Source organism: Pelodiscus sinensis, chromosome 26 (assembly GCF_049634645.1).
Source record: "Pelodiscus sinensis isolate JC-2024 chromosome 26, ASM4963464v1, whole genome shotgun sequence".
NCBI lineage: Eukaryota > Metazoa > Chordata > Testudines > Trionychidae > Pelodiscus > Pelodiscus sinensis.
Window position 1 is genome coordinate 19,829,010 of NC_134736.1, and position 105,056 is coordinate 19,934,065.

The window sequence follows — 105,056 nt, forward strand, 5'->3', positions numbered from 1 at the left end:
GGGCTTTAAACTAGGTTCGTCGAGGGACGGTGACCAAAACCCTGAGGGGAGTGGGAAAGTCGGATACCGGGAAGAAATGCAGAGAGGAAGGGGCAAGAGAGGAGGACCCATGTTTCGAATGGAGAAGATAGGACGATCAACTGGTTACCTGAAGTGTTTGTACACTAACGCGAGAAGCCTGGGCAACAACCAGGAAGAACTGGAGGCCCTGGCCCAGACCAAGAAATATGATTTAATTGGGATAACAGAGACTTGGTGGGATGACTCGCATGACTGGAGCGCTGTCATGGAAGGGTATAGATTGTTCAGGAACAACAGGCAGGGGAGAAAAGGAGGAGGAGTTGCACTATATGTAAGAGAGCACTACGATTGCTCTGAATTCCAGTATAAAGAGGGAGAAAAACCTGTTGAGAGTCTATGGGTTAAGTTTAAAGGAGCAAACAACAGTATTGATGTTGTGGTTGGTGTTTGCTACAGGCCACCGAATCAGGTGGATGAGGTAGATGAGGCTTTCTTGGGACAACTGAGCGAAGCTTCCAAATCGCAGGCCCTGGTTCTCGTGGGGGAACTTTAATCACCCTGACATCTGCTGGGAAACCAATACGGCAGTACACAGGCAATCCAGGAAGTTTTTGGAGAATGTTGGGGATAACTTCTTGACACAAGTGCTGAAGGATCCGACCAGGGGCCGTGCGCAGCTTGACCTTCTGCTCACAAACAGGGAGGAACTAATAGGGGAAGTGGCAGTGGGTGACAACCTGGGAAGCAGTTATCAGGAGATGGGCAGAATCCCCTGGGATGTTAACATGAAAGGGAAAGGAGTCCAGGACAGCTGGCAGTATTTTAAAGAAGCCTTATTGAAGGCACAGTAAGAAACCATCCCGACGCGTAGCAAGAGAGGCAAACATGGTAGGAGACCGGACTGGCTTACAGGGGAAATCCTTGGTGAACTTAAGCACAAAAAGGAAGCTTACAAAGAGTAGAAACTTGGACAAATGACCAGGGAGGAGTTTAAAGGTATAGCTCGAGAATGCCGGGGGGTTATCAGGAAGGCGAAAGCGCAAATGGAATTGCGACTGGCTAAGGATGTGAAGGATAACAAGAAAGGTTTCTACAGGCATGTTAACAAGAATAAGGTGATCAGAGAGGGTGTGCGGCCCCTAATGTATGAAGGAGGTAACCTAGTGACAGATGATGTGGGGAAAGCTGAAGTACTCAATGCTTTCTTTGCGTCTGTATTCATGGACAAGGTTGGCTCCTGGACTTCTGCGCCAAGTGACACAAGATGGGATGAAGATGGACAGCCCGTGGTGGGTAAAGAACAGGTTAGGAACTATTTAGAAAAGCTAAACGTACATAAATCCATGGGTCCGGACTTAGTGCATCCGAGGGTACTGAGGGAGTTGGCAAATGTCATTGTGGAGCCTTTAGCTATTATCTTTGAAAAGTCGTGGAGATCGGGAGAAATCCCGGATGACTGGAAAAAGGCAAATGTAGTGCCCATCTTCAAAAAAGGGAAGAAGGATGATCCAGGGAACTATAGGCTGGTCAGTTTTACCTCGGTTCCTGAAAAAATCATGGAAAGGATCCTTAAGGAATCCATATTGCGGCACTTGGATGAGAGGAAAGTGATTAGGAATAGTCAGCATGGATTCACAAAGGGCAAGTCGTGCCTGACCAATCTGATTAGCTTCTATGATGAGGTAACTGACTTGGTGGACATGGGAAAGTCAGTGGATGTGATATACCTTGACTTTAGGAAGGCTTTTCATACCGTCTCCCACAATATTCTTGCCAGCAAGTTAAGGGACTGTGGATTGGATAAATGGACGGTAAGATGGATAGAAAGATGGCTAGTAGGCCGGGCCCAGCGGGTAGTGATCAATTGCTCCATGTCAGGATGGCGGTCGGTTTCTAGTGGAGTGCCCCAAGGTTCGGTTCTAGGACTGGTTTTGTTCAATATCTTTATTAATGATCTGGATGAGGGGATGGATTGCACCCTCAGCAAGTTTGCAGATGACACTAAGCTGGGGGGAGAGGTAGATACGCTTGAGGGCAGAGATAGGGTCCAGAATGACTTAGACAAATTGGAGGATTGGGCCACAAGAAATCTGATGAGGTTCAACAAGGACAAGTGTAGAGTCCTGCACTTGGGACGGAAGAATCCCAAGCATAGTTACAAGCTGGGGACCAACCGGTTAAGTAGTAGTTCTGCAGAAAAGGACCTGGGGGTTACAGTGGATGAGAAGTTGGATATGAGTCAACAGTGTGCCCTTGTAGCCAAGAAGGCTAATGGCATATTAGGTTGCATTAAGAGGAGCATTGCCAGCAGATCCAGAGATGTCATTATTCCCCTTTATTCGGCTTTGGTGAGTATTGTGTCCAGTTCTGGGCCCCCCACTACAAAAAGGATGTGGACGCATTGGAGAGGGTCCAGCGGAGGGCAACCAAAATGATTATGGGGCTGGAGCATATGACTTATGAGGAGAGTCTGAGGGACTTGTGTCTGTTTAGTCTGCAGAAGTGAAGAGTGAGGGGGGATTTGATAGCAGCCTTCAACTTCCTGAAGGGAGGTTCCAAAGAGGATGGAGAGAGGCTGGTCTCAGTAGTGACAGATGGCAGAACAAGGAGCAATGGTCTCAAGTTGTGGTGGGAGACGTCCAGGTTGGATATTAGGAAAAACTATTTCACTAGGAGGGTGGTGAAGCACTGGAATGGATTACCTAGAGAAGTAGTGGAGTCTCCATCCTTAGAGGCGTTTAAGTCTCGGCTTGAGAAAGCCCTGGCCGGGTTGATTTAGTTGGAATTGGTCCTGCCTAGAGCAGGGGGCTGGACTTGATGACCTTCTGAGGTCTCTTCCAGTTCTACGATTCTATGATTCTAACTAGGGTTACCAGGTGTCCCGTATTGAACCAGACAGTTCGGTATTTTCAGGGCTTGCCGAACGGAGGAGAGCCCCACTTGCCAGCCGCGCTGTCCGGCGATCTGCGCATGTGCAGATGGTTCTGTGTATGCACAGATCACCCGAACCCGGCTTTTCCGGGTTACTATCCACTCGCCACGGGCGAGTAGACTGTATTATTTGGCGAGCCCTGGGTATTTTTGCCTCCTGTCCAGTAAAAAAAATTCAGAAAATACCAGACATGTAAAATGTCCGGTATTTTCTGATTTTTTTCCCGGCCAGGAGGCGAAAATCCCAGGTGCTCAGCAGGTTCCGCAGGGGAGCTGTCCAGCCCGCGCAGGGAGACAAGACGGCGGGCGGCCACCAGCAGCCATTTAGGGCCAAACAGCCTCAAAAGCGTTTCTTAAAGGGGCCAGGCTTTTATTATTAGTAGTATTATTTTTGCTTAACAACTCTTAGGGTCTTTTTTTTTCCTCCACAGAATGTCCGCCCCCCCCCCCCCACTTTGGGGGGCTGGTGTGCTGTATTTTTTGTTAAACCATCTGGCAACCCTAATTTCAACTCCCCAACTACACCCCCCCCACCAGCGATGCGCCCTCCACAGCGCCGCCCCCCTCCAGCGCGCTCATAATGCATCCTCCCGCCACAACTGACTCCGCCCCTTCTTTCCTGCGCTGCGCTAACCCCGCCCGCCCAGCAGGGGGACCCGGCCAGCGCACCTCGCGGAGCGGCCGCAGACCGCCGAGAGGCCTCAGCCACTCCGTGACGGTGCGCATGTGCGTGAGGCTGCTGCGCTCACAGGCCTGTCGCCGGGAGGGTAAGTGCGCATGCGTGAGAAAGGTCCATCCGGCTGAGCTCGTGCTCGAGTTCTAGGGAGGGGTTGCGCGCGCGTGTCCCCCGGGAACTCGCTGGGCTGCGTCCTGCCTCCCAAAGGATTGGCACCTGAGTGAGCGCGTGCGGCGCGGGGGGGGGGGAGCGGGGGAGCCTGGGGATGGGAGACTGGGGGGGGCCCAGGGGAGCCCGGGAGTGGGAGCGGAGGGAGCCGGGGGGAGCCCGGGAGTGGGAGCGGGAGGGCCCGGGGGGGGGCAGCCTGATGGTGTGTGTGTTCCCAGGCGCCAGATGATGCTTGGAGAGGGCGGGGGCGGGGCCAGTGGCAACAGGTGGTTGTGGGGAGAGGGGTAGGGAGGGGGCATATGGGGCACCACATTTAGCATTTAAAATTTTGGCAGAGGTATGGGGGGGGGTGCACCTCCCAATCCTACCATCAGTCCCCTATGAGTGGGGCTTTTTGTTGAGGGTATTTGGCAGTTCTGTCAAGTCACTGTGAATAACCTTTTTTTTTCCCCCTAACTGGTTCTTATTAGGGATGTTAAATATCAGTTAATTGAATAGTCAGTTAACCTCATGAATTTTTATAGGTTAGTTGACTATTCTATGGTCCCCGGGCAGCCCCTGTCGGCTGCCTGCCTGCCTCGCTCCTCATACACTTTAAATGCAGAGCTGAAGCAGGGGTAGATCCAGGACCCAGGGCAAGCCAGCACGGAGCTGGGCTGCTAGCCAGCCTGCTAAAAAATTTACTGGCAAGAGGTGGGGGGAGGGGAAATGCGTGCAGTCTATAGCATTAACCTCTAAGCTTTTGCTTATCGGTTAATCGACTATACTATTACATCCTTAGTTCTTATCTCTTATTTTTATTGTAGCGTTGCTGCTGACATTGGTTTTATCATCTTTTGTTGTTAGCAGACAAAGCACTGAATTGTTTTGGGGGATGAGCGCTCCCTGAAGGAATACAGTATTTTGCCAACAGAGCTCATCCCTCTTTCTCAGGGCTGGAGGAGTTTATTTTATTGTATGTTAATATATATTGTCATAATCTCTGTAGTTTGTATTTGCTTTTTTTTTTAATCAATAGTTGGTGTTATTGCTGTGATCTTAGAATAGGCCACAAAATCTAAATAAACGTTGAAAACAACTTTTAAAATAAGTTAGGGTGATCTGGAAGAGAAATTTTACTCTGCATAATATAGTAATTAGTGTAGAGTATTACTATTGTAATATTTTTAATAGGAAATGATAGGTTGGGTATTGACTCTGGTGCATAGATAGTCGTTTGTGCTGTAAGAGCAAGGATTGCTGAGATTTATTCCCGACTCTGCACTGGACTGTAGGCAAGTTCCTTAATCTCTGTGTCTCAGTTTCTTTCTGTGTAGCAGAACTAGTAAGACTTCCCATATCTCACAAAGTTTGTAGAGCATATTTTGTAAACCCCAATGAAATGCTAATTTACAATGTTGGACTTATTGTCTTCAATTGCAATTAGTTTCCTGTTTCATCATTTTATGATGAATTTGCATGTCTTTACAAGATTATTTATGTGGCTAAAATCCCTAGATCTTGCATTTTAATTTTTTAAAAAAATAAACATGTAATTCCATTTTTCTACTGTCATTCATTCATCCCAGAGAGGCATAAGGATCTTGCGGAAAAAGAGTTTTTTGCACAAAACCCATACTACCTGTTTTTGTGCAAAAACCCCTAGCACAAAAACGGAATGAAAGAGTATGCAAATGAAGCATGGGAAAATGCTAATCTGTGCTTCATTTGCATAGGCTTTTGTGGCAAAACTCATAGTGTATCCGTAACCTAACAGACTAACTCTGCTACCCCTCTGAAGCTTAATGTTTACTGTTTGGGCAACCCTGGTGCTGCTAAGTAGTTGGCTTTCTGTAGATGGAGTATTGAAATCACAACCACAGAAGAAAGTCATGAGTTCTTTAATGCCTACATCTACTTATTATGGCATGTTTTGCATGGTGGCAGAAAGCGCAATGGAGGATGCACGGAGAGCAATATTTAATTCACTTGTAAGGCTCTGTCAACACTTAGGCTTACTCTATACAATTTTTGTCATTCATGGGTGCTTAACAATTCTCTCCCCCAAAACCAAAATTTTGTCACTGCAAGGGAAAGTGTGAATGCTAATTTGTCAGCATGAACCAACAAAGCAAAACCCCCGGTCTTGTTGGGGGTAGATGTATTCCGTTGGCAAATGTGTGACAAACAGCATTCACACACACTGACTTTTAGCAAAAGGGCTGTCTCCACACAACCTGCCCCTAAAAGTGTAGACATACCCTAAGAAATGTTCCTAACAATTTGTAAGCTGCTGTGAGGTTCAGAGTGCTGTGGAAAATAAAGGGAGTATTTTTACAGGACTCACATCTGGTCAGAGCCATGAAGTATCTTTGCAGAGCTGTAGCCTGAGGTCAGGTCTGTTTAGCAGGCAACACCCTCTAATTTCAGTGACTCTTACTTCATGATTCTTTATGCACGTGCTACATATCGCCATTTCTTGGGGGTTTTCTATCCCTTGTAGTTTGCACTACTCTACTTATGAGTGTGAAAACGTTTTTTAAAAATTTAGATTTAAACGTTGCTCAACAATATTTCAATCCAAATACTGCAGCAGTGATGTAGTGCATGAGACTCAAAGTGAAGCTGAGTAGGTTAGTGTTGCCATTCTTATGTTCTTATTTGTTTCCCAAGTGTTCTTTCAGTGTATGCGTGCAGGCGTGTCACCTGAAAGATTAATAGTCCCTAGTAGTTCTATCAGAGCGGCATTATCTATTTCATTATTTAGAATGTGTAGTTGTGCTGTGTGAATTTACGGTCAATTAAATTGATTCTATTTCATCAATTCATCAGTTGTACCTTCTAAAACACTAAGACTACGTCTAGACTACGATCCTCTTCCACAAGAGGAAATGCAAATGGAGCGCTCATTTGCATAGGTCGAGCTCTCTTTTGCATTTCCTCCTCGGATCCCTTTCGCACAAGAGGCTTTTGTGCAAAAAAGCGCTGTGTAGATGGCTCCTTTTTGCACAAAAACCTCCTTTTGCGCAAGAACTGTTCTTTCTCAGAAAAGAAAAAGGGGAGAGTGTTTGCACAAAAAGGAGCCATCTACACAGTGCTTTTTTGCGCAAAAGCCTCTTTCACAAAAGGGATCAGAGGAGGAAATGCAAATGAGAGCACGACCTATGCAAATAAGCACTCCATTTGCATTTCCTCTTGTTTAAGAGGATCGTAGTCTAGATGTAGCCTAAGTTAAGACACCAGCAGTTGTACTTGGGAAATTTTAAATTTTGTTGGTAAGTTTATGGCAGTAAATGATAGTTTCTTTTGTTTAGGGACTTTAGAGTACAGTAAAGAATGGATTCGCTGGACCACATGCTGACAGACCCATTGGAACTGGGACCATGTGGGGAAGGAAATGGCACACGGATCATGGAGGACTGCATGCTGGGGGCAACAAGAGTTAGCTTGCCAGAGGACCTCCTAGAGGATGTAAGTAGTAATTAAGAACACTTTCCATTTCCAGAGTATTTGATAAACATAACTACTTACTCACCACAAAAGGAGGTTGTGGGTGTCAATCTCATTCTTTCAAGGAGGAAAGCCAAAGTAGTTGAGGTGTGGGGGGAAAGGGGGAAGGGAGGGCAATATCTCCAGATGATCCATGCCCTGCTGAAAAAGGCGGGGTTTGAAATCCACTAGGCTCAGTCTAGTTATCTTAACGCAACTGGAATTGCCCCTTCTCCCACCAACTGTATAGAAGTACTTGTAACAGATAGCGATTAAGTTATCTGATTGTGTTGTGCTCAGGTTCCATCCTAGATAACAACATAACTAGCCAAACATAATTTTAAAGGTTTTGAGTGGTGTTTCAAGTCATGTAGCTAAATCTATTTTAAAACCCCCCCTTTTTATGTTACTAGTCTGTTCTTTCTCTAGGTAACCGTAGTGACTCACTTCTCACATTTAATATTAAAATATCTTTGTTACATTTATACATCCTGCTTTCTCCCTCTCCATCTGTTATGAGTCCTCCTGATTGGAATCCTTAGACTACCATTTTCCACAGTTTGTACTAGACAGTGTCTTGTGACTTGTCTTTAATTCTACAAAGCCTTGGGAGAGAAAGATTTGTTAAAGGTGGTGGAAGGCATTTTGCGTCATTCTTATTTTTGTTTCCTTCAGCCTGAGATATTTTTTGAAGTTCTGAGTCTATCTACATGGAGGGAAGTGTTGACAGACTCCCAGCGGGACCACCTAAAAAAGTTCTTGCCCCGCTTTCCAGAAGACAACACAGAACACCAAAACAAGCTCATCCCAGCTCTGTTCAGTGGAGAGAACTTTCGCTTCGGAAACCCACTGCACATTGCCCAGAAACTCTTCCGGGGTCAGTGTCAGCTCATTCTACTTTTAACTTTTAATTTTTTTTTATTGACCATATAGCTGGTGAAAGATACCAGTGGACAGCAAAGGGGGTTTGAAGCTCTGTTTATCCATGGTCTTGGTATAACATGAACAGCCCCACATGCAATGTTTCAGATAAGCTGAGCGCTTAGGTGGATACCCAGGAGAGATTCAAGTGCCACTCAGCTGATTAGCAGCGAGTAGCATGTGTTTCTAGTTATGGTGCACATCCGCATATGCCTTAGTGTACGTAACAAAATGTATTCCACACATGGATGGAAAAAAGAGGGAATATTGCCCACACGTTGCTCTGACAGTGTGCTTTACTTCTGTCCTGGAAAGACTCTTTCCTCTCCCACCCCCAAAAAATCGGGAAAGATAGCAGTTTTGTCTCCTTGTCCCATTCAGTATCAGACCTGTCTGCTGATGCTCTCAACAAGGTATCAGCTAGTGCCTGCTGTGCTTTTATTTGTAATGTGTACACTTGTCTGCTGAGACATCCAGGATTCTTTCCTAGAGGACACTGTAATGTGGCAAGAACAGTTGATCTTCTGACCTAAACAGCAAAGCTCCAGATCTTGTGTCGTCTCTGAGAATTGTAATCTCTGGTGTTATACTTCATTTTTCAACAGCTTGTGGCTACTGTAGTGTCTAGATTATTTATGTAAAGAAAATAAAGTGCAGACTTTAAAAAAAGCTTTAATCTCAGCTTGTAGGTAAGGGAAGTCAAAACAATTTTTATTTTTTTTCTGCAGATGGACACTTCAATCCTGAAGTTGTAAAATACCGGCAGCTCTGTTTCAAGTCCCAGTACAAACGCTACCTGAACTCCCAGCAGCAGTACTTTTACCGACTGCTCAAGCAGATCCTTGCCTCTCGCAATGTAAGTTCCTCCAGGGTGCAGTGTGGTGGTTGATGCATTACACAATAGAAATGTAAAATCCCATCTAAAAATTTAACTGTTTAAATGTTAAGTTTAACCGGTGACCTGCGATCTCATGGACGGGGAACTGGGCTGTAGCATCCCCCGCCTGCCACATCATGTGGGGGTGGGGAGGAGATGACATTCCAGCCCTGCCAGAGTATCCCCCATCCACAGTGAAACAGCCTGCAGTGTGGCAGGCCTGATCCAGCTGGAACAGCCCCCTGCCCAAGGAGACCCTGTCTTAAGTAATTAGTGATTAACCAGTTAAACTCTGATTAAAATCAGATTTTACATCCCTTCTAAATACTAGCTTGCTGTTGGTTAGCTTTTAAAGAACTGGGTAGGTGATACCAGCAACCCTGTAATGATGGTATATGTTATACTTTTTAAAACTAATTAAATTGGCTTATAGGTGAATGTAAGTCACTCATATATCCCCACAAAGCTGGTCTCTGCACCCTAGATTCTTTCTTGTGCTGTACATGTCTGTCTGTTTACTTCAGCACCTGTTGGATCTGGCTAGGAAAGGTGGCCCTGATATGACCCTTAAGAAAAAATACCCATCTCCTCCATGTGGCCCAGAAGAACGGGATAGACGGACACATCAGCGTTACCTGAAGATTCTGAGGGAGGTGAAGGAGGAATGTGGAGACACCACCTTATCCTCTGATGAAGAAGGTAATATATCCAGTCTGTTACAAGAATAGTATGAGAAATTGGGGTGTGGTGGACTGAAAAGCTCTCTGCAAATTCTGGCACAGTGGAAAGCCTCTTTTGGCTTTGATGCCAGAAGTGGGCACAGTAACTTTCCCAGTTTTCTTGGAATTTTACTTGTTACTGGAGATTAATAAATCCATCCTCATGAGACTGATGGCTAAATGACAATACAGGCTCCAGCATGTGGTTATGGGTTCCCGTCCTCACCAGTGTGACAGTAAGCAATGGATACCATCTTCTGATGTACTTTACTCTTCGGTGGAAATGAGGTGCAGAGTTGAGTCAGGTTCCTAGTGGACAGGAGTGTACATCAAGGAAACAATCATCTTTATTTACACTTAAAGTTCTTATGTTTTTCCCTTTGTGTTTGTGCAGGCCAGGAAATGGGTGAACCCTAGGTCCTCCTGCTTGTGCTGGGGTGGGTAGTTAAACAGTTTGTCACTGGCATCAATGACACCTTATTTTTTTAGAGCTCTATACAAACTTCTATTGATAATTCCTCTCAAAACCTCTGCTTTTCGGAGTTAAGGATTGTTATCTCCGTTTATTTCAATTTCCCCCATCTATATTCATGTAAAAATGAAATGATATGGACAAACCATGCACTATATCTATGTCGTTCTTGGTCTTAGAGTTGAGACCCAACTACCAGACTAACTCTTAAGCCACTGTTCCTCTAATTCAGGTGTGGTTTAATGCCTGTCTAAATTGGCAGTCTAGTTGGTGGAAAGGAAGCTGCCACGGAATTGAGGAGATGGAGAGAGTCTTTTTGATAGGAAAGTAGCTATTGGATTCATGTTTCATTGGCATGGCTCCTATGAGCCATAGGGACATAGGCAGTAGGGTTTGGGGGCAGTATTCCCTGTAGAAATAACATTGAATTTACAACTTTTATTTTCTCAGATCTAAGTTCCTGGCTTCCAAACTCTCCAGCACATTGCCCAAGTCCAGCTCTTCCCCTCAGGGTGGTCCCCACATTGTCAACTCTGGATATGAAAACAGCAGGTGAGAACTGAGGTAGGGCTTACATAAAGTAGTCAGGAGTGCTTGTAACTACTTAGGCAATGCCTGCCCTACTATTTACGTTGGCATAACTTTTATCACTCAGGAATATGAAACATCCCCATCCCATGCATACACCATCCAGTGACACAAGTTAGTATAATGATGGCCTGAGTGGGAATTCTGGTAATAGGTTTTCTTGGATTTATTTCATTCCAGATAAACTTGACTTTGGGGACAGTGATCTGAAGATGATGCTGAAGAAGCATCATGAGAAACGGAAACGTCATCCTGTAAGACATCTAGGAGACATGGGGCTGGGGATTACCTCTTTGTTTTTTAGCTTGTCTGTCATCTGTAAGGTATAATGCAGTTATAGCTGATAAAATTACTGTAATTTCTTCTGGCTCTTTCTTGTTCAGTCCCTCTATCTTCCATCTCTCGCAGAGGCATAGCGAAGGAGGTACAGAAGGGGGGCAATTGCCTGCGGGCGCCACGCTAGGGGGGGTGCCGGGCCGGGGTGAGAGCAAGCGCACGCTGCACAGGTTCACCTGGCATGGGCAGCGAGTTATATGGCCGTCCCCCCAGGCCATCCCTGCTGTGTGCAGCGTTCAGTCAGCTCCCCCTTGCCCATGCATGCTGCGCAGTGTTTCCAGGTGACCAGTGTTACCGGATTTGCCCAATACTCTGGGGTATGCTCATTTATCAGGGTTACCCTTATGGGACTGGGGGAAGGTTAACAGTTCTATCAGTGTGCTGTTGGTGCTTACTTGGGCTCTCATATGGAGCTGAATTCTCCCTGCTGCCAATTCCCCCTCCCACTGGAGCTCTCCTGCAGGAACTAGGTTCCTCAGGATGGGGTTCTTACCACCTTGGCAACACACACAGACACTCACACCCACTAACAAAGCACGTCTGAGAGGACTGGGTACTCAGCACTCACAAGCTGACCCCCTCATATGTCCCTGGACTCAGCTGGCTGGAAGAGTGAGCAAAAGAGAAAGAAAGAGAGAGAAGCAACCTTAACAATGAAAGTGATTTATTTCTGAGTAGTGAATAGATATAAAATGTTACAGTATTAAATCTAAATTGAAACTGATTACTGATTAGGTACCCATATAACAGTTTACGCAGGGGAGGGAGGGAGAGAGACACAGACACAGACCTCACCACTCACCACTCCACGGAGCTTGCACTGATCGGGGTTCCGAGATGATGATTTTAGCCGGGGGTCCAGAGGGCAGGAGACAATCAGAACAGAGCTCCCAGCAGGATCAGACAGGAGATGAAGAAGTCTCAATGGAACTGATGCAGTTTAAGTCCAGGTATCAGAACAGTTTTCTTGGGGCAAGGACAGGAGTTTTTATAGGGATAGTTCAAAGAGAAAGAGGAGAGACAATAGAGACTGATCACCCCTGGTTATGGGTGATGTTCCTTGAAGGAGCTCACAATGCAACTAGGCAGTTTCAGTATTTTAGATGTCAGTAGGATCATTACTAGAATTGGTCTGATAATGACTAATCTGGGTGTGAGCAGGCCTAGGTTCATTAGCATCTGGAGCAGGGATTTCCCATCAGGCAGTGCTTCTCTGCTTTCGGTGTCCCATAGTTCTCTGTGGTTCCTGCCTTGGAAGAGCTGCTCTCCATTCTGTATGCTAATGAGATGTGTCTCTGTTCCATCTTTAATGCAAAAGAGGCTGGGGTGTTTCCTTAATTGTATCACCCTTGTCTGAAGCAGTTTAGGTGTGTCTTCCCCGGCCTTTTCTTTGCTTTGTCTTTGATTCTAGCAGAGGCCTGAGGGAGGGGGATGGTTTTCCATGAATGTCACTCCCTGGCTCCCCAAGAGCACAAGGCTGACAGGTGACCATGTTCTCGTTCCCCAAGAATCACAGAGCTGGTGGGTAACACCGGGGAGACACGCGGGCATGACGTGATGTCACGGCCCGGGACTTTAAAAGTGTTCGGTGCCACGTGGTGCCGGCCTAGCTTCCGGTTCGGAGTCCGGAAAAGTGGAAGGCAGAAGGTACGGCAGGGCAGGGGGAGAACTAGGGGGAAGGAGTGGGAAGGTGGAGGTGGAAGGGAGAGGGAAGATACAAATGCCAGGGGCCAAGTTCAGACAATGAGGAAAAGGGCAGGAAGGGGAGGTGTCAGTGGGAGGGGGGACAGGGTGATGCTGGGAGAGGAGAGGAGAGGGAAAGGGGAGGTGCTGGGAGAAGGCTTGAAAGGAGGGGTAGGCATGAGAAAGGTGGGGATGGAGCAAGTCGTGTGAGGGCACAGAGGGGCAGGAGGGGAATGGGGCAGAGGATGGTGAGGGGGTGGGCATCAAGGAAAAAATTTTCCTTTGCCCCATGGCGCATAACACCCTCGCCATGCCTCTGATCTCTTGTATCTGTTTCCTACTTCCAACCCCCTTTCAGTCCCACAGAGTCCAAACAGTTATAAGAGAGGTAATGGTTTTTTTCTTTCTCATGCACCTTCATCTAAACTGTCTGCAAGGTATTGATTTCTGAATTTTTGAGGATGGAAGAGAGAGAATTCATCTAGATTTCCAGATCCCAGAATGTTGAGAGATCATGGGTTTGCAAGTATGGTACTTGAAAGCGCCAGGACTGTTCTAAACTGCTGTTTGACTTGGGATGCTAGGGAGAAAATAAATCTGGAAACCCTGAGGACTTTGTCACTTATCCAATTGTAACCACAATTTAACCTGTATCATGCTTTACAGTTTACCCTTCTGGGGTTTTTTTTATGCTGATATTGCAGAGGTCTCTTGGAACTCATCTGTGATGTGTTATGGGGAGACTAAATGCTGTATGTGGGCTGTATAGTTAAGAAATTTCCTTGGTTCTCCTTTAAGTTGAGTTTTTGTAGACAGTCCACAGATCAATTCTAGGTATTTCAGTCTTGGACTGCCATGACCTCTTTAATTTAACACCCTGCCCTTTTTCTCCTGTGCCTCTTTCTCCAATCCTCTTTGTCCTGTGTAGGATCACCCTGATCTAGTGGTAGGGGACCTGACTCTTGATGACATCATGACCCGTGTGAATGCTGGCCGGAAGGGTTCTTTGGCAGGTCAGTGAGTTGGATGAAGTGTTATCAGAGGAATATGCCTCATAGACTTTCTGTTGCTGCAGCTCTCAAAATGATGGACACCTACACTCCTTCCCTTTTGAACAGTACAGTTTGTCTGTTACCAGTAAACAGCTCAAAATATTAGCAAAAATAAACGTATCTGTAAATTTGGGCCAGGAAAAATTTCCTTAATTAAACTCTGATTAATTCCATGATTACTTGGTATGCTAGTGAATCCTAAATAATGTAGACAGGAGATTATGTGCACAAGACAAGCTGAGGGTAAACTTGACACATTAGATACCTAGGTAAATACGTCATTCCTCCCAGTCTCAAATGCCACCTATTTTTAAACACCCTTCCCCAACGGAAGAGTTTCTCTAATCAAAAGTGGTACATTGAGGAAGAGGGGAATTTCCCATAGAATCCCCCCTCAGGTAAGGCAGAAAATTAAATAAATTCCCTATTTGTATTGACTGCTTATCTTGCAGCAATTTTGAACAAGCTACTGTTATATGGGTGTGTGCTATACAAACCCTATAAAGATATTAAAATAGTCACTGTCTCCAGAAAAGGTAATCTAGGTATCAGTGGAAAAATTTGGTTATAGAATTAAATGCATGTTAAATATATTTCCAAATACATAATTGACTATCTAGTTCAATTCTGAACACTACTGTTGTATTCTGAAATGTTTCTCTGAGATTTGTTTTCTCCTTTTCTCTAAAGCCTTGTTTGACCTTGCCCTTCTGAAAAAGAAGGTGAAAGAAAAGGATGAAAAGAAAAGAAAAAAGCTGAAGGTGATTAAATCTGAGGTGGAAGATTTGGCTGACTCCCTTAGTAATGCTGATGGGATCCCACCAATATCACAGGACCCGTCCCCCATTCCTCTGTCAGCTGTTAAAGAAGAGTAAGTGGTTTGGAGGAAAGGGAATATGGTTGTGTCTGTGTTAGAGACAGGCGATATCTATACTACATGCTAAGGGCATGGTTTCCAGCTCACACACTCTCACTTGCATGAGCTTGTTGAGAGCTTGCAGGAGTAGAAGTAGTAGTACAGCCGCTGTAGCATGGACTGCACTGTCTTGGCTAATTTCACAGTGGAGATGTAGCCACAGCTCAGGGAAGGTGGTGCAACTGCCAGTTATTTTTGAGGGCATCTGCTGTGCTTAACTTTCATCCAGAATGCGGTTTTGACTGTGATGCGGTTTCAAGCTATTTATATATAACTACAACGTTCAGAGAAAATGGATAAAAGGGGTGGAAAAAATCCCTATCAGAAACTCCAAAATAATCCCCTAAGTATCCCATTACAGGAAGAAAGCAGATGGTACAGCATAGACCAGGATTTGAAAATGCAACTCCTGCTGTATTTGCATTTCATAGCAGTCCCACTGTAGTCAGGTTGGGGATCCCACTTACAACATGATTAAAAGTTGCGTTGGAAATAGGGCGCTGTGAAAATTTAAGTTCATTGGGTCCTTGGGACCTTATATCTGAAATACGATGAGTCCATGTGGTAAGCCAAACCAGGAGCATTCTTAGGTACACCTAGTCACAAAGCTTCTACTGTCAAATGGTGGGTGGGCTTAAGTAGATTTGCTGAGATGCTTTTGCAAAGCTCCATCCAGTTTCTAGAAGTGGGGTAGATACAGGTGCTGTGGCTCAGGACTGAGGATCATCACAGAGTTATGGGATCCTGTTTAGTTGGTTAACTAAATCAGGATTTTACGTCCTTAGTCTCCTTTAATTATGAGCTTTTGCCCCCTTCTAGGTTTGTTGGGAACCACAAAGGAGGTTGCTTGCCTCTGCTCCATGCAGCTTTGTAGTGCATAAGCTTATGTAATTATATAGTGTTGATTCTCATTTTTGTGTGTGTATAAAAATTTTTATTAAATCCAAATTATTTAACATCTTGTGTGTTTCTTAATTCAAAGACCTCTTGACGAGATCAAACCATGCCTTGGAGTAAACGAAATCTCGTCTAGCTTCTTCTCTCTCCTTCTGGAGATCCTCCTTTTAGAGGGGCCTGCTAGTCTCTCTGTGGTAAGGTTCTACTAATTTATTGGTCTTCTAAAAGTCTTTCTAGACTCAGCAAAATTAGGGAATTTGTTGCTTAGTTACACATAACAGTGATTTCCCCACAGTCAAATGTACAAGCCTTTAGATTCCTGTCTTGGTTTTAAACATGGTTCATAAACTCAGGGGAAGTGAATTCTTGTACCATTCATATGACATTTTGAACCTATCTGACTGTAAAACTTTTTCTGTCCTCTTCTTCCTGTTCAGATATTAACTACAAATGAGGTGTAAGAGCTTTCTCCTCTGCAGCTTCTCTTGTCTGACATACATGCCTAGTCAAACCTGTGTGTGTGTCTTCTCAATTCAGCTGCTCGCATCTCTTTTCTTTGACAACCTTTCTGTCTCTGCTGTAGATTATTAAATCTTGATAGTGTGAAGGAAAGATACTATAAATCAGGGGTGTCCAAACTTTTTTCAAAGAGGGCCAGATTTGATGAAGTGAACATGCGTGAGGGCCGACCATTTTGCCTGACATTCTTTGAACCATTAAAATTAAATGCAAATTAACTATTTTATGCAAAGTTTATTGCAAACGGCATACTTTTCATTTCGTCACATGGATGACAAATCTAAACAGGTGTTAAATCACTCTGCCTTTCATATCTGAAGGCCAGATGAAAAAAAAAATCCAGGAAGCTGAAATATATGTCAGGAACATTGTAAAGTACATTACATATTATTGGTAATAAAGGTTGTCTGTCAACTTTTAAGTTCAAAAAATATGAACAGGAACATAACACCAAGTATACATGTTGTGTCCAAATATATTTATAACTGATTTAGACCAACTGACATTAACTGAGATTTTACAATGTATTCATCTCAATACATATGGATTCGTTGGGGGCCATAAAAGATAGATATTGCCAAATTTCCTGGGGGGCCGTATTAAACTGGAACACGGGCTGCAATTGGCCCGCGGGCCGGACTTTGGACATGCCTGCTATAAACGAATCTTGTTATCTTTTTTAGCTTGAAGATAAAGTTCTGGATTGGCAGTCTTCCCCTGCAAGCACTTTGAATAGCTGGTTCTCCTTTGCCCCTAACTGGTCAGAACTGGTTTTACCTGCTCTGCAATATCTGACAGGTGACAGTAGAGGTAAGACTTCCCTTATTCAAACTCCAGTACAAACAAAATTACTGTTTTAAATCCGTGCTGGTCCGTGTATTAACCCCAGTCAGTGGTTAATTCACAGAAGCACTGATTCATTGCCAGTGTTGCTTGTACCTCTGGAAGATGTTCTTTGTTGCAATTGTTTTGTATCCTGATACCACAGTGCTTGGGATCCAACTTGGTTCCTTATCTCTTTTGTATGTTGAGCTGAGTGCTGGTGAAAGGTGCTTGAAAGCCCTGGTAACTGAAGTTCTCTTATTAGCCACAGAAGAGGTACCGCCTGGATAGTGGCAGTACACACTTGTTCCATTATCTGCCCTGCCATAAGATCACAACACCTGGGGCGCAAAAGAGAGTTCAAGCTTAGAGACCCATCAGGCTTCCAGAAAGGGAGCTGTTACCATCACTCAGGATGGTGGTCTTTGCAATGTGGATTCTTCTCTGGGAACTGGGCTTATGTCTCCCAGATTCAGTGCGCATCACCCCATCGGACAGTCACTTCTGGTCTCTCTAATTCTGAACAGGATTTAAACTGACAACCTCTAGGAAAAGGCTCAGTATTCTGTTTTGAGCTGTTGAGATATCCACTGTCACCCTGAACTGCCAACATGCCCTTCTTCAACTCCATATTTAGAGATGTAGTGACTTAATCGGCTAGAGAGCTTTGTTTTTCGTTGTGATACTAACTGCAACTTGGAAGACTAACAGAAGTTTGCTTGCATGCCTTTGTAAGGCCTTTGTAGAACACAAGCATGAAGTGCTTTTTTTTTCTCTTCCATTGCAGATGTTCCTTCTAACTTTTCCCCTTTTGTTGAATTCAAGGAGAAAACTCAGCAGTGGAAATTGCTTGGTAGGTAACTTGTTCTATACCACATTATCAATAGTTAAGATCAAATGTTTTCTCCAGGCATTTCCTTTCCAGTTTGCTGCAGCTTGGAGAAATGAGAAGATCAGCTATTTGGTACTCTGTCTACTGTTAGCTATGCAAAGGGATCTATAACTTGGCCTTATAAAAGGGCAGTTTTGTTGATGATATCAGTAAAGACTCAAAGATATACATGGTACAACTATGCAGAGGAGGTGGCCAGAGAGGATGGGATACCTTTCTTTGTGTTGCTGACCTTCATGACCATCTTCTGAGTGTGGCTAAAACCTCTTTCATGGTTGCACTTCTCTAGTACCTTCCTCCCAAAGATCTCAAGATATTCTGTAGACAATTAATTACTCTCCTCAGTCCTCTGTGAGGCAGGTCAGTGTTGTTACAGGGGAGCTGAGGCATAGCTTGATAGAGGCCCAGGGTAACAGTAAGTAAATGGCAGAACCAAGAATAGGGCCCCAAATCTCTTGACATATAATTCTGTGCTCTAGCCACCAAGCAAAACCTCTAGTCCTTAACCACAGTGATTCTTGCTCATATTTACAGGCTTAAACTGATTGTGAGCTTTGGACTCAGGAAGGTATTCCTCAGAATGTTGGTGTGGGAATTTTCTGCTCAGGGATTGGGAGACTGGGGTTCACTTCCCTGGAATTCACTTGGGGCACTAAGTAAGGATCATCCGTCACTATCAGGTGCACTTATCCCACACAATCTTTCCTGCCATTGCTGAAGTTGGGGGAGTTGGATCTTGGCCATTCTTGTTTTCCATTGCTTATACTGAACCCACATATGGCATATCTAGGGCGTATGTGTTCAACTTTTGCATAATCATGATATGTATGGAGAATGGCTTATGTATACGTGGAACTTAACCTAGAGCTGAATGAATGCAGAGTAGGGGAGAGGGTGGGAACTGATTGGAATGTGCAGGAAGGAGGGTGCTGGCTCCATAAAGAGTAATGAAGTTCTCTGAACTGTTTTCCCTCTTGGATTTTAGTACCAGGCTCTTCCCAAGACCATGAGAAGGAACTGGCAGCGCTCTTCCAGCTCTGGTTGGAGACCAAAGATCAGACGTTTTTCAAGGTGAGGCATTCTCTTTTCGTAGTACAGATGCTAGCAGGGCTGTAGTGCAGATAGCACTCAAGCTGATGTTTCTCTTTGTTTCTTGACAGGAAAATGAGGACAGCTCAGATGCCACCACACCAATTCCCAGGGTGTAAGTATGTAGCAGTGAGGCAGCCTGAAAGGCTGGGCCTGGGATGCATGCTAAACCTGTGGGGATAAGTCACCAAGCCTCTGGGCATGAGCCTCTGCTTCTGGAGCATCCACCTGGTGTCCTCTTTCCACATAGCCAGGGTGTGTGGTAATGTCTTTACTGATGAGACAAATAGCATTTATCCCCAAGTCTTGCAGAGTCAATATAGCCCCAGGAGTATGAGCTGACTTCTAGGCTAGCTTCAGTGCATTTCTGACCATAGAATCAAAACCACAGGTAGGCTTCAGATCCCAGGAATTTTTTGCCACAGTAGGAATTTCGTCAGGACAACAATTTAGAGGCAAGAAACTAACTGTTTCAGTTAGATGGGAGATTCTTCTTTGTTTTCTGTTGTAGATTTGTGTGTAGCCTGACTGTGCTTTTAGACAGATGCTGCATTCCTTTCTAGCAGCAGCATGATAGTTCCTGTATTACATAACGCAGAGTGTCATTAACAGCTTTTCTCTCAGTCTCAGAGCTCTTTGTATTTTAAGAAATTTACCTCACAGGGCAGTTGAGCCAAGTACAAATAGTGACTTTCAAATGGAGGTACAGAGAGATAAAGTGACTTTTCCTATAGAACTGAAGATAAGCTTCCTGGCTTCCTATTCTAGCCGTTAGGTGCTGCTGCTTTTCTGTAGATACAATCTAGAAAATGCTTTGAGATCCTTAAAGATGAAAGGCTCGGTATTAATGTAGGTTCATTCAGAACGTGTTCTTCGAGAGAGACATCCCTAGGGGTGTTCCACAGGAGGTGTCTGTGTATCCCAGGGCCACAAACCAGATTCTTCATAGCAGTGCATCGAGGCTATGCAGGCACCCTCCCCTCAGTTCCTTCTTACTGGCTCAGTTCTTGAACCAGGAACTGGCTCAAGACAGACCTTGGCAGTGTTCTCCATTTCTCATTAGCATAGTAGATAAATATTTGAATTCCTGTTCCAAGTTCTTCTCCCTAGTTTATATCTTCTCCAGGTTCTCCCCCTTAAAAAAACCACCAAACCCTCTGTTCATTTACTCCAAGTTGCTCTTCTGCCAGTTACTGTTTACTGCAAGATGCCGGGGTTAATGGGCTTCAAGTGCTGTTCAGCTTGCAAAATGCCCATCTAGGCATTTTACACATTTAGTATGTCTGTCGGAGGAAAGTCCCATGTCCAGCAGAACCGTCATCACTGTACCAAATTTAAGGTGCAAACACGGAGAAATAGGTACCTCCATTCGAAAATGATTATGCTCAAAAAGGCACAGCGTCCCTCTTCTGACCCTGGTACCCAAGGGACTGCCAAGACTAAAATCAATAAGAGGGGAAAAATCCCCAAAGGGACATGTCTCGTCTTTACCTCACGACGGGCAGTTGTCCAAGCAGCACACAACTGAAAAAATTAATGCACAGGGCTGAGAAACTGTCGTGCCTCAGCACATATGATGCCTGGGCACTTCCGGTGCCAACTGGAGGCACATACGGAGGCTACAGGCCTTTCAGTGCCTGTCTCACCGGTCTTGGCATCTAATAGGTGCTGATCAATGCAGCCCCTGAACTTGCAGCACCAAGAATGGTCAACACAGCACTGCAGCAACTGACAGTGCAGTCTTTAACCCCCTCCTACCATTTCAAGATGTTGCACCTACTTTGACAACACTGGCAGTGGCAGCAACAGCACAGTTTCTGGTACTGAGCACGGTACTGAAAGCTTCGGTACCGTCCACTCCCGTGCCTAGTTACCTACATCAGAGGGACCTCGCAGTATCATCAGCTTTTAACTCTCTTGTTCCTTGATACAGACAAGTTAGCTTACTCAGCATATCTCATCGCCTACTTAATTATCTAGTGATGACGACGATGAACGGGTCATTTTCATCCCAGTTATCACCAGGCACCGAGATATCAGAACTTGTCAGCCAGCCTTATGCAACCCATCGCAGCAGGCATGCCCCCCCTGGGGCTCTATGCCCTTAGATGCCACCACCTATGCCTTATCCAGTGCAGTGACAGTATTGGAGCCCATGGGCTCATGACTACAAAAAGAGACAAAGAAGAAACATACTCAGCATGCACTTTCTCCTACACCCCAATCCCCATAATGCTGCAGAGGGAGCAACAGGAAACCACAGTTCTGCAGCTTGGGTCTGGATACATCCTTAGACACACATTCATCTTCCTAACAGTGGCAGATGACTTCACTTCCTTTCAGGATCTTTTAAAAAGAGTAGCAGCCAATCTTAACATCTCCACGGAGGAGGTGCAGGAGCTTTACCAGTATTCTTCAGGCCTTGCCATCGACCAAGATCGCCTTGCCTAACAATTCAGCTGTCATGAAACCTGCCAAAACTCTGTCACTATTCCCCAACTTGTAAAAAGGCAGATAGAAAATACATTCCCCCAAAGGGATCAGAATTCCTATTCACACCCCCTTCACCAATCTCATTGGTGGTGGACTTTGCCTATCAAAGGAACAAGCAACAATAATCCCATTCCGCCCCAACAAAAGACAGCAAAAGACTCAACATGTTTGTCAGGAAAGTTAACGCATCATCCATGCTACAGCTCAGAGTGGCCAATTTATACTGCACTCCTCAGTAAATATGATTTCAACAACTATACAAAATGTCATAGCTTTATTGATGACATACCCAAGGCAAAACAACAATTCAGAGCGGTTATTGCAGAAGGTCATGTGCTGTGATATGAACAGCTCTGCAAGCTGATCTTGATACTACAGATACAGCCGCCAGAGCAACAGCAACTGCAGTTGTGATGACAGGAGCTTCCTGGTTCAATTTCTCAGCATTCCTTGTAAAATCCAACCAACTGTCGAGGATCTGCCATTTGAGGGTGAGAAATCCTTCTCGTCCAAAACTAATGAGGTCCTCCACTCCATGACAGACTCTTGAGCAACGCTCTGCTCCCTTGGCATTCATACTCCTGTAATGAGGAGGCAATATAGATACCAAGGTACCCGCCCCACACCCAAAGGCAGGATCATCCACCACACCAACAACGCAGTCACGGGAGGCAGCAACATAGACGTAATCATGGCAGCACCACCAACCAGCTGCCCCAGCCTAATAAGCAAATTTGAGCCATCCGACTTATGAGGAGAGGCTGAGGGAGTTTGTTCTGTTTGGTCTGTTGGGTCTGTTTAGTCTGGAGAAGCGAAGAGTGAGGGGGGATATGATAGCAGCCTTCAACTTCCTGAAGGGAGGTTCCAAAGAGGATGGAGAGAGGCTGTTCTCAGTAGTGACAGATGGCAGAACAAGGAGCAATGGTCTCAAGTTGTGGTGGGAGACGTCCAGGTTGGATATTAGGAAAAACTATTTCACTAGGAGGGTAGTGAAGCACTGGAACGGGTTACCTAGGGAAGTAGTGAAGTCTCCATCCCTAGAGGTGTTTAAGTCCCGGCTTGACAAAGCCCTGGCCGGGTTGATTTAGATGGGATTGGTCCTGCCTAGAGCAGGGGGCTGGACTTGATGACCTTCTGATGTCTCTTCCAGTTCTATGATAAGGGGATGGTTTGAGAACATGATCTTGGTAACTAATTGACCATTCATTATCAGTGGGTAATAGGTCAATGGAGGGATGATAGGAGTTACTATAGAGAACTTTCTGGGTGTCTGGCTGGTGAGTCTTGCCCACATGCTCAGGGTTTAGCTGATCGCCATATTTGGGATCGAGAAGGAATTTTCCTCCAGGGTAGATTGGCAGAGACCCTGGAGGTTTTTTGCCTTCCTCTGTAGCATGGGGCACAGATCACAGCTGGAGGATTCTCTGCATCTTGGGGCCTTCAAAGTATTTGAAGGCTTCAATATCTGAGACATAGGTGAGAGGATTATTCTAAGAGGGGTGGGTGAGATTCTGTGGTCTGCACTGTGCAGGGGGTCAGACTAGATGATCATAATGGTCCCTTCTGACCTTAAAGTCTATGAGAAAGGGATCTAGGGGTCATGGTGGACTACAAGCTTAAATATGAGTCGTCAGTGTGATGTTGTGGCAAAAAGAGCAACTGTGATTCTGGGATACATTCTGGGGTGTGTTGTGAGCAAGACACGAGAAGTCATTCTTCCGCTCTCCTCTGTGCTGATTAGGCCTCAGTTGGAATATTGTGTCCAGTTCTGGGCACTACATTTCAAGAAAGATGTGGAGAAGGGCCAGAGAAGAGCAACAAGATTGATTAAAGGTCTAAAGAACATGACCTATGAAGGAAGACTTAAAGAATTGGGCTTTTTTTTTTTTGGAAAGGAGAAGATTGAGGGGTTTTCAGGTATCTAAAAGGGTGTCACGAGGAGAGAGAGAGAAATTGTTTTCCTTGATCTCTGAGGATAGGACAAAAAGAAATTGGCTTAAATTGCAGCAAGGGAGGTTTAGGTTGGACATTAGGAAAAACTTATTAACTATCAGGGTGGTGAAACACTGGAATAAGTTGCCTAGGGAGTTGTGGAATCTCCATCTCTGGAGATATTTAAGAGCAGGTTAGATAGACATCTAGCAGGAATGGTCTCTAGACAGTACTGGATCCTACCATGAGAGCAGAGGACTGGACTCGATTACCTCTCAAGGTCCCTTCCAGTTCTTGTGTTCTATGATTTTATGAGCCAATCCATACAGTTCATTAGAGCACAGCTTGACTCCGCTTTGGCCATAGCTTCCCTACTTCATGACAAATTCTTAAAAATTTGCAAGCTAGTCTGAGCTCTGCGCCTAATGCCATGTGTCACAGCTCACGACTGTCTCCAACTTTTAGGCCACATGGCAACCTGCAATCCTGTGGTCCTGAGCATGTGTATTTTCATGAGATGCCTTCAGGGATGGCTCTGATCAAGCTACACCCTCTAACCAAAACCCGTCCATTCCCCACGCAGTAAAAAGTGAAGTGTTACGGTGGCCAGGACAGAAAACTCATGCAAAGAACTTTTCCAAACTCCAGAACCCACTGTGGTCATCACCATGGATGCCTCCCTTATGGGCTGGGGAGCACACCTGAAAGATTCCATGACCCAATGCCTATGGACCCCAAAAGAGGACCCTACACATCAATGTCCTTGAGCTCAGAGCCTTACGTCTTGCATGTCAACACTTCCTATCTCACATTTTCAGAAGACATGTCAGAATCTATACGAACAACACTGCCTGCATATTTTTATATAAACAGACAAGGTGGGGTACAGTCCCATGCCTTATGCTGTCGCCCTGTGGAACTGATGCCTGACCCATGCTATCTCCTTGATGTCCAAAACACCACTGCTGATGCGCTAAGCAGAGTCCTATCACGGGACCACAAGTGGCAGATAGATTATTCAGTCCCCTCTTGTTCCAGGGTGGGAATGGGAAAAGACTTACTGAGATCTTCAAGTGGAATCATCACCTACTGTTTGCATTCCCTCCAATTCCCCTCCTCAGCAGAACAGTTGTCAAAATATTGAGGGACAAGGCAAAGGGTCATCCTCATAGCCCCTTGCTGGCCTTGGCAACTGTGACTTCCCTTCCTGAAGAGAACGACCCTATGTTGCCCAATCATGCTCCCATGGAACCCTAGGATCCTGTTCCACTTGGGACCCAAGTTCTGCACCTACAGTTTCTAACACTGCACCTGAAAGCTTGGTACTTGGGTGATTCTCAGAGATAAAGCTACAATGCTTAGCCCTGATACAAAATGTGCTCCTCCACAGCAGAGCCCCTTCAACACACAAGACATATAGGAACCAATGGTCCTGTTTCATTCACTAGGTTACTCCCTGCAACATAACTCTGGAGACAGCCCCACTATTTGCAATATTGGACTACTTACTGTACCTTAAACAATCCCATCTCTCCATCAGCTCAAGTAAGGTACACTTAGCAACCATCACAACATTCCATACAAGGATTGATGATACCATGATCTTCACACATCAAACGCTTCCTAAAAGGCCTACAAGCATTATAACCTGACATAGCTACCCCACAGACACCATGGGACATACACTTGGTGCTTAAAACACTCACTAAACCTCCATTTGAACCTATGGCCACATGCTCCCTTCTTCACCTAGCTCTAAAAACAGCATTCCTTGTAGTGATAACATCAGCCCATTGAATAGGAGAGATGGCTGCCTTAATGGCCAATCTGCCATATGCTATCTTCTTTAAGGATAAGGTCTCCCTACAGACCCATCCCAAATTTCTACCCAAGGTACACACCACGTTCCGCGTCGATCAAACTGTCCACTTACCTGTATTCTTCCCCAAACCTCATACCAATACCCAGGGCTTGACAAACGGTGGCGAAAACCGCTCGCCAGCCCCGTATTGCGCATGCGCAAGAGCTGCATTGCACATGCGCATGCCACGGATAAACGGGACGTGCGGCTGAAATCTACTCGCCACAGGCGTGTAGATTGTATTTGTTGAGCCCTTCCAATACTTTTGCAACCCAAATGCATACCCTCGATGTACGTAGGGTACTTTCCTTCTACCTCCATAGAACAAAGCCCTTCAGGGCATCCTCTAAACTCTTCATCTGCATCACAGAACGCAGCAAGGGACACCAGATGTCATTCCAAAGACTGTCCCACTGGATCTCAGACTGCGTCAAAATTTGCTATCACCTAAATCACCCCCACCTACTCAATTTGTGCCTATTCTTCCAAGACTGTAGCCACGTCAGTTGCTTACCTGTGCAAGGTCCTATTAAAAGACATATGTGCTTCTGCTACATGGACACCAGACCAAACATTTGCTAAACATTACACACTATCCGCTGGCCCTCTTCACTCCACAAAGGTAGCGAAAGGTGCTCCTGACAGCAGCTTACCTGCCTGATCCAAAGTCCCTATCTCAATAGGGCATGTTGCTTTGCAGTCACCTCCTTTGGAGCACCTTCTGGGATGTGTCTTGAAGAGGAGGTTACTCGCCTTTGGCAGTAACTGACGTTCTTCAAGATGAGCAACCCTGGGAGTGCTCCACTACCCCTACTGTTCTCTCCTCTGCTTCGGACCCATTTTCTCTATCAGGCTAGGTTCCAGATAGAGAAGGAACTGAGTGGGGAGAGTGGCCCCATGGCACCTGCACACCTCTACAGCCCCCATGCACTGTTATGAAGAATCTGGTCTGTGGTGCTGGGATGCACCGACATCTCCTGTAGAGCACCCCCAGAGATACTTATCTTGAAGAACATCAGTTACTGCCAAAAGTGAGTAATTCCTCTTCTTGTGTGAGGCACATTGGTAGATAGGCAGAACTCGTCACACACAGCCTGATACCCTTTCAACCTGTAATTTGACTCTAGTCACTGAGGACTGACACTAATCTTTGTTTCAGAAGGACTGACTACGTGGTCCGTCCTAGCACTGGGGAGGAGAAACGTGTTTTCCAGGAGCAGGTGAGGGAGAATCCACTCTTGTTTCAACATAGATCTGCCTCCAAGTCAGCTGACAAGTAGGATAATTTAGAACAGGAGTCAAGTATCTGCTGTATACCACTGACAGTGAAAACAGAAGTGATTGTAATATAACTGTACTGCCTTCACACAGGCTTCACAGCTTCTGGTGGAACCATGTTGCATTGAGAACAGACCCCAGCACTTTCAGTTCTAAATACCTCAGTGCTTCTCCCCTCCCCACCCCCCTTAAGATAAAGGAGAGAATCTATTTGAGTCATTAATACTAATGCTTACATACAGGTCAGATGGTGACCTAATCAGTATTCTTGAGCAGGTCTCTTCCATCCAGTTGAAGGCAATGGAGCATGCAGGTGCATGCTGGGAAGTCTCTACATAGCAGACATTTGTAGAAGATGTTGGTTTCAATGTATCTTACAGGCTGGTGGTCCATTAAGGGCCAATACCCTAGGAGAATTTCTCTTCACCTCTTTCCTCCTATTCAGTGTTTGTTCAACAGTGTGATGTGCATGAAAGGGGTGGACTATGTCCTTTACTTTGTCACTTCAGTTGTGAAGGATTGGTGATGTATATATTTGTGTGAGGATCTAGATATAACCAAGATATAACAGTTTCTGTCACCTGTGCTGCCTCCCTTTATTCACAAACAGAAAATAAGCTGATGGAATTCACTTTTCATGTCTGAATCATTTAATACTTGTGATAGTCCCTTAATTTCTGCCACACTTCACATTCCTCCCTCCCTTGAGTCTAACTGGTTATTAGGTCAAATAGTTCAAGTACAGCACACTTTGTTTTTAATCAGAAATAGTGCTTTGTAGAAGAGATGTTATTAAATTATGACCCAAAGGCACCTAGTATCGTATATGTTTCAGGCAGAAGCTTAAAGCCCCCAATGCACTTCATAGTGCATGATATTGAACCCTGAGAGATTCCTTCTTGACTGGATTGTAATAGCCTCCTGCTTGAAAGCATGAAGAATGAAAGTCATTTCACTCACCTTACAGTGTGTATATGCATTTCTGTATACATGGCTAATCATAAAATGTGCTAAGACCTTTTCCTTCATCACATACCTTCTGCTAAACATCCATCTCCCCACATGCAGGAGCGCTACCGTTACAGCCAGCCCCACAAGGCCTTCACCTTCCGCATGCATGGCTTTGAGTCAGTGGTTGGTCCTGTGAAGGGGGTGTTTGACAAGGAGACCTCACTGAATAAAGCCCGGGAGCATTCTCTTCTGCGATCTGACAGGCCTGCATATGTCACCATCTTGTCTCTTGGTAAAGTGGCAGTGTTGTATACAATACAGCTTTTTTTTTTTAATCTTCCATAAAAATTGCCTCACGTGAGGCTTTATACAGCTAAATCGTCGGAGGAGGAGAAGAGAAGTAGGTGACATTGGCAAGGAAAAAACATGTTTGAAATGAGCTGAGAAGGAGCTAGAGAGATTCATGGAGGCTGTTCCAGATAGCAGGAGAGAAGACTGTGCAGCCGAGAGCCGTAGAGGAAATGGGGAGCAGAGAAGGAGAGAGATGAGGTCTTTGAGGCTGGTTGGAGCAAACCATGGATGGTTTGGAAATGGGGAGAGGTAACTTTGGACTGGATCCTGATATAATAAAACCCAGGGGAGTTGTTGGGCAATGTGGAATAACATGCTCATACAGCAGTAGTGTATGAGAAGTTGGGTGTCAACATTTTGCACATGCTGGACTCAGGCAAGATGGAAGGGAGGCTGCAGTAGTCGAGGGGAGATGTGGTGTGGAACAGGGAGAGGAGTAGAATCCAAGTTCATTCTTGTTTTATACTCCCATAGATAACATTTTTGACAGTGTTTCTGTTCAGCACTTTTACATCCAATTAAGAAAGGGATATGGGTCTGTTACCGATCAGCCCTTAATTTTTGAAAGTGCCTTCTAGGAGCTGTGGGGATGTGATTCATGCATGAATGTGTTATGGTACTGCCTCTTCATAAAGTGGAGTGTTAAATTTTCTGGCAGAAGGCCTAAAGGCCGTCCACAGCAGAGGCAGAGAAAGCTATGACTCATAGTTGCTCCTTCCCTGTAACCAGAGTTTGAAATTGATCTTTATCAGTTGCAGGCTTCTGTTGAAACAATATGTATGGATTTTAGAGACGTTTTAAGCAGGAGCAAATGCTAATTCTGCAAGTGTTTTGCTTAAACCCTTATAGAACAGTACCTATAGATTAGGAACAGCCCTAAGCTGACCCAGTTGCCTGGGTAGCCCCCCGTATTGGAAAATTTGGGAGCTGAAGTTGAATGACAGAGCCAGAACTTGCATCCTTGAGTTAGTCCATCTCGAACACAGGCCTGCAGTGGTTGAAGACACTGCATGTTATACTGGAGCTGCCCTTTGCCATCTGTGACAGTGACAGTATCAGTATTGTGGGTTCTGGGAAGGTATCTCTGGGAAACCCCCCTCAGTCAAATAAAGATCCCATGTGGGTGAGGTGAGGAAACCAAATATATAAACTGAAAGGCTTGAAGACAGCTGCCTAGATTTATAGCGCAGGTCTGACTAAGTCTTATTTTCCTGTTACCAGTTCGCGATGCTGCAGCCCGCCTTCCTAATGGAGAAGGAACTCGTGCTGAAATCTGTGAGCTGCTTAAAGATTCCCAGTTCCTGGCTCCCGATGTCACCAGTGCCCAAGTAAGTTGGATGACAATATGCTAGATTGGGATGGTTGCCATTTTTAAGCCTTGGAAACCACCATTCCCTCCTAAAAATCCACTGATGAGGATAGGCAGTATTTGGTGACTAACACAATAAGGGCAAGAAACATCTGGCTCATGGAGTTGGAAATGGGAGCTGTATTCCATTTCACTGGGCTACTACAGCAGTGAGCTTGACATGGCCAAAATACAGCTAGCAGGCCAAATGTGGCCCCCAGGGTTAATACTGCTCTTGGCTACAGAACTGTGGCCCACAGGGACTGAAGTTTCAGCATGTTTCAGGGCTGAAGTTTGTATTCTCTGAAGGCCTGAACCTCCTTGCTCAAATGAGATTCGCTAATCGTTGTTTCCATTTTTATGCCAAATAGGTCGAGCCTTGAAATTCTTGGCCATTGCTGAACTGAGCTATTGGTTGGTTGGGCAAAGTGTAGACACATTAAGTTTACCGTGTGTTCTGTTTTCCAGGTTAATACAGTTGTGAGCGGTGCTTTGGACCGGCTACACTATGAAAAAGATCCCTGTGTGAAATACGATATTGGACGCAAATTGTGGATATATCTACACCGGGACAGGAGCGAAGAGGAGTTTGGTAGGTGCTTATTGTAGAGAGCTGGGTAGCAGCTGGATTGGACTCTGTTTAAAGTCTCCAGATAAAGATTTGAAAGGGTTGGTGTTAGGTTAAGTGTCCTGGCCTGTTGATACAGCTATGGGGCAGCAGTAGCACTGAAAAAGATTTAGGAACCATGGTGGATAGTCAGCTGAACGTGAGCTCCCAGTGTGATGCCCTGACTAGAAGAACTAATGGGATTCTGGGATATGTAAACAGGAAAATCCGAAGTAGGAAGAGAGAGGTGATGTTTACCTCTATATTGGTCACAGGTGTGGACACTGCTGGAATCCTGTGGCCAGTATGGGTGCCCACGATGCAAGAAATGAGGTGATAGTTTGAAGAGGGTTCAAAGGAGAGCCCTGAGAATGATTAAAGGGTTAGAAAATATGGCTGATATCAGTTTAGCTCCTTGAATTTTATCTATAGTGACGGTTTTTATCTACAAAGCGCCGGTTATGGGGTGAAAAAACTTTAAAAAACAACAAATAGTCCTGCAGCACTTTAGACACTAACAAAAAAATGTAGATGGTGTCATGAACTTTTGCAGGCACAACCACGAAAGCTCATGATACCATCTACATTTTTTGTTAGTCTCTAAGGTGCTACATGACTATTTGTTTGGGGTTTTTTTTCAGTTAGGGTGCATTTACACTCTAAACTCAAAATAAGATATGCAATTTGTGCTACGCAAATTGCGTATCTTATTTCAATTGTACTTTGAAGTAGCTTATTTTAAAATTTGGCACATCTGCACAGCACCAAACTTTGAAATAATGCACTATTTCAACACATTTGTTAAACCTTGTAGAACGAGAGTTCCCCCATTATTTTGAAACAGCGCATGCCCCCATTATTTTAAAAAGTATTTCGAAATAACAGGCACATTTAAAAGACAGTGGGGGAGCCCCACTGTCTAGACATACAGGCATTCCCCGGGTTACGTACAAGATAGGGACTGTAGGTTTGTTCTTAAGTTGAATCTGTATGTAAGTCGGAACTGGCGTCAGCCGCTGCTGAAACTAATCACTTTCAACCGCGGCTGAATCTGGATGCCAGTTCTGACTTACATACAGATTCAACTTAAGAAACCCAGGCATCCCCAAGTCAGCTGCTGCTGAAACTGATCAGCGGCTGATTCCAGGAAGCCCGGGGCAGAGCAACTCTGCCTTGGGCTTCCTGTAGTCAGCCGCTGGTCAGTTTCAGCAGCGGCTGACTTGGGGACGCCTGGGGCAGAGCAGCTGCAGGACCAACCCGGCAGCCCCCAGCTGCTCTACCCCAGGGGTAGGCAAGAAAAGCCTGGTCTGCTGGGGGGGGCACTAGCTGCACCCCCCCTCCCCCCAGCAGACCAGGGAGACGGGGGTGGCGGGACCGCCCATGTCCTCCATGGCTTTGCTCCGTTTCCCTGGTCTGCTGACCTGGGAGACCTGGAGCAAAGCCGCAGAGCACGCAGGCAGCGGGACAGTCCAGGCGTGCTGTGGCTGTCCCACTGCTGGCGTGCTCCGAGGCTTTGCTCCCCATCTCCCTGGTCTGCTGGTCAGACCAGGGAGACGGGGAGCAAAGACGCGGAGCACGCCCGCAGCGGGACAGCCCAAGCGCGCCCGGGCTGTCCCGCTGCGGGCATGCTCCAAGGCTTTGCTCCTGGCCCCCTGGTTTGCTGGGGGGGTCCAGCAAAGCCGCTGGACCCCCCCAGCAGACCAGGGAGACCGGGAGAAGCTTTTCTCGCCCCGGAGGACACGGGTGGCGACCCGCCGCCCGTGAGCTCCGGGGCGAGAAAAGCCCCGTTCGTAAGTGCGGATCCGACATAAGTCGCATCCGCATAAGTCGGGGACTGCCTGTACTCGTACAGACTAACACGGCTGCCCCTCTGAAACTTTTGGTTATGGGGTGACTTATTTACAGTCTGTATATATCTAAATGTGGAATAAATATTTAATAATGGGTTCTTCAGCCTAACCAAAAAAAGGCAAAACACAATCCAGTGGCTGTCTAGCTTCAGCTTCCAAGTTCAGACTGGAAATGGGGCACAGTTTTTTAACAGTGAAACAATTGGACCATTTCATAGAATCCTAGGGCTGGAAGAGACCTCAGGAGGTCATTGAGTCCAACCCCTGCCCAAAGCAGGACCAATCCCAACTAAATCAACCCAGCCAGGGCTTTGTCAAGCTGGGACTTAAAAACCTCTAAGGCTGGAGATTCTAACACCTTCCTAGATAACAGATTCCAGTAGTTCACCACTCTCCTAGGAAAATAGTTTTTCCTAATATCCAACCAAGACCTCCCCCACTTGAGACAACTGCTCCTTCTGCCATCCGTCACTACTGAGAACAGCCTATCTCCATCCTCTTTAGAACGTCCCTTCAGGAAATTGTAGGCTGCTATCAAATCCTCCCTCACTTTTCTCTTCTGGAGACTAAATAGATCCAAATCCCTCAGTCTCTCCTCATAGGTCCTGTGCTCCAGTCCCCTAATCATTTTGGTTGCCCTCCGCTGGGCCCTTTCCAGTGCGTCCCAATCCTTACTATAGTGGGGGCCCAGAACTGGATGCAGTACTCCATATGTGGTCTCACCAGAGCTGAATCAAGGGGAATAATAACTTCTCTGGATCTGCTGGCAATGCTCCTCCCAATGCACCCTAATATGCCACTAGCCTTCTTGGCTACAAGGGCACACTGTTGACTCATATCCAGTTTCTCATCCACTGTAATCCCCAAGTCCTTTTCTGCTGAACTGCTGCTTAGCAGTCGGTCCCCAGTCCGTAACAATGCTTGGGATTCTTCCGTCCCAAGTGCAGGACTCTGCACTTGTCCTTGTTGAACCTCATCAGACTTCTTTTGGCCCAATCCTCCAATTTGTCTAGGTCAATCTGGACCCTATCCCTATCTTCCAAAGTATGTACCTCTCCCCCTAACTTAGTGTCATCCGCGAACTTGCTGAGGGTGCAATCCATCCCCTCATCCAGGTCATTAATAAAAATGTTGAACAAAACTGGCCCTAGAACCGATCCTTGGGGCACTCTGCTTGAAACCGACCACCAACCAGCATCGAGCCGTTGATCACTACCCATTGGGCCTGACAATCTAGCCAGTTTTCTGTCCACCTTATAGTCCATTTATCTAATCCACACTTCCTTAACTTGCTGGCAAGAATACTGTTTGTGATGGTATCAAAATATTTGCTAAAGTCAAGGTATAGCACCTTCACCGACTTCCCCATGTCCACAGAGCCAGTTACTTCATCTTAGAAGCTAATCAGGTTGGTCAGGCATGTCTAGCTTTTCTAGCTCTTAACTTGTTCTTTCTCTACTGAGGGCTGCCCATCTCCTTCCTGTACTGCGTTGCCTAGTGTCTGGGAAGACCAAAAAAGCATTGAGTATTTCTACTTTACTCACATCATCTGTCACTAGGTTACCTCCCTTATGCAGTAACACCCTCCCTGATCACCCTCTTATTGCTAACATGCCTGTAGAAACCTTTCTTGTTATCCTTCACATCCCTTGCTAGCTGTAATTCCAATTGCACTTCCGCCTTCCTGATTGCTTCCCTGCATTCTCGAGCAATATATTTATACTCCTCCCTAATCATCCCAGTTTCCACTTCTTGTAAGCTTCCTTTTTGTTTTTAAGTTCTCCAAGCATTTCCCTGGTAAGCAGCCCTGGTCGCCTGCCATTTTACCCAAGGTCATGGTGGATTCTCCACCCCTGGCAAGCTTTAAATGCAGATCCATGTTTTTCTTGAAGATATGCTCTAGGCCAGTGTTTCTTAAACTTTTTAAGACCGAGGAACATCAAACAGTATTTTTTTTGTTGCGCAAAAAAAAGGGGGGGAGGTTGGGAGAAGTTGTTGTGGGGGGAAGGAAAGGGCTGGGGGGAAATTAAGAAAAAAAGGTCACCTGCCCCTTTAAGGGCTGCCATTTTCAACTCTGTTCTCTGTGGCACACCTCCGACTGCCTCGCCGCACACCAGTGTGCCACGGACACAGTTGAAGAAACACTGCTCTAGGCATTATTTTAGGGCAGTTTGTCTAATCCAACCTCTAGTCCATCACAATGATCCTTTCTGGCCTCTGAGTCTGTGAAACCTCTCAACATTATGTGAAAATTAAAAAAAAATGATTTAAACCGCATGAAAGGTTAATTTGTTCATCTTGGATAATGTCATAAATGTAGTCAGTTTCACTTCCTTTCTAGTCGCTTTCTGGTCATCTTGACACCTGACCATTCACTGTTGAGTGCTGATCAACAGAATAATAAATCAGGTTGAAAGCCTTGAATGTTTTTCCTGAAAAGTGATGATCCATGTGCAAGACATGTATACAAGTGTACATGCAGCTGCAGTGGGTGCATATGCAGTTGTCTTTGCGTGCACGTTTCTTTCACATGGAGTTTCATTGTCTTGGCCAAACTTTTTCAAGTCTTTCCATCTGACGCAATTATTGTTCATTGGTAATTGACAACTTTTGATGCATCACAAGACAGTTCTGAAGCAGATGAAGGGCCATTCAGCTCTGCAACCTCAGTTCTTCTTTTATTTGGGGACTATCCCCCAATTGTGTCTCTTTGCAGAACGGATTCACCAAGCTCAAGCTGCTGCAGCTAAGGCAAAGAAAGCCCTCCAGCAGAAGCCAAAACCTCCAGCCAAGATAGTAAGTTGCCTTGTGCAAGTGGGTGGCACAGAGAATTCAAGGAATAGGATGGCTTTGGGAATGGAACACTGAGCTTTTCAGCTTGATGGTACTGGTTCACATTTGAGTCCATGCCCATAGAACTGCAGATTATTACTGTCTGTTTCAGTTACATTCAAACATATAGAATGAATCTGAGAGACTCAGTCCAGTTCTTAGTGGACAATTGCCCACTCGCAAAACTCTCCACCACAGTTGGCACTAATGGTTCTCAGTAGTGGTGGGCTCAGTAGGGAGGCTAGTGGAATAGAGCTATTCATCCTTTCATAAAGCTCATTGGCTGGCCAGTGCATGCGACATTTCTCCTGCCACTGTCCATGTGTAGGTTAGCTATGGATAAATAGAGGATTTGGTTCTCCAAGGCTGTCCCTCCAGCATTTTGGATTAGCACTAAATAATTTTGAGCAAAATTATTTCCAGTTACCATTGCCAGCTGGCTAGTTTGCTAGGTATGTCTAACGTGGAAATAAGAGACTAAGAAATCTGCATCTATCCCCTACTACTGAAATGCAGTCACCCTGAAAAGCAGTTGCTGACACCTTGTGCCACATTGGGAGGGGAGGAGAATCATTAGTTTGTAACCTCAAGGTCCTGCTTTATGGAAGATGTTTTAAGGTTCATTTATATCTGCACAAAAAAGAGTGCCTCCATTTATTAAGGTCTCGCCCTGCACAGTGAACTACTATGCTTGTTTCCATACGGACCATCATCCCAGTTGTGCTCTTGTTGCAGAAATCTGGTAGCAAAGAGAGTTCAGTGAAAGTGTTCCCCAGTAGCACTTCAGAGCCAAGCCAGCTGAGCCTCAGTGACTCCAGCATGCCACCCACCCCTGTGACTCCAGTGACACCCACCACACCAGTATTGCCAGCAACACCCATTTCACCTCCTCCCGTCTCTGTGGTTAGCAAGACTATTCAAAGTGTTGGGCCAGAGCCAGCTAAACCAAGCCAAAGGTAATGCTTCCCCTGCACTCCTGTGTGTTCCTGTGATAGCAGAGAACAAGCCCAATTGTTGCTTACTGTTGTCTTCTCTTACAGCTTCATTAACCTACTGACTTTCCATTTCCCCACAGTGTTCTCTTGGTGTCATCTCCTCCCATGCCTCAGCTTGGGACGCTGCTCTCCACAGCTCAGAGTGCGCAGACACAGGCTGGGCCACAGCCATCTCTAACCAGGGTGGTAAGCCATACTTCCGCTTCCTCAGGCCTCCCACAGGTCCGAGTGGTCACTGCGCAGTCCAGCCTTCCATCTGTGACTCAGCAAGCCGCAGCGGTAACTCAGCAGCAGCAACCTGTGTCAGTGCCTCAGATCCGTGCTCCAGCTATGTCCACGCAAACAAAAGTACCATCTCAGGTGAGAATAACCATGGTGAGACAATTCAAGTACTGTTCACCCTGATGAGTCCCATAGTGCTCTGGAGGTGATCTATACAAATCACTCACCAGCTGCTAACAAGCAATCAGATGTGAGGTAGTTTACAGAGATAAAAGGCCAGAAACATGGCTGAAGACAGACAAGACAAAAGAAGGGAAGAACAGAGCAACAGTTCAGGGAAGGATACAACACTGAGATGAGAGAGATTCCTGGAAAAAGTGGGTTTTAAGGAGGGATTTAAGAGGTATTTAGTGGAGATTAGAGGAGACTATTTCAGGGTTAAGAGGCAGCACAGTACAAAGAGAACACATCTGAGAATCAGAATGATGGAGGGGAGTAGATGGAAGAGAAGAGAAAAGCAGGACCGACAAGATTGTGTAGGGATGTGGAGTTAAAATGTAAGACCCTGGAGATTAGTAGGTGAGTGGCAGGAGCCTGTGAAAGGATTCAGATTAAATATGGCGCATGTGCTGAGTGGCAGAAGAGGAAGTGATGGTTACAATGATGAGAGTTGTCTATGATCTTTGGAGACTGTCACCTTGTTCTGCTTGTGCAGCATTGAGCACAACAGGGTCCTGACTCCTGGCTGGGGCTCCTACTGCAATACAAATTACTGCTAAGTGATAAAGGCAAGAGATGACACAGGCTTTAGAAATGGAGACTGTCAGCTTATTTAAACGAGGCAAAACTGTTGTTGTGGGTACAGCATTTTGGCCCAATAAACCTGGCAGTGCACACCTTTGCTGTGTTTCCAGCCTTCTTAAAGAAGAGTTTCAAGGAGAGATGTAGCAAGTGGAGACACATAGGACAGAGCAGGGAGAAGAGTCCCAGGCGTCTTAGACAGTGTGAAGATAAGGGCACACTATGTATTTTTTGCCTTTGCTTTTTACATTAGACTGTAATGACGGTACCAGTGAAAGCCCAAACAAGCCCAGTGCCATTGCAACGACCGGGAGCATCTTCAACAGGACAGGCAGGTATCGCTGTGACGGCACTCTCTGCAGCACCCAGCCCCACTACAAAGCCAGCAGCTAGCTCTCCAGGCAGTTCTGCACCAGTCTCCTCCTCTTCCACCACTGTTGTTCAGAACGTAGCTGGCCAGAACATCATCAAGCAGGTGAGAGGAGCAAATGGGGAGGTGGACTGTTACTCTTCTGTTTCTTACAGCTTAATAGAGGGCTTAGGCATCCAGATGTGCAAGGTCTAGTAGAAAATGACATCAAGTTTCTTACTACTAGGTTTTGTTGCCCAGGCAAATTCAGACTGCTGTATTTGGGCCATTTTTTCAAATTCCAGGGTGTGTGCTTGGTCTCACTGCAAGTGTAGATGTGGGGTGTTTGTGTGTATGCAACATACAGACCCCAAATGGACATGAGAAAATAAAAATGGCCATACTGGGTCAGACCAAAGGTCCATCTAGCCCAGTATCCTGTCTGCTGACAGCGGCCAATGCCAAGTGCCCCAGCACCGAAGACAAAGATCAAGCGATTTGCCTCCTTCCATCCCTCTCCAGCCTTTGAAAAACAGAGGCCAGGGTCACCATTCCTTACCCCCTGGCTAATAGCCTTTTATGGACCCAACCTCCATGAATTTATCTAGCTTTTTTTTTTAAACTCTGTTATAGTCCTAGCTTTCACAGCCTCCTCTGGCAAGGTGTTCCACAGGTTGACTGTGCACTGTGTGAAGAAGAACTTTCTTTTATTAGTTTTAAACCTGCTCCCCATTAATTTCATTTGGTGTCCTCTAGTTCTTCTATTATGGGAACAAGTAAATAACTTTTCTTTATTAACCCTCTCCACACAGATCATGATTTTATATACTTCTATCATATCCCCCATCAGTCTCCTCTTTTCTAAACTGAAAAGTCCCAGTCTCTTTACCATCTCCTCATGAGACCCGTTACAAATCCCTAATAATTTTAGTTGCCCTTCTCTGAACCTTTTCTAATGCCAAAATATCTTTTTTGAGGTGAGGAGACCACATCTGTACACAGTATTCAAGATGTGGGCATACCATAGTTTTATAAAGGGGCAGTAAGATATTCTTCGTCTTCCTTTCCATCCCTTTTTTAATAATTCCTAGCATCCTATTTGCTTTTTTGACCGCCGCTGCACACTGCGTGGAAGTTTTCAGAGAACTATCCACGATAACTCCAAGATCTCTTTCCTGATTAGTTGTAGCCAAATTAGCCCCCATCATACTGTACGTATAGCTGGGGTTATTTTTCCCGATGTGCATTACTTTACACTTATCCACATTAAATTTCTTTTGCCATTTTGTTGCCCAATCACTCAGTTTGGTGAGATCTTTTAGAAGTTGTTCACAGTCTGCTTTGGTCTTGACTATCTTGAATACTTTAGTATCATCCGCAAACTTTGCCACCTCACTGCTTTACCCCTTCCTCTAGATCATTTATGAATAAGTTGAATAGGATTGGTCCTAAGACTGGCCCTTGGGGAACACCACTAGTTACACCTCTCCATTCTGAAAATTTACCATTTACTCCTGTCCTTTGTTTCCTGTCTTTTAACCAGTTCTCAATCCATTAAAGGCTCTTCCCTCTTATCCCATGACAACCTAATTTACACAAGAGCCTTTAGTGAGGGACCTTGTCAAAGGCTTTCTGGAAATCTAAGTACACTATATCTACTAGATACCCCTTGTCCGCTTGTTTAACTCCTTCAAAGAACTCTAATAGATTAGTAAGACATGATTTCCTTTACAGAAACCATGTTGACTTTTGCCCAACAAATTATGTTCTTCTGCATGTCTGACAATTTTATTCTTTACTATTGTTTCAGCTAATTTGCCCGGTACTGATGTTAGATTTACCGGTCTGTAATTGCCAGGGTCGCCTCTAGAGCCCTTTTTAAATATTGGCATTATGTTAAGCTGTCTTCCAGTCCTTGGGTACTGAAGCTGATTTAAAGGATAGCTTACAAACCACTGTTAATAGTTCTGCAATTTCACATTTGAGTTCTTTCAGAACCCTTGGGTGAATGCCATCCGGTCATAGTGATTTGCTACTGTTCAGTTTTTTTCAATTTGTTCCAAAACCACCTCTACTGATACTTCAGTCCGGGACAGTTCCTCAGATTCAGTATGCACAAAGGAATGTTCAGGTTTGGGAATCTCCCTAACATCTTCAGCCGTGAAGACTGAAGCAAAGAAATCATTGAGTCTCTCCACAATGACTTTATTGTTCTTGATTGCTCCTTTTATATCTCGATCATCCTGGGGCTCCGTTGGTTTTTTAGCTAGCTTCCTGCTTTTAATGTACTTTAAAAATGTTTTGTTATTACTTTTTGAGTTTTTGGCTAACTGTTCCTCAAAATCTTTTTTGGCTTTTCTTATTACATTTTTACACTTAATTTGGCAGTGTTTATGTTCTTTTCCATTTACCTCACAAGGATTGAACTTCCACTTTTTAAAAGATGCCTTTTTTATCTCTCACTGCTTCTTTTACATGGTTGGTTAGCCACGGTGGCTCTTTTTTAGGTCTTTTACTATATTTTTAAATTTGGGGTATACATTTAAGTTGGGCCTCTGTTATGGTGTCTTTGAAAAGTTTCCATGCAGCTTGCAGGGATTTTACTCTAGTCACTGTACCTTTTAATTTCTGTTTAACTAAGCTCCTCATTTTTGCGTAATTCCCCCTTTTTAAATTACATACCAGAGTGTTGGACTGCTGAAGTGTTCTTCCCACCACAGGAATGTTAAATGTTGTTATATTATGGTCACTATTTCCAAGCGGTCCTGTAATAGTTACTTCCTGGACCAGATCCTGTGCTCCACTCAGTACTAAATCGAGAATTGCCTCTCCCCTTGTGGGTTCCTGTACCAGCTTCTCCAAGAAGCAATAACCATATATACCAAAGGATACAATTAAAAAAAATGAACACATATGAAAAGGACAAATCACATTTCAGAACAGAAGAGGGATGCGGGGGGGGGGGGGGAGGGAAAGGAAGGTAAGTATCTGTGAGTTAATGAAATTAGAGGTGGGGAAAGTTAGATGTCTGTGAGCTAATGGTATTAGAGGTGATAATTGGGGAAGCTATCCTGGTAATGGGTAAGATAGTTGGGGTCTTTGTTCAATCTGCCCCCCCGGAGAGTGTCGAATTTTAAAATTCATTAACTCACAGATACTTACCTTCCTTCCCCCCCCCCCCCCCCCCCCCCCCCCCCCCCCCCCCGCATCCCTCTTCTGTTCTGAAATGTGATTTGTCCTTTTCATATGTGTTCATTTTTTTTAATTGTATCCTTTGGTATATATGGTTGTGACTATTTTCTTCCACTATTTGATCTGAGGAAGTGGGTCTGGCCCACGAAAGCTCATCATCTAATAAACCATCTTGTTAGTCTTTAAAGTGCTACATAGTCCTGCATTTTACTTCAGCTACACCAGACTAACACGGCTACATTTCTATTACTATTCCAAGAAGCAGTCACTAAAGACATTGAGAAATTTTATCTCTGCATCTGACATGTACCCAGTCAATATGAGGATAATTGAAATCCCCTATTATTATTGGCTGTCAAAATAAAAAAGTCTCTCTAATCACCCTTAGCATTTCAACGTCACTGTCACTGTCCTGGTCAGGTGGTCGATAATATAGCCCTACTGATAAAGTCTTATTAGAGCATGGAATTGCTATCATAGTGATTTTATGGAACATTTTGATTCATTTAAGATTTTTACTTCATTTGATTCTACATTCTTTCACATATAGTGCCACTCCGCCACCCACATGACCTGTTCTGTCCTTCTGATATATTTTATATCCTGGTATGATTGTGTCCCACTGATTGTCCTCCTTCCACCAGGTTTCTGTGATGCCTATTATGTCAATCTCCTCCTTTAATACGAGGTACTCTAGTTCACCCATCTTATTAGTTAGACTTCTAGCATTTGTGGCAAAAAATTGTTTAAGTCTCGGCTTGAGAGAGCCCTGGCAGGGTTGATTTAGTTGGGATTGGTCCTGCCTAGAGCAGGGGGCTGGACTTGATGACCTTCTGAGGTCTCTTCCAGTTCTATGATTCTGTTTATTTGTCTTCTCTTCCCTGATGTATTAGATTCTTTTATATGTGATTGTTTGTCTGATCTGGCCCATACTTTATCATCTTCCCCCTCCTCTCTTTCTGACTAAAACCTAGAGAATCTCCACCAATGGACTCTCCTCTAAGAGAAGTCCATGTGCTCCCTCCCACCAATCAGCTTTCCCCCATCTCTTAGTTTAAAAACTTCTGACTCCTTTGATAACCAGCCCAGGAGCCATAGATATTCCCTTCCCCTCCCCTCAGCTTGATTGAAAGCTGGTATCTATTAGCTCTCAATCTCTGATGTGAGAGGGGAGGAAAGAGGTGCCACCTACTGAGTAGTGACACTATTTCCATCTGCAAGGTGCTCTTTAGCACCCTGTTAGGGAATTGGTTCCATTCTGATGGGGAAGAGGAAAGAAGAGTGCCATCTGCTGAACATCAGCCTGTTGGAAAGTTTTGATTGTGTGTAGCTACGTCTTGGGCCATTTGCTGATTGACTAACATATTTGTGTCTCTTTGGCCTTTCAGGTGGCTATTACAGGGCAACTTGGCATGAAGACACAGCCTGGAAGTGGCATCCCGCTCACAACTACTAACTTCCGGATCCAAGGCAAGGATGTGCTGCGCCTGCCTCCCTCCTCCATCACCACGGATGCCAAAGGACAGACTGTGCTGCGCATCACCCCAGACATGATGGCCACCCTCGCCAAGTCCCAAGTCACCACTGTCAAATTGACTCAGGACCTCTTTGCAGCTGCCACGGGAAGCAGCGCTACTGGGAAAGGCATCTCTGCAACGTTGCATGTGACATCCAATCCTGTCCAGTCTGCTGATTCCCCAGCCAAGACTAGCACAGCCACTTCTGCTTCTCCAAGCCCCACTGGGACCCCAGTGGTTAAAGTGACACCTGAGCCAAAGACTGCGGAGTCGACCGGCTCAGCTTTCAGACTGATGCCCGCTCTGGGAATGACTATGGCAGACCAGAAGGGCAAAGCCATTACCACAATGGCATCCACTGAGGCTAAGCCTGCTGCCACCATAAGAATTGTTCAAGGACTAGGGGTTATGCCACCAAAAGCAGGGCAGACGATTACTGTAGCCACTCATGCAAAGCAAGTGCCCTCTTCCTCTGCAGTGAGCGTGCCTGGCACAGTTCATACCTCAGCGGTATCTTTACCCACTGTGAGTGCTGCGGTGTCCAAAGCAGTGGCTGTGGCCTCCGGAGCAGCTGGAGCTCCCATAACCATAGGAACAGGAGCCACTGCGGTACGACAAGTGCCAGTGAGCACCACAGTCGTTTCCACTACCCAGGCAGTAAGTGACTCATGCTATTCCTTGTGGTGGGGGGCGAGAAGGGATAGTCTACTGAAACATCCCAGACCCCTTTTAAGTAGGGCACTAGCTGGTCTTTAAAGCATAGAACATTTTAGAATTAGCCAACTCATAAGAGTTATAGTGGGACCGCTAGGAAGCGCTGTGCCAGGAAGAGGAATGGCTTCTGGTCACTAGGAGGTAGGTTCAGTTAGGCCATCTGAACTGGTTCCAGCCCTCCTCTTCAGGCCAGGACAATGCACATTAGAACTGGGGTAGAAGCAGGAAGGTGTTATGGATCCTAGAGCTGCACTGTTCCGAGCTATTGTGACGGTCTGGGCCGTGTCTGGGCACAGCTGAGGGCGTCCGCTCAGGGTGAATTGCTCGAATCCGGGGCTCCTTACAGCCCCCCGACTGGTGACCTCTCCACACAGGCCACAAACTAGTCCCACAGAGTGCTTCAGCAGCCTGCCTGAAGCCTCACGAGCAAAACCCCTCCCACACCCCAGCAATAACCGTGCCCCAGATGGCCCCAGACCTCATACACAGGTGGGGGGTCCTAGCACCCAATCCCACCTACCCCGAACAAGTTCTGTCCGGTTCCAGGAAACCAGCCACAGATCTCTGGCCAATTTATCCTTTGGACCTTACCCACAAATCATGCTGGGCCAATCCTTTAGCATCTAACAACTAAAGGTTTATTAACACAAGAAAGAAAAGCATGAGAGTAAGGTTATTAAAGTACAGTACGTTACATGCACCGAATCTCCCAGTTCTCGGTGCAAGCTCCAACAGAGATGTTGCAGCTGCTGGTTTAAAAGTTCTTATTGCGCATCCTAAGATCAGGATGGGTCCACAGGTCTTTTGGGCCCTTCAATCCCTGCAATGCTGCCTCTGGGATGAAGTGCTGAGCTGAAGACAAAATGGCATCGACCACATGGCCTCTTTATACCTCCTTCCTGGCCTCTTCTAGTATGTAGCAGGTCACCTGGTCAGAGGCCAGTCTCTGTGTTTCCTGCTGGCTGCTCTCAGGTGACAGCCCCCATTCTTTGGGTGTGTCCATAGCCTATTGAGAGCCATTGTCCCACAGGGCCTCGGTAATTAGCATGTCCACAGGCTCGGCCCTGCCCAATGCTTAACCACATGCAGGGAAATCTTCAGTGTCCACACAAGTACATGCTAATAATTGCACACACAGACATTATACAAACACCAGAACAGCGTACATAGGATTAGCAGATAATCAGCTTCTATTCAATACCTCACATGGCCCCCTCCTATACCATTTTTGGAGCCAACACCCCCACCTATGGGTGCATCAGTGATCTGGCTGCTCCCCTCAAGATCCAGCAACGTGACAGCTATGTAAGCAGAGTGAGGCTTTGTGACTTCAGGGAAGATAACCCAGTCCAGATTCCTGATGATTTGGTAAGAGTGTGGGTTATGGAGTAAGACAGAGAGGGATGGAAGGAGTTTTTATCTAGCCCAGTGCCATATCAAGGGTCAGAAGGTTGGCAGAGCTGTTGTAAGAGAAGTGGAGAAAAGGAGGGAAATGGGGATTGAAATTACTTTCCTCTTCCCATTTCAACAAAGAGCTGTTTAGTGTTAGGGTGTCTCAATCAGTGTTGCTTTTAGGGATGTTAAGAAATGAGTAATCAGCTAATCGTGTAGTTGATAGAATTTCTGTTGACTACATGATTAGTAAATAGGGTTGGAAGCCAGGTTCCTACTACATTTAAACTGCAGATCTGCAGCACGTGTAGTTCCTGGACCTGGTACGAGTCGGTCCTGAGCCCCGGCTCGCACTGGGTCCATGGCCAGCTCCAAAGGCAGAGAAACGCAGTGGGCAAGCCCAGCAAGGGGCAGCCCATGGGTGGGTTTGATTTGGGATGCGGCTTCCCAGCACATCTCATTTACCTCCCATCCAGGCTCTGACGGCTGTGGGGTGGCGAGCACAGCAAGTGCTGCCCACTGCGCACATCCTACTGCCAGGAGGGGAAGCCAAAGATCTGCGGCATCCCCAGGTGGGCTGTCTGGGTTCTGGGAAAGCAAGGGGCACTTGATCCGCCTATTCGTGCCTCCAACCCGATAGAGCAAACTGCTGAAGCCATTTCAGGAGAGCAGCTCCCCTTGGCTGCTGATGTGACTGGGAGTGGCACCCAGGTACTGTGCAGGGTGGGCAGACCCCACCCAGTAATCGCAAGGCCAGGGCGGGTGGACAGTGGACACTGGGCCACAACCTGAGTGCTGCCCACACCCGCGGGAGCCCCACTTGGTCATTTGCCCTGCTCTACTTCGGGCTGCGGTGCGCCCAGGCTGAGCCACACAGCACCCGCCCACCTGAGACCCTGGCAAAGGGTGAGCTCCGGTCCCTGCCCCTGAGACCAGTGGGTTGCTGCCGCCAATGCTCAGTGTGTACTTCGGGGTCATTCCAGCTGAGCAGCACACCCCACCACACTGGCTCAGCTGCCAGAGCCTCCTCCCAGGTGCCCTCAGGGCCCGGCCAGGCTTCCTAAGTACCCAGCCTGGCTGGAGGCTCTGCCACTGCCTGTCTAGATCATGGCTCTGCACAACACTGGCAGTGGCATCGGCCTGGTTTGCCATGGGAGACCCACCCGTGAAGCGCCACCGGCTCAGCCAATGAGGCGAGTCTGCATTTCTCCGAGCCCAGCCTGGGAGCACCTGCCCAGGCTTCAGTCCTTGGCTCCTGACCCAATGCTGGGCAGCCCAGGCCCCTTCCCTGCCTGCCAGGTGTGAGCGGGATTCCTGGGAGTGCAGGGCCAGCCCAGCACATGGGATGGACAGAGAGTAGTCACAGCTGAGCTGCCCCCAGAGCAGCTGGTTCATTCCGGGTCCTTGATGAGGGGCGGGAGGTGGAAATGCAAGTAGAGCAGTCGAGTACTCGACAGACTACCCAGTAAGCCCTGGGGACTCTTGTGCATTTCAAAGCACGCACATGCGTGCAGCCCAGAGTCAGCGGGACTTCCCGCTGTCCCTGGGCTGTTCAAGGAGTTCCACATTCCTCCTTTGAAATGTACAAGAGCTCCCGCTGGGGCTCGTATACATTCCAAAGGAGGAATGCAGAAGTGCTATTGACTAGTCGATAGAAATTCTGTTGATTAGTCAATTAACTGCATTTTATCTTCCTTACCCTGGATTCTGCTGGCCACCAGGACAACAGACTGGAGACCCTTTGTTGTCTTAAATACACTGAAAACTTGTGTGGGTGGTTTTTTTTTAATTGAGTTCAGTATGAAAAAGAATAGTTGGATCCTTGTGGTTTTCCATCCTGTTCAATTTGATATTCAGCTCAGTATATTTTATGCTACCCTAGAAAGCATATTTTTTTTTAATATTCTAAAGAATTTTGTATAAAAATTGCACAACTATTATTGAAGCAGTTGCAGAAGTTAAAGGTTAGGCAGCTGAGTAGGGTACATATGGGGTTTGGGCTTCAGGAGTGATATGAGAAGCAGTCTGTTCCTGAAGCCTGGTACCAGGATAAGCAGTGAAATAAGTATAATTGACAAATGAATTTGCATCTTAAAATTCAGCATTAATTCATTACTGAGGTGAATGAGACCAGCTTACAGCTCTCAGATCCCATTGTTTCAAGCTCTCCATAGATTGGCAGATACCATTGCTTTGATATATGCTTGGTTAACATTTGGAAAGCTTTCTTTGCAGCCCCAAGGCCACGTCTACAGAGTAAGAATGTTAAATAACAAATAATTTAGTAGTCAATAGGCACTTTTGCATTCCTCCTTTGAAATGTACAAGAGCCATTATGCCAGCTTTGAAATGAACAAGAGTCCCCATGAAGCCCGGGGTCACTCCCTAGCTGACCCTGGGCTCTGTGCACTTTGAAATGCTGCTGCATGGAACCCAGTGTCAGCTGGGGAGTGACCCTGGGCTCCGCGCAGCGCTGACGTTTTGAAATGCTGCAGCAGCATTTCAAAGGGACAACACTGTACCTGATCCCAGACTCTGTGCAGTGCTGCTGTTTTGAAATGCCACCGTGGCATTTCAAAGGGGTAGTGCCACATGGAGCCCAGGATCAGCTCTGTGCAGCACTGCCCATTTGGAACGCAGCCACAGCATTTCAAAGCAGCAGTGCTGCATGGAGCTTTGAAGTACCCCTTCTCTCTCTTCTCCCCTCCTCCCCCCATTTTTGCTGCTTCTATCTGTTAGTGGCGGGGGAGGAGGGAGGAGAATCATCTAGTCAACTCAACTCTCCAATAAGCATTTGTTTATCAGATAGTCAACTAGTCCTTAATGTCATTACTACGGAGACCATGTCTATATTAAACAGGTCTGTGTGGCCAACTGCTCCCTGCCAGGGTTCTCTGATCCAAGGCCTCTCTGGTCCAGCAACATCCATGATCCTGCTGAACCACGTATGTTGCCAGATCAGGGAGGTTCAACCTATAGTGGCATAAATTCCTGTATCTTGTTGCTCAGCTCTACGAGCCTCTTTTGTATGTAATAGTATTCTCCAGAGCATTAACCACCTAGAATGGTGTCAGCTTTAGAATTTCATTTGGTGCTGCCTGCATTGAGCCAGGGATTCAGTAAGTTAACATCAGCACTTTTGTGTTTAATGCCCAAAGCCGTGCACCTAAAGCAAAGCCATTGTGAAGACGTAGGGTTGATCAAGCAGTAGGGTGAGGTGGTTAGAAGTTAGATTTCATCAGAAAAACTGAGAATTGTAAATTTTTACATCAGGACTTCAAGTGGCATCTGTATGTTTTCAGGTAGGCTCTTCACTGAATTCCCCATTACTCCCAGAATTGTCTAATATTCTTCCATTTCCCTAGGGTAAATTGCCAGCTCGAATCACGGTGCCTCTGTCAGTGATCAGCCAGCCAGTGAAAGGCAAGAACGTCGTGACAGCCCCCATCATCAAGGGCAACCTCGGGGCCAAGTGAGTAATGTGCAAACTTCCAGTTGTTCGAGTGATGTCCCCATGAGTGCTCCACGTAAAGTGTAGGGACGTTGCAGAGCCACGGAGCGGAGCTTTTTTTAGCAGCTGTCAGCAGGATGCACATGCGCATGGCAAACCTCGTGCTGCGTTTAGTATGGCACCTCACACACATGGACTGGCCCCCCTCACCCCTTCTTCAGTTCCTCTTCTGCTGTCCTTGGTCATGGACAGATCTCTTCATTCTCCTCAACAATTCTCCTCAGGGAGAAAAATCTGTCAGCTTTCCTTTTTCCTGTCAGTTTTTGCTCTTCTTTGACCACTGCTGCCTCATTCCTTTTAAAAATATATAATTTTTTTTCCCTGTCATTGCCTCACGGAGCTGCCGCTTGTGCCGGTGCCTGCTCCTCAGTCAGCCAGACACCCTGCCTCCCTCCCTCCCTCAAAAAATAAATAATGAAAATAATAAACAAATAAAAGCAGGTAGGCAACATTTGAAGAAGAGACGTGAAACAAACAGTGAAACATACGCAGTGACTCTCTCACCCCTTCAACCCACGTAGGCGGCGCAATGCTGTGTTCCTCTAGCTTTAAAAAACGTCAATCATGTCGAGAGCCCATAAGAACATAATATAAGAACGGCTGTACTGGGTCAGACCAAAGGTCCATCTAGCCCAGTAGCCTGTCTGCCGACAGTGGCCAGCACCAGGTGCTTCAGAGAGGGTGGACCGAAGACAATGATCAAGCGATTTGTCTCCTGCCATCCTTCTCCAGCCTCTGACTAACAGAGGCCAGGGACACCATTTCTATCCCCTGGCTAATAGCCTTTTATGGACCTAACCTTAATGAAATTATCTAGCTTCTCTTTAAACTCTATTATAGTCCTAGCCTTCACAGCCTCCTCTGGCAAGGTGTTCCACAGGTTGACTACACGCTGTGTGAAGAAGAACTTTCTTTTATTAGTTTTAAATCCACTACCCATTAATTTCATTTGGTGTCCTCTAGTTCTTCTATTATAGGAACTAATAAATAACTTTTCTTTATCTGCCCTCTCCACACCACTCATGATTTTATATATCTCTATCATATCCCCCCTCAGTCTCCTCTTTTCTAAACTGAAAAGTCCCAGTCGCTTTAACCTCTCTTCATATGGGACCCGTTCTAAACCCCTAATCATTTTAGTTGCCCTTTTCTGAACCCTTTCCAAGGCCAAAATATCTTTTTTGAGGTGAGGAGACCACATCTGTACACAGTATTCCAGATGTGGGCATACCATGGTTTTATAGAGGGGCAGTAAGATATTCTGGGTCTTATTTTCTATCCCTTTCTTAATAATTCCTAGCATCCTATTTGCCTTTTTGACCGCCGCTGCACACTGTGTGGAAGTTTTCAGAGAACTATCTACGATAACTCCAAGATCTTTCCTGATTTGTCATAGCCAAATTAGCCCCCATCATACTGTACATATAGTTGGGGTTACTTTTCCCGATGTGCATTACTTTTCACTTATCCACATTAAATTTCTTTTGCCGTTTTGTTGCCCAATCACTCAGTTTGGTGAGATCTTTTAGAAGTCGTTCACAGTCTGCTTCTGTCTTGACTATCCTAAACAGTTTGGTATCATCCGCAAACTTTACCACCTCACTGCTTACCCCTTTCTCCAGATCATTTATGAATAAGTTGAAAAGGATTGGTCCCAGGATTGACCCTTGGAGGACACCACTAGTTACCCCTCTCCATTCTGAAAATTTACCATTTACTCCTGTCCTTTGTTTCCTGTCTTTTAACCAGTTCTCAATCCAAGAAAGGACCTTCCCTCTTATCCCATGGCCATGTAATTTACACAAGAGCCTTTGGTGAGGGACCTTGTCAAAGGCTTTCTGAAAATCTAAGCATACTGTATCTACTGGATCCCTCTTGTCCACATGTTTAACCCCTTCAAAGAACTCTAATAGATTAGTAAGACATATTTTCCCTTTACAGGAAACCATGCTGACTTTTGTCCATTAATTATGTTCTTCCACATGCCTCACAATTTTATTCTTACTATTGTTTCGACTAATTTGCCCGGTACTGAAGTTAGACTTACCGGTCTGTAATTGCCAGTATCACCTCTAGAGCTCTTTATATATTGGTGTCATGTTGGCTACCTTCCAGTCATTAGGTACGGTAGCCGATTTAAAAGATAGGTTACCCTTGGATGAATGCCATCTGGTCCCGGAGATTTGTTAACATTAAGTTTTTCTATTTGTTCCAAAACCTCCTCTAATGACACTTCAATCCGGGACAGTTCCTCAGATTCATCACCCACAAAGGACAGTGCAGATATGGAAATCTCCCTAACATCCTCAGCCATGAAGACTGAAACAAAGAAATCATTTAATTTATCCGCAATGGCTTTGTCGTCCTTGATTGCTCTTTTTATATATCGATTGTCCAGGGGACCCGCAGGTTTTTTTAGCAGGCTTCCTGCTTCTAATGTACTTAAAAAACATTTTGTTGTTTCTTTTTGAGTTTTTGGCTAGCTTTTCCTCAAACTTTTTTTGCTTTTCTTACTACATTTTTACACTTGATTTAACAGTGTTTATGTTCCTTTCTATTTATCTCACTAGGATTGGACTTCCACTTCTTAGAAGATACCTTTTTGTCCCTCACTGCTTCTTTTACATGGTGGTTAAGCCATGGTGACTCTTTTTTAGGTCTCTTGCTATGTTTTATAATTTTGGGTATACATTTAAGTTGGGCCACTATTATGGTGTCTCTCAAAAGTTTCGTTGCAGCTTGCAGGGATTTAGCTCTAGTCATTGTGCCTTTTAATTTCTGTTTAACTAACCTCCTGATTTTTGTGTAATTCCCCTTTTTGAATTTAAATGCCAGAGTGCTGGACTGCTGAGGTGTTCTTCCCACCACAGGAATGTTAAATGTTGTTATTATGGTCACTATTCCCAAGCGGTCCTGTAACGGTTATCTCCTGGACCTGATCCTGCGTTCCACTCGGGACTAAATCGAGAATTACCTCTCCCCTTGTGGGTTCCTGTACCAGCTGCTCCAAGAAGCAGTCATTTAAGCCATTGAGAAATTTTATCTCTGCTTGTCTTCCGGAGGTGACATGTATCCAGTCAATATGGGGATAATTAAAATCCCCCATTATTATAGAGTTCTTTATTTTGGTAGCCTCTCTAATCTCCCTCAGCATTTCAATGTCAGTATCGCTGTCCTGGTCAGGTGGTCGGTAGTATATCCCTACTGCTAATTTCTTATTATTGGAGCATGGAATTACTATCCATAGCGATTCTATTGAACATGTTGATTCATTTAATATTTTTATTTCATTTGATTCTACATTATCTTTCACATACAGTGCCACTCCGCCACCCACCCGGCCTGCTCTATCCTTTCTATATATTTTATATCCCGGTATGATTGTGTCCCACAGATTTTCCTCATTCCACCAGGTTTCAGTGATGCCTATTATGTCAGTCTCCTCCTCTACGAGGTACTCTAGTTCACCCATCTTATTAGTCAGACTCCTAGCATTTGCGTAGAAGCACTTTAAAAATTGCCATTGTTTGTCTGCCCTTCCCTGATGCATTGGATTCCTTTATATGCGGTTGTTTGTCTGCTCTGGCCCATAGAACACTAGGACTGGAAGGGACCTCGAGAGGTCATCGAGTCCAGTCCCCTGCCCTCATGGCAGGACCAAGCACTGTCTAGACCATCCCTGATAGACATTTATCTAACCTATTCTTAAATATCTCCAGAGATGGGGATTCCACAACCTCCCTGGGCAATTTATTCCAGTGCTTAACCACTCTGACATTTAGGAACTTTTTCCTAATGTCCAACCTAAACCTCCCTTGCTGCAGTTTAAGCCCATTGCTTCTTGTTCTGGCCCATCGTTTGTCCTCTCCCCTCCTCTCTTTCTGACTACAGCTTAGAGAATCTCTATCAATGGATTCTCCTCTAAGAGAAGTCTCCCTCCGATTTACGTGCATCTCTGCACCAATTGGCTTTTCCCCGTCTCTTAGTTTAAAAACTGCTCTACGGCCTTTTTAATGTTTAGTGCAATGCTGGTCTCAGACAAACATGTGGATTGTATATACTGCATGGGGGAAGTTCATGTACCCCAGAAATGAGAACTGTGCCTCGGTCTCACCTCAAGAGCTGGAAGGCTAGGGAGCTCCAACTCCGAATAATTTTATTTGAGATAGCAATTCAGCCTGAGGACTCTAAAGCCTGTCTGCCATTGGGGCAGGCTCCCAGAAAGACTGCCACTTCACTGTTGCCTCACAAGTGGGCTAAGAAGGGGCTGTCTCCCTCTAAATCCCTGCCCCCAACTCCATCCCCTAGAGTGGTTGGAGGGAGCAAGATGAAAACCCCTGGCACTGGGGAATCCAGGGCTTGAACCAGCACCGCAGTCACCTCACCAGGCGCAGCCCAGCACTGAAAAGAGCTGCATCAGCACAGGAGAGCTCTTGCCAGCATGCCTGCACTCTGGTGCTGGTGTTACTGAGAGACGCAGTACTGAGATGTGCCTCCGTTGAACAAGCAGTCCTCGCATGAGGGACTGTTGCCAAATGCGAGCTCCTGGCTCAATGCCACCCCTCATGGAGGCTCCAGCACAGGTACATTACAGCCAGGTAGACACAAGCAGCAGGCAGGGTGTTTCACCTCCTCCCTGCAGAGAGGCTTCCCTGCTGCCTTTCTCACCATGTGTTTCCCCATGCTATGCGAGGTCTCCTGTATTCTGAGCGTGCTTCCTTTGGCCAAGACGATCAGTGCAGTATGTTTTTTATCACAGTACTCGTCCCCCACTACCATCTTTACTGTTACTATTACCACGAGAAACCACAATACCTTCCTTGGTACTTGGAGTGGCCATACTCACCACCCTGCTATCCTCCCTACTGGTCACCATGAGACCACTGTGGTCCATGGAGAAGACTTTCTACTGCACCATCTATCCCGGTAAGGAGACTTCCTCCACCCTCGCTCTCTCGCACTGTGCCAACCACTGTGGACTCAGAATTAGAGGAGGGTCAGTTCCCAGATGAACTCACTGAGTTACAGGACCACACAGAATTCCCTTCTGATAACTCTTCATCATATCCTGACAAAGCTATAATACCAGATGATACTCACCCGACAGACAATCTAAAACAAATCCAAGACCTGTTTAAGAGGGCCAAGATATCCATCTGCACAAAGTCAAGGAGAAATAACATCAACTCCTAGAAAACACCACTCTTCTTTGCAGGGAAGAATCACACTGCCCATCGATGAGTCTATCATGGAGATTTCCAATTAAATTTGGCAAACCCCTGCCTCAGTTCAACCGTGTAAAAAGGCCAACAGGAAGTACTTCATGCCACCAAAAGACTTAGACTTCCTTTTTTCACATCCGCAACCAAACTCTGTCATCATGGACACTGCCAATCAATGTGCAAAGGCCCCTCAGGCCAGATCAGCATCCAACAGGGAACACAAAAATGAAACCTATTCAGAAGAAAGGTGTGTACTCTTCAGCCACACTACAGCTAAGAATTGCTAACTACGCAGCATTGCTAGTAAATCATGACTTTGAGAACTATTCCAAACTGGCTGAGCTCATGGAACATCTACCAGATTCCAGAAGTCCCATACTCAAGTCAGTCATCCATGAAGGGTACATTGTTGCTCGTACAGCCCTTCTTTCCTCAATAGGTGTAGCTGACACAGCAGCCAGGGCAACAGCCACAGCAGTGGTGATGAGAAGGGCTTCATGGCTTCTATCAGCCAGTGTACCCAAAGAACTCCAGTCAAAGATAGAGGACCTTCCATTTGGTAAGTGCAAGCTTTTTCAACTAGTACTGATGAAGTCCTGCATCGCAGCAGGGACTCCTGCACTACCCTTCGTATACTCAAAAAAAAACAAAACCTCATATATACCCCTCCATGCTGCTGAAAGCATAATACAACAAAAACAGAGGCTGCTACTATGACTGCGCTCCACAAAAGCCATATAACTACAGTCGTAGACAACGACCCCAGAGGAAGCGCCTACCTCAAGTCCTCCGGTCTCCTCCGATACTCAGGCAGAAAAGCAGCAAATTTGAAGATTTGGTTGAGGGCCTGCCCCACCTCCCAGTTCATCCTTTGCCAGAGAGCCAGTACCATCTCTTTACTTAGTTCCTTTTACCATCAATGGAACATTATAACATCAGATCAGTGGGTCTTAGAAATCATCTGCAAAGGATACGTCATTCTTTCACGTCACTTCCCCCTACCCGTCCCCCCTTCCCCGTCCTTCAGGGACCCCTCTCATGAGACTCTTCTCAGAGAAGCAATCAGCCACCTCCCACACTTGGGAGCGATAGAGAAGGTCCTGGACATCTTTCGAGGGAGAAGTTTCTATTCCAAGTATTTTCTAACACAGAAGTGCACAGGGGTTGGAGACCCATATTAGATAGAGATCTAATAAGCTAAACAAATTCCTGCAGAAGCAACAATTCAGGATGGTAACACTGGCCTCGATTATACTGGCTCTGGATGAAGCAGACTGGTTTGCAGTCCTCGACCTTCAGGAAGCATATTTCCACATTGCCATACACCCATCACACAGACGATACCTTCGATTTACTATGGGTGATAACCACTACCAGTACAGAGTCGTGCCATTCAGGCTGTCTTCCTCCCCCAGGGTTTTCTCAAAGGTCCTGGCTGTAGTCACAGCCTATCTCTGACAGCAAGGCATCATGATCTTTCTATGCTTAGACAACTGCCTTATAAAAGGCCAATCTCAGGTGGTGACTACCACTATGGTCACCAAAACCAGGCGGCTCTTCAATCATCTGGGCCTCCTAATAAATGAACAGGAGTCAACCCTTCAGCCTGCACAGGGCATAGAGTTCATTGGGGCCTGTCTTGATTCGTTGTCTGCCAGTTGACTCCCACTTCACCAATTCACAGCCCTATGCGATCTTATCAACATATTGACCACAACTCCTACTGCTACAGTACTTACCTGTCTCCAGGTAATGGGTATACGGCTGCCACTGCTTACGATGTGCAGTATGCACGCTTCCATTTCACAGCCCTACAATACTGGCTAGTGTCAGTTTACAAGCCCGCTTGTCATCCCTTGCACAAGTAAGTCACAGTCCCAAAGAAGGTACTAGACTCACTTACATGGTGGACAGGACCCAACAACCTCCTAGTAGGGCTTCCTTTCCATTGGTCTGAACCACTGATGCCTCTCTCATTAGCTGGGGAGCACACCTGCATCAACATGCAGTCCAGGGCATATGGTCGCAACATGAGTCCTCGCTACACATCAACCTGTTTGAGCTCAGGGCTGAGACGACTGAGTGCAGCACTTTCTTAACATCATTGCCAACCACATCGTTCATATACTTACCGATAATGACTCCATGTTTTATATAAACAGGCAGGGAGGAGCTCGTTCCCCATCACTCTGTGCCAAGATGATCCTCCTCTGGAACAGGTGCATCCACCATGGGATCACCATCAAACCCTCATACTTACCTGGGGTGAACAACTTTCGGGCGGATGCTCTGAGTTGCAATTTTGCTATCGATCACGAGTGGGAACTACATCCTCTGGTACCTCCATCTTTCGTCACTGGGGAATCCCAACCATAGACCTTTTTGTGACTCCCCACAATACTAAGTGTCTCCAATTCTGTTCGAGCCAAAGTAGATGGGATCTCAGGGCAATACATTCCTTATCCGCTGGAATGTGCTGCTGCATTGCACCTTTCCACCCATTCTACTCATTCCCAGAATTCTACATAAGATTCAAATGGACAGAGTGCTGGTCATACTGATAGCCCCATCCTGGGTCAGATAGACTTGGTTCCCATGCCTACACATGATGTCCATAGCCATGCCATATCGTCTTCCATTTCGTCATGACATCCTATATCAGGATTGGGCAAACTGTTCCACTCCCAACTTCAAACCATCCACCTCCATGCGTGGCTCCTGTTTGGTTCCACAGGGCAGAGTCCCTATGCTCAGAACAAAGTAGGCCATCAGCTAGGACTGCCTACCTGCAAAAATGGAAACGATTTTCTGCCTGGTGTCAGCAGACTCACACCGACCCTCACAGGGTACCGCTCCATCAGATCCTCAATTATCTGTGTCATCTTAACACTGGAGGGCTATCGGTCTTCTCCATGAAGGTACACATTGCAGCAAAATCAACTCTTCACGAATGAATAGATGGCTCGTCTGTCTTTGTACACCCCATAACAAGAAGATTTCTGAAGGGCCTCCACAACCTCTACCCTCATGCCACTTCAGTTTCCATGGCTTTCCTCCCTCCCCCTTAAAGACATTTACTGAGCAGCCACCTGGTCATCAGATTACACCTTCACTAGGCACTACGCCATAATGCTGCAACTGACAGCTGACTCAGCAGTGGCTACTGCAATATTATCCGCAGTTGCTAACAGTGATTCTGATTCCTATCATCCATTACTGCTTTGTAGTCACCTTATGTGGAACACCCACCGGGACATCACCCGAAGAAGAAAAGGAAGTTACTGACTTGGTGCAGAAATGATTGTACTTTGAGGTGTGTCTCCCCGTGGGTGCTCCACAACCCTCCCTTTCTCCCCTCTCCTCGGAGTCTTAGTTACTCTGATGTAGAAGAGGAACTTAAGTGGAGGGAGGGGAGGGTCATGTGTCCAAGGCGCCAGACTGAAGGCAGTGTGAGGCTCCTAGACAACTGTTGAAAAAAGCTCTTCTCCCTGACACATCTACACCTTATGTGGAGCATCCATGGGGGGGGGACACCTCAAAGAACAGTCGTTGCCGCACAGAGTGAGTAACTTCCTTTTACCAGCATCTCCCTAAGTCCCACACACGATCAGGTCCATGAGATCTAGGAACAGAGTTTGGACAAAACTGAAGTCTACCGCTGCACATCAAAATCACAGGGAATTTGAGTGGCTATGTCCATGTTGCATGATGTAAATGTTTCTTGCTCAGTGCTCTAGGGGAAGATATCTCTAGATGACCCCTCTGAGGGCTTTGCCCTGGGGGAAAATTTGTTCCCTATTCTTAATTTAGCTGTCAGCTGTGCGCAGATGAAAGAGGAAAAACACCCTGATGAAGTATGTAACCCTGCTCGTAATGGGAGAGAATGTTAGAGAGCTAGCACAAGTTATAACTGCATCAACATAGACCTCATCAGCATGCAAATAAGAGGCCATTCCCATTTTTTGAATCTCTCTGCATCTGTGCAGCTATAGCCAGCATGACCAGGGCAGGAAATTTCACATGCTGATTGCTAGGAGAGTGCTTCATTCCCCACTGTCTGGTTTAGACTAACCCTCAGACAAGAAGCAGGGCTGAGCCTCAGACCTGCCAGTGTTACAGACATGAAGTTCCTTTTGCCGTGCAGAGTGGTGTTAGCATAGCTGATTTGTTTTAACCTATGTCAATACAGTCAAATGAAAAACTTCATGCCACTGCTGAGGTTTGTGGCTTTTATCTCTTAGCAGCTGAAGAGTAGTTGAGTCAGTGACCAGAGCTGCATACAGACACATGCTTTTATACCAGCTCAGCAATTCCTGCATTTAGTTAAGTGCAGGTGCACAACATAACCATATTACCATTTCCAGGTACTTATGAAAATTCCCAGAGCTTGGTAGTGATAAGTAACTCTTGAAAGCAAGGATGGTCCCAATGTCCTGCTCACAGCTACATCGGGGGCAGCGTGTAGGGATATGTGGAGAGTCCTGGGTTGAGCATCAGTGAGTCCAGTTGATTCAGCCCCTTTGCATAACTTTTGACATTTCAATTGGTTTCTGCCTTCAGCATCAGTGGACTGGGGAGGAATATCATCCTGACTACAATGCCAGCTGGGACAAAACTTATTGCTGGAAACAAGCCAGTGAGCTTCCTGACAGCACAACAGTTACAGCAGCTGCAGCAACAAGGGCAGGCCACGCAGGTAAGGATACTTGGCAAGACTTTAGGTCTTTGCTTTAAGACTCTTCACTGCAGTAGCATTTTCATGCAGGTTTTGCCCATGAAGACACTAGGGTCCATGGACATTTGGTACTCATTCTGCAAATGTATGTCCGTGGTGTTTGCACCAGGCACATTTAGTTCATTTTCCTCCCTCCCCCCTCGCCGTTTCCTTCTGTTTATATCAGGCCTGCACAACTCGGAAAACGGCGAGGACCATATTACTCCAAAGAAAACAGCTGCGGGCCGCAAGGGTAGGTTTTGGGGGGAGGAGGGGTGATACTTTATTAAGAATTTTTCAATTAAATCAGGCCTGCACAACATATGGCTCCCAATGCCCTTCCCCTCTCCTCTCCCAGCATCACCCTGTCCCCCCTCCCACTGACACTTCCCCCTTGCCCTTTCCCTCATTGTCTCCACTTGGCCCCCGGGCATTTGTCTCTCCTGCACCCTGCTCCTTGGTGCCTTCCCCTTTCTCCTGACCTGCCCCCCTCCCCTCAGCACAAGTCCCTTCCCCTCCCCTACCTGGCTTCTGCCTTCCAGTTTGTGGGGCTGCCGGAGCCTTTTTGAATCCGGCGTTCACCTGCCATGACATCACAACGCCATGTCACACCAGCATCCTGGTGTCTGCCGGCATCCTGCCTTCTGGCTCACACCCCACCTCCTCACGCCGGAGCTGCACGCAGGCAGCCCGGCGGCGAGAATTGCCACACTTTCCCCTCCCCAGCGATGCTCCGCTCCTCCACCCGGCCAGCAGCTCAGATGGGGCTGTGCTGCCTGTAGTTGTCACGGGCTACACAGTGAGTGCCTGTGGGCCACATGTGGCCCGCGGGCCGTGTTGTGCAGGCCTGGTTTATATAACATCTGGATTTACTTTGTTTTAAATGTTAATGAAATGAGCTGCTGAATATCAAGGATGAAGAAAAAACATTTATCAGGCAAGCCGGCAGCTTTTCTCCCTCTGCTTTGCTTGGGGCTAAAAGAATTGTATCTTAAGCTTACAGATACTTTGCACGTCTCTAGCACCTTCCAGCCAGAGATCTGCTGCTTGAACTCTCTCCTGAGACAAATTATATCCATGTGCCTCAGTTTCCCGTTCATAAATTTGATATAAGAATAGTAACTGGGGGTTGCAGAATATTTTGAGAGCCTATGACACAAGGCCTGTTGAAATCCAGAGCATCTAACAGATAAAATTCCTTTGGAAAATCTGAAAGCAGCTGAGATTTGGGGTTTTTTCGAACTAGTGGTTGTTCCTTTTTCACCAGGATCTCTCTCTCTTCCCTTTCCCCCTACTTCACCATCACTGGATGCATTGAACTTTCTGTAGCCCAGTGGTCTCCAGCCTTTTTAAGCATGAGATCACTTTTTTTGAATTTAAGTTCAAGCCAGGATCTACCTCAGACCCAAATACTATTGCTCCACTTCCTTCCCGCCCCTTCTCTAAGGCCCCACCCTTGCTCTCTCCATCCTTCCTCCCTCCCTCCCTCCCTCCCTCCCTCCCTCCCTTTCACCAGGCAGGGGAAGAGGGTTGGGGGAGCAAGCTCTGGTCTTGGATTAAGTGATTTGGAGTGCAAGAGGGCTTTGAGCTGAACTTGGGGCAGGCATTTGGGGTACCGGAGGGGGTTCTAGGTGCAGGCTCTGAGAGGGTGTTTGGATGCAGGGGTACTTGGGGCTAGGGCAGAAGCTTGGGGTGCTGGAGGGGGGTTCATGACTAGGGTAGGGTTTTTGGGATGTGGGCTCTGACTGGGCAGTGCCTCCCTCAGGTGGTTCCTGGGTGGTGGTACACACCCCTGCCCCTGCACCACTCCCAAAAGCAGCCAGCCAGCTCCCTCCATCTCCACCCCCCCACACACACTGCTCTGTGGATATAGGATACAGGGTGGGAGAGGGGGCACCTCTGCCCCTCTTTTCCCTCCCCTGCCCAGCACAGAAAGCAGGAGGCTCCTGGAGGTCAGGGGAGGCAGCTCCAAGGCAAAGGGTGGGAGATGTGTAGCAGTCGGGGGAGGGGCAACTGAAGTGCAGGCACTTGACAACCTCTTGACCAAACCAGTCAGGTTCACCTGTCAGAGCCTCCAAGATCTACTGTATAGATCCCCATCTGCTGGTTGGTGCCCACTGCTGTAGCCAAACTTCAGTCATGACTTTTGGGCTAACCTTAATCTTGACTGTGACTGAAACAGTTGAAAAGTATGCCCTGAATTAGTGCTCCTGGCCCATTGGGATTGATGCTGTGTGCTCATGTGACCTCATATTGTGCTCTGGTGTGAATTAAATACTCTTTCATTTTGCACAGGTGCGAATTCAAACTGTATCGGCCTCTCATCTCCAGCAGGGAACAGTGTCGGGCTCTACCAAAGCAGTCTCCACTGTTGTTGTGACAACAGCGCCATCTCCGAAACAGACACAGGATCAGCAGTGAACATGAGCTGTGAAAAGGGAAAGCTTTCTAAGAACTTCTCTGGCCCTGTTGTCCACCCCATCCATCATTACTCAGGGCTTCTTAGGTGCTAACACAGACCGTACAGAGCAAGAGGCAGAGATTGTACCTGTGCCAAATGCGAAACATGCTGTTTGCCTAGAGTCAGAGTTGTGGTATTCAGTGGAAGCCTCAGTAGAGCAACACAGGACTCCGTACTTAAGAAGCTAAACCTCTCAGTCCAGAGTTGTAAAATCAAGTTCTATAACAGTAACTAATTAGAGATTTTATTCCTCTTTATTTGCTCCTTGTTCTGATCACCTTTTTTGCAAATGCTACCATTGCATTATGATATGGGTTAATTGTAGGCAGTCAGTCTAGGCTCTTCTTCAAGAGGGATTGGGTGACTCAAATCATGGACAAGCTTTGTTCTTGGTCTTGGAGTCCCGCTTTTTGTTCCCTTTATATCCTGTGGTGATGGATGTGGGTGGTGGCTGGTTTTATTGTTGGGGCTTAGCCTGCATGTAGTACAAATTCTATATATTTATTTTTATAACTTCTCTCACTTTCCAGCTCAGATTCATTATTGACTGCCATCACCTTTTCACATTTTTGGAGAAACTTTCCCTTTGTTATCCTTGCAAAGGCCAAATAGAGGAGTCCCTTCCTGTAGCATGCCTGATGAAGATCTCTGCTGTAAAATAGCTAGTAACTATTGGAAGGGAGACTGCCCCCATGAGTCTGATTGCGAATGTGTTCAGAGCAAGGGAACAGTAAGAGCAATCTGCCAGGGAATTTTTCCTCCTTGCATTTCTCAGTGACTGAATTGTTATCAGCCGGAGAAGATCACAGAATCCTGTTTAAAAGGAAATGAAAACAAGCGGTCAGTTCTATCGGAGTTGCATTCACTATGACTCAATCAGGTGAAGTGTTTTAACCCATGTTGATGATGGCCTGGCCTTATTTGATTTTTTTAACCTGTCTACAGTTTTTAGCTTGATATGCAAAATCCCAACAACTTGTATGTTAAGTATCAGGAGATGAACTGATTTCTGCTCCCAACTCTGACATCACTGGATTTTTTTTCTCTGAGTCCATAGGAAGTGTCAGGGTAGGAAAAGAACAACAATGCAGAAAGTGGTTTTATTTACAACCTGTGTTCTATAGCTCTATTCACCTGCCACTTAGTTCTGACTGCTATCTCCCTTCAATTCTAGATAGACCATGAGGCTACATCTACACTGTAGCATTTTGTTGGCAGAGGAAATGCATATGAAGCGCTCATTAGCATTTCTCGCACTCATTCGCATAGTCTCTTCCAATATGTTCTGGGGAAGAGGTTTTTGCAGGGGGGAAAAAAGTGTAGACAGGGCCATTTTGCACAAAATATTCCTTTTGCACAAGATCCCTTTTCCCTCAAAAAACCTCTTCCGCAAAACAGATCAGAAGAAACTATGCAAATGAGAGTGCGAGAAATGCTAATGAGTGCTTCATTTGCATTTCCTCTGCCAACAAAATGCTACAGTGTAGATGTAGCCTGACAGTATAACAGCAACATTTTCTTTCACACAATGAAATGAAGTATAGTGGGATTATCTGATCTTCAAAGGGCTAATCGACTCTGTTCGTCTACATGTATAAGTTTCTTTAACATTGTTCCTCTTGTTTTTTAATCCACTGTTTGCCTTTGATACTATCATTGAATATAGTCTGTTTAAAAAAGAAAGCCCTGCTGTTCACTATCTTTGGTTACCTAGTTCTTGAGTCTGAATTCTGCGTGAAAGCATCAGTTGTAGCTGACTCAGGTACTGTGGTCTGGGCAGCATGAGGCTTTTGATCGAGTTGAGGCCTTGTATGTTGTGTATATTCTTCTAACTACATCCAACCCGCTTGGGAAAGTCAGATACAAAAAATATTTTGAGGCAGGTGGCAGCTGCAATTGAGCAGAGCTATATACATAAATATAGCATTTTAAAACACTCTCTCGAATTATGGATTTGTGCACGTAAAAAACAAGACCTGTAATGATAAATGCAGGACAATGTAGCACTTTAAAGACTAACAAGATGGTTTATTAGATGACGAGCTTTCGTGGGCCAGACCCACTTCCTCAGATCAAATAGTGGAAGAAAGTAGTCACAATCATATATACCAAAGGATACAATTAAAAAAATGAACAAATATGAAAAGGGCAAATCACATTGCAGAACAGGAGGAGGATGCGGGGGGGGGGGGGGGAGGAAGGAAGGTAAGTGTCTGTGAATTGATGATATTAGAGGTAGGGAGAGTGGGATGTTTGTGAGTTAATGGTATTAGAGGTGATAATTGGGGAAACTGTCTTGGTAATGGGTGAGATAGTTCAAATGTTTGTTAAGTCCTTGTTGGCAAGTGTCGAATTTTAACATGAATGACAGTTCAGAGGATTCCCTTTCAAGTGCAGATGTAAAAGGTCTTTGTAGCAGAATGCAGGTGGTCAAGTCATTGAGAGAGTGTCCCTTCTGGTTAAAATGGCAAGAAACTGTTTTCTCTTTGTGATCTTGTCTGATATCTGTTTTGTGGGCATTAATCCTTTGGCGAAGTTAATTAGCAGAAGTCGACTCTCAATCCAGTTCAAGACTTGGAATTCATAGGGGTGCGACGAGTTAATATCAGCCTGGGCATACCTGCCTTGGCAAAGATTCGATGCGCACTCAGCATTGTCCCCACCCTACTTGTCAGCCCCAATATGACAGTGCATACTTGCCTTCAGCTCCTGGGCCATATGGCAGCCACCATCTATGTGGTCCAGTATGCGTGCCTACACTTCCGAGCCCTGCAGCATTGGCTGACATCAGTCTATACACCATCGCTGCATTCTCTGCACAAGACAGTTGTTATACTGAGACGTGTCCTGGAATCTCAGAGGTGATGGACATCCCCCAGCAATCTGCTCAAGGAGATACCCTTCTTTCAACCAGAACCATCAGTCCAAATCACAGCTGGTGCCTCACTCATGGAGTGGGGTGGACATCTACAGCCCACACAGTACAAGGCAAATGGTTACCACACAAAGCACTACTCCATATCAATCTTCTAGAGCTCGGAGTGGTCAGGAACTCATGCAAGCACTTTACCTCATCCATCACTGTCGCGCCCCCCCCCCCTCCACTGGGGTGGCCGCCCTCATCCGGGGCATCCTCCAACCCGCTTGGCCTCAGCCTTTTTAGGGGAAATATGGCCCACTGGCCTCGTCCCAAAGTTCACTGCCCCTGCGGTAGGGGAAATACGGCCTCACGGCCTGGTCCTCAACACGCAGGCCCGGAGGCCTGGTCCCAAAGTTCGTTATCCCAGCCCCCACTCGCCGGGGTCTCGGGCAGCAGGGGTAGGGGGGCCCAAGCCCTCCCTCTCCACCAGGCCCCGACCCAGGGCCCTACGAGCAACGCCGCGGTCCCACCTGCTGGCGTTGGTCGGGTGGCTGTACTGGCACTTCCCCAGTCAGCGTCGGGGTCGGCCGTGTCCGGTCCGGTGCCTGGGTCCCAGGGGGTCGGTCGGCGGCTGGGGCCCGGCAGCGGCGCGTTCAGCTGTCCTGGCGACTCCCTCTCTGGCCGGTGGGCGCTAGCTCCAGCTCAGGCCGCAGTCTGTCCCTTCTGAGCAGGCCAGCAGCCTTTTATATCTCTGCTCCCCTCGGAGCATGCCCAGTAGGGCTGTGTGAGTGGGGCTCTCTCTGCCCCCGGCACCAGGTGGTTTCCCTGGGCTTGAGTGCGGGGCGGGGCCGCCCCGTCACAATCACCAACAGAACAGTCGTATCCTTATGGATAACAGGACCACCATGTTCTACATAAACATACAGAGAGGAGCACATTCCCGATATCTCTGTGTGGAGGTGGTCTGCCTTTTGAACTGCTGCATCCAATGTGGGGTCACACTAAAAGCAGCATACTCACTAGGGCGAACAACACCTTGGCAGACGCTCTGAGCTGCAACTTCGCTAGTGAGCACGAGTGGAAATTCCACCCACAGGTATTAGATTCCATCTTTCGCAGGTGGGGCTATCCAACAATGGACCTTTTCGCAAATAGGAGGAGTGGCAAATGCCCTTGCTTTTGCTTCCAGGTGGGCCTGGGGAAGGGATCCAGAGGCGATGCATTCCTAATCCCATGGGACAAACCCATTTACTGTGCCTTCCTGCCAATACCACTGATCCCCCCCAGAATCCTGCGCAAGATCCGTCTGGACACAGCCTGGGTCAATCCTGGTCCAGACAGACCTGGTTCCCATATCTATAGCACATGTCCATCGAACTACCCCACTTGCTCCCTCAGTGGTGTGATGTCCTTTTTCAGAATGCTGGCAAGTTACTGCACCCAGCTCCACACACTCTTCATCTCCATACCTGGGTCCTGTCTGGTTTCAAGGCGCAGAAGTCGCCTGCTCAGAACAAGTAAGAAACATCCTCATGCATAGTAGGAGACAAACCACAAGAACAACTTACTAGCAAAAATGGAAACGCTTCTCATCTTAGTGGTGTCAGACAACTAAGTACAGACAAATTTCTGATCCACATGATACTCAACTACTTATATGACTTAAAGAGCGAAGAGCTACCAATGTCTTCCATATAAGTACACTTGTCAGCATTACAGCCTTTCATGACCGCATAGACGGGTCATTGGTGTTTGCACATCCTGTGATAAAGACATTCCTTAAAGGCCTTCAGAACCTCCACCCACCTTGTAGAACACCAACGCCCTTGTGGGATCTGAATTTGGGTCTGGAGACCCTTTCGGAGACCCATGGCCACATGCCCACTATTGCTTCTCACAATGAAGGTGCTTTTTCTGGTGGCGATCACGTCCGCAAGGAGGGTGAGCGAGTTAGGTGCTCTAATGATGGGCCCACCATACATGGTACTTACTAGAGATAAAGTGACTTTGAGATCACATCCAGCCTTTATACCGAAAGTCAACACCTGCTTTCACATTAATGAATCCATAGTCTTAACTGTGTTCTTTCCGAAGCCACATACATCGCCTACACATACCAGGCTTCATACCCCCGCTGTCAGAAGGGCTTTGGCTTTTTACATTGACAGAACTCAGACATTTTGCAAGTCCCCATGTCTGTTTGTTTCTATTTCAGACTACTCCAGGGGCAACCCAATTTCCACACAACGCATTTCTAAGCTAATAATGGGTTGCATCCTCCAGTGCCACTCCCTTGGTAACAAACAGCTGAAGATGGCACCAAAGGCATACTCCACCCGTGCTACAGCAACATCCATGGTGTTCCATAATAGGGTTCCCCTCAAGCCATTTATTGGACAGCTACGTGGTCATCGGACCACACGTTCTCAAAACATTATGCCATCATGCCCCGACTGGCTAAGGCAGTTCTATCTGCCATTACGAAGCAGTGACTTACAGTCCCACCAACCACAGCAAGCACTGCTTTGTAGTCATCTACAGTCCCTGTGGGTGCTCAACATCACCCGAAGAAGAAAAGGATGTTACCTTGTGCAGTAATGACCGTTCTTCAAGGTGTGTCCGCCATGGGTGCTCCATGACCTTCCTTTCCTCCCAATTGCTCTGCGATATACGAGGGAAGGGAGTCGGGTCACACTCAACTGTCAAACCGCCAGTAGCGTGAGAGGCTCATTGCACATGTGCGGCCTGACTGCTGACTAACTGCTATGACAAAGTCTCTAATCCTGCAGCTCCAGGAAAGACCTATCACCTACAGTGGAGCACCTATAGAGGGACACACCTCGAAAAACAGTCATTACTGCACAAAGTGATTAACTTTGGGGGGGGGGGGGTGGACGGAGGATGACTGAAGTATGTCATATGACCTAAAACAAATGTTCTGGTTGGTCTTAAAGGGCTAGGTACACAAAACAACCAGAAGAGGATGTTATTCCTTTCCTCTGTTTTGTGAATAGCATCTGAGCCTGGGGTGGAATGAGGGGAAATCATGTGACTTTGGGTTGATCAGAATTGCATCTTTTCAGAAAATTGTTACTTTTTTTTTGCCAAGCTATAATCTAGATTGAACACGGACCAACATCACCTACTCTTTGAGTTAGGGACAGTCCATACCCTGGAGAGCTTACAATCAGAATAGACTAGATAGTATTGGAAAGGAACCATTGCTACTTTCATTTTTTTACAGCTGATTAATCAAAGTACAGAAAGGTCAAGTGGCTTGTGTAGAGTCATGGAGGAATGTTGTGGAGGATCTAGGAACTGATCTGTCCATTTCTTTTCTTGTTAGTTATTTGTGGGCCTGTCATGGGGGACAATGGGGGAGCCACAGATACTGTAGGGTTTTGTTTCTCTCCATTGGGCTATGACTTTTCTGGGTGGTCTGAGGGAACAGGAGCCAAACTGCAGAATGCAGTGCTCACTCTGCAACCTTCTCCTACCATGTCCCATCCTTCAGGGGCAGAGCCAATCCTCTGCCGAGGGCTTCCACCTCCTAGGGGCAAGACCCAACACCACTCCTTTGTGATACTGTCACTCTGGTGACTTGAACATTTCTTCCTACCCCTATTACTTTTATTAAATATACTGTAAGCACTCTGATTTTTGTTTTCTTTTAAAAATGCCATGACAAATCTCCAGCCCATGTTATTTGGGGGGGGGGGGGAGGAGATTATAGAAACTCATGTTGAAATCCCAATTTTCCCCCATCTGCCATATTTCTTCCACCTCTTAATGCAACTGTAACAGATGAATATTGATACCAACATAGTTAGCTAGTTATAAAAGACCCAACTTCAGGATCAAGTGAGAGAACTAGGATTTATATGATCTTCGCATAATGTTTAACATTCAGAGTTAAATTTTAACAAGGTCGCATTGCATAATGAGGCAATCCTTCACAGACAGGTCCTAAACTGCTGATCCAACGTGTGAGCCATTAGTTTAACAGAGAGCTGCTGAGTATACTATAGGTTGGATAGTCAAGTAGCCAAGGGTACCTAGGCTCACCTTGCATGTCCCCAACGTATAACTCAGTAGTCTGGATCTTCCAGATGAATATAAGCAAATAACGCAAGTATGCATAGGCAAGATTAGAAAGGCAAAGGCACAAAATGAGCTGGGTAGGTCCATTGCTCAGTGAAGAGGGAGAAACAATAATGAAATTTGGAAATAGCAGAGGTGCTTACTGACTTTTTTGTTTCAGTTTTCACCAAGAAGATTGATGGTGACAGGATTCTTAACATAGTGAATGCTAGTACAAATGAGGTAGGTTTACAAGTTAAAATAAAAAAAATTAAAAAATTACTTAGAAAAGTTAGATGTCTGCAAGTCACCAGGGCCTGATGAAATACAGCCTAGAATACTCAAACTGATAGAGTCTTTAGCTATCATTGAAAAGTCATGGAAGTCAGGAAAGATTCCAGAAGACTAGAAAAGGGCAAATATAGTAGAGCCCATCTATAAAAAGAGAAATAAAAACAACCCAGGAAACTACAAACCAACTTCTGTGCCTGGAAAGGTGGAGCAAATAATTAAGGAATTTATTTGCAAATATCTGGAAGATAATCAGGTGATAGATGATAAACAGCATGGATTTATAAAGAACAAATCATGTTAAACCAATCTGATAGCTTTCTTTGATAGGCTAATATAGTCTTGTGGATCAGGGAGAAGCAGTGGATGTGGTATACCTAGACTTCAGTAAGGCATTTGATATGGTCTTGCGTGACCTTCTTATCAATCAACTAGGGAAGTACAACCTAGATGTGGAACATTGGAAAAAATAATCCCAACTATACATACAATATGATGAGTACTAATTTAGCTAGAACTACTCAAGAAAATGATTTGGAATCATTGTGGATAGTTCTCTGAAAACATCCACTCAATGTGCAGCAGCAGGCAAAAAAGCAACCAGAATGTTAGGACTCATTAAAAAAGGGATAGAAAATAAGACAGAGAACATCTTATTGCCTTTATATAAAACCATATAAAAACATAGTCCACATCTTGTATACTGCATAGACACGTGGTCGCCTCATCTTAAAAAAGATATATTGGCATTGGAAAAGGTTCAGAAAAGGACAACAAAAATGATTAGGGATTTAGAATGGGTCCCATATGAAGAGAGATTAAAAAGACAGGGACTTTTCAGCTTAGAAAAGAGGAGACTAAGGGAGGATATGATAGAGGTCTATAAAATCATTACTGATGTGGAAAAAGTGAATAAGGAAAAAATTATTTACTTGTTCCCATAATATGAGAACTATGGGTCACCAGATGAAATTAATAGGTAGCAGGTGTAAAATAAACAAAAACAAAGTTTTTCTTCATGCAGCGCACAGTCAACCTGTGGAACTCCTTGCCAGAGGATGTTGTGAAGACCAGGACTTTAACATGGTTAAAAAAAGAATTAGATAAATTCATGGAGGTTTGGTCCATCAATGTCTATTAGTCAAAATGGGTAGGAATGGTGTCCCTAGCCTCTTGTTTGTCAGAGGCTGGAAATGAATGACAGGAAAGGGCTCATGTGATGGTTACCTGTTCTGTTCACTCCCTCTGGGGCATCTGACATTGGCCACTGTTGGAAGACAGGACATTGGGCCAGATGGACTTTTGGCCTAACCCAGTATGGCTGTTACATACTATAAGGTGGGTGCATAACTGGCTGAATGACCATTCTCAGAGTAGTTCTTAATGGTTCTGTTATGCTGGAAGGACATTGCAAGTAGGGTTCTGCAAGGGTCTATTTTGGGACTAGTTCTGTTCAATATCATCTTCATGCCACTGGAGTGAATTTACATGTTAGCATTGATGAAGCAGTTAAATATCACCACTGTTTATTTTAAATATTGCTACTGTAATATTTTAATACATTGAGAAGGTGGAAACATTCATTTTGTTTTATTGTAGGTTGAGCATCTAAGTTGCTGCATTAGGGGCTTGTCCTCCCTGAAATAGGGCTATATAATCACCGTTGATATCAACAGCTAAGCAATGTTGTAACCCCTGCTTATTATACTAGTCATAATCATCTCTGTCTCCTATCTGTTTTTGTGCCTTATCTGCTGTCTCTTATTTGATACTTGGTGGTATCTGTCTCATTTTTTACCATCTTTTTTGTTAGGCATGTGCATAGGGGGTGCTCCTGATCCCTCACTCTTGGTGCTACTCCAGTACAAACTTCCTGGGAGTTCTGTGCCCACTGAATAGAAGCCATGCTATTATCTATTGTGTGTCACTGACACAAACCAGGGCTAGTTACTGTCACTGGGGCAGCAGGCGGGTGAGCAGGAGGCTCCTGCTGGGGTTTGGGGCAGCGGGCGAGCGGGAGGCTGCTCCGGGACTGGGGCAGTGTGGCTCAACCACTGGGGTGGGGATAAAAAAGGGTGGAATCAGATGAAGTGAGAGAAAAACTAGCATTTCTTCTGTCTTGAGTGGGACTGATTCTGCTGTCGCAGCTGTAAATCAGCAATCCTGAGAAAAAAGGTGTGTGACTAAATGTTCACACTTCTTTTAAAATAAAGAACAGAGGAACACAAAATAACATTTTGGGAGCTGTTTTACTCGAGTGCTTGTTTTGGAGCTTACTCTGTACATTTATATTCTGATGCATTAGAAATGGAATCACTCTGTTTTGAACTGTCCTTGAAGACAAACGTAGAGTTTTTACAGCTGTTAGTGGTATGCTTAGTGTACTTGATATTAGATTTCCTTCTCCCATATTGGTACCAAATTAAAAGAATCTTTAAAAATGGAAGGAAAAAGAGGTTTGCTGTAGTAATCATAAGCAGTGGAATATGGAAAATTTAAACTTTCTTCAGTATTGTACAAAGCAAAGCCATGGTCCATCTACAATAGACATCTCTGTATTACTCTTAGCTTTAACAAGAGTGTTGGGGTGAGGAGAAAGGTGGTCTGATTTTGAACCAGAAGCCAGAAGCTGCTGGTCGTGCTTCTAATACTAACACTAAGGCTGTGTCTACATTGGCACCCTTTTTCGGAAAAGGGATGCTAATGAGACAAGTCGGAATTGCAAATGCCGCAGGGGATTTAAATATCCCCCGCAGCATTTGCATGAACATGGCTGCCGCTTTTTTCCGGCTCGGGGCTTTGCCGGAGAAAAGCGCCAGTCTAGACGGGATCTTTCGGAAAATAAAGCCTTTTCCGGAAGATCCCTTATTCCTGATTTTAAGGGATCCTTATTCCGGATTTTAAATCCCCCGCGGCATTTGCAATTCTGACTTGTCTCATTAGCATCCCTTTTCCGGAAAAGGGTGCCAATGTAGACACAGCCTAACAGCGCAGGCAGGAGGTATGCTGTGCAACTCTTCCTTTGTATTCTTCCTTGAAACATTAATCATCTGAAATTATTGCTTGTTGGTCTGTGAGATGACCAACAGTGACATTTTTACTACTTAAATGCAACTAAAACTATTGTCAAATGCATTCTTTGTCTCCAGCACTGGCGCAAACATTATTTATCAGTTTACCATAAACTTGTTGTGCTTTTGCCATCAATTACATATGTCAATAATAGAACCCATTTCTGGTTACTCTTCCCAATACAGTCCAGAAGACACATTCCACTTTCTTCTATAGAAATAGTAAGTAAAAACAGTCCTGTTACATTAGTGTAATTTTGACTCTGCATGTTCCTTTGGACAACCCAATGAATTAACTGTAGATGCACACAGATAATAAATAGTGATAGGGATGTAGCCGTGTTAGTCTGGTGTAGCTGAAACAAAATACAGGACTATGTAGCACTTTAAAGACTAACAAGATGGTTTATTAGATGATGAGCTTTCGTGGGCCAGACCCACTTCCTCAGATCAAATAATGGAAGAAAATAGTCACAACCATATATACCAAAGGATACAATTTAAAAAAAATGAACACACATGAAAAGGACAAATCACATTACAGAACAGAAGAGGGATGTAGGGGAGGGGGGGAAGGAAGGTGAATGCCAGTGAGTTAATATTAGAGGTGGGGAAGGGGAAATGTCTGAGAGTTAATAGTATTAGAGGTGATAATTGGGGAAGCTATCTTTGTAATGGGTAAGATAGTTGGAGTCTTTGTTAATTCCCCTGCGGAGAGTGTCGAATTTTAGCATGAATGCCAGTTCAGAGGATTCCCTTTCAAGTGCAGATTTGAATGTCTTCTGAAGTAGGATGCAGGTTAGCAGGTCATTCAGACAGTGTCCTTTCTGGTTGAAATGACAAGCAACTGTTTTTTCTTTGTGATCCTGTCTAATGTCTGTTTTGTGGGCAATGATTCTTTGGCGAAGTGTCTGAGACGTTTGTCCAATGTACATAGCAGACGGACACTTTCGGCACATAATAGCATAGATTATATTTCTGGAGGCGCAGGAATATGTATTCTTGATCTTATAACTCACTTGGTTAGGCCCAATAATGGTGTCAGCAGAGTGAATATGTGGACAAAGCTGGCAGCGGGGTTTATTGCAAGGGAAAATACCAGGGTTGGTATTAGTGTGGTATGTCCTGTGGTTGTTGGTAAGAATCATCTTGAGGTTAGGTGGTTATGTATAGGAGACTATGGGTCTGTCTCCCAGAGCTTCTTGGAGTTTAGTGTCCTGTTCCAGTATAGGCTGTAATCTATTGATAATGTGTTGGACAGGTTTAAGTTGGGAGCTGTAGGTGATGACAAGTGGTGTTCTATTGTTGGTTTTCTTGGGTCTGTCTTGTAGTAGATGGTTTCTAGGTATTCGTTTGGCTCTTTCAATTTGCTTTTTTATTTCTCCAGGTGGGTAGTTGAGGTTTATAAATGCTTGGTAGAGATCCTGAAGTTTCTGGTCTCTGTCAGTGGGATCAGAGCAGATGCGGTTGTATCGAAGGGCTTGGCTATAGATGATGGATCGTATGGTGTGTGCTGGATGGGAGCTGGAAGCATGTAGGTAACTGTATGAGTCAGTGGGTTTTCTGTAGAGGGTGGTGTCCTCAACGTTTCCTCAACTCCTGTCCCCTTTTACCCCTTGTCTACTTACGCTACATCGATGACATCTTTAAGATCTGGACGCATGGCCAAGAAACACTGGAGACATTCCACAGAGATTTCAACAACCTACACCCCACCATTAACCTCAGCCTGGACCATTCCACACGAGAGATCCATTTCCTGGACACCACAGTACAAATCAACAATGGAAAACTAGACACCACCCTCTACAGGTGGACATCTTCTCTGAGGATGCCCTGGCCCTGCTAGCTTTGCCCCTTAGCAAGACGGTGGCAAAAATTACAAACACCCTTTGGCAAACGCTGGCATCCTTAACTCCCTCCCTTAAGGGGGTCAAGAGACGTTATGTCCCACAGTTGGGGCATGAACATTTGTACTCTCAGCCTGCCCCCAGATCTCTGGTTGTCCAGGCTGCGGCGCAAAAGGAGAGGCTCCTGCAGCCAGGACCGACTCCAAAAGCCAGGGAACCTAAGTGCCTAGATCTGCTGGGGCGTAAGGTATATGCAACGGTGGGGGGGGGGGGAGGTTTCAACTCCGCATGGCGAACCAACAGGCGATGCTGAGCCGTTACGCCTGTACTACCTGGCAGGCTATGGACAAGTGTGGAGACTAACTCCCCCCGGATGTGAGAAAAGAGTTCGGGGCTATGACCACTGAGGGCCGCACTGTTGCCTGCATGGTACTGCAGGCCTCCTTAGATGCGGTGGACTCAGCAGTCAGGACCATGGCATTGGGGGTGGTCATGCGCGGCAGTGCATAGCTGCAAGTCTCTGGCATACCACCTGATGTTCAGACCACAATACAAGACCTGCCCTTTGAAGGGAAGTCCCTGTTCTCGGAGCTTACAGACTCCAGGCTCCACACGCTGAAAGACACTAGATCAACTCTCTGCTCTTTGGGGATTCACATACCGGCTCCCCAACAGTGTCAGCTCCCCTACAGACAACAGGGGAGAATGCAGTCTCAGCCCCTCTGTGGAGACTACTGGAGGCTCCTCAGGCTCCCAGAGGAGACATGGGGGCACCGGCAACACCTACCTCTGGTCATGCAAGGGGACAGCCTCCAGGGAGTAGGGCAGCCATCCTCCCAACAGGCCAAACACCCATTTTGACAGGATCCTCGAGGGTCAAATACCAGTTGCCTCCCCCTTCCCCCTGTTTGGGGACAGGCTATCCTACTTTGCCGACACCTTGGCCGAGATCACGTCAGACGCCTGGGTGGTTGGGCTAGTGAGAAGAGGATATTCTATCCCTTTCCTGGGTTCCCCCCCTTCTTCCCCACCATCCCCGTTCCTTTTCAGGGACTCCTCTCATGAAGGGATCCTTCAGCAGGAGGTCCTTGCGATCCTTGAAAAGGGAGCAGTGGAAAAGGTCCCTTCACATAGACAGGGCAAGGGGTTTTATTCCCGATAGTTCATCATCCCCAAATCCAAGGGTGGGATCCGCCCCATTCTGGACCTCAGGAACCTCAACAAAACGGTGGTGAAATCAAAGTTCAGAATGGTGACCCTAGCCTCCGTCATCCCAGTCCTAGAGTTAGGAGATTGGTACGCAACCCTCGACCTTAACGATGCATATTTTCAAGTGGCAATATTCACGTCCAAGTCAGCAGGTCCACCCTGGTGTGGTTCTTGGTGTACAGATGCAAATGGGGCCCTTGGGAATAAACTGTCCAGCAAGACTTGCAGGTGAAGGGAGCACGAAGTCACTGATTCAGCTAATTGGGTGTGTCTAGACTACAGGGTTTAGTCGACAAAAGTGGACTTTTGTCAACAAAACTATACCTGCGTCTACACTACTAGTGAGTTCTGTCAACATAACGTTGACAGAACTTGGCAGTTTTGTCGATGGCAGTAAACCTCATTCTACGAGGAATAATGCCTTTTGTCAACAGTTCTGTTGACAGAAGGCATTGCATCTACACTGTCTTTTGCGTCTACACTCTCATGTCGACAAAGTGGCTTGCTTTGTTGACAGAACTGGATGTAGTCTAGATGCTCTTTGTTGACAGTATCTGTCAACATAGCCACTGTCGACAAAAGCCTGTAGTCTAGACGTACCCTTGTGCTACGTCTAGACTGGCATGATTTTCTGCAAATGCTTTTAATGGAAAAGTTTTTCCGTTAAAAGCATTTGCAGAAAAGAGTGTCTAGATTGGCACGGACGCTTTTGCGCAAAAGCACTTTTTGCGGAAAAGCATCCGTGCCAATCTAGATGTGGTTTTACGCAGGAAAGCCCCGATCGCCATTTTCGCCAAAAGAACCCAAAATAACATTCACCTGTGTTCGATTGGTTGGGGGTGCAAAGGCCCGTAGGGCTTCAGTTTAGCTCTTGTAAATTCCCCTACCCTGGGCTCCCTAATATTCCACCAAAGGTTGAACTAATTGGGCTTTGTCTAGGAATGCCTTAAATCAATGATTTATCAATAGTTGCAGTACCTGCAGAGTTTGAGCCTGCATTTCCTCACACTCCTTTCCCATTATTAAAATATCATCCACATAAGAGTACACCCACTCCTTGTCTGCAGCATCTAGGTTGTTAAGAACTGAAGTGATTGCTTAGCAGGCATATGTGGGACTAGAGTGAAAACCCTGTGAGACCCGTGTAATTCTGTTTATTCCCAAATGTAAAAGCTAATTGGTCCTGGTTCTCCAGGGCTAGTGGTAAAGCAAAAAAGCAGTTAGATAAGTCTACCATGGAGAACCACCGTGCCCCTAAGTGCAGGTGATCCAGAATGTTAGGGTGTGCAAAATCTTGCCACCTGTCTACACTGGCTGTGAGTATTTGTGCAAGAACACTGACTTTGTACTGTACAAAATCAGTAGTTCTTGCACAAATACTTTGATGCTCTCACTCAGGGATAAGCCCTCTTGCGCAAGTATTCTTTTGTGCAAATCTTGCCACCTGTCTACACTGGCCGTGAGTACTTGTGCAAGAACACTAACGTTCTAACGTATAAAATCAGTGCTTCTTGCGCAAAATATTCTGACACTTCCGCTCAGGGATAAGCCCTCTTGCGCACCTGTTCTTGCGCAAGAGGCCAGTGTAGACAGGCAACATCAATTTCTTGCGCAAGAAAGCCCAATGACTAAAATGGCCATCGGAGCTTTCTTGCGCAAGAGAACATGTACACTGGCATGGATGCTCTTGCGCAAAAGCACATCTTTTGTGCAAAGGCACATGCCAGTGTAGACGCTCTCTGGCTGTGTCTACATTGGCAAGTTTTTGCACAAATACTTTTAATGGAAGAGTTTTTCCATTAAAAGTATTTGTGCAAGAGAGCGTCTATACTGGCATGTGTCTTTGCGCAAAAGCATCCGTGCCAGTGTAGACGCTATCTTGCGCAAGAAAGCTCTGATGGCCATTTTAGCCATTGGGCTTTCTTGCACAAGAAATTAACGTTGCCTGTCTACACTGGCCTTTTGCGCAAGAACAGGTGCGCAAAAGGGCTTATCCCTCAGCGGGAGCGTCAAAGTATTTGCGCAAGAAGCACTGATTTTGTACATTAGAATATCAGTGTTGTTGCGCAAATAATCGCGGACGGTGTAGACAGGTGGCAAGATTTTGCGCAAAATCTTGCCAATGTAGACACAGCCTCTTACTCAAATACTCTAATGCAAAAACTCTTGCGTTAAAGAGTATTTGCACAAAATCTTGCCAATATAGATGTAGCCTGGAAGAGCTGAAATCACTGTTGCTGTGGGGAGCCTGACGCTATATTGCTGAGCTACTAGCAGAGCAGATTGCGGGGACGACTGGTGGGCACAGGTGGCCAGCAGAGTGGCTGGCGGGGACAACGTGCGGGGGGCCAGTAGGAGTGGCAGCAGGCAGCCAGTGGAGCAGCTGCAAGAGAAACCAGTTGGCGGCCAGGGGCATGGACCAAGATGGCTGGCGGAGCAGGGCAGTTCGTGGGATGGCTGAGGCGTGGGAAGCCTCCACCTCACAGGACAGCAGCTGGAGTGTGGCAGAGTGACTTGTGTTGACGATGGTAGCAGAACCCTATGGAGAGGCAGAGCCATCGACAGGCCACTTAAGGTGTATCAACCCCCACCCCTCTCCAGGTCGGGATGGTAAAACGCTGCCTGATGAACTTTTGAACCCTGGGGCAGCACTGACCCAGGGCAGAGATTTTTGGGGTGTCGGACTTTGGGACTTTGGGTGATTTTTTTGGGTTGTTGGACTCGAGACTCTTGGGGTGTTGGACTTTTGGGGACTGGGTGATTCGCAGCTGGGGGATGGGTCTTTGCTCATGTTTGGTCTATGAATCTGAGTTGTGGTGTTTTACCAATTTAATGCTGAGGTCGGTTACCTCATGTTGTTAAAGATTTGCTGGTATACCAAGGCTCTGTGCTTGTGAGAGGGGAAGAATTGCCTCTTTGAGGTGCCCAGGGGTGTATGTAAGATTTCCCAGGTCACTGGGTGGGGGCTCGAGCCAGTGTTGTATTACCTTGTTGGGAGGAGACCCTCAGGGTATGTCTACACTGCAAAGTTAATTCGAACTAACAGATGTAAGTTCGAATTAACTTTAATAGGTGCTACACATACAAACCGCTAGTTCGAACTTAATTCGAACTAGCGGAGCACTTAATTCGAACTAGGTAAACCTCATTCTACGAGGACTAACGCCTAGTTCAAATTAACTAGTTCGAATTAAGGGCTGTGTAGCCACTTAATTCGAACTAGTGGGAGGCTAGCCCTCCCCAGGTTGCCCTGGTGGCCACTCTGGGCACCACCAGGGAAACTTGTCTGCCCTCCTCCCGACCCCGGAGACCTTAAAGGGGCACGGTCTGGCTACGGTGCCCATGCCAGGTGCAAGCCTGCCAGCACCCAGCCAGCAGACCCTGCACCTGGCACGGCACGAGCCAGCCACCCGCTGCCACCCAGGCCTCCGCCTTTTCCCGGGACCAGGCTGGCGGCTCCCTGGAGCCTGCCCGGGGCCGCAAGAAGCGGGCACCCACCTGGGCTAGTACGGAGATCGTGGACCTCATCCAGGTTTGGGGGGAAGCCTCCAACATCCACGATCTCCGCACTAGGCACAGGAAAGTGGCCATCTAGGGTAGGATAGCTGCCAGCCTGGCCACCCAGGAGCAGGTGTGCAGGAAAATCAAGGTGGTCCAGTGAGCTTAGAACGTAAGAACGGCCGTACTGGGTCAGACCAAAGGTTCATCTAGCCGAGTAGCCTGTCTGCCGACAGCGGCCAACACTAGGTACCCTGGAGGGGATGGACCGAAGACACTGACCAAGCCATTTGTCTCGTGCCATCCATCTCCAGCCTTCCACAAACAGAGGGTAGGGACACCACTCCTACCCCCTGGCTAATAGCACTCCATGGACCCAACCTCCATGAATTTATCTAACTTCTCTTTAAACTCTGTTATAGTTCTAGTCTTCACAGCCTTCTGCAGCAAGGAGTTCCACAGGTTGACTATTTGCTTTGTGAAGAAGAACTTTCTGTGTGCTTAGAGGCACATACTTGGACAGCCGTTTCTCAGCTTCTACCTACCTAGGTAAGAACAAAAGGAAAAAAAATGATGCAGCACTTTAAAGGCTAACAAGAGAGTTTATTAGGTGATGAGGTTTCGTGGGGCAGACCCACTTCCTCAGACCATATTCTGCAAGTGAATTGGTATGACCACAAAGGAATACAATGAAGAAAGCAAACACATTATAAACCAGGTGTGGCAAAGAAAAAAAATTCTCACAAACCAAGAAAAAAATTGCAGCTCCTGATGGAACCCAGAACTGTTCAGGTCAGCTGCTCTCACGGCCGAGCTGCTGTGTGCCGCATGTGTGGTCACAGCCCACACTGTTCTGCTCACAGCCCCCAGTACACTGCGTCATATCCTGCATGTGTAGGCCGGATCACACACAGCGTCCCAGCCTGCATGCGCTAGCAGCCGGCTGCTGAGCGCAGGCAGTGGCGAGGGCTCTGGGTGCAGTGGGACCCGGGCATAAGATTAGTCGGAGAGGGGGATTGGGTTAGAGCGGGGAGGGGCAGTGTCTGGCTCTGGGGAAAGGGAGGAGAGGGGAGAGGGGTGAGCATGGCATGCCAGCCGTTCAGCACATGCGCCTCAGCACCTGGAAGGAGTGGCTGTAGTGGCAGTGGCTCCACCTCCAGGACCCGAGAATTAGGTTAGAGTGGGGGAGGGGAGAAGGAGAATTGGTATGGGGGGCAGTGCCTGGCTCTGGAGGGGGATTGGATTTGAGAGGGGGGGCATGTGCTTGGCTCGGGGGGGATTGGGTTAGGGGTGTATTTGCCTGCTCTGGGAAAGGGGAGGCGGATTGGGTTACAGCAGGGGGGGGTGCCTGGTTCTGGGGAATGGGAGGGGGATTGAGTTAGAGTGGGGGGAGTGCCTGAGGGAAGGGAGGGAAAGAGCAGCAAGCACACTTCCTGAGACCCAGAATCCCCAGGTACTGGCCCCAGCTGTTTCTGTCCCCTCCCCCTGGCCGGACCCCTCCCACGAGTACCCTACCCCAGCACCCACCAGCACCCTGCCCCAGCGCCCTGTCCCCTGCTCCCACCAACACAGTTGGGGCCACATTAGTGAGGCTTGGGGGGTTTTGGAGCAGGGTTTTTTTTGCATGTCACTTATGTGGCCCCCGTTCGTGACCCCTGACTCAAAACAGGTTCCCCTCCCCTCTCATAAATGAAGACAATGCTGAAACGTTGTGTGTTTGACATAATATTTTATTTAAAAATGAAGCCTGGACAACACGCCCCCAATTGGAGCCAACCCCCCCCATCTAACCACAGCATCATACCACTCCTACACTCCCCAGACCCCAAACTTGAGCCTATCATACACTGGAACCCTGTCCTGAGTCTCTCACATCCCCAAACTCCTGCACCCCCATATCCCCAAGTCTTCTGCCACAACACTCCTGCACCATCCACACACTGCAAATCTGTGTCCTGAGCCCATCATACTCCCAGCCTCCCTGCCCTGAGCCCCACATGCACCCCAGCCCAAATTCCTGCACCCTCACAGCCACAAGCCTGCAGCTTGCTGAGCACCCCAACCCTAACCTGACCCCAACACTCTCCAGCTTGGAGCCCCCTCGCTGAGCCAGCATCCTCTTCTCTACTTCCCCCTGCACCCAAATTCCCTCCCAGAGTTTGTACTTCTCACCCCTTCTCAGTGCTTTTTTTGTGATGTTATGCCCCGGGATGGTGTACCGGCACCTATTTTCCCCAAGCATGGTTTTTTTTCTCTCTCTAAACAACTCTCCTCCCGGCTGTTCGCACTCTATTCACCGCTGTTTTGGCTCTTAGTCAAACAGGTTGGCCACCCCGGTTACAAACTAACAAATCAGCTACTAGAACAGAAGGTAAGGAAGGGTATGTCTACACTACAGCGCTAATTCGAACTAACTTAGTTCGAATTAGTTAAGTCGAACTAAGCTAACTTGAAACTAATGCATCTAGAACTAAAAACTAGTTCGAATTAGCGTTTTGCTAATTCGAACTAGCGCGTCCACACTGATTGGACGCAGGGGCGCATTTAAGGGCGGCTGAAACCAGTTCTGGCAGGGCATCAGGTCAGTAGTTGCTTTGTGTGGCTGCTGTCTGAGGCCATCTGAGGCTCGTGGTTAAAGGGACCCCCCTGGACAGCCGGTTCTCAGCTTTTCCTGCTTGCTTGCCAACCTCGCCGAGGGACAGCAAAGCGTTGATCTCTGCGCCCGTGTGTGTCGGTGCTTCCCTTCGGGGACGCCGCCGCAGGTGGCAACATGGAGCCAGAGCTCGCCCTGCACCTTCTGGTGCACTTTCTGAACTTGCTGCTGCAAGCCTGCCAGCAATGGCTCGAGGCTGCCTGGCACCTCCTGGTGCACGTCAGCCCCCTGCCTCTCCACCTGGCCGCCCTGGGGGCTGTGGAGGAGCCGCGGCGGCGCCCCGGCACTGGCGTGCCCCGCCGCATCTGGCGTCTGGACACCAGCACCGACTGGTGGGGCCGCATCGTCCTGGAGCGCTGGGACGACCGACAGTGGACCCAGAACTTCAGGATGAGGAGGGACACCTTCCTGGAGCTCTGCGAGTGGCTCGCCCCTGCTTTTCGCAGAAGGGACACTCACATGAGGCCCGCCATCCCCCTCCAGAAGCGTGTGGCCATCGCCCTCTGGAAGCTCTCCACGCCGGACAGCTACCGATCCGTCGGGAACCAGTTCGGCGTGGGGAGATCCACCGTTGGAGTGGTGCTCATGCAGGTATGGCACTCGTCGGCCACTGCGCCGGGGGTGGAGGAGGGCTGCAAGGAGGGGGTGGGCCTCCCCAGGGACAAAGGGGGGGAGGGAGGCGAAAGCGCCCCGCACCGGAGGGGTCGGTCTGTCCCGGCCGTACTACACGCCGCCAGGGGGGTTGCTTCCGGGAGTGGGGCGCGGGGCACTGCCAGGGCACAAATGCTCCCAGCCACCCGGGCGCCCCACTGATTGGCGCTTTGCTGTGTCTCTCTCCGCAGGTGGTCAAGGCCATCAACCAGGTGCTGCTCCGCAGGTTGGTCCACCTCGCCGACCCGGACTCCGTCATCCGGGGATTCGGCGCCCTCGGCTTCCCCAACTGCGGGGGGGCCATCGACGGGACGCACATCCCCATCCGTTCCCCAGAACACCAGGCGTCCCGGTACGTCAACCACAAGGGGTACTTCTCCATCCTCCTGCAGGCCGTGTGTGACCACCGGGGACAGTTCACGGACATTAATGTGGGCTGGTCCGGCAAAGCACACGACACACGGGTGTACCGCAACTCCTCCGTGTACCAGCGGCTGCAGGACGGGACCTTCTTCCCAGACCGCCACATCAGGGTCGGGGACGTGGACATGCCCGTGTGCCTGGTGGGGGATGCTGCCTACCCACTGCAGCCATGGCTGATGAAGCCCTACACGGGGCACCTCAATCCCTCCCGTCAGGCCTTCAATGCCAGGCTGACCAGGGCCCGCATCGTGGTGGAGGGGGCCTTCGGGCGACTGAAAGCCCGCTTTCGATGCCTCCTCACCCGTCTGGACCTGGCCGAGCACAACATCCCTCCCGTGGTGGCAGCATGTTGTGTGCTCCACAGTTTATGTGAGAGAAAGGGGGAGGCTTTCCTGCCAGCCTGGATGGCTGAGGCTGACCACATGGCTGGCCACTACAGTCAGCCCCGCACCGCCGCCATCCGGGAAGCCCAGCGGGGGGGCCGTCCGGATCCATGAAGCCCTGCGGGAGAGCTTCCAGGTGGAGGAGGAGGACTGACCTCTCCCTGCATGCCCCACTGGGGCCTTCTTCCACCCTACCCCCCCTTCCCCTTTCCCCTCCCTACCTACTGTCAAATAAAGACACCTGTTTTTCAAACAAAAACGTCTTATTATTTAACATAACGGGTGGGGGGAGGGAGAAAGGAGGGTGGAAGAGGGGAGGGGGAAACCTGGGACGAGGGAGCTGGAAGGTGAGGGAAGGGAGGAAGGGAAAGGAAAGCTCAGGGGTGGGGGGGTCCGGCTGCCTCTCCTGTCCCGCAACACTGCGGGTCCGGGGGCGTCGGTGGGGAATGGTTGTGGAGGGTGGGGCAGGAGGGACGGGGTGTATGGAGGAAGCAGCAGCGGGAGCAGGGGGATCAGCAGGGGGAGCAGGAGCAGGGGGAGCAGGAGGAATTGGGAAGCGGTCGAGCAGGCTCTGGAGGTGGCCTCGCAGGGCACGGCCCTGCTCCTCCAGTGCCTCCAAGCTCCTCCAGCGCAGCCTCAGGTCCTCCTGGATGCGGAGCTGTTGCTCCAGGAACCAGAGGTGACACCTCTGGTACTCCTCCTGGTTCCTGGCTCTCCTGCTGGCCCGGGTGCGGGTGGCTGCTGCAGGTGGGGTGGTGTGCCCTGCAGTCCCGGGTGCTTCGGCTGTGGTGAAACAAGAACAGCGGTCAATTACCCCAGGGGCCCAGGTGTGTGAAACCCAGCTCCCCTCTGCAAGGCCAGGGCCCCTGCAGGATCCCCAGCTGCTGCTCCGTGGTGGGCAAGGCCCAGGCGCACGGTCCCTGGGCTCCCTCTCACCCTAGCCCCCCCGTACACATAAGGGGAGCACGATGGTACTCACATGTGGATGCCTCCCCAGCCTCGGATGACACAGGCGAGCAGCTCTGTGGGGTGCCTCGGGGGTCCCGGGTCCTGGGCAGGCTGCCCTCCTCCTCCTCCGTCTCTGGGAGCGGTCCCTCTGCCCCGGGGTCTATCACGTCCCGGGGGGCAGGGAAGGCATGAGCCCCCAGGAGGTGGTCCAGAGCCTGGAAGTGGGGGCACGCCTCCGGGTCAGCCCCTGGCAGGCAGGCCCGGGAGTAGGACTGCTGCTGGTCCTTGATTTTCCAGCGCACCTACTCCCGGCTGCTCTGGTGGCCCCTGGCAGCCAGGCTGGCAGCCATGCGGCTGTAGACTGCCGCATTCCTGTGGCTAGTGCGGAGATTGTGGACATTGGAGGCTTCCCCCCCCCCCAACCTCGATGAGGTCCACGATCTCCGCACTAGACCACGCGGGCGCCCGCCTCTTACCGCCCCGGGCAGGGTCCTGGGAGCCGCCAGGCTGGTCCCGGGAAGAGGGGGAGGGCTGGGTGTCATCGGGTGGCTGGCTCATGGGGTGTCAGCTGCTGGGTGTGCTGGCACGGGTGCTGGCAGCCTTGCAACTGGCACAAACTGTGTAGCCAGCCCGTGGCCCTTTAAGGGCTCCGGGGCCGGGAGGGGGGTAGTAGAGTTTCCCTGGTGTTGGCCAGAGTGGCCACCAGGGCAAGCTGGGAAGGGTTAGCCTCCCACTAGTTCGAATTAAGGGTCTACACAGCCCTTAATTCGAACTAGTAAATTCGAACTAGGATTAATCCTCATGGAATGAGGATTACCTAGTTCGAACTAAGCGCTCCGTTAGTTCAAATTAAATTCGAACTAACGGAGCACTAGTGTAGCGCCTATGAAAGTTAGTTTGAACTAACGTCCGTTAGTTCGAACTAACTTTGTAGTGTAGACATACCCGAAGAGACAAGGAAGGAGGAAATAGCTTATTGTAAGCCAATAAGGGGCTAATCTGGAGTTACTACAAATATCAAAAGGTGGGGAGGCTGTCTTTGTAAGGTAATTAGCATCTTTATTAAGGCCCATTCATAACGTGTTGAATTTAAGCATAAATACAAGTTCTGAAGTCTCCCTCTGTAACCAGATTACACATTACAAAGTCAGCCTCCCCACATTTGATATACGCAGTAGCTCTAGATTAGCTGTTTATTGACTTACAATAAACTGTTTCCTTCTTCTTTGTCTCTTCCTTGCCCTTTGTACCCATCTTCAGTTCTAGTAGCTGATTTGTTAGTTTATAATCGGTTTACTTTCTTCATTGTATTCCTTTGTTATATGGTCATGCAAATTCACTTTCAGAATATGATCTGAGGAAGAGGGTCTGCGCCATGAAAGCTCATCACCTAGTAAACTATCTTGTTAGTCTTTAAAGTGCTATATACTTTTTTCCTTTTGTTTTACTAAGATCAGACTAACACGGCTACCTCTCTTCTACCTGCCTAGGTGTGCTCACTACCTCTCCGAGGGACAGCAAAGCATTTGCAGTGCGTGCTCTGGTTGACCTGCTTCAGGACACCACAGCACTCCTTGCCATGGAGTCAGAGCTGCATCTGGGCACGCGTGGCCCCACACTGCCATGCTGCAGTTTCTACAGGCTGCCTTCATGGCCCTGCATGAGCTCATCATTAAGAAGCTCTATCAGAGTGTGGGAGCAATGCCCTTGCAACTGCACCCGATGGTAGAGCTACACTTCTAGAGGCTGGACATCAATTCCAACTGGTGGGACCGGCTGGTGATGGAGCAGTGGGATGACCTGCAGTGGCTCCACAGCTTCAGAATGGGGAAGGAGACATTCCTGAGTTGTGTGGCTGACTTGCCCTTGTCCTTCGTCGACGTGACACCCAGATGCGACTTGCCGTCCCCCTGGAGAAGCGAGTGGCCATCTCCGTCTGGAAGCTCACCACACCAGACAGTTACCAGTCTGTGGACAACCAGTTTGGTGTTGGAAAGTCCACTGTCAGGGCCCTCCTCATGGCCTGCAGTCCCTGAGGGGGGGGGGGGAGTATGGGAAAGGGGAATGCTAAGGAAAGGGTGGTTGGCGCTTCGAGGGGTGGGCTTCGGGGGGGAAGCCCCATCCCCGGGGAGTTCTGCAGTTTCACCCTCACACAATCCTGTGGGGGGGGTGGCTTCATAGGGGTGGCTCCTGGGTTGTTTGGGGGGGGGCGCAGGGACCTCTCAAGGGCTCAGGCATCCCCTTTGTTTTCTGTTTTGTGTCTTTGTCTCCTTCTGCCGGTGATGAGGGCCATAAGCACCATCCTGCTGCACTGGGTCATCTGCCTGGGAGACCTGCACCCCATCATGGCTGGAGCTTCCCCAACCGTGGGGGGCTATTGATGGAACCTACATCCCCTTCTGCTCCCCAGAACACCATCCCGCCCAGTGCATAAACTGAAAGGGATATTTTTCAGTGGTCCTACAGTCCCTGGTCGACCACCACAGACAGTTCAGTGTCATTTTTGTTGGCTGTTTGGGGAGGGGGCATGACGCCCGGGTCTTCCTCAACTCCAGCCTGTACCAGAAGCTGGAGGCTGGCACTTTCTTCCCTGAGCACAACTTCAGATGCCATTGTGCATCGTAGAGGACACAGCCTACCCCCAATGCCATGGCTGATGAAGCCATAGAGCAGCCATCTGGACCCAAACAGGGATCGTTTCTATGCCCGCCTGGGCAGGGCCTGCATCTAGGCAGAATGCACCATTGGGCACTTGAAGGTGAGGTTCAGATGCGTCCTGCTCCTCCTCAATGTGGGGGAGCACAACATCCCCCAGGTAATGTCAGCTTGGAGAGGAAGGGGGAGGCCTTCCTTCCGGGGTCAAAGGCAGAGGCTGGCTGGGAGGGAAGGGCTTTTGAGCAGCTGCACACAGCTGCCAGCTGCCCGGCCCATCAACTAGGGGTGCGCATCTAGGAAGCTGAGGGAGTGTTTCTCTGAAGGACCCCAGTAACTCTCCCCAGGCCCTCCCCACTCAGGGCCTGTGCCTTGCCCCACTCTGCCTTTTCCACAACAACCTGCCCTTCCCCCCAACAACTCCCCTTCCCTGCAGACAAAACAAAAACTACTGTTTGGATTTTTAAAAAGTCTGTTTCCTTTTTTTATTTGGGATAAAAGTAATTGGGAAGGAGGGGGGGGCTGAGAATCTGGCTATGGGGAGGGGTGGGTAAGAACCTTGGAGGAGGGAGGAGAGGCTCAGAGCTGGGGCTGAGACTGGCATGTGGTTTGGGTGGTAGTTCTGCCTCTTGTGCGGAGATCTGAGGGGTGGGGGGGTCCTTGGAGAACAGGGGCATGGGCAGGACTGGGGGCTAGAGTGGGATCAGGCATGGCAGAGGCGGCAGGGCTGGCATGGCAGGGAGAGCAGGGACAGGAGCCGAGTTCATCTTCATTTCCCGGACAGTGGCACAGATGATGTGGCCCTGCTGCAGCAGCTCAGTCCATATCTGGGCCTGTGATTGTGCGACATTCCGGATCATCTGGGTGAGCATCTGTTGCATATTCATGAGGACGGACACATTCTCCCTCATTAGGTCCTCATGCACCCTCCAGTGCCTGTGGCTCCCCTGGGGTCAGGCAGCTGCCTCGTAAGCTGGTGATCGCCCCACAGTCATAGCTGGTCTGGCTGGGAAGAATAAAGAGAGGTAGTAGGTCAACCTGTCCCTTAGGCCTTGCCCTCATCAGCAAGCTGAGAGCAACAGTTCTAGGGTCAGAGGAGCAATGCCATTTGTCACCATGCTTCCCGCCCCTCCACCCCATCCCATCCCATAGACAAGCAGGCAAGGGAAGTGTCTGGCCACACTGGAATCCCATGGCTGGGAGAAGGACCTCGAATAGCCTGGCCTTCCATCAGTGCCACACACACACCTGCATCTGGCAGCCCTGTCCCCGGGAGCAGGTGGTGCCTTGAGCATGCAGGCATGCCTGTGTGCCATGTGCAGCACTCCAGAGTCTATGTGCGGGCATGCATATGCCCTTGTCTCCAGCCTCCTTCCAGCGGTGGCTGGAGGTGGGAGGGCATTCCCGCCCCCTCCCCGGGTCAGAAATGTGTCTGGCCTCCCCCAGAGCCAGTGATCAGGAGCCCAGGGATGCTCCAGGGCTGCCTCCTGGGGCTGCATGGTGTAACCCTGGGATTTTGTAACTAAGAAGTCAGTGAGGGTATGGAATGAGGTGTACCGGTAGTTCGGAACAGGAAGCCTAAGCCGAACTACCTAGTTTGTGCCGCGTGTAGCCGCGGGCATGGAGTCTGAACTAGCGGACATTTAAAAATGGCGGCGCCCGGCAATATGCAAATGAAGGGAGCAGGAAGGAATCCATTGATCATCCTTCATGTAGGAACAAATGATACGTCTAGATTCTTGCTGGAACGAATTAAGGGAGACTATGCTAGGCTGGGAAGGATGCTCAAGGAAATTGAGGCTCAGGTGATCTTTAGTGGGATTCTGCCTGTTCCTAGAGAAGGGCAACTAAGATGTGACAGGATTATGATGATCAATAGATGGCTTAGGCAGTGGTGCTATAAGGAGGGCTTTGGGATGTATGGTCACTGGGAGGCATTTATGGACAGAGGACTGTTCTCTAGAGATGGACTTCACCTAAGTAGGGAGGGAAATAGACTTCTAGGATGGAGGCTGGCTCAACTTATTAAGAGAGCTTTAAACTAGGAATTTGGGGGAGACGGTTGGGAGATGTCCAGGTAATCTCTACGCTAGATTTTAACACTGAGAGGGAGGAAAACGAAGTAAGAAAGGATATAGCTGGGGGTGGGAGAATGAACATGAGGAAGGGTGGGGTGGATACTAGTCTAATAGGTCATTTTGGAGGTATAACGTCTGTGCCAAATTGGGTAAAGAATGTGAGTGAGGCCAAACAGCAAAAATTAAGATGTTTGTACACCAATGCGAGGAGCCTAGGTAACAAAAAGGAGGAACTAGAGCTATCGGTCCAGGAAGTGAAACCAGTTATTATAGGAATAACAGAAACATGGTGGAATACTAGGCATGACTGGAGTACAGGTATTGAAGGGTATGTGCTGTTTAGGAAAGACAGAAATAAGGGTAAAGGTGGTGGAGTCGCATTGTATATCAAAGATGAGGTAGATTGTAAAGAAATAAAAAGTGATGGAATGGAGAAGACAGAGTCCGTTTGGACAAAAATCACATTGGGGAAGAAAACTATCAGATCCTCCCCTGGGATAGTGCTTGGGGTGTGTTATAGACCACCAGGATCCAATTTGGATATGGATAGAGACCTCTTTAATGTTTTTAATGAAGTAAATACTCATGGAAACTGTGTAATCACGGGAGATTTCAACTTTCCAGATATAGACTGGAGAACAAGTGCTAGTAATAATAATAGGGCTCAGATTTTCCTAGATGTGATAGCTGATGAATTCCTTCATCAAGTAGTTGCTGAACCAACAAGGGGGAATGCTATTTTAGATTTGGTTTTGGTGAGTAGCGAGGACCTCATAGATGAAATGGTTGTAGGAGACAACCTTGGCTCGAGTGATCATGAGCTAATTCAGTTTAAATTAAATGGAAGAATAAACAAAAATAAATCTGAGACTAGGGATTTTGATTTCAAAAGGGCTAACATAATAAATTAAGGAAATTAGTTAGGGAAGTTGATTGGACTAAAGAAATTATGGATCTTAAAGTGGAGGAGGCCTGGAATTATTTTAAGTTAAAGTTGCAGAAGCTGTCAGAAGCCTGTATCCCAAAAAAGGGGAAACTATTTAAAGGCAGGTATTTTAGACCAAGCTGGATGAGCAAGCATCTCAGAGAGGTGATTAAGAAAAAGCAGAAAGCATATAAGGAGTGGAAAATGGGAGGGATCAGTAAAGAAAGCTACCTTATTGAGGTTAGAGCATGTAGGGATAAAGTGAGAAAGGCTAAAAGTCAGGTAGAGTTGGACCTTGCAAAGGGAATTAAAACCAATAGTAAAAGGTTTTATAGCCATATAAATAGGAAAAAAACAAAAAAAGAAGTAGGACCGCTAATTACTAAAGATGGGGTGGAGGTTAAGGATAATCTAGGAATGGCCCAATATTTGAACAAATACTTTGCTTCAGTCTTTAATGAGGCTAATGAAGAGCTTAGGAATAATGGTAACTTAACAAATGGGACTAAAGATAAGGAGGTAGATATTACCATATCCGAGGTAAAAGCCAAACTTGAACAGCTTAGTGGGAGTAAATCGGGGGGCCCAGATAATCTTCATCCAAGAATATTAAAGGAACTGGCACATGAACTTGCAAGTCCATTAGCAAAATTTTTTAATAAATCTCTAAACTCAGGGGTTGTACCATTTGACTGGAGAATTGCTAATATAGTTCCGATTTTTAAGAAAGGGAAAAAAAGCAACCCGGGTAACTATAGGCCTGTTAGTTTGGCATCTGTAGTATGTAAGATCCTGGAAAAAATTTTGAAGGAGAAAGTAGTTAGAGACATTTAGGCTAATGGCAATTGGGACAAATTACAACATGGTTTTACAAAAGGCAGATCGTGCCAGACCAACCTGATCTCCTTTTCTGAGAAAGTAACAGATTTTTTAGATAAAGGAAATGCAGTGGATCTAATCTTCCTAGACTTTAGTAAGGCATTTGATACAGTACCACATGGGGAATTATTGGTTAAATTGGAAAAGATAGGGATTAATATGAAAGTTGAGTGGTGGATAAGCAACTGGTTAAAGGGGAGACTACAGCGGGTCATACTGAAAGGTGAACTGTCAGGTTGGAGGAAGGTTACAAGCGGAGTTCCTCAGGGATCAGTTTTGGGGCCAATTTTAGTTAATCTTTTTATTGCTGATCTTGGCACCAAAAGTGGAAGTGTTCTAATAAAATTTGCGGATGACACAAAGTTGGGAGCTATTGCCAATTCAGAAAAGGATCGGGATATCATACAGGAAGATCTGGATGATCTTGTAAATTGGAGTGATAGCAATAAGATGAAATTTAATAGTGAGAAGTGTAAGGTTATGCATTTAGGGATTAATAACAAGAATTTTAGTTATAAGCTGGGGACACATCAGTTGGAAGTAACGGAAGAGGAGAAGGACCTCGGAGTCCTGGTTGATTATAGGATGACTATGAGCCGCCATTGTGACATGGCCGTGAAAAAGGCTAATATGATCTTGGGATGTATTAGGCGAGGTATTTCCAGTAGGGATAAGGAGGTGTTAGTGCCATTATACAAGGCATTGGTGAGACCCCATTTGGAACACTGTGTGCAGTTCTAGTCTCCCATGTTTAAGAAGGATGAATTCAAACTGGAACAGGTACAAAGAAGGGCCACTAGGATGACCCGAGGAATGGAAAACCTGTCTTATGAAAGGAGACTCAAGGAGCTTGGCTTGTTTCCTTTAACCAAAAGAAGGCTGAGGGGGGGACATGATTGCACTTTTTAAATATATTAGAGGGATAAATACCAGGGAGGGAGATGAATTATTTAAGTTTAATACCAATGTGGACACAAGAACAAATGGATATAAGCTGGCTAGTAGGAAGTTTAGACTTGAGATTAGACGAAGGTTTCTAACCATTAGAGGAGTGAGGTTCTGGAACGGCCTTCCAAGGGAAGTAGTGGGGGCAAAAGATCTATCTGGTTTCAAGATTAAACTAGATGGGTTTATGAAGGGGATGGTTTGATGAGATAACATGATCTTGGTAACTAATTGACCATTCATTATCAGTGGGACATAGGTCAATGGAGGGATGATAGGAGTTACTGTAGAGAACTTTCTGGGTGTCTGGCTGATGAGTCTTGCCCACATGCTCAGGGTTTAGCTGATCGCCATATTTGGGGTCGGGAAGGAATTTTCCTCCAGGGTAGATTGGCAGAGGCCCTGGAGGTTTTTCGCTTTCCTCTGTAGCATGGGGTACAGATCACAGCTGGAGGATTCTCTGCATCTTGGGGTCTTCAAAGTATTTGAAGGCTTCAATATCTGAGATATAGGTGAGAGGATTATTCTAGGAGGGGTGGGTGAGATTTTGTGGCCTGCACTGTGCAGGGGGTCAGACTAGATGATCATAATGGTCCCTTCTGACCTTAAAGTCTATGAGTCTATGAGATGCTTTTCTGCAAAAAGTGCTTTTGCGGAAAAGTGTCCGTGCCAATCTAGACGCTCTTTTCTGCAAATGCTTTTAATGGAAAACGTTTCCGTTAAAAGCATTTGCGGAAAATCATGCCAGTCTAGACATAGCCAATGTGTGTGACATTAACTCGGGGGCAGAGAGGCTGGGGGAAGTGTTCCCTCTAAGGCTATGTCTACCCTCGCGGCTTCTTGTGCAAGAACATCTTGCGCAAGTGTTCTTGTGCAAGAAGTCTTGCGCAAAAAAAGTCCACACTGCCATGTGCGAGCTGTGCTTTTGCACAAGAGCGCCCATGACAGTGTGGATGCTCTCTTGCACAAGAAAGCTCTGATGGCCATTTTAGCCATCGGGCTTTCTTGTGCAAGAAATCCCTTCTGAGCGTCCACACTGCCCTCTTGCACAAGAGCTCCTGCACAAGAGGGCTTACACCTGTCAAAAAAGAGCATAGCTCTTGCGCAAGGAGCCCTCTCTTACCATGCCACACTGTAAATGTACTTGCGCAAGAGCAGGCGGACAGTGTGGACGCTCTGCAGATTCTTGCGCAAGAACAGCCGTACTTGCGCAAGAAACTGCGAGTGTAGACATAGCCTAAGAGTTTTCTCCCATGAGCACAATAAATGTTGTGTTGTGCACCAGTACTGAGTTTGTGGCTTGTTTGGATGTGCCACTGTGGCACCCAAATTATTAATAAGTATCTTATAAACCTCTACCTTTCCCCTCTGCTGCCCTGTCTCCTCCCCTTGCTCCATCAGCTCCCCTGGTGCCTGCTGCCTTCCCCAATGCCTCCCCCACCTTTGCTGTCCTGACTCCTGCCCTTCTCACTGCCTTCAGCCTTCCTGAGACCTGCCCCCCCCTCCACCAGCCCTTCTCCGCACCTGTGCCCACTCCTCCAGTAGCCCCACTCTGATCATGTGAGCTACCCCTCCTCATCCTCGCTCCTAACACCTCCCTTTACACCCCTGCCCTGCCTCTCTCCTCTGGTGCTGGTTCCCCCCCGCAGGTGTCTGCCCTTCTGCTTCACCCCCAGAATCCCCTGGCACCAGCACCTTCCCTTAGCCCTGCACCCTCCTTGTGCCTCTCCCTTCCCTCACTGCCCCGATCCCTTTGCCCTCTTTTTCCCTGGTGCCCACCCCCTCACCACCCTCTGCCCCTGTTCCCCTCATGCCCCTCTGTGCCCTCGCACATGCCTTGCTCCATCCCTGCCTTCCTCATGCCCACCCCTTCTTTCAAGCCTTCTCCCAGAACCTCCTCCTCCCCCCTCTAGCCTCCAAAGCCCTTCCCCTCTCCTCTCCCAGCATTATCCTGTCCCCACCTCTCACTGACACCTCCCCTCCTGCCCTTTCCCTCATTGTCTCCACTTAGCCCCCTGGCATTTGTCTCACTCCTCCACTCTGTCCCTTGGTGCCTTCCCCTTTCTTCTCCTGACCTGCCCCCCTCCCCTCAGCACAAGCCCCTTCCTCTCTGACCCTTTCCTCCTATTTTTCCCTCCTCCTCCAGCAGCCGCCAGCTGGTCTGTAAGGGTATGTCTACACTACCCCGCTAGTTCGAACTAGGAGGGTAATGTAGGCATACCGCACTTGCAAATGAAGCCCGGGATTTGAATTTCCTGGGCGTCATTTGCATAAGCAGGGAGCCGCCATTTTTAAAACCCCGCTGGTTCGAATCCCGTGCAGCGTGGCTACACGGGGCACGAACTAGGTAGTTCGAACTAGGCTTCCTAGTTCGAACTACCGTTACTCCTCATTCCACGAGGAGTAACGGTAGTTCGAACTAGGAAGCCTAGTTCGAACTACCTAGTTCGTGCCCCGTGTAGCCACGCTGCACGGGATTCGAACCAGCGGGGTTTTAAAAATAGCGGCGCCTCGCTTATGCAAATGAAGCCCGGGAAATTCAAATCCCGGGCTTCATTTGCAAGTGCGGTATGCATACATTACCCTCCTAGTTCGAACTAGGAGGGTAGTGTAGACATACCCTAACAGAGTTCTAGGGTCGCCCTGACTGTCACCCTTCTGGTGCTCCCCCTACTCCGTCTTTCTAAGGTTTCTCAGCCTCCTTTTGGGCCACAAGCCCCCACCCCGCAGTCTCTGGTTCCCAGAGTTCCGGCAGTCTCCCCGACACTTGGTGCCTGCACTGGGTCCGACTTGTAGGATTGCCAGGTGTCTGGTTTTCTACCGGACAGTCCAGTTTTTGGACCCTCTGTCTGGTAAAAAAATTCAGAAAATACCCAACACATGCAATGTCTGGTATTTCCTGGTTTTCCGGCTGGGCGCCAGACTGAAGTCTGGCGGTGGTGGCAGGGGGAGTGACTGGAAAGTGGGGCACAATCAGCACTGGGAGCCTCTAGTTGAGTCTGACGTCTTGGGGAGGAGGAGAAGACCTGTCCCTTAGTATGTTGTGGAGCTGCAGCTGGTGGGGTTACCAGGTAGACCACTCCCAAAAAAACCGGACACAGTTGATCATGGACCAGTGGGAGAGACTGGAGGGGGGGCGATGGCCAGAAGGAAGGAGGTGAAGGAAGCAGAGCTGGGGGGGGTCGAGGAACGCTGGGTTGGCTGGGACAAAGAGGGTGGATGGGAAGCAGCTTTGGGGGGACGGGGGCTGACCCTGGCCCCTCCCTCCCTGGACCAGCTGCGCTGCCCCCAACCCCGACCCCTCCTTCCCGGGCCAGCTGCGCTGCCCCCGGGCCCTCCCGACCCCAGGCCAACCACGCTGCCCCCGATCCTGGCCCCCCCGGACCAGCCACACTGCCCCCGGGCTCCCCCGACCCCGGGCCAGGCCAGCCACGCTGCCCCAACCCTGGGCCCTGCCTCCCCAGACCAGCGATGCTGCCCCCGACCCCACCCCTACCCCGGGCCAGCTGCACGGCCCCCCGCCCCTACCCCTGTCCCTGCCCCAAGGCCTCCCTGCCCCGGGCCAACCGCACTGCCCCCGGGCCCACCCAACGCCAGGCCGGGCCAGCCGCACTGCCCCTGGGGCCAGCCTCCTCCCTTCCCGGGCCAGCTGTGCTGCCCCCAATCCCGGGCCCCCCAACTCCGAGCCCAGCTGTGCTACTCCTGACCTGACCCCCACACACACACCAGCTACACTGCTCCCGATCCCCTACCTGGGGCACACCGCCCACCTTCCCGCCCGGGGTTTAAACTTACCTCGCTTGCCTGGGAGGCGGGGTGACGATGCTGCTTCCTGCCGCCTGTTTCCGTGGGATACAAAGACCTTCAGGTTTTGGCCGCACATGGTCAGTTCCTCAGCACACCAGGGCGGTCCTTTGAAACATTAGGGTGTGCTTGGGCACACCTGGCACACCCGTGCACACGCCCATGCAGGCCAGGCAGCTTTGTTAACTTAGCTCCAGCTCTGTTTGATGTTAGCATGTTCTGATGTTCTGAACGGATGGAATATTGTAATGCATAGTGATCTTAATATTAGTCAAGGCCTTATAATAGATTAAAAAGAAGTTTAATGGTGAAAGATTTGGTAACTTTTTAAAAGTGACTAGAAGTACCCTTTGTTCCATGCTGCAATTGTGTAAATGTATTGTTTGTGTGAATGAGAGAGAAAATGTTTTAGGAGCAGGGGCGGCCAGTGCCTATAGGCGAACTAGGCAGCCGCCTAGGGCGCCAAGTTGATGGGCACCAAATTCCTGGACCCTGCAGCTACACTTTCATTTCCCCCTCCCGAAAATGCCTTACCTGCGAGGAGCACGCGTTCCCTGCACTACAGGGGGGTCACGGTCAGTCCTAGGAGAGGGGAGTGCGGGGGTGAGGTTCCCCGCACCTGTGGGGGCAGACACTGGCTTCCCCTGCCGCGGGAGTGGGGGTGCCGGTTTCCCCTGCTGCAGAGGGGGAGTTGGTGCCAAAGAAGCCAAACGCCTGCTGGCTTCCCTTGCCGGGGGGGGGGGGGGGGGGGAGGAATCAGCCACAGCAGGGAAAGCCAGCAGGCGTGTGCCTTCTCCAGAGAGCCAACTGATTCCCACCCCGCGCCCCCTCCCGCGGCAGGGGAAGTCAGCCGGCGCTTGCCTCCCCGTGGGAGAGGTTGGCCACGGAGAACTTCCCCTGCCACAGGAGGTGGGGGTGGGGAATCAGCTGGCTCTTTGGAGAAGGTACACGCCGGCTGGTCGGCTTCCCCTGCCGCAGCAGAGAGCCTTCTCCAGAGAGCCAGCTGATTCCCCCCTTGCCGCCCCTCCCAGCAGGGGAAGCTGGCCAGCGCTTGCCTTCTCCAGGTCCGACCCCTCCCATGGGAGAAGGCAGAAGGCAAGCGCCAGCCAGCTTCCCCTGCCGCGGGGGCTAGGGGAGCGCCAATTGCATGGTTCACCTAGGGCGCCAGTTTCTGGCAGCTAGTCTAGGGCCGCCCCTGTTTAGGAGCGATAAGTGTGAAGGCCACTGCATGCCCAAATGGTCAGAGGAGGGGCTGGAGACTCAGAAGCACCAAATAATTATCAACTAAGTGAAAGCACACTGGAGACGCAAACTGGACCGAGGCAGATTGACGAGCCCAGATGTTAGTGGCAAACACCCCTTGATAGGGAACCGATAACAAGTTTTCCCAGACACTAACACCCAAGAGGGGATGTCAACACACTGATATCAGATGACTGCGAGAACAACCCCCAGATAAACATATGTCGCAGAAAAACTGATTGTGATGCTGAATGAACACAGAACCATAGAGCTGGAAGAGACCACAAAAGGTCATCAAGTCCAGGGACCAATACCAACTAAATCAACCTAGCCACGGCTTTGACTTAAAAATCTCTAGGGATGGAGACTCCAGTACTTCCCTAGGTAACCCATTCCAGTGCTTCACCACGCTCCTAGGCTGTGTCTAGACTGCCAAGTTTTTCCGCAAAATCATCTGCTTTTGCGGAAAAACTTGCCAGCTGTCTTCACTGGCCGCTTGAATTTCCGCAAAAGCACTGACGATCTCATGTAAGATTGTCAGTGCTTTTGCGGAAATACTATGATGCTCCCGTTTGGGCAAAAGTCTTTTTCCGAAAAACTTTTGTGCAAAAGGGCCAGTGTAGACAGCAGAGAGTTGTTTTCCGCAAAAAAAGCCCCGATCACAAAAATGGCGATCGCAACAGAGGATGGTAACCTGGTACGTAAAGCAGTGATGTAAGTAGTTTATACCTGTCTATAACAGGACACCGCAGAGGGTGCTCTCCGGCCGACCTCGGGGGGGGGGGGGGGGGCACTAGGCACCTGAACAGCAGGTGTCACTGCCTAAACTTACAGAATGCACAGTAGCTTAACTCTGACTAACTGCTGTTAATATCTGTTATATGGCAATAGGCCTGCCCGGTGTTGGTACCTTGTCAACGCAGGCCATAGTGCCCAGTGGTGTAACATTCTACTGATCTCTGTTACCAACTGGTAGAGCTTCGCATTTGACAAAAAACTGCTTGATTGATTTCAAACCTTGCCTGCATCTGTCGTTTCTGGGGCCTCTCAGAGATCTCCTGTGTTGACCCAAGTGCACGGGGTCTAACACTCTAGATAAAGGGAGTACTGATTGTTACGCACGCAACCGAAAGTTTATCACCACCGATGGAGTGGAGGTCCTGTCAGGAGCGCGCCAAGACGACCCTGACCAGACGACGCTGACACTGACAGTCCAGACCACCGAAGGTACCAAGGTACGAAGATACCGAGGTACAACACCCCCTAATAATTTTTGTTGCCCTCCGCTGGACCCTCTCCAATGCGTCCACATCCTTTTTGTAGTGGGGGGCCCAGAACTGGACACAGTACTCTAGATGTGGCCTCACAAGAGCCGAATAAAGGAAAATAATCACATCTCTGGATCTGCTGGCAATGCGCCTCCTAATGCAACCTAACATGTCATTAGCCTTCTTGGCTACAAGGGCACACTGTTGACTCATATCCAGCTTCTCATCCACTGTAATTCCTAGGTCCTTTTCTGCAGAACTGCTACTTAGCCAGTTGGTCCCCAGCCTGTAACAATGCCTGGGATTCTTCCACAAGGGCTACGTCTACATTGGCCCCTTTTCCGGAAGGGGCATGTAAATTTCACCAGTCGTCGTAGGGAAATCCGCGGGGGATTTAAATATCCCCCGCGGCATTTAAATAAAAATGTCCGCCGCTTTTTTCCGGCTTTTAAAAAAGCCGGAAAAGAGCGTCTACACTGGCCCCGATCCTCTGGAAAAAGTGCCCTTTTCCGGAGGGTCTTATTCCTAACTTTGAAGTTAAATTTTGGATAAGCACCCTCTTTTGGAAGAGCCCTTGTTCCTTATGGGAGGAGGAAGACGGGGCTTTTGAAAGAGTGCATCTGCTTTTCCGCAAAAAAAAGCAGAAGAGCAGACGCATTCCCTGGATTTGGCGGAGTTTTTCCGATACCCTGGAAAAACTCTGTAGTGTAGACATAGCTTCACAGAAACTGTTTTCCATATATCCAGCTACCCGGCACTCTCTAATGCAGCTTTTTCCTTACATCGCTCATTGTGGCAATTACAAGCCATCTCTTTCCTTCAGCACTTCCCAAAATTGGCACCAAACACACTCCCAATTGCAAGCCCCAAGCCAGGCTACATGGCTTCAATACTCCTAGCAGTGGCTTTTTCAGTTCCTTGTGTCTGCTGCAGAGGCTGATTTCCCCGAATTAAATCCTAATTTCATAACTACCTTCCAATAAAGCAGACGGAAAGGCTGCCTGCCTGCCTGAGAGCATTAGGCGCTATGTCATAACATGGGAAACTCAGACAAAGAGAGACAAAGTGACCTATCCACAGTCACCTGGTAGATCCATTTCAGAGTTGGGAATGGAAAGGAGTTCAGGCTTCTTTTCTAGGGCCTTGGGCCCAGATCTTCAAAGGTATTTAAGCACCTGATTTCCACTGCAATCAATAGGGAGTAGGAGCCTTTGAGGATCTTGGCCCTACTCATTAGCAACTGCCCTCAGGATGTTAATACAGTAGCTTCCTGTAGCTTGGGCATGAAGTAGGGCTGCCTGTTTGGGCTGGACAGATTCCTGCAGCTTTCATCATATGCCATAATTTTCAATTAAAAGTTAATCTTTTAATTCCTAGAGACTCTGGGGCAATCCTGGGGGTTGGCAAGCTTAGCATACCTAGGTCAGCGGTTTTCAAAACTTTTTTTCTCATGACCCAGTTGAAGAAAATTGTTGATATCTGTGACCCAACATAATTCAACTAGAGTGTGGGCTCTGGGATGGGGCTGAGGATGAGAGCTTTGGGGTGTAGGAAGGGGCTCCAGCTTTGGGGGGGAGTCAGGTCTGGGGCAGGAGGGGCGGAGCTAGTGCTCAGGGCAGGGGCAGGGTTCAGAGCCCTGTGCGCACTTCCCCACACACACACACACACAGACCTAGGAGCTAGGCCGCCCCTGGTGCCAGGACAGGCAGGTAGCTGCCTTAACACCTCCACTGGTCACCTTATCCCTCTGCAGCAATGAGACCTAGTGCCTGACATTCCACCACCCAGTCCTGGGTTGCAACCCATGGTTTGAAAACCACTGCTCTAGGACATAGGCAGGTGTTTGACAGTTGCCCACCCAGACCCTGGGTCACTTCCATGGTGTGATGCAGATGGTTCCAGCAGAGGTAACTATAAATAGCTCTTACCAATATTGCTTCCCTGGCTGCATGCAGCATTTGCTGTACTTCAGCATTAAGTTGGATTGCCAGATCCTTCTCCCACATGCTCATTACTGGGAAGGAAGTTTAGGCAGTGGCCTAGCTAGCCTACTTTCCCGGCAGTGTTTGCTAGTCCTGTTGTTGCATCCACTTGATCTTGATTGCTGCCTCTAGAAGGCCCCCAGTGTGCCTAGCTCTTTGTGAGCTCACAGGAGCAGACCTAGCCATGGTGCTTGAGGGAAGCATACAGGGAAGTTCTAGCAAAAGGAAAGGGTGGAGGATGCAGCCTGTGGAAGGGGATAGCAGATACACCCTGCTCTGTGGGGTTCATGAGGTGCTGTATTTCTGCTCTAGTTAGGTTCTTACAGCCCTCATCAATGTAGCATCTGAGCCCCTTTTAGGGCATTAGCATCCCTGGGATGATCCATTCTTTCTCTCTCACCCTGCCCAGGGAGAAAATGTTTCACCATGTGTAAATTCTGTTTTACACAAGTGACTGTGCAAGCTCACCTGGGCACACACCCAGCCAATACATCTTAAAGATGTTAAAAACTGTGGTAGGTGCTGAAATGTTTTATAATATTATAATTATAATCAGGGCATGACAAACTAGTAATCTACTCGCCTGTAGATTACAACCTGGAAGAGCCGGGTTCGGGTGATCTGCGCATGCGCAGATTGCCGGACAGCACGGCTAGTGAGCCCTGATTATAGTTATAATATTATTATAATTTTATAATGCCTCCTGATTGTAATAGCTAACACAATTTTTTTTCTTTTAACAAAATTCCATCCCCCACCCCACTCCTGATCTAGACAAGGCCCAAATCATTAAATCCAGATTTGCTGTTTCTCAAAGTTACTAGTTCCTGGGTTGACCATTTAAATGTAGGCATGGGCTAGCATGGGGCACCGCAAAGTCATAAACACGGTCATGCACTGCAGTATAGGGATAAGCCCTCCAAAACAGCTTTCCGACGGGTGCCGCTCACACAGGGCAGTTCCACACAGTACATTTTCCTGTTTTCACCAAGATCTTTTTTTCCCCCAAATATAATTTGAAACGAGCCTTTGCAGGGCTAGGAGAACAATGAATATGACATAAGCAAACTGAATCGTCTGCTGCTGCGGATCACAACAGTCTTAGCCTGCTCTTTTCATGCAGCTTTGGATTTTCTTTCAATATTAGGGTACGTCTACACTGTTCAGCTATTTTGGTATACCAGAGGTATCCTGAAATAGCTACCCTGTGTCTACACAAACCACCCATTATTTACAAATATTTTTCAAAATAACGGGCATGCTATTTTGCCATCCTGGTAAGCCTTATTGCATGTGGGATAAGGGATGACTCGAAATAGTGAGGTTATTTTGAAATTTGGCGCTGTGTAGATGTGCCAAATTTCTAAATAAGCTATTCTGAAATAGTTTTGAAATAAGATATGCAATTTTCATAGCGCCAATTGCATATCTTATTTCAAGTGTAGGGCACTGTGAGGAGGCACCCTCAGTTATAGAAACAGATTAACCAAGATTCCTTCTCACCACTGGACTTTCCATCCTCTTCTATTGAGTCTGCTCCTCCTTTATTGCCAGTAGTGGTGTGTTCCTATCCATGCAGTTTTTAAAAAACTCTTTAGTTACTTAGGAAGTTGTAACAGGTTTTAAATTCTGGCCATGACAAACCACTAATCATTACAATAGTGAGATTTTGTTTAGAGCAACATTATACAGTAATAGTCATCACATCTCCTGTGTTACCATGCTGCAGAGTTACCATCTTTACAGTTCCCAGGACTTGCTGTTACTAATAATTTCATTAAATTGGGCGAAATCCCTGATTGCATCTATTTAACCAACTAGCCATTTCTATTAAATGTTAACATTCAAAAATGTGGACAGGTGTGATGGTTTGTTTTCAGATGAATAGACTATGAATAAATATTAATCAAATATGTAAGTATGTATCTGTCCCCTATTTATAATTGGTGCATTACTTTTTCCATAGCAACTTTGTCTCATATTTTTCTTGTTTCAATGAGAAGCTATCTGTGTCCTTTCAGCTACTAGCAGATGAGAGATTAAAGGAAATGAAGAATTAATGTGACTGCTTCTGCCTGGAAGCCCCCAGAGGATTACCAAAGAATCCTTTGGTGACAAATATCCAACCATTTGTGGTATTTTGGTTAAGAACTGCATCCCAATACTTTCTGATGGGTGGACATGTCCAGCACCAATGTACAAAATCTCTTCTTTCACCACAGTTATTCCAACATTTATTTATACACCCAGTCTATGGCTGTGTCTATACTCGTGCGATCTTGCGCCAGAGCTATGCAAATGAGGCTCAGCGTGGAATATTGCCGAGCCTCATTTGCATAACTAATGAGCCGCCATTTTGCGGAAGAGGCTCTTGTGCAAGACGGAGCTGTCTACACTGCCCCTTCTTGCGCAAGAAAAATCCTCTTGCGCAAAGCCGTTATGCTGATTATTTTCAGGCATGAATGAATTATATGTATTTGTACTTGTACTGCTTGTATTCTGCATCCCAATTTAACTTCTCCATCAAAATACTTCCAATGCAGAACCTCTGTCATGGCCCACAAAGTGAACTGATTTATGGCACTCGAAAAGCCTGAGATCCTGCCTTGAAAACCCTCCTCAGAGCTCTTCTATAGTAGGGAGATTTGTTGCAGAAAATTGCAATGCAGCTGAGTAGCAGTTGAGTACATTGGCTTGTAACGAACTGGCAAAAAATGAACAGTGCCAAGGTTCTGTGTACTTCACCTGCAACAAAGTCAAGATGTCTGGACACCTGGTTCTAGCTTATTTCTCACACAGGACCTTAACTATGTTTGTCTGTCAGTTACTATTGAGCATACCTGACAATTTAGTCTGGTTTCAGAATACACAACACATTGGAAACATCAAGGCTGTGTCTACATTGGCACCCTTTTCCGTAAAAGGGATGCTAATGAGACACTTCGGAATTGCAAATTCCGCAGGGGATTTAAATATCCCCCGCGGCATTTGCATGAACATGGCTGCTGCTTTTTTCCGGCTCGGGGTTTTGCCGGAGAAAAGCACCAGTCTAGATGGGATCTTGCGGAAAATAAACCCTTTTCCGGAAGATCCCTTATTCCTACTTTCAAGTGCCAGTGTAGACATAGCCGTAGACAAGACCTTCAACTTGGGTGCAGTTAAAATGCAATTGGCAACTTCTGCCTTTCCTAATTCACAGCATACTGCAAAGGTTTTGCCTTTTAAGCCACAACCACAGAAATGAAGGATGAGAAGAGCCCTCAAGAGGCATCTAGGCCAGCCCATCTGCTGTTGCAGGATTCAGCAGGTAAACCTAGATCATTCCTGATAGGTGTTTATCTAACCTCTTCTTAAAACTTCTGATGATGGGGATTCCACAACCTCCTTACATGGCCTGTTCCAGGTCTTACCTCATTTTATAGTTCAAAACTTTTCCTAATATCTAGCCTAAATCTCCCTTGCTTCAAACCAAGCCTATTACTTGTTCTCCATGTCCACCAAGGGTAGGAGAACAATTGATCACCACTCTAACACTGTTCTTGTGTCCCTCCTTTCCCTCAATCTTCCTCTTATGTAGACTAAGCATGCCCAATTCTGTCAATCTTTCTTCACAGGCCAGGTTTTCTAAAGGTCTTATTTCTATTGCTTTCCTATGGTTTCTTTCCGATTTGCCCATGTCTTTCTTAAAGTGAAGTGCCCAAAATGGGAATCAGTACTCCTGTGGAGACCACAACAGTGCTGAATAGAGCAGAACAATTATGCCACGTGTCTTACATACAACACTCCTGTAAATATGCCCAAGAATGACATTTACCTCTTTTGTCACAGCATATCACTACAGACTCATATTCAATTTGCAAACTACTGTAATCCTCAGATCTCTTTCTGCAGTATTGCTGGATAACTATTTTTCCCCTTTTTGTGGTTGTGCATTTGATTTGTCTTTATTGAATTTATTGATTTCAGACTAATTTTCTAATTATCAAGATAATTTTGAATTCTAATCAAGTAATCCAAAGTGCTTGCAACCCCTCCCAGCTTGGTTTCAGCCACCAGTTTTAAAAATGTGTTCTGTACTTCTTCATCCAAGGTATTAATGAAATTATTGAATACAGATGCCTATAGGACTCTCAGTTTGAAAGAAAAAAATGACATCTCAGTTTGAAAGAAAAAAAAATCAGCAATTCTATGTAAATGAAAAATTGGAAAAATCCCATTTATTCCAGCAAGATCATAGCTTAAGAGTTACCTCATCTATCCTGATCCATTATCAGGGCAGGAGGTTGGATGCAGAAGTGGTCTGAGGGTAGGAGGATCTGGGTAGGAACTTGGGTACATGAGTGGGCTGAGGGTGGCGAGGTCTAGATGCAAGGTTGGGTGCAGGAGCGGGATGAGGGTCTAGATGTGAGGTGGGAGGGGGTGGGGGCGGGTCTGGCTGGGAGGTTAGGTACAGGAGCGGGCTGATGGTGGGGAGGCTCAGAAGGAGGGGATGCATCAGGGGGATGAGGGGTGCTTATCTGACTCCACACATCCTGCCCTTCCCAGGCACCACCCCCTGCTGCTCCTGCTTATGTTCTCCGATTCGCAATGTACGCAGTATGAGCCTGGGGTCTTGGGTTAACGTTCCCAGGTACATTCAGGATCATGGTATCAGCAGGGAGCTGGCTCTGTGTCTGCCTGTCCCTCCCCCATGTAACCGCTGACACTTTCAAGAGTTACATGATTACTTAAATGCCTTTTAACATCCCCGGACTCTGGAACTTCAGTAGGGCTGTCACACAAGTGTACATGGGAAGAATGAGTATTAGTGGCTGCTGCTGGAGGTTAGATTTATGACCCACCCCAAAGAGCAGAGCACTTAAGAGTTTACGACTTCCAGCAAAAGCTCTTTTAGCTCTGAAACAGTTTGAACTCGGGCCCTTCTCGGGAGCGGGGGGGGGCAGATTGCCCCTGCACTCACTGGTAGGAAGTGGATCGATGTGGCTGGGGGAGCAGAGTGAGCTAGAACCATGTTCCCACACTTCCCTTGACCCTGGGAGAAGAAATGGGGCGGGGGCAGAGCAAGGGCAGGGAGAGGCAAGGCTTGGGCTGGAGGAGAGTTGTCCTGGTCCTTCCCTGGACTGGGGGGAGGGTCATGTGGCCTGTGACACACTCCCATGTGCTCCCTCACCAGTTGCTACTGGTCCCCACATATAGTGACCGGTTAGACCCTGAGTGTGTAAGCAAGAAGCAGCCAGCCAAGTACTTGAGACAAAAAGAATGTTTTGTCACCTCAGAGCACTAGCTCTCCCACTCTAGTGTCCCATCTCCAGCCGTGGCCATCTCTGATGCTTCAAAGGAATACGATAAACTAAAACATTGTGGGTAGTGGGAATCCCTCTCTATTCTTTATGTCTGGTCATTTGTTATCTTCAAAGCATTGTTCCGAGATTTTCTCTGTGTTTCAATTTGTTTTCCTTAGTTGCTCTGTAACATCTAGCAACCAAGTGTGCTTTATTAAGTATATCTTTTGGTTTGTAATAAAAATCACTATTTTAAGGTGACAATTTGAATCTTGTGTCCTGGAAGGTACATGAGATCTGTCTGTCTCTGTGTGTCAGCATGCCTCAGACTGCAGCTTGTTTTCCTCTTTTCTTTTTTTCAAGCGTTTGTAGGGCAAATGAACTTGGGGAACTCCTGTGGGTGAATTCAAGTGTTCATGCTGGGTTTTAGGAATAAAAATCACTTGATGGTGGCAGCTACCCCCCAAAATCTGTGCATTTATGATTCTGGGGGAAGTTTTTGTAACCAGTGCCTGTAGTGGCAAGGTATATTTAAAGTCTTTGCAGGCCCCCAGCTTCTGCATTCGGAATGCCAGAGTGGCGAGTGGCCCTGACACCATTACTGCAATGAAGTTCAGATCCAGCCAGCTCCCTGCCCCTAGAACTGAAAACTGAAATTAGCCAGGGGACTCTGACTCCTTCCTCTTTATCTCCTTTGCATTGTCACATTCCCCTCCCCCCCCCCCAGATCCTTTAGATTGCTGCCTCCTATGCAGACAGCTGCTCCACACAGTAGGTGAAAGTGTTCATCTATAAGCACAAGGAAGCTGACATCACAAGGAAGCTGCTCCAGGTGACATCAGCAAGCACTGCAGGGGCTCAGAATCAGTAACCTGGGATTGAGGCAAATATACATGGCTTTGAGCATCTTCTGCTTCCACCAAAGTCATTTGGCTCAATGTGGGTTCTGAAGAGGGGCTGAAGAGGGCAGTGGATCAATTTAGGGAGGCTGGTGCCTGGCTAGGAAATGGTCTTCTGCTTCTATCCCCATGTAATACAGAAACTGCTCTTAAGCAGGCACCCCCTTGGGTGTGGCTCCCGAGGCAGGGTATCTGGTAGAAATACACAGCCATGTATTGCACAACAGCTGGCTCTGGGCCAGCCCTCCATGATACTGTGTATGACACCCACAAGCCTGACCTGCTCCTGAGACTATCAGTTTCAGCAGGCTGACTAACACCCCTGGGTTTCGAAGGGTTACGTCTTTGTCGGGGGATACTTCCTGGTTTGCTACCTTCCTGGAAGGGATTGAGATGTGAGGGGCTTGTGAGGGAGCAAGTGAAGGAGGCAGGGGAGGGAGTTAAGGCTTTTATATGAAGGAGCCATGTACATTGTGGTTTGCATGTACTCAAAAAATAAATCATAGGAACAGATCTTCCACAACTGGGCTGCAAGAACCGTACACAGTAGAGGGAATAAGAACGGCAGACTTGCAATCTGAAAGGTCTTTAGAAAACAGCAGAGAGAGCACAGGATCTGTGAGTACAGTACTAAATCTGATTTGTCAGTTTAATAATGTGTTCATTTTTTTTCATTGTATTCCTTTGGGCTGTGTCTACACTGCATCCCTTTTCCGGAAAAGGGATGAAGATTAGACCAGTCGGAATTGCAAATCCGCGGGGCATTTAAATACCCCCCCGCGGCATTTGCATTTACATGGCTGCCGCTTTTTTCCGGCTTGGGGATAAGCCGGAGAAAAGCGCCAGTCTAGACGTGATTCTCCAGAAAATAAGCCCTTTTCCGGAGGATCTTTTATTCCTACTTTCAAGAATCTTGCCAGTCTAGATGCACCCGTAGTGTTTTTAGGAATATAAAAGAACAGGGCATGGGAGATCACACTTCCCCCGCTACAAACACTGCATCCTGGTGGTTAAGGCTGGATCCTAGAGGGGAAGAGACCAACTGATGTGAAAAAGACCCAGCAGGAACCAGGACCAAGCTACCATGGGTTTTGCTAATGTATCAGAAATTGGTATGTAACATGCCCAGTCTGGAAAACAGAATTAAGACTAGATCTACAGTCAGAACGATTTACAGGGAGTATTCCTTATTCCAGCCTCCTCGAGCAAAACAATCTCTACCCATCGATGCACAGGTTTGCATCTACACTAGTGACTTTTGCCAACATAGCTATATGTCGATCACAGATGAGATCTCCTCACATCTCTGACCAACCTATCTATGCTCACAGCAGCTTCTGTAGTGTAGACATGGCCTAAGAGCTGGGAGGGAAGAGGCTCTGTGAATGGTCGGAGAGGAAGATCAAAGAGTTAGGGGAGAGGAGCTGAAAAATGTAGGTGAATCCCTGTTTCATTTTTTCTAAGCCATCCCTGATCTTAAGAGATTAAAAATAAGCAAGTTCGGGGATTTGTCCCCTTTTTTTCACCTGCTCTGTAAATAAAG

At 47.4% G+C, this 105,056-nt stretch overlaps 1 protein-coding gene across 6 annotated transcripts; it reads left to right on the forward strand.

Moving 5' to 3' along the window:
* The first annotated feature begins 3,589 nt into the window (after positions 1-3,589).
* Positions 3,590-61,323, forward strand: LOC142818171 (nuclear factor related to kappa-B-binding protein-like). Of its 6 annotated transcripts, none has more exons than XM_075909822.1 (27): positions 3,727-3,848; positions 4,646-4,751; positions 7,090-7,246; positions 7,940-8,141; positions 8,914-9,041; positions 9,587-9,761; positions 10,704-10,805; positions 11,022-11,095; positions 13,789-13,873; positions 14,603-14,783; positions 15,811-15,919; positions 16,928-17,054; positions 17,854-17,919; positions 18,944-19,029; positions 19,119-19,162; positions 26,493-26,553; positions 27,680-27,854; positions 29,135-29,241; positions 29,730-29,853; positions 34,435-34,514; positions 35,286-35,506; positions 35,626-35,905; positions 36,822-37,043; positions 41,498-42,283; positions 47,098-47,204; positions 57,026-57,161; positions 59,475-61,323. In XM_075909822.1, exons 3-27 carry the CDS (start codon positions 7,112-7,114, stop codon positions 59,598-59,600), a joined length of 3,939 nt encoding a protein of 1,312 aa, XP_075765937.1. In that variant the 5' UTR covers positions 3,727-3,848; positions 4,646-4,751; positions 7,090-7,111; the 3' UTR covers positions 59,601-61,323. The 6 variants fall into 6 exon arrangements, with proteins under 6 accessions (XP_075765940.1, XP_075765939.1, XP_075765936.1 ...); XM_075909823.1 differs by having other exon boundaries at positions 3,743-3,848; positions 4,643-4,751; XM_075909825.1 differs by lacking the exons at positions 3,727-3,848; positions 4,646-4,751 and adding an exon at positions 3,590-3,719.
* Positions 61,324-105,056: the final 43,733 nt, after the last annotated feature.

Coding starts and splice junctions, on each gene's coding strand:
- LOC142818171 (XM_075909825.1), top strand. CDS start 7,112: ATGGATTCGCTGGACCACATGCTGACAGACCCATTGGAACTGGGACCA. Junction 17,055..17,853: donor TCTGACAGGTGACAGTAGAG/GTAAGACTTCCC, acceptor CTTCCATTGCAG/ATGTTCCTTCTAACTTTTCC. Junction 27,855..29,134: donor TGTCACCATCTTGTCTCTTG/GTAAAGTGGCAG, acceptor TCCTGTTACCAG/TTCGCGATGCTGCAGCCCGC.